This window comes from Schistocerca nitens, chromosome 2, assembly GCF_023898315.1.
Source record: "Schistocerca nitens isolate TAMUIC-IGC-003100 chromosome 2, iqSchNite1.1, whole genome shotgun sequence".
Classification (NCBI taxonomy): domain Eukaryota; kingdom Metazoa; phylum Arthropoda; class Insecta; order Orthoptera; family Acrididae; genus Schistocerca; species Schistocerca nitens.
Window position 1 is genome coordinate 584,298,680 of NC_064615.1, and position 144,179 is coordinate 584,442,858.

Sequence of the window (144,179 nt, forward strand, 5' to 3'; positions counted from 1 at the left end):
CTGTTCAAAGTGCCGTCAGTGCGAATGTCTGTGATCTAGCGTCAAGGGAACCGCAGCCATGGTCTCCGAGCTGATAGTCCATGCTGCTGCAAACGTCGTCGAACTGTTCGTGCAGATGGGTTGTTGTCTTGCAAACGGCCCCATCTGTTGACTCAGGAATCGAGACGTGGCTGCACGATCCGTTACAGCCATGCAGGTAAAATGCCTGTCACCTCGACTGCTAGTGATACGAGGCCGTTGGATCCAGCATGGTTTTCCGTATTATCCTCCTGAACCCACCGATTCCATATTCTGCTAATAGTCATTGGATCACGTCGAACGCGTGCAGCAATGTCGCGATACGATAACCGGCAATCGTTATAGGCTACAATCCGACCTTTATCAAAGTCGGAAACGTGATGGTACGTATTTCTCCTCCTTACACGAGGCATCACAACAACGTTTAACCAGGCAACGTCGGTCAACTGCTGTTTGTGTATGAGAAATCGGTTGGAAACTTTCCTCATGTCAGCACGTTGTAGGTGTCACCACCGACGCCAACCTTGTGTGAATGCTCTGAAAAGCTAATCATTTGCATATCACAGCATTTTCTTCCTCTCGGTTAAATTATGCGTCTGCACGTCATCTTCGTGGTGTAGCAATTTTAATGTCTAGTAGTGTACAAATAAAAAGGGTAAAAAAAGAACACAGTGAAGAGCCCTGCAGCATATTCCAGAATTCCATGCACAAGTGATCGAGATATATTTTACAGCTAGTATTGCTCGAGAAACCAAGAAACTGTTCTAAGACAAATGCACAAATAAGATATTTCAGTAGAAGTATGATGAAATTCGAATCGGGTCTTGATGGTGTATGTTACGAAATACGATGCACCCTTTTATAAAACAGCATCCTTAAGGCAATGGCCTGTAGACAATAGCATTTCTGAAATGTACTGTTCTGCTGGAGCCCCGACCTGAACGTATGGGAACGTAATGGATGAATCAGAACTCCGGCTTCGCTAAAAACTCCTGTTTCTAACATCACTGCATTCTCCGATTGCGGCTCTTGAGGAGGAATAAGGTGTCATTGCTACAAAGGCATTCAGACACCTCGTTCAAAGTGCGCTCAGCAGAATTCAAGTCGACACAAATGTGAACTGTGGACACTACTCACATTAATGTCTTACTAACAAATGTCCAGACGTTTTTTATCTGATAGTTTAGTCACAACAAGTCACCGACATAATTACTGATTTAGGGAGTTGCATCCCCAGTTGCGAATTAGAGAAGTCAACTGCTGTCTTCACTCCATCGGACTTACGCTATGTGATCAAAAGTATCCGGACACCCCCAAAAAGATAAGTTTTTCATATTAGGTGAATTGTGCTGCCACCTACTGCCAGGTACTCCATATCAGCGACCTCAGTAGTCATTAGACATTGTGAGAAAGCAGATTTGGGGGGGGGGGGGGGGGCTACGTGGAACTCAAGGACTTCGAACGGGGTCAGTACTCGAGATTTCCAAACTCCTAACCATCCCTAAGGAAGGTCCACTGTTTCCGATGTGATAGTGAAGTGTAAACGTGAAGGGACACGGACAGCACAAAAGCGTACAGACCGACCTCGTCTGTTGAATGACAGAGGCCGCCGACATTTGAAGAGGGTCGTAATGTGTAATAGGCAGACCGTCATCTAGACCATCACACAGGAAATCCAAACTGCATCAGGATCTACTGCAAGTACTATTACAGTTAGGCTGGAGGTGAGGAAATTTGGATTTCATTGTCGAGCGGCTGTTGATAAGCCACACATCACGAGGGTAAATGCCAAACGACGCCTCGCTTGGTGTAATCAGAGTAAACATTGGACGATTCAACAGCGGAAAAACGTAGTGGCGATCCGATGGCAGGGTGTGGGTATGGAGAATGCCCCGTGAACGTCATCTGCCAGCGTGTGAAGTGCCAACAGTAAAATTCGGAGTCGGTGGTGTTATGGTGTGGTCGTGTTTTTCATGGAGGGGGCTTGCGCCCCTTGATGTTTTGCGTGGTACTATCACTGCAAATGCCTGCGTTGATGTTTTAAGCACCTTCTTGCTTCCCACTGTTGAAGAGCAATTCGGAGATGGCGATTGCATCTTTCAACTCGATCGAGCACCTGTTCATAATGCACGACTTGTGGCGGGGTGATTACACGACAATAACAATCCAGTAATGGGCTGGCCTGCACAGAGTCCTGACCTAAATCCTATAGAACACCTTTGGGATGTTTTGGAACTCCGACTTCGTGCCAGTCCTCACCGACAGACATCGATATCTCTCCTCAGTGCAGCACTCCGCAAAGAATGGGTTGCCATTCCCCAAGAAACCTTCCAGCACCTGACTGAACGTATGCCTGCGAGAGTGGAAGCTGTCATCAAGGCTAAGGGTGGGCCAATACCATAGTGAATTCCAGCATTATAGACGGAGGGCGCCACGAACATAGATGTTATTTTCAGCCAGGTGTCCAGATACTTTTTATCACATAGTGTAGCTCGGGAATCGCTTCCATTTGTTCCCGCATTCCACTTGCTGTGTGTGCTTGTCGGACTGCTCAGCGTGGAGAGTGTAGGGTGCGGGGGGTGGGATGAGGGACAGCAGACGCTACGCCGCTGTGACTGGTTGTGTGCAGCAGCAGCGGCGGCAGCGTTATCGAGTTTCAGGCAACTCTACACCCAGCCGCGCCCCGTGCCAAAACTTGTGCTGCGGCCTTGTTCCTCGTGCCGGGCCCGGCCCCAGTTTGCCGCAGGTGATCTGGTTTGAGTCCTGGTATACCTGCCGGGCACACGGTTTCACTGCCCTGACAAAGGTATCGTGTGGCGGGCCGCTGCGAAAAAACATCGATTCGCAACCGGCTCGAGGCTATACAGGGTTTTTTGTTCCTGGACGATTTTTCCGCAGTACCTGTTGAAGTTTTCATGAACTCTTACTGTACAAATAGCGAAAGCCACAAGAAACTTTCGCCCTAGAGTAATAATTTAGTTTTTGTAGTCTTCAGTCCGAAGGCTGTAAATCTCCACGTTAGTTTGTCCTCTCCATCTTTGCCTAACCACTGAAAGAAGACATCGATATACCCCTTTCTGTAGACCATTCGTAGTAAGGTATTGCCTGTTCGAATCAGACTATGATAGATGACAGCTTTACATCTATATCATCACTGTATTCTTTTCAAAACTTTTCGAGTATCGAATTCTAAGGCTGAAAATGAAAAACTTAGGATCACGACGCAGAATTGTTTTGAAACAAACTTTAAGGCACGTCAGCACAGCATAATGAAGGGAACGTAAAAACAACAGATGCACACATTAGGTATACCTAAAGCATCAATGTAAGGGCCGTTGTTATTGTCCCTATACTGCGTGAATCATAATTAAGGAAAATAATAGGACTCCATACAGTTACGAATAAAAAGTCAAAAACCATTGTAACTTTTTCTCCGGCATTGATTTTTTTTTTAAATAGAAAAAGTTTGCTAGTGAACGAGATAATGAAGAGTTTTGACTATGACCACAATATTGTCAATAGATGCATTACATGAGCAACCAAAGTTCCGATTTGTGTCTGCTAGTGATTAGTGAAGTATCGGAAGAAACTGATAACATCATGGAGTACAAGCAACATTTTAAGAACTTGGAACCACGGGTAGCCGATCGTGACAGAATACCCAGTCTCGAATCGCCTGAAATTTGAGCTGTAAACTGAATAAGCAGTCGATGGATAAAGGAAGAAGGCTGTTTACTACAGCATACGTCAGGGGCAGGTTATAAGGTCTTGCCACTCTTTCCTCTCGGTTTATACAGGCGCACCGGAAAGTTTCCTTTACATTTCTCGGTTTTAATTAAATTCAGTGGCATTGCAGAACTATGTACGAAGTTTTTTTCTCATTTATTAATCACCTTGTACATTAACGACACATTCATAGTCTTAGCCTGAAACTCTCACTACAATTTACAGTTATCTTTGAACGCTAGATCCAATAGTGTAGCGACAGCCATTAGGTCATTACAGAAAACCGCACGTGCTGTTTGTGACTGGGTGAGAAGAAAAGGAATTAAGCTACAGCCAGAATGAGTTTTTCACTCTGCAGGAGCCTGCGTGAAGTTTTGAAACTTTCTGACTGATTAATACTGTGTGTCGGACTATAACTGGAACCCACAATTTTTCTCTTCATGGACACTAATATTACTAACTGAACATATGCAGGTACGACTACCGATGTGTCGACACGGTTTAAATTTTGAAACTAAATAAAAATGCATCGTATTAATATCAAGACGTAGTTACTACAACATCTCAAGAAGTAAATGAGCTTGAAACGTATACTATAACACGAGTCTTGTGTACTGGGATTTGTAATTTCTGAAAAATAAGAACCGTAATATTTGATTCATATCGTGTATTCTCTCTATGTACACCTTCTAGACAGACAGTACACAATTCAGACGTGCCTACATCACGAAAGGAGACCGCTTCCATACTGAGTGCTCTGTGCAGCTGACTGCTCCACGGAGGATCCGGATTCGATTACCGATCCTGACAGGCATTTTTCGTTGATAGAATGAATGAAACGGGAAGCACTCGACATTGGGAGGGAAATTATTGAGCTATTTGACCGAGCAGTAGAGGCTGCAGGTCACGGAAACTGACAACTACCGGGAGAGTTGTGTGCTGATCCAGCTCTCCTCCATATCGAAAGCAGTGACACCATTTGTAGAAGATGACAAGGCGTTGGGCCGGTACCGATAGGACTGTTGGACGGGATTTACGTTACAGCAAGAAAAAAACACAGAGGACCTTTTCTTTAATACCTCTACTATCCCTGGAACAATGATAATGTTTTCATATTCCAGTACTCAGAAAAGAAAGAATTAATTTGAGGAGCTCTACTCCCTAACCCGATACTGTGCATATTCCGCAAATTTAATAATAGAAAACTTTTATAACACACTTCCTTCCATATGTAAACCACCTCGTAGCAGAGGTCACTAACGCACGCCTGTACGGTGGCGCTCGACTTGGAGGCAAGCCGGTTCGAATACTGGTGGTGGAAGAAATGTTCACTGCCAGTACTTGTCCGGGAAAGGGATGAGAGGCGGTGGTATGTAGTTCCTGATCACCAGACTTTCCGCCAGTGCCGTGGATCAAATACCAAACGTCGCAACAGCGTCTCGCGAAGCGAGGGAATGGAACGCTGTTGAGGGGGACGTAAAGATCGGCAGCACCCCTTGGTGTTGTTCGAGAGGAGAAGGTTATGTGCCAGGACCGGGCTTAACCCTCTCCCTTCACTCATCATCACCATACAACACAAAGATAAAATGACACTACACAAGAATCTCTTACACGCAACAAATACACATACAACACATCTCCACATACCCACAACGAAAGGTTGCAGTGTGAGCGTGTGATACCGCAGGCAACAATGCCATAGACATCTACCTTTTCTTTGAACTTAAGTCCCGTCTTTGAATTAGATGATCCCAGTTTCGTTGCTGAATTATCCCACTTTCCTTCTTCACTCTGGAAGGTATACAGTTAGGTTACACGTTATGAATTATAGTTTTCGTTGTCTAGAAGACCTTAAAGTAGTGACTAGTGTATTGTTAAGAACCTCTCATTGTCATAAAAAGAGTACAGTAAAAGCATGGAAGTCCATGAATAACAACGACGTGCCAAATGATATCTTTAAACTATTTCTTACGTCGGTCAAGTACAAATAACGCAAAGGAATATTCGTACACTGAAGAGCCAAAGAAACTGGTACACCTGCTTAATATCGTATAGGGCGCAGCAAGCACGCAGAAGTGCTGCAACACGACGGGGCATGGACTCAACTAATGTCTGAAGTACTGCTGGAGGAAACTGATACCATGAAACCTTCAATGCTGTCCATAAATCCGTAAGAGTACGAGGGGGTGAAGATCTCTTCTGAACAGCACGTTGCAAGGCATCCCAGATATGCTCAATAATGTTAATACCTAGGAAGTTTGGTGGCCAGCAGAAGTGTCTAAACTCAGAAGAGGCTTCCTGGAGCCATTCTGCAGCAATTTCGGACGTGTGGGGTGTCACATAGCCTTGCTGGAATTCCCCAAGTCCGTCGGGATGAACAATGGACATGAATGGATGCAGGTGATCAGACAGGATGCTTACATACGTCTCACCAGTCAGAGTCGTATCTAGACCTATCACGGGTGTCATGTCACTCCAACTGCGTACGCCCCACACCATTACAGAGCCTCCATCAGCTTGACCAATCCCCTGCTGACGTGCAGAGTCCTTCGATTCGTGAGGTTATCACCACGTACACGTCCATCCTTTCGATACAATTCGAAACGAGACTCGTCCGACCAAGCAACAAGTTTCTACTCATCAACTATCCAGTGTCGGTGTTGACGGGCCCAGACGAGGCGTAAAGATTTGTGTCGTGCAGTCATCAAGGGAACACGAGGGGGCCTTCGGCTCCGAAAGCCCTTATCGATGATGTTTCGTTGAATAGTTCGCAAGCTAACTTTTATTTATGGCCCAGCATTAAAATCTGGAGCAATTTGCGGGAGGGTTGCACTTCCGTCACGTTGAATGATTCTCTTCAGTCGTCGTTCGTCCTGTTCATGCAAGATCTTTTTTCGGTCGCGGCGATGTCTGAGATTTTATGTTTTACCGGATTCCTAATATTGACGGTACACTCGTGAGATAGTCGTGCGGGAAAATCCCCACTTCAAAAATGGTTCAAATGGGTCTGAGCACTATGGGACTGAACTGCTGAGGTCGTAAGTCCCCTAGAACTTAGAACTACTTAAACCTAACTAACCTAAGGACAACACACACATCCATGCCCGAGGCAGGATTCGAACCTGTGACCGTAGGGGTCGCGCGGTTCCAGATTGTAGCGCCAGAACCGCTCGGCCACCAGCGGCCGGCATCCCCACTTCATTGCTACATACTATGTCCCATAGGTCGTGCGCCGACTATAAGATCACATTCAAAATCACTTAAATCTTGATAACCTGTCATTATAGCAGCAGTAACAAATGTTAAAATGTGTGTGAATTCCTAAGAGACCAAACTGCTGAGGTCATCGGTCCCTAGAATTACACATTACTTAAACCAACTTACGCTAAGAACAACACACACACACACACACATTCCCGAGAGAGGACTCGAACCTTGGGGTGCAGGAGCCGCGCAATCCGTGACATTGTGCCTCAAACCAAGCTGCGTTCCGCGGGGTTCAGCAGTAACCTATCTGACAACTGCGCCAGATATTTTTTGTCTTATTTGAACGTTACCGACCACATCGCTGTATTCTGCCTGTTTACATATCTGTGTATTTGAATACGTATGCCTATACCAGTGTCTCTGGCGCTTCAGTGTACAACGAATGAAATGTCTTGAGCAATGTTGATCATTTGTATGAGACAGTGTTGAAAACATTACCCTTAGGATTCAATGTAAAGGCACTTTTTTGTGTTATTCGACAGAATGGCCTTGCGTTTGTAAAGGAGCCAAGTACATATCGGTCGATACGACGCAGATGGCAACGATCTTGTATCATTTCATAGAGGTCCAGTCGGCCTTGGGCGAAAGGGCGTATCACATTTTTCTTTAACGGAGCCTTTTGTGATATTGCATTAGGAATCGGAAAATTGGCAATGGCACTCCTGTAACAGGGCTCCGGACCTCCGTCTGTTGCAGTGACGTACAGATTGGACGCGGCGCTGCGCGAGAGAAAGGGGGACGGATTTTTTTTAATAATATCGTCCTTTGAAAACGGGCCGTGTTCCCTTGTTCTAGAAGTATTTAATGAAACGAGAAACAAAATTCTGCCTTTGATGTCATGACGGTGTATTGAGTCAGCATTATTAGATTCTGATTAAAGCGGGCGACTCGAAAGAAGCTTCCTCGGCTGTTAGCGACTGCGACCACGCGTGCCTCGCTCCGACTAGCGCCTGCGCCGTATGCAACCCGCAGTGCGACTTGCACCTGACGATTGCATTAACGCGCTTCACGTTAGTCGCACTCGGTAGGGAATGGGACGGCGTGAAAAATTGGCAGACTTTAATTTATTGCAATCAGGGAGCGAACACTCTCTCTTCGCTCATATACGTGTATAAGTCTAACGTGTATGGTGTGATTGATGACTTTCGTTCAGTTTTATTAGTATTATTATCGTTATTATTAAGACACAAAGGAATTGCAGACATTGGCAACGACTGGAGAAAGTTGAAAATTTCTGCCTGATCAGGATCTGAGCCCGGGTCTTCTGTTTACCAGTCAGATTCTCTGACCACTAATCCAACCGGAAACATCTTCAGCGTACCTGCACGGACTGCCCTAGAACGCCTTGTAACGTAGCAAATTATTACGAGTTGTCATCCCGCTTTGAAAGCGTAGGTTGCCACGGACTTGCACAACGGTGCGTGCAATACGTTACACATACGCTCTATGAATCTGAAGACGTAATATTAAATATTAATCGATATTTTTCATATTTAGTTTACCAAATTCTATGGAAAACACAACCATAGTGTTAAAATTTCAAATCAATAACTGAAATACTTTCGGAGATATAAATTGTTACCTAAAGCACATAATAAAGCATTGTGAAACTGAGTTTGGGACTGTAATGTATTCATTTATAGCATCATTTGAAATTACAACCAAGAGGACAGGTTGATAGCATCCAATTTTCTGGAAATTTGTTTAGTTTCATTACCACAGATTTCTGACTAACTAAAAGTATTTTGGAAAATTATTATTTCATCGTGTTTCGGTTGTGTGAGCGTTTTGTACAGACTGAAAGAGTGAGTAGAGGACAAAAGTAAAGTGACAATGTGATATTTTGTTAAAATTATATAAATGTATGCGTGAGAAAGTTTTGGAATAGGGGAATTTGTGCCGTAGACTATGTGATCAAAAGTATCCTGTCACCCCCAAACACACACGTTTTTCATATTAGGTGCATTGTGTCGCCACCTATAGCAGGTACTCTGTATCAGCGACCTCAGTAGTTGGGTTGGGTTGGGTTGTTTTTGGGGAAGGAGACCAGACAGCGCGGTCATCGGTCTCATCGGATTAGGGAAGGACGGAGGAGGAAGTCAGCCGTGCCCTTTCAGAGGAACCATCCCGGCATTTGCCTGGAATGATTTAGGGAAATCAGGGAAAACCTAAATCAGGATGGCCGGACGCGGGATTGAACCGTCGTCCTCACGAACCTCAGTAGTCATTAGACATTCCAAGAGAGCAGATTGGAGCACTCCGCCTAACTCACGGACTTCGAACGTGATCAGGTGATGGGGTGTCAATTGTGTCATACACCTGTGAAGGAACGTACAGCACAAAAGCGTACAGCCCGACCTCGTCTGTTGACTGACAGAGACCGCCGACAGTTGAAGAGGGTCGTAATGTGTAACAGGCAGACATCTATCCAAACCATCACACAGGAATTCCAAACTGCATCAGGAGCCACTGCAAGTATTATGACAGTTGGGAGGGAGGTGTCAAAACTTGGATTTCATGGTCGAGCGACTGGTCATAAGCCACACATTACGCCGATAAATGCCAAACAACGCCTAGCTTGGTGTAAGGAGCAGAAAAATTGGACGATTGAACAATGGAAAAACGTTGTGTGCAATGAAGAATCACGGTACACAATGTGGCGATCGGATGGCAGGGTATGGGTATGGCGAATGCCCGGTGAACATCGTATGCCAGCGTGTGTAGTGCCAACAGTAAAATTCGGAGGCGGTGGTGTAATGGTGAGGTCGAGTTTTGTTGTTTTGCGTGACACTATGAAAGGTGGCTACACTGAGCCACAGCGCCAGAGATCGCTAGAGAGCATTGTTCCGCCGCCTCCACGGGCTGTCATTATTGAGATGTGCTAGAGGTCACTGCTTGGGGAGAGCTCGTAGTAGTCAGTTGGTGTTCAGATGTGCTAGTAGGGAGTGCTTGCTGAGATGTGATACTGAAAGGTTCTTGTTCAGATGTGGTAATAGCGAGGCGGTGTGGAGATATATTGTAATTATGAGAGTGATTTTGGTCAATATATGAAGGTAACGAAACTTGATTTATTTTTCATTATTTCCATGTTTTAAATAATGTGTCATTACAGGTTCAGTCAACAAAGCATCTGGCTTGGGTTCTTGGATTAGAGTGTAATTGTGGTTCTCTTGAGTAATTATGGTATTTGTATTTTCTTTAATTAATTCAGTATAATGTTATTTAAAAATTGTTGTGTTGTTGAAGAAGAACCGTGCCAGATGCGTACGTTGAGTCACACTCCCACACACAGAACAGTTACTCTTGTGCTTGTTGTTGCGTGGGTTTTATAGTTGCTGGGGGCTTAATTAATTAACTGTGTTAATGAAAATTTCCATTTCATTCTTTGTTATTGTTCTAAGCAGTCAGATTGCGTAACAATAACAGTCAGGGCCAACCGTTACGAGACTTCGTAATCGGACAGACAGCTACTAAAGCAAAAAAAAAAAAAAAATTAAAATTATTTGCATTAATATTTTTATTAAGCCCCCATGCACGTGGCGACCACTGCTTCGGATCGTCCCTTGGAATTCTTCTGATTGTAGAAATAGTAGACAGTAGGATTGTTGTAGTAATTTGTAGTTAGTAATTGTAGTCTATATTGCATGTGTAGATTTGGTAATTAGCATTCTTCTAATGGTATTTTTCAAAATTTAATTTTTATTGCCTTGTATACGCGTTTGACAATTTAATGCAATTATTTCAATTGTTCGTTAATCGTGTTTGAGGGAAGCATTTCGTGTGAAGGGTATTGTTGGAGATAAAGAGTCATTGTGTGTAATTTTCATATAGTGACGAGTTTTGTATATTTTGTAAATGATTACGCGATCAATGAAAAAGGCAAAAATGATGAATAGTGAGAATGACGAAATTGTTAACATGGCGAACTCGCCAACACAGGAGAACAGTATGTTGAATAATGAAGTGGAAATCAATTTAATAAGTCGGGAAAGTAGTCCGGAACCATTTCAAAATTTTTCTCAATCAGAAAATTCACAGAATACGAGATTAACGATAGAAAATTCTGGAATAGCATCAAACACAGATAGCTTTACAGCTATGACGAATGAAACTGGTTTTGCGGGAAATGTTAGGGGCGAAAGGAATTGCGAACAAGCTAATATGGAGCAGTTGATGGGTGCAATATTAAATTTGGGATCACAAATAGGAACAATTAAAACACAGATGGGAACAATGGAAACACGGTTAGACTCACTGGGATCACAGTTACGATCTGAATTAAAAACAGATAGGGGAACAATGGAAACACGGTTAGACTCACTGGGATCACAGTTGGGATCACAAATAGGCACAATTAAAACAGAGATGGAAACAATGGAAACACGGTTAGATTCACGAATAGGGACATGTTTCAAAAATATGAAAGATGAATTAAAGAAAGAAATCAGAGAAGAAGTACAACCGATTTTGAATGCTCACAATAATAGATTAATTGCAGTAGAGATTAGACAAAGGGAACAGGATAGAGAACAGGAGGAGAGAGATCGCGTGATAGTACAGAAATTTTCAGAGTTAAATTTACAACGTGCACACGATAAGGAAGAAATATTTGAGAGAATCGAGGAATCCGTACCAAATGACAGAATAAATAAACTAACACAACAATATGAACAGTTAACTACCAAATGTGTTAATACTGAAACCCGAGTCGCGACACTTACGGAAGACGTAAATAGACAGAAAGAACAAATAGGTGATTTATCGGAAAGAGTTGAGGAGATTTCAGATAAATTGACAAGTCTTAGTTTAAATGGGGATAGAGATTCAGATGATACAGCTCCATTACCATTTGCAGAAACCGAAGAGTACCAGAACATAAATAAGCATGTTGAAAATCAGGGAAAATTTAATGAACGCGTTAAAAGGGAAGTTGAGGCATTACGAAAGCAAGTCAAACAAATTGAAGGCGAAATCGTAGGAAAAGACAGCAGAAGAAATTTAGAATCACAGATAGCAGAGGGGTTTGAAGAAAGTAATTTATTTCATTTACGGGACACAACAAGAGAGCGCCAGGCGCGCGAACTTGACAATAATCGACATTCAAACTGGGACAGACGCGGTAGGTCTTTGTCGCCACGAGGCGAAAACTTTGACTATAAACACTTTTTGACTGTTCGGAAATTTAAGATCTTCCGCAATTCTAAAAATGACATACACCCATGTGCATGGTTAGATCAATTTATGTATGCACTCCCACCAAATTGGCCACTAAGTCACAAACTGGAATTTATGTGTGGATATTTAGAAAACGAACCGGCGACGCGGATGCGTGCACTCATTAGAGATTGTAATAATCTGAATGATTTTTATCATGCATTTCTATCGGCATATTGGTCCGAAAACACGCAAGACAGAGTCAAACACAGTCTTATTATGCAGCGTAATTTCAAACAGTCTGAATTCCGCACGCCAGCAGAATATTTTGAAGACATGATTCGAAAGAATCAGTTCCTTTCCAACCCTTACAGTCCGACTGAATTAATTCGCATTTGTTTAACTAAGCTGCCACAATCCATAAGACAAATTGCTTTAGCCGGAAGATGTAAAGACGACATTGAGACTTTTAAGACTTTGCTACAAGAACTTGAGTATGACAACGACGACGGGACTTCTTGTAATTTTTTCAGTAGCAGTAATTACAATACATTTTCAGAGAAAAGGGATAGTGATCGGAACGGACGTTATTTGGGTAACTTTGAGAATGACAGACGTAACAGACAGGACAATAGATACCAGCCTTATGACAATAACAGACGTTCTAACAGAAATTACACAGACAATTATAATAACGGTAATTCCTACCGGAATGATCAACCATACGGAAACAGTAATCGGTATCATCAAGATAGAAATTATTCATACAGTAACAGAAATTCTTACTACAGAAATAACCAGGGTAGTAGATACAACAATAATTTCAGAAGTGACAGTCGAAATTACACAAGAAGTAGTTATGCAGACAGACAGGAAAACAGAAATTTTAATAACAGACACAACCAAGAATTTGCATCTAACAGACAGGAAGGACCTAATTGGCATCCTCCACGTGACAGAACTTCAGAGAGACAAGTGCAATTAGTAGAAATTGATCCGCGAAATGACGCGAATAATCAAAGACGTGACGCAAACAATCGACAATGACTAGCAGCTTCGGCTTCTGGCAGCAATATAGACGGTTCAGAAAGTAATGACACTTCGACTTTACACTACGTACGACTGGGAGACATGAGAGACATTTTGTTAGACGAAAAGGAAACTAATGTAGACGCATTTTTACATCCTGTTATTGAAGTATGTGTGGGTAAGAATAAGTTCACTGCAGTTTTAGATTCTGGGAGCCCATTGAACGTCATTAGTGAATCAGTTTTTCGTATATGTGAAAGAACTATTGCCTGTCCCGTGTTACCTATTTCTAAAACTACAATTCGAGGAGCGATTTCTGGAAAAGGTGTGGAAGTTAAACAACAGACCAACGTAAATTTCATTTGTCAAGGATACGAATTTTCTGCTAATTTTATTATTGTTCCATTACTCAGTACACAGATTATTTTAGGTTTGGAGTTTCTTAACGCACATAAGGCAATTTTGAACTTTAAAGAAGGAAGTGTGAATTTGACTGTTGCCGGAATGCTGAAATGTTTGAAATTTTTCGAGTGTTTAGCAAGATCTGAATCAGATACAAAATGTTTAAGGTTTCTTACTTCTGATGCTTTTGTTGAGCATTATGACGACAGTGTGTTTATTCATGACAATGACAATAGATACAGGGACGCGATGGATGATGTAATTAATAGCGAAGAATTAATTAATGAAAAGGTTAAGAAAGATGAAGTGCCAGATGACGTTGCAAGAGAAGAGCTGCACCATATTTTGACTTCACATGCTACAGTGTTTAGTCATCACACAGGAACTATACAAGGCTTACAATATTTATTTAAAGTAAAAGAACACACACCATTTCGCGGAAAAACGTACGCTATTCCTTTGGCTTACAGAGACAAGGTTAAGAATGAACTTCAATACATGTTAGATCAGGGCATTGTTGAGCCAGCAGTCAGTCCTTATACCAGCCCATTACACGTTGTTCTTAAAAAGGATGGGTCAATTCGTTTGGTTCTGGATTCCAGACAGATAAATAATATTATTATTCCTGAAACTGACCGTCCACAAAATTTAGATGAACTTCTTCAACATTTCCATGGAATTAAAGTTTTATCCACGATTGATATGCGCGCAAGTTTTTGGCAAATAGAACTCCACCCTGATTGTAGAAAATATACTGCTTTTTTAGCCTTTGGTAACTGTTACCAGTTTCGGAAATTACCGTTTGGACTTACTGTATCTTCAGCAGCATTCATTCGTAGCTTAAATGAAATTTTACCTGTTTATCTTCGTGACAATATTACTTCTTATGTTGACGACATTCTTATTGCTAAACGTTCTTGGAGTGAGCATAACAAAATTTTGGATTCATTATTACGTATTTTTGCACGAGTTGGCATGACAGTGAACTTGGAAAAATCTGAATTTGGTCGTTCTCAGGTGAAATTTCTCGGTCACATTATTTCTACAGAAGGTATTCTCCCTGATCCAGAGAAACTAGACGCTATTCATAATTATGCTGTTCCTACCACAAAACGTGATGTTCGTAGTTTCCTTGGTGTCTGTAATTTTCTTAGACGCTTTGTTAGATTGGACAATTTGGCCACACCTCGTTTATGTGAATTATCTGGAAAAAATTCTAATTGGTGTTGGGATGAGGAAGCTCAGTCAGAATTTGAACAACTTCGTGATGCTTTAGTTGCTGCCCCACTTCTTTCACATCCGGATTTATCTAAAGATTTTTGTTTGGCGACGGACTCATCATACAAAGGCCTAGGTGCACATTTATTTCAAGAGATAGAAGAAAACGGCGTTGTAGTACAGAAAACTGTTGCCTTTGGAAGCCGTGTTCTCTCTAAATCAGAGAAGAATTATTCGATTACGGAACTTGAAGCTTTGGCTGTTGTATGGGCCTTCACAAAATTTCGCACATTTTTGTTTGGCAGACATACTAAGGTTTACACCGATCATCGAGCTCTGGAATTTCTTATGTCGACAAAATTAACTCATGGCAGATTGTCACGATGGGCGTTGTACCTACAGGAATTTGATTTTAGTATTGTTTACATACAGGGATCTTCAAATATTGTTGCTGATGCTTTATCACGTGCACCTATGGGTTTGAAACAAAGTGCCGAAGAGGACGGCAAAGAAAACCATTATTGTTTGATGTACATTCAAGGTGTTGCGTTTGAGAACTTTATTTCGTCTTCGCTCCAGGACATCGCTAAGGAGCAAAATAAGGATCCAATCTGGAAGGACATTAAGGAGAAGTGGAGGAGAAAGGAAAGCGTAGCGATCAGACAGTATTATTTAGTTCGCAATGATATTCTTTTCAAACGAAAATCGGTCGACAACTCTGTTTGGTTAGTTTGTATTCCTGATGAGTGGGTCAATAAATTGATTTGGTACACACATTTCAGTTATGCGCACTTTGGTCCCAGAAAATGCTTTCATAAATTACGAGAAAATTGCTACTTCAGTAATATGGAAAAACGTATTCGATCTGTTCTTGCCAAATGCAAATTATGTCAAAAGGCTAAGCCGCCAACAGTTTCTCACAGAGCACCGTTGTTTCCTATCATTCCAGCGAAATTAAAGGAGATGGCTGCAGTCGATTTGTTCGGTCCAGTGGTTCGTTCTACTAATGGTTTTGCGTATATTTTCGTAGCAGTGGAATTAACATCAAAATATGTGTGTTTTACACCTTTACGCAAAGCAACAGCTCGTTCAGTATCTAATGCTTTCATCAAACATTTTCTTAAGGAAGTTGGTCATGTTGATAAGGTTATATCAGATAATGGATCACAGTTTCGCTCTAAAATTTGGCTTCGTACTCTACGGCGTCGTAAAATTAAACCAATTTTCATTTCACTTTTTCACCCTCAATCTAATCCTTCAGAGAGATGGATGAAGGAAATCAATAAATTGTGTCGTCTTTATTGTCATCAGAATCACAGAACGTGGGATCAGTATCTTCATCTTTTTCAAAACATTCTGAATGAACTTCCTAATGATTCAACTTCTTTACCGCCTACACTGATATTAAAGAATAAAGCACCAACAAATCGCATTTCTGAAATCGTTCCTTTTCCGCCTTCACGGAAACTGCGGCATTCTGAAGTTGTCAACCTGGCTCTACAAAATATTGCATCGGCGGCTGCTAGAAGAGAGAAATCAGCGAAACGTCCTGGTCGTTTAAAAATCTTGTCAGTTGGCCAGAAGGTGTTAATTAAGTCCCACCGTTTGTCTCATAAAGGAAAAGGCTTGTGTCGCAAATTTTTTCTGCTTTATAACGGTCCATATAGAGTTCGCAAAATTATACATGATAACACTGTTGAAGTAGAAACTCTTAAATCTCGGCGCTCTAAGGGAATACATCACATATCTAACGTAAAAATTTTTGTGGAATGACATACTTGTGAGAAACCAACAGTTTACGTAAACATGGAGAGAGTACAAGGATACCGCGCTGTGTTTTGGCGGCGGCACATACTCAAAGCAACAGTCAGTCTGCGCGCCGCACAAGGCAGTCGTTAACCGCAAACAATCACTTTCTACGTCACGCGCCTACAGCTGATCGAGCGCTCAGTGCGAATGCACTGACAGACGTAAATAAATACACAGTTTAATTTCTCCGAATAAATTCTGTATAAAGCTATAAGGACTTCATAAATTATGTTATTAACGTTCAGTATTTTTCAGGATACGGTTGTATAAAGTATTTAAGACCTTCAGGTAAATTCTGTGCGTGTCCGACGTTAAGACGACTTGCTTTGGAGAAAATTTTCAGGAAGAAGGTCATTTCGAAGAAGAAAGTAATAAGCAAAAAAAGGTAACGGTTAATTGAGTTTATTTTTCAGGTAACATAATTCCACTTAGGTACGTACTTTAGACGTAATTTGCTGCTTGCGATTACGTGATTCATACTTTGTGCTAATTTCATGTTCTATGAATTTACTTGTGAAGCGACGTGCTTGCGCACATTAACTGATTTTGACAATGATTGACTAATGAACAGGGTTGTTATTTGTATATATTATGCATCGCTTGGCTGCTATGCTTTTTCACTGATGTCATATTTTTCTATTATGTGCCTGCTGTGCTTATTTATTTAAATTATAATTGTCACCTGATTAATTGTGCTGATGTGGTTAGATATGTAAGTTATACTTTGTGATTTATCTGCTTGCGCCTTCATGTGTACTTATTAAGATTACATATGAACATTTATTTGCTTATGTCGATGTGATGCTAATGACCTGTTTATTGTGTAAGGCATGTTTGCTGCTGTGCGTATGGATTGCATATTTACACATTTCTGTTTTGTTGTCATAACTACTCTTCAATTTAGTATATAGAAATGCTGATATACTGTGTACAAACATAGAGACTAGGTTACACTATGGTATTAATTGTAGATTGTTCGCTTGGCAGAGCCTTGTTATAGGGATTGTGCTGCATCCACTTGTTGACATTCTGTTCTCTACTGGTATATTTACTCGCTATTGCATGTTTTGCTTACGCTCAGTGCCTTATATTTTTAAGATAAGAAAATGAACTGCTATAATTCGACGAACGACATTAGTAAAAGAAAGTCATAGAAGTCACATGAGCTGAGGTTTTATGGAAGCTGTATAAATTTATGCTAATAGGAAGGAAGCTAACGACATGACAGACCAAAACTAGGTATAGACTATTGACAGTCATTACACTGCATTTTTCGTGAGCAATTGAAATAGGAAGTGACACTTGACACAAAAAATACTCCACATGTTTGCTTCTGCTATGATTCTTGAAGTGGTGTACACACTGTGAAATGTTATGATCATTCACACTCCGTAATCGTACTTAATTACTGAGAGTTATTCGAACTAGGGTCTGTTAGAGGTCATGTATGCATTTCTTTTATTTAATGATGGACAAGGAACCAAAATGTATCTTATAATTTATAATGAGTAGAAAATTTGGGTCAGATGGATTACACAGAGGTTGTGTGTTGACACTGTATCTTCGGATTGTATGGATGATGAGGTTTGCATTAGGATTTTATCTGTACTGTTCGAGAAGACTGACTAGAGGAAGGAGTTGCTGTGGAAGCGAAATGATATTGGTGCTGAGGTTTATATGTTATCGACGTATTATTGAGGTATTGAGATTGGGTGAAGTTGATGATTATTGGAGTTTTGGTGGATAAGAGGTAAAGTAAGTGAGGAAGATTAAGTGATGATGATTGGAGTTTTGGTGGATAAGAGGTAAAGTAAGTGAGGAGCATATTCTTTTTGTTGGTCCATATGGAACAAGGAGGATGAAGATGGCAGACTAGAACACCCAAGTAGAAAGAAGATTGCCTACACACACACTTTGTTAAATCAATAAGCAGTATACACTTTTTTTTGAAGAGAGGAAGTATTTGCATATCTTGGCTCACTGACAGTTGTTCAGCAACAGTACAATGTGATCTGGCTTGGCAAACATTGGTCTTGACATGATGACTATGACGTTGACTTAACTATTATTGACTGTTATACATTGCTGCCACTAGTACTTGGTACACATGATGAACATCAAATCTTGGACAGAGTTACATTTACACAGTTAACACTATTCAATTACACAGTAGTACTTAATGTGGATGAAAGATGAGTGGATGTGTTTTGTGTGTTTTCCTTTTCTAATCCTACCCACCTATCTCCTAAATATTATTTTATTTGTTGGTAGTGGCTTGCACTGACACCCATAAATGTTATAGGTTTACTGGTATTTGTGTATTGTAATAGTTAATGTGACAATTAACTGATATCATTTGTGTGTTTATTATGATTTGTATGTTTAGTGTAAGAGCATTGATTATATTTTGTTAAAGAAATTGTATGTGCATTCAAACTATTGTTCATGACTGAACTGTCTCAGTAGTTATGGTGAATAGTATGGACTGTTACTTGCACTTTTTCTACATGATTGGTGCCACAAGGACATGTTTAATTTCTGCTGATGAACTGTGTGATCAGTGATTGTAAAAAATTATGGACTGTTACTTGTACCTTTTCTACATGATTGGTGCCACTAGGACATGTTTAATTTCTGCTTATAAACTGTGATGAACAGTATGATCAGTGCTAGTGAATTTTATGGAACTGCTTCTGCTGAGAAATGTGACTTGTTGCTGTGTGCACCTGATCAACATTGCTGGTGCCACTAATGGACTGCTTCTACTGAAATGGTGTTACTTGTTGCTGTCTGCACCTGCTCAACATTGCTGGGTGCCACTGATGGATTGCTTCCACGGAAATGAAGTCACCTGTTGCTGTGTGCACCTGATCAACATTGCTGGTGCCACTAATGGACTGCTTCTACTGAAATGGTGTTACTTGTTGGTGTCTGCACCTACTCAACATTGCTGGGTGCCACTGATGGATTGCTTCTACTGAAATGAAGTCACCTGTTGCTGTGTGCACCTGATCAACATTTCTGGTGCCACTAATGGACTGCTTCTACTGAAATGGTGTTACTTGTTGGTGTCTGCACCTGCTCAACATTGCGGGTGCCACTGATGGACTGCTTCTATTGAAAAAATGTTACTTATTGGTATTTGCACCTGTTGACCATTGCTGGGTGCTACTGCTGGAACTGTCAACTGCTTATTCTTGGGCTATGGAAAGCGTTTATGTGAATATTTGTATAAACTGATTTTTTGTGTATTACTGTTTGTGGAAAGTTATGAGACTCTTACCTGCACATATTCGTCATTGCTGACGCTATTGATTGAACTGTTTAACCACATAATACTTGTGTAAACTGTTATGTAAAGTCACATGTATGAAAAAATTTGTATTGCTTACTGTATTCTATATAATAGGTTATTGAAAGGTCAGTGCAAAGCCAAAATTTTATCTAGTTATATGATATTTACGTATTAATATTATCTTTTATTTTTGTCTGTATTTTTTTGACGAATTTGGTGGTATTTTCACCACCAATGCTGGCAAAAATACCATCAAATTCTAGCCGTGGAGGAAGGGCATATGAAAGGTGGCTACACTGAGCCACAGCGCCAGAGATCGCTAGAGAGCATTGTTCCGCCGCCTCCACGGGCTGTCATTATTGAGATGTGCTAGAGGTCACTGCTTGGGGAGAGCTCGTAGTAGTCAGTTGGTGTTCAGATGTGCTAGTAGGGAGTGCTTGCTGAGATGTGATACTGAAAGGTTCTTGTTCAGATGTGGTAATAGCGAGGCGGTGTGGAGATATATTGTAATTATGAGAGTGATTTTGGTCAATATATGAAGGTAACGAAACTTGATTTATTTTTCATTATTTCCATGTTTTAAATAATGTGTCATTACAGGTTCAGTCAACAAAGCATCTGGCTTGGGTTCTTGGATTAGAGTGTAATTGTGGTTCTCTTGAGTAATTATGGTATTTGTATTTTCTTTAATTAATTCAGTATAATGTTATTTAAAAATTGTTGTGTTGTTGAAGAAGAACCGTGCCAGATGCGTACGTTGAGTCACACTCCCACACACAGAACAGTTACTCTTGTGCTTGTTGTTGCGTTGGTTTTATAGTTGCTGGGGGCTTAATTAATTAACTGTGTTAATGAAAATTTCCATTTCATTCTTTGTTATTGTTCTAAGCAGTCAGATTGCGTAACAATAACAGTCAGGGCCAACCGTTACGAGACTTCGTAATCGGACAGACAGCTACTAAAGCAAAAAAAAAAAAAATTAAAATTATTTGCATTAATATTTTTATTAAGCCCCCATGCAACTATCACAGCACAGGCCTACATTGATGTTTTAAGCATCTTCTTGCTTCCCACTGTTGAAGAGCAATTCGGGGATGACGATTGCATCTTTCAACACGATCGAGCATCTATGCATTATGCACGGCTTGTGGCGGAGTGGTTACACGACAATAACATCCCTGTAACGGACTGGCCTACACAGAGTCCTGACCTGAATCCTACAGAACACCTTTGGGATGTTTTGGAATGCCGACTTCGTGCCAGTCCTCTCTGACCGACGTCGATACCTCTCCTAAGTGCAGCATTCCGTGAAGAATGGGCTACCATTCCCCAAGAAACCTTCCAGCACCTGACTGAACGTTTGCCTGCGAGAGTGGAAGCTGTCATCAAGGCTAAGGGTGGGCCAACACCATATTGAATTCCAGCATTACCGATGGAGGGCGCCACGAACTTGTAAGTCATTTTCAGCCAGGTGTTTGGACACTCTTGATCACATAGTGAATGTCCGAGAGAGCTCGATTTTGCAAAAGTCAGCCTGAAGGGGCGTTGAGTATTAAATTTATTAGTCATTTATTTTGTGGAAAGGAGCCGTATGCTGTTTTCATTAAATTTTATTGAGTTTCGGAATTACGAGATTTCTAGTCTAAATTACTTGCGGTAATCTGATCGGCTGACGCTAGAAACACCGCGAGTAGAGAAGTCATTGTCGCTCGGGAGTCGTTTTGTGGTAAACACCTATGTTAAACGGCGCTGATTAGATTTGCGCCAAAATGAAGAAATTCGCACATATAATCTGTTGTATCTTTGACGAAAATATACAGTTATGAGTATTTCGTGCAAGTTTGTGCTTTGTGAGTGGTTTACTTTAGGAGATATTCGCGCGTGAACATTTCATGTCGTACTGAAACTCCCGGTGGCGTGTTTCGTGCAGATTATGATACATTATGGGGAGCACTTCTTTACAAGGAGCCTACTGAACGACTGAGTGTGTTAACGCGCAAGTAGTCGTGTGTCAGTGGCTGTTTAGGACATTGAAAATATCGGATATCTTCTAGCTGCTTTCAGGTGGGGGCTTGTAACAGAGAAAGTCAGTAACACTGTATAGTTGATGTCGGGATATTAAATACGGACTTGATAACCATTTTCCGTATTTTAAAGACAATAAACCAAGTTAAAGGAAATTTTAGATATTTTTTCAAGTGAGTCATGCAAGAATCCCGAAAGCTCGATAGTTTAACTAACCTTCAGCTATTACCCATGGATTGGAGTTATGTGGCCTTTGTGTAGTAGGTATTAAGTGGGATATTCGTTAATGCTGCTTTTGTCGGTTAAACCAGTATCTACCATTGCAGAGTGAAGGGTAGACAACCTGAAACCTATCCAGGTGGGGGGACTGGTTTTTTTGAAGGATAGTGAGAGGTCAACTCGCCCTGGCGCAGCCTCCCGTCAGACTCAAATTCTCAACTTATCCACACACTACTAACTTAGTGCCCCTCACCCATTATCCTCATTAATCGCGGCATTTCGCAGATTCCCGTAAGAGTTCGTGCCTAATGTGCATCCGCACTGAAGACGAAGACGGCCAGTGATGTGTTCACTGTGGATGCACATCAGGCTTGAATTGTTACAGGAATCGGCGAAATGCCTCGGGTAATGAGGATAATGAGTGAGGGGCATTACGTTAGTAGCGCGTGAATAAGTTATGAATTTGAGTCTGACGGGAGGCGTGCAAGGGTACTCCGTGCAGTTACGCCGACAACTGTCTGGATGGTTTAGTGGTGAGAGCATCAGCCTAGAAAGCAGGAAAACCAGGTTCAAATACCGGTAATTACTATTAAAAACAGTCTTGATCACGATTTATTTAACAAGGTGACCGGTTTCAACCACTACTGTGGTCATCTTCAGACCATTGAGTAGGAACCTCTTTCTGTTGATTCTTCAACATAAAGAGGTTCCTACTCAATGGTCTGAAGATGACCACAGTAGTGGTTGAAACCGGTCACCTTGTTAAATAAATCGTGATCAAGACTGTTTTTAATAGTAATTATCTATAAGACATTGATCACTGCTGTGCCCATAATGTATTCAAAAGTAATTCAAATACCGGTCTGGCACAAATTTTCGATTTTCCCCATTGGATTAAAACAAGGCTCACTCGCGTCTGATGTCTGAGATTCCTCTGAGTCTCAATTCATAGTGGCTGCTCCCGTGTTGAGCCTCTGGACCATCATAAACTAAATGGAAACAATCAGTCATCTTGCTTTCCTAGGCGCTTTTCACTGGGCTTTCAGAGCCTCAGTAACGAGTATGCCCTCCGTGAGCGTTTATCACTGCCTGACACCTGTGTGGCATGCTGCATATACGTTAGTCTACTGTGGTCATGCTGCGGTATCCTTTGCCATTTTTCAGTGAGCGCTCTTGAGAGTTCTTGGAGAATCTGTGATGGGACAGGACGATCACGAACACTTCTGTCAAGCAAGTCCCAAACATGCTCGATGAGATTTGGGTCCATATTCACTGCTGGCCGTTCCATTATTTCAACGTCCAGGCTTCGCAAGATATCCCTGGTGACGCCTTCCACATGGGCTCTGGCATTATAGTACATGAGAAGGAATTCTATTCGATGTACTGTATGGAGGTAAGACGACCATGGACAACGGTACGGTACGTATGGCTCTTGATACTAATGTCTTTCCACACCATGACACAGCCTTGGCGGAATCTGTAGATTGGGTGGAGAACACTTGGCAGGTACCACTCACCACGGCGTCTGCACACACGAACAGGGTCTGACATTATATCTCACGAAATCTGGACTCGACTGTGACTAACATGTTTCGCTAGTGACAAAGTTGCCAGTTGACTTCGAACGGCAGAACTGGAGGCCAGCTGCGAGATGTTATAGTGTCAAGCGATATACCCGAACAGTACGCCTGGGTCATACGGTCTTTCTTCGTAACCTGTCTGTTACAGTCTGAACGGACACAGTGGCTCCAATGGCCCTTCTGAGACCTTCTTGCAGTGCTGTGGCTGTAGCCGTACGAGGCCGCAATACGGAGTTTTCCAGGTATCGGTCTTCACGTAGGTTTGTAACGAGTCAACGACCTTGCCCAACTCTCGTTGTGTACTGAACTGTCTCCCTGCAACATGTTTACAAACTATGGATGACAAAGAAAGAGACATTGCCATTTGCAACAACACGATGGAGAGTTCATCCTTCGTGGATCAAACAGACCGCTCTGGAACTTGCACTGTATTAAGATGTCGCTTTGCATGTGATAGGTTGAATACAACGTTCACAATTGACAATTGGCGTCTCTGTAACTCGACAGACATTTCTGGGATACTGGTACTTACTTCTTTCTGGGAGGTCACCTGACACTATAATGCATGACACAGCCAACTGACGGTGAATAATTTTTATTGTTGCCTACATTGATATAGAAGATCTCAGGCTAAGCAATGGGACCACAGATACTGCCTCCATCACAATACACTGCCTGAAATAAAACATTATTACTCGATTTTAGAAGTTTCCAACTCACTCACAAGTTTTGCAACAATACTGATGAAGCTTATGAAATAACATTTACAGATCAACGGCACAAGCGGCTCTGAGGTACTAGATATCAATCGACGCTGAAACACCAGTATCAGTATGTCGTGTGGCCCTCGCAGGCAGTAATTCAGGCTATGACTCTGGCATCTGGTCGATCGTACAGATGGCGAATATCGTCCTGGGATAAGCTGTGCCACGCTTGCTCGAACTGTTCACGTAGTTCTGTAAGAGTTGTTGGTTGATGAATCACTCGAATCACTTCTCGTCCCATCATAACCTGCACATTGTCGACTGGAGACAAGTCCGGAAATTTTCCTCGCCAGAGAAGTTGCTCCACCTCTTGCACACCACATTGAGTTTCACGAATAGCGTGTGGACGAGCATTATCCTGTTGGAACAACACATCATCTTCCTATCGCAAGAAAGGTAAAAGAACAGAACAGGTCTAACAACATTCTGCATTTACCGAGTGCTGGTTAACGTCCGCTCCAGAAAAACAAAATATGAGTGGGAGTTGTACCTTACTGCACCACAGACCATAAGGCCTGCGGTGGGGCCAGTGGATCTTGGACAAGTGCACTCCACAAGGCAGCATTCTCCAGCTCTACATCGTAAGCGCAGAGGACCATCACTTGTATGCAGGCAGAATCTGATTTCATCCCTGAAGACCACGACGGACCATTCCATCTTCCAAATGAACATCTGACGGCACCAGTCGAGTCGTGCAGCTCGATGGTGTGGCGTGAGTGGAAGGCAGGCTAGAGGTGCGCGTGCTCACAGTCCCACTGCTAATAGCTGATTCGCAACAGTTCGTATTGATACGGCTCTTAACTGTTTTGTGGTAGCTGTACGATCTGCCACTGCTTCCCTTACAATACGACGATCCTGGCTGCCGTCTACGCTGCGTGGACTTGCAGATCCCACCACTCTGAAGGCCACAATTTAACCCGTTTCAGACTCGTTCGTTTGGCTGTAGGAAGTACGTCTCCGTGGCATGGGTGCCTACTTGCTTCACACGTTTGCAGCACCCAGAGGCCTCTGGCTGTGAGCATTCTGTATTGAAGGGTATAGACAGACGGCGCTCTGGCAACTACGCCACTACGCAGTCTGTTGGCAGCCGGCGTTTACACCATCATCAGTACATCTGCTACCTCCCAGGTATCCTTTCTATACTCTGAGAAACTCATCTGCAGAAACCAGCACGGTTTTAGGAAACAGCGATCATGCGAGGCACCGCTGGCCCTCTTTTTGGATGATATACAACAGGCTCTAGATACCGGCTCCCAGGTTGAGGCCATATTTATCGACTTTGTTCGACTCAGTTCCGCACTGTCGCTTGCTCCAAAAAGTGCGCGCTTACGGTCTATCTGATGACATATGCGGTTGGGTAGAAAGTTTTCTAACAGACAGAGAGCAGTGTGTCGCCCTGAATGGAGTGACTTCAACAGAAACAAACGCAACTTCAGGTGTGCCCCAGGGCAGCGTAATAGGTCCACTGCTTTTTGCGATCTGCTTGATAGTACTGATGGTGGCATTAGACTTTTTGCCGATGATGCTGTAGTCTACAGGAAAGTAGTATCACACGAAAGTTGTGAACGAATCAATGAGGGTTTGCAGAAAATAAATGCGTGGTGTAATGACTGGCAGTTATCTCTCAGTATTAGTAAGTGTAACCTACTGCTTATAACAAGACGAAAATCCCCATTAATGTACGAGTACAAAATAAATGCCCAGTCTTTGGAAGCGGTAACGTCCGTCAAGTATCTGGGTGTGACTATTCGAAATGGTCTCAAATTGAATGATCAGATTACACAAGTAACGGGCAAGGCGAACTCTAGATTGCGGTTTATTGCTAGAATCCTGAAGCGATGCAGTCCTTCAACAAAGGAAATTGCTTACAATACGTTAGTTGGTCCAGTATTATAGTACTGTTCGTCTGTAAGGGACCCTTACCAGTTGGGTCTGATTAAAGAGATTGAGAAGGTCCAAAGAAGGGCGGGAAGATTCGTGACTGGTACATTTAGCCAATGCGAAAGCGTTACAAATCTCATAGAAAGTTTGAAGTGGGACACACTTGCAGATAGACGACGCGCTAAACGGAAGGGGCTGCTCACTAAATTCCGAAATCCGACCTTCGCCGAGGATGTACAGCATATATTATTACCACCAACTTTCAAATCGCGCAATGATCAGCATTCAAACTTAAGGGAAATTGGAGCTCGTACTGAGGCGTTCAGACTATCGATTTTCCCTCGCGCGATCCGCAAGTGGAATAGTGGGGGGGATTATGACATGGGCGTAAATTGTGCCCTCTGCCACACACTGCTTGGTGGCTAGCGGAGTATATATGTAGCTGTAGATGTAGATGTAGCATATGCCACCATCAGATCAATATCGCCGTCGTCTTTTCTGGTGCGACAATTTTTAGGCAGTTTATATTTTTAATGCCGGACATAGATAAACGTGTTCCACTAATTGAGTAGCATATTTTAGAACAAATTTCAACATATCACAACAAGGCTTGTCTTTTTTAAAAAAAAGGTGTCATCATTTACGTGTACAAACTTGCTGATAGCTGTAACGCTGACTGCCCTAATAGAAATAAAATCCACCTAGAATCTCCCAGCCGTTCTATCCATTTTTCGTTTTAACACGCTTAACGATTTTGAGAAGCACAGAAATCCGATTTAGGATAACCAAAAATGTAGCGTCGGTTACGCGTAATTTGCAGATTATTTATGACGCTAACGAATCAGTGACCGGAGTCGGACGTTCCCTGGTCGAGACTGTAGCCACCTCGGCACGCCGGTGCATTATCCCATCTCATCGCTTCGCATCGCACACGGGCCCCGCTGCAGCAGTGGCGGGAATTGTTTGCAACATCACTCGCACCAGCTGCAAGTCAAATATTTACGCGGCGGCGCCGCGGCACGCTACACAGAGCGGCGCGTCCGCGCAGTGACGCGCGCGCCACAGCCGCCGCCGCCGCCGCCGCCGCCGCTGCCGCCAGCGCGCCTCTGTGAAGTCGTTCACCCGCCGCGTAAATATTTGATGCGGCCCTTCGATCAGCATTGATGCCTCTCTGTGAACGATAACCTGCGTGCTTCAATCGCTTTCACGCGGAATTCGTTTCTGCCGGCGCACATGTATTTACTAGGAACTCGTGGGGCGGAATTCCCTTACCACACGGCTCCGATAGACACACACAATCACCTCTGATGCTGTAAACACCGTCTGTCGTGTTCTCCCTGTAATACATGAGGCAGATCTGGAGAAACTCCGTGCCGAAATTATTGTCTTTTCCTATATATACGATATTCCAGTGCCTGTATTATGTTGATTACCATGCAAAGTTCCTATGGGAATGCATGCAGTTCAAAAGAACTTTGCATCTTAATCAGAATAACACAGGCACTGCAGTACTGATCTGCCGATATCGGTCAAGCGACTTTCAAGTACAACGGAAATATAAATAATGGATGCAAGAGTTCAGGTCGTAGACGCACATCTGACGACATGTGGAAGTTACGGTCTGGCCGTGAGTCGTGCACGGATAGCCAAATGGTTGCGGCACGATAGCTCAACGTGTTCGGTCAGAGAATTAGTTACCCCGTGTAATAAAAAAAAAAAAAAAAAAAAAAAAAAAGAAACTGAGTGAAGGATCAACTATGAACTTGAACGGATGTCATGGGACGTCCGCCGCAAACAAATGGAACGAAAGAAACGAAAAATATGAGATTCTTAAAAAAAAAAGAAAAATGGTAAGACCACTGCTCGCAATAAGCGGTAAATCCGGGACCGAGTCGCGGTCCGGCACAAATTTTCATTGTCGTCATTCCATTCTAAAGCTAATGGTAGTCGTTATTCGCAATTGCGAATTCATTTGATGCGATTGTGTTTTTCTGTCACAGCGCGACGTTTTAGTTAAAATTGCAAATGCTTTTCCTCTTAGTCCAACCGTGGAAAGTGATCGCGGTACGTGCTTACTTTTAAATGATTAAATTAATTGACCACACAAAGGAAAAATCAATACCTACTGATGGAAAAGGTGACGACATATACGAAGCTGAGTGCCGTTGATGTCAAAATTTCACCAGAAGGGTCCGCCTGCTTAGCTGGGTGGTAACGTGCTCGCTTCCCATGCCCGGGTTCGATTCAGGGCCGGGTTGTAGATTTTCTCCGCTCGTGGACTGGGTGTTGTGTTGTCCTACTCCTCATCATTTTATCCTCATCACCGGCACGGAAGTCTCCCAGTGTGGCGTCGAATGAAATAAGACTTGCACTTGGCGGCCGAACTTCCCCGAATAGGGGCCACCCGGCCCACGATGCCTTATGGTCACTTCATTTACACCAGAAGGGAAAGACGTTTAGCGTCGTGGTGTTCAAGTTTTTATGAAAGTTCACGTTATGGACGAATGCGTCAGCTTGCAGAAATTTCTACGATGTTATAAGGGGCGATCAAAAAGTTTCCGTATGAGGGCGTTGCTGCAGCTTGCATCGAATGTAGCACGACTCCGATGCGAATACATAAACACCGACATGCAGGCAAAGGATTAGTGTGGCATTCGTGTCATTCCGAAATGCTTGCGGTAAATGTGGAAACATGAACAGTGACGACGCCAAATTCGTCCAAACTGGACCAACATGCTGCTATTCTCTTCTTGACTGTTGAAGGACAAACACCATATGCAGCAGCATAGCTATCGAAAACCACCGTTGCATGAAGTTCAAGTTCTGGTCGAGATTTGAATGCCGGTGGATCTGGGAGGCCAGCCTCGCTATAGTCCTAATCTCTCCCCATGCTATTAGAACACCTTCTGGTCCATAAGAAAGGCCTTGAAGGGTCCAAGATTCCTGTCGGACGAGGATGTGCAGCGGGCAGTCACAGATTTATTCACGCACGGTGTTTCATCAAACGGATATCTTCAATCTGGTTTGACGGTGGGATGGTAGCCTCAGCATCGACGGCTTTTTGCACGAGTTGCATACCGATTCTGGACTGTACGCTCTTTGAACGGAAACTTCTTGATCGCCCTTTATATGAAATATACAAAGAATTCCAACTCTGCGTAAACTTCGTAGTTTTGCGGCACAGAAATGAATAAGACTAGGAATAAGAACCTGAGAAAAATTGTTCCGTCTGTGGTGGTTCGTTCAAATGGTTCAGATGGCTCTGAGCACTATGTTACTTAACATCTGAGGTCATCAGTCCCCTAGAACTTAGAACTACTTAAACCTAACTAACCTAAGGACATCACACACATCAATGCCCGAGGCAGGATTCGAACCTGCGACGTAGCGGTCGCGCGGTTCCAGACTGCAGCGCCTAGAGCCGCTCGGCCACACTGTCCGGCGAACTGGCCGAAAGCTCAGTCGGCTGCCTTCTATCACGGGCGCATTAGAAAGTTGGTACAAGCTACGACTTATGTTTAATTCTGAGCGGCGACTATGCAGAGAAGTAGCTGGAAGGTGTAGCTAACGGTTGCAGATAAAAAGTTTTTTATTTTCAGAGTGGTTTCCATTTTGCGACCGACCGAACCTTACTTTCCGAATAGCCCTCGTACTTGTGCTATGCTCGCCATTGCTATAGCTTGTGGCGGCGCTCCAACTGTAAGAATACTGGGGTGTACGCTGCTATTGCTCCCTCTCACGTCGTTAATCGTGTCCAAACACGACAATGACGTTGCTGCCACTCTGCCCACGTTTTGAATTAGCTTTGTCAGGCAAAGGGATTAGTTACACTATTTCCTATTTTCTTCTATCTGTATCTTCTTCTGCCTCCTGTATTCTCTTATCTGTCTTCTGTTTCTTTCAATACATATACAAGCCGGCCGAAGTGGCCGTGCGGTTAAAGGCGCTGCAGTCTGGAACCGCAAGACCGCTACGGTCGCAGGTTCGAATCCTGCCTCGGGCATGGATGTTTGTGATGTCCTTAGGTTAGTTAGGTTTAACTAGTTCTAAGTTCTAGGGGACTAATAACCTCAGCAGTTGAGTCCCATAGTGCTCAGAGCCATTTGAACCATTTTTTACATATACAAATTAAATTCTGCTACTGCACTTCTATCTATATTTTCGGGTTAATCTCAGGAATTGTTATAGGGATTCTGATACGGTTTTCACTAATACATAGACTGATTCACGTAATCTATAAATATTTCGTGCAAACTCGCAGAACTATGAGGAATTAAAGTCCCCCGCCACTGTAAAAACGATGCCATTTAGCAGTGAATCGCACAATTCCTTGGAGTCAACCGTAAATATTATAAACTACCTCGATGCGTTTGTCTGTCTGTATGTGAAGGCTCAGAAACCACTGTAGGGATTTTAATAGGGTTTTCAAGTGGAACATTTGTGAGCATAATGGATTCACAAGGCTCAGCGCAGAGCCATGCCAGCGCGAGCTAGTGCTACTCGGAGGCCGTCACGAGCTAGTGCCGACTTCCTAAACGACCTGTGATGCAAGAAAATACAGATATTAATCTGATAAGAACAGATTTTTTGCGCAGAGTTAACGTTTAGTGTTGCGAAGGGAAATGCAAGAAAAGGCCACACAGAAACAAAACCCAGGCCTCGAGTAGCAAGTGGCCATAACTTACGCCAAACTGGCGCTGCAGTCAGGCAACCCGGGCGCCGTGGTAGCTCGCAACTCCTGTCATTGCCACAAGATGTCACTCCAAACGCCAATTAAACAAGGTATAGATAACATTCGTTCCTCATCAGAACGTACCGGGCATGCACTGCTTAAATCACGTTGTTTATGTGAACACGATAATATCCATTTTCGTAGCAGTGTTCGTGGAATTTTAATCATAACTCTACGCAGTTGCCTGTGATCAAAGTTACCATTAAGCCAAGCAAATCCTCCAGCCGTAGATACTTTTTGCTATCTGTGAGAAGGATTCGAGGGTTGGATCCCCTCAGTTTCAAGTTGAAGAATTACGCTGTCTGGGCTACACTCGGGGTGTAATCGTCGCTTTGGAAGAGCCCCCTGCCGTTGATGTTGATGTCTGTCTGTCTGCCGACCGCTGCTGTCCTTTCGTCGGTCCTCTCGCCGTCGCTGCTGCCTGCCGCCCGGTACTCGCCGCCGCCACCACCACCACCGCCGCCTCCGCCACCGCCGCCACCGCCGCCGCCGCCCGGCCGTCGCCGTCGCCGCCTGGTGCCCGCTGCCTCCCGGTGGTCGCCGCCGTCGGCTCCCTTTCGAGTTCCTTACCCACTTCGGAGTTTCCTATCGCCAGTGGACACCGCCTTCAATCATGGACACCCCCACTACCACCATCATCTGCACCTCCCCTTCCCCTGCACCCACTTTAACATCGTGGAGTGCTTCCTCTGGGCTTAACCCATTTACTCCACCTCTCCTACTCACAGTCTTCTCCCTTGCTGCCTCCTCCTCATCCCTGTACCCCACCTGTATGTTGCTCCTACCTCTGCTCTTTCCCCTTATCGTGCTCCTGCTGCTGCCCCTGCTACTGCCCCCCCCCCCTCCTCTCACTGTTATCGCCCACTGAGACGCCTTTTCCCCCCTCCCCACCCAAGTCTCCACATGCCGCACCACAGTCGCCACCATAGAGTGCCCCACCTCCATTCCCAGTGCTGCCGCCTCACAAGAGGTGCCTGCCTCCCACCAGATCCTCATCAATCCAGTCCCTCACCCCTCCACCCAGCACACACACGCCAAAAAACCTCCCAAGTGCTCAAGTGGCGACCCCACCTCCACCCCCTCCTCCAAAAAACCACTGCCCACCCTGCTTCCCTCTGATCCTGCCATGGATACCACCTTTCCTCCCACTTCCCCAGCCCCCATCCTGTACACCTTTGTCCTTGTCAACTCTGATCCAAAATTCCTAGATGCCTGTGCCCTCACCCTTGAAATACAAAAATACATCCCCAGTGCCCCCATTACCCAACTTATCCCTCGCAGAGACTCTGTTCTCATCAAATCCTCCACCACCTCCATATCACCTATGCCCCCCCCCCATGTGTCCCTCACCCCTTTCCTTACATGCTCCTCTCCTTGTCAGCCCCAATCCCCTTCCACCAACCCTCACCACTGTGATCACAGAACTCAGCCCTGTGATCACAAAGGTAGAAGTGTTGGTGGAACTGAACGCCCACCCCGTCCTGGAGATACACTCAGCCAGCTGTATTTACAACTCCTCTGGCCCTAACTTCCTCATGCATATCTTTACTGAGTCCACCTCGTCCATCGATCACCTCCTGACACAGGGAGCCCGGATTTTCAACCACTGCCACGCTGTTGACCTGTCCCATTCCCCTCCTCAATCCTACTGCTGCCAGTGCTGTCTTCTGTACAATGAGCATCTCACCCAAAAGTGCAAGAACCCCCAACCTGCCCCCATTGTAATGCCTCCCACTTCCTTAAACAATGTCCTAACCTCGCCTCTTCCCTTCCTGCAACACCTGTAACGAACCCCACCCCACATACTCCTTCAAATGCAAAGCCAAACCCCCTCCCACCAACCATGAGCTCATTTCCCCCATTCACCCCATTGACCAGCCCATCCACCCCAACAATTCGCTCTGCTGTCCCTCTGTGGCTGAAGACATGATCCGATTCCTGACCATTGTCCTGCTAAACATCCATCTCTTCCAACGCCCCCACACCCTCCAGCAGATATCCCTTGCTGTCCCGTTTTCCATTTATATACCTATGTCACCTACTACCGCAACCTGGCCCACTTTACCTTCACCTGCCTGGACACACTCGTTTAAGCCTGTCTCTCCTTGCCCCACTTCCTTCCCCCTTCCAACTCCTGGTGTGTCAACAGTATCATCTCCTCTACCTCAACATTCACTCCCTCCCTGCCAACAAATACCTCTTCATGCATACCCTATGCCAGCACCAGGTCAACTCCTTCATCCTTAATGAAACATTCCTCCAACATCACCATGTTGTCCGCACCTCTCCCTACCTCCTTCATTGCACTGACAATCCCCTTCCCCTTGCCTGAGGTGGGATCACTATTGGCCACCTCAAGCATCTCCCTGTCCACTGTCCAGCCACAGCCCTTACATATGACCCAACTGAACACCTTCTCCTCAGCATCCTTTTTCGTTCCCTCACCATTACCTGTGCCACTATCTATATCTGTCCTGCAGCTCCTCTCCCCTATGACTCCATTTCCCATGTTGACCATACCTTCTCTACCTATGTGATCACTGCCAACCTCAACATCCACAGCCATGACCCTGCCACCCTTCAGTGGTGGCATCAGTTTCTTGCCACCCTCCATGGTGACCTTGTTCCCCTCCCACAATACACGTCCTGAAAGTAACTCTACCCTGGATTTTATCCTCACTTCCCCCAACCTCCTTGGTCATATCACCGTGGATGTCTTTGAACCTATTGGTAGTGACCACCTCCCCTTCCTTCTTACCATCTCCTCTGTCCATGACCCCCCTGCAGCCCCCCACCCAGCTGCCCCTCCAAAGTCTGTCCATGACTACTGCTGTGCTGATTGGGATGCCTACTGAGAATCCATTGCCTCACAGATCGGAAACAAACCCTTCACCTTTCACCATCCCTCTGACATCACCCATGCCTCTTCCTTCCTTCAGAAGACCATCACTGTGGAGGCCCATGTCCCTATCAAACTCATCCAACCTCACTGCCCTATGCTTTCTCCACAGGCTGTCCTTCTTTGTGAATATCACAGGCTGTACAGCTCCTTCCTCCACACCCATGACTGGTATACACTCGTCCGCCACTGGCAATTCCAGCAACACATCCAGAACCTCCTTACAGCAAATAGATGCTGGGACTGGTGCCAGACATGCACACAGCTCAACTCCACCCTTCCTGTCAACTCCTCCAAGTACTTGTCAGCCTTCCACCACCTTACTGGTAGCCACCCCATCTCACATTATCCTATTCTCCATGACAATCGCCCCATCCCGGAAAACCTCTGTAAGGCTAACCATTTTGCTTCCCACCTATCTGAGGTCTTCTCAATTCCTGATGATCCCCATTTTGATTACTTCCTCTTCCCGACCATCCTTGACCATACTGATACTTCTCTCCCACTGCTCGCCCCTAGTTTCCAGTACTTGGATGACTTTTTTTTTTTTCACTAGCTGCTTATATTTTATGACCCACCGTCTGATTTCTTATGGTGGGTCGTATATTGCCACTTAGCCGCTGTGACTGGGTCAGGGGTCCGCAGTGACTGAAAGTAACACCACACCGGCTCCCGTCCGCACTCACACCGTTGCCCATGTCCCGCCACGTGGAGGCGGGCTCTGTTTAGATCCATTTCGTATCTTTTTTTTGTGCAGCATTAGAAAAACTTATAACTAATACAAAATCAAGTAAGATATTAATAAACAAAACGAAATTAATATTTAGAAAGAAGGAAGGAAGAGAACTGAATAGAGAAGTTATAGGTATAATATGGCCCGTCACCTGGTTGTGGGCGGCGGCCCGGGTCTTGGAGACGCTGGCCGTTGCTCACCATGCTTTTAACATCTACCATCCTAAAAACTACCTTAACTAGAAGAGATTAGGGTACGTTAAAGCTAGAAACTAAGACTAAGACCTCCATGTCCAGCCTGCTAAACTATTTACGATATACAATAGAGAGGTAACTGATTTTGTGCTAGGCTCAAAGTTGCTAATGAAAGGGTACTCGTGGTAAAAGTAATAAGGTAATGACGCTAACGGTTTGTGTTGAGCCTGCAAGGCTCCTAGTAGAGTACATCAGGCGCAAGCACCTCCCGGCCCCGCCGACAACACGACCTGAACGGTGGTTTTCCCCGATCTACCATAGGTATCCGTCGGGTTGGGCTCAAAAGAGAGGAACCACAATTAAGATCCTTCCATCCAGGACGTGCGCCGCCTCTTACCAGGGGGGCGTAGGTCCCTTGAAGAGGTGCCCAACTTTAAGCTTCAGATGAGAGGTTCTTAGTATAGTGGAGGTTGAGGTATAGGCTATGTAGGTTGGTTGTACAAACAGTTCACACTGAGCCAATGAGACTTACAATGATACGTGGTGTGGCAGTTAGCACCTTCCGGCCCCGCCAGCAACACGGCCTGAGCGGTGGGTTTCCCCGATCTACCATAGGTATCCGTCGGGTTGGGCTCAAAAGAGAGGGACCACAATTAAGATCCTTCCATACAGACTGTGCGCTGCCTCTTAACGGAAGGTGTAGGTCCCTTGAAGAGGTACCTAGCTTTAAGCTCTTATTGGACATGGAGATGCTGTTAACTATTTATATATACGGTGCAATCTGTTTTTAGGATTGTGTGTGACTTGTGCACCTCTTGTCGGTTGTTCCACTCTGTTCTTTGAATTTGACTTGGTTGACACTATGGATCATCCGCGCTGGACGCTTCAATATCTGTGTTGGTGCCCTGGTCTGTATCTGTTTCTTCTTCATCACTCGTGGTGCTAATCATATCTGTATCCCCCTGGGCATCGTGACGTCTGTTTGGACCGACTTGCCTTCGGTAGGGTCTGTTGCGCAAGTATTCTATTTGTTGGATCTTCGAGATTTCGTCCGTTAGTTTGTTGAGTTCAGTCCACCTTTCCGGGTCGCGTATTATGGCATGTAGTTCGTTCTGTGTGTTCAGGCGATTTATGTGTACTGTGTGTCTTATGTTCGTGCGTTGTCCGCAGAAGAAGACAGTATGTTCAGGGGAACCTTCTTCCCCGCATGTGCATCTATTAGTCTGTTGCAGACTCACGCGGTACAGGTGCGTGGGATAAGGGCCATGTCCTGTGATGAAATGTACCATACCGCGGCTGGGATCAATATGTTTTAGTTTTAGTCTTTCCCGGATGTCAGGGAAGAAGTTGTAGACACGGCGGCCCTTATCGCTGTTGGCCCACTCGCTCTGCCAAGTATCCACTCGCCATGCTCTGAGTTGGCGTGTTGTCTCAATCGGCACACCAGTGATCTGCCGAACCTGGTCTATTCTCCCCACCCTAAGCCAGTACATTGCTGCGCGGTACCTGATGGTGATATCTATGGGGAAAATTCCCATGACGACACATAGTGCGTCATTTGATGTTGTGTTGAATGCCCCTGTTAGTCGAAGTAGAACACTTCTTTGGCCTCGACGTACAATGGTTCTGTTGGTTGAGAGATTTAACCTGTGGGCCCACGTACTGGCGGCAAAGCATAGTACTGACTCGAAGAGAGCGCAATGGTATGTTCGTGTCACTGACAGGGGTAGTCTGAATTGTTCCGAATTTAGCCTAGCCAGTTTGTGTAGTATCTTTTCTGCTTTGTTTGTGCATATTCGCATGTGTTCGTGGAAGTTCAATCGTTCATCGATGTATACTCCTAGATAGCGTGTGACTGCTAGTCTTTTTATGTTTGTGTCCCCGATTTTGACTATTGGGTTCCTGCGCAGGATACCCTTTAGCAATGTATAAGTTGTTTTGTTTCCTGCTATCTTTAATTTATTATCTGTGCACCATTGGGTTATTGTCCTAAGTGTTCCATTGGCTCTTTCTTCTAGCTGGGCACGGTTATTTGCTGAAACTACGACGAGTAGATCATCAGCGTAAGCGACAGCTCCATCTGTCAAGATGTGCTCCTCTAGTAACTGTAGGAGCGGTTCTATAACTATGTCCCAGAAGATGGGGCCGCAGATCGACCCTTGTGGACAGCCTTTTGTAATTCTTGGATCAGTTACCCATCTCAGACATCAACACTCCCATCACTGCACACAACATCACATTCATCCTCTTCTGCAAATGCAACACTGCCCCTGGCCACTATGATGTCACCTACTATCACCTCAAGAAATTCCCCCTGTCCTTCCTGGCTGTCCTTGCTACCCTGTATAATGTCCTCCTCTCCACTGGCTTTTACCCTGATGTGTGGAAGGTTTCTCGTGTCCTTCTGTTCCCTAAAACCAAAACATCCGTCTCTGACACCTCCTCCTATCATCCCATCTGCCTCACGTCCATGTTCAGTAAGGTCTTTGAGACCGTCCTTTCCCACCATATTCATCGCCACCTTAACCAGCACCACCTCCTTCTCCTTACCCAGCGTGGCTTCCGGCCCTCCTTTTCAGCCGACGACCAGCTCCTTAACCTTACCCATCTTCTTTCCCTCCAACTTAACTCCCGTCACTCCTCTATCTTTGTTTCCCTTGACAACTTGAATGCGTATGACCATGTCTGGCATCCCGGGGGCTACTCTTCAAACTCCAGACCTATGCTCTCCCTATCAATTTGGTCTGTCTCACTTGCTTTCTCTCCCCTCGTCCCTCCTATGACACTATTTACAATTCCAACTACTGTACTTTCTATCCCTCTGCCAGTGTGCACCAAGGCTCTCTCCTCCATCTTCTGTATACTGCTGATATGCCCAAACCTCCCGTGCCTGTTCATCTCCTCCAATTTGCTGATGACACCGCCTTCTGGTCCCTTTATTCTTGCAGGATCTTTTTCCGGCAGCAACGATGTCGGAGATTTGATTTTTACCGGTTGTTAAAACCACTGAACGGAAACCGGGAGAAGTAAGGAAGAGGGGACCGATGAGAAACAGGAAGTTTACAACCAGTGTGTATCACCAGTTCTGACTTAACGCAACCTGAGTGCTCATCAATGCGCACGCAAGTGATGCATGACGGCAATTACTTAGAGGGGCGGCAGAGCAAGTGAGACAGGGCTCACAATGGACGTAATTAAGACTGTAACAAGAATGACACGGATATGTGCGTGACGTATAGGCAAGATAATGACTGGCAGGTGAAAGAAGCATCTTCTCTGTTGGATTGTAAGGGATAAGACAATCTACTGGAAACTGAGTAGATGAGATAAGTGAAGTATAAATGGCTCTGAGCACTATGGGACTTAACTTCTAAGGTCAACATGTAACGTCGGAAATGCATATCCATCTATTTCCATCTATTGTACTATAATTTCTTTCCTTATTTTGTTACCTGAAGATATGACATTTCTGTGTCTTTATATATTGAAACTGTTTTACTATTTGTGTATATATATTTACGCATTTATGTCGATGTACAATTGGTTTGTTTTGTAAATACTATTTGTATTTTTACGCTGGGTCCTGCCTAGGGAAAACTATGCTATCGAACGAATACATAGACAGGTCGTGTGGAGAACCAAAGTGTTTAGGATCTTTGGTAGTGTGAACTCGGCCGCGTGGAGCGCGGGCAGAGGAGAGTCTGGGGGTAGGGCGGTGGAGCAGATGTTTTGTGTGACGCTCCTGCGAGTTACCGCGCTTTCGGGGTTTGGCAGCATGTAATTGCTCTCGACTTGCTATGATAGTTTCTGACATGGTATCGCGGACGGGAAGCATTAGTTGGCGCACATCAAGAGCCCGTTTCGCCTAGTGACCGTGTCGAGAAGAAGGCGCGCCAACGTCCAACTTCTGCAACAGCGACGGGCCGACAATGAGTGACTGTCGCCACCTCCTCGATCGACGACTTCAAACCTTCAATCAACCAACAAGGAAGACTGAAAGCACGTAAGGTTTTAGAACTGTATGGCAGACCTCAGCTTTTCAAACTATTCCATTAGCAAAATACATCAACTTAGCATGAACCTTTGTTGCTCATTGTCCCAATTGCATTACCAAGCAGGGTCCCTTCCTTTTCCGGAATGAACCCGAGTGTCGTTGAAATTCAAACGCCAGCATTAAAGTAACATCATTCGATTTCACTGCTTTAATTTCAAAGTTCAGTTAAGGTATTCATAACTGGCTGCAATATTTAGATTACACAAGCACAAATTAAAAGTGCGCGTTTGTTACCATATTTTTGCTTACCTGTGACTGCAGCTTAGCTTGGTACGTACTAAATTTTACTATTGTTCATTATTCAGAATCATTTAATTCAAGTTCAAAGTTAAATCTCTTATTTCTAAATTGCGTAGATTCAAGTAGCTTTTGAAATGATTGTTGAGGTAGCCCAAGACTTACCTTCTTTTATTGAATTTCGTAGTGCTTCAGTAACAAAGTTCACTATTAATTTCAGTCAGTAAATTAACTTTCATTTTTTCGGTTTTATTAATTCTTTTGCTAAATTAAGTCAGAGTGTAGCGAAATTTATTACTTCTGACAAACATCCAGTTTTCACACAACACGTGTCAACCTTCAGTTGCCACACTTTTAGTGCTAAATATATGTGCATTAACCTTTCATTTTCAGTTATTATAGTAGTTGTCCATGGGACTGGCGACCGTAATTTTCCCCAAATCTCAAGTAATTAACACCAATTAATTGTTAACGTAACGACCGCACATTTACTTTCTTTATTAACTTTACCCCTTTTCAAAATTAATTTCCACCAATTTCATTTGCATTTTTCCTTTTATTTAGATGTAACCCTTTCCTCCCTCTTTACCGACAAATTAAATTCGGTGACGATTGCTTTTTCCAAATTTCCATTAAGTGCACGCGGTTTAATTTTTCACTGTCATTAAGGTCGATAAGTGAGGGGGAAGTTACAAACAGTCCCCTAGAACTTATAATTACTAAAACCTAACTAACCTAAGGACATCACAAACATCCATGCCCGAGGCAGGATTCGAACCTGCGACCGTAGCGGTCGCGCGGTTGCAGACTGTAGCGCCTAGAACCGCTCGGCCACCTCGTCCGGCTAAGTGAAGTATAGAAACAGCTTGGATCCGATTTTCTGAAGACCGTGATACATGTAGAAGTTTTTATCCGGGAGTATGTGTTGAATAGCTGATGATAATGGTGATGATGATGATGATGATGAGGGAGTAGCTGTTTTAAACATACTTCAGTGAGTTCCGTGCCCATCATTTTCACCTGAGGATGGAGGGTACGAAACTCATACTAACGTTGCGGCAAGGCGACACCACCACTTCACTGATTACCCGAGAAGATTTTGTCATTGGAATACGGCGGGAAAACCTGCAGTCACTGTTATCCATGATCGATAATGCAAATTAAACTCTGAGCTCCAGTTACACACAGTTGCAGGAGAATTCCGCCAAATTTACCACAAATGTGACGCCGCAAAAAATGTTTCTAGCATGTCACTGTGAAATGTGTCTGGGGCGAGGGGGGAGGGGGGCAGGCAAAATTCTTTTACTGAAGTATTTGATCCAAATGTTTGATATATCTCACGATACGAATCATACAGGTGATCAGACAGAAGTAATTGAGTCATAGAGAATGTCTTGTAACTAATAGAAGGATTTCTTTTGGGTTGTTGTCGAAAGCAATACATGTGTGTAGCACACACCAATAAACGTTTGTCATCTAACGGTTCATTTTGGAACAGAGGACGAAAAACAAAGCGAAGTATCTGTTAACTGGTTTAATACTGTAGCTTTGTCTTATACAGTTTATTAAATTGTCGCGAATGTAAGAAATATTCGACTAGTTTATTAATTCAGTTTAGGAAGAAGTTCTTGGGCAAGAGGCAGCATAGAGCCTGTTCTAATAAGGGAAGCGGCAAACCAAAATTTGATATCGATAGAACTCATGTGACACGCAGCAGCAACTTACGTAACTAGCCCCTCGTGCAGTATCATACGGCGGTCTTAAGGAAGGAAAATTCCTAAACGGCCAAATATGGATGGCATCACCCATTAAAAGTGGGACCAACCAGACCCAGGGAAGCTTCATCGAATGTTCAAGAAGCGCGATGTGCAAACGGACCCGTAGAAATAGGACCCGCCTGCACTATTGGAGAGAGAGCGGTACGAGCAAAGCGCAGATGATGCTGTCTCCATGACGCTCGACAGTCTGAGCTGGACTCAGTTTATTTCACTAACCTCGGCCAAAGTAGGACATGTGTCGGACTCAGAGAATTCGAGTTAGTTCATCACAGATGGGAACTTGTAGTTAAGGAAGTGGGTCAGGGGTACTTCCAAGCAGTGAACTCATATCGGTAGTTATACACTTCTACCATGTTTCCTGAGTAACCCTACCGAGTTCTGAACTATGCGCCACTCAAAGTTTGCTTTTTAGCCAAGATCGGGGAATCAGCAGGTGGTCCACCATCAGTTAACGTCATCGAACTTTATAGTTCTAGGTAAGGTCTTCTGTCCCTCATCCAAATTATGTAATGATAAAAAAAATATTTAAAAGGTTTAGTTGAAATTTAACAATTCAGTATTTTGGTATCTGTTACCGGATCGAAAGAAGGCAGTTGGTATAATTAAAAACACATTATTGAAAGAGAAATAAAAAATATTATGTAAATCAAACTAGGCATTTTACCAACATAATTAATTTAGCGTAATTGTCCCATAGCCCAGTTGTATTACTTTGCTATCCATTGATGAGAGATCAACTTGTTTCGTTCATAAACTATTTATTTCAAAAATGTTATTTGCAAAAGGAAGTTTATATTTCTAGAAAATTGCACTATAGATTTGAATATAATTTAAGTGACAAATATTAATTTCTACAATATTAAAATCGTAGTTTCCGAAAAATATACTTTTTAAAATTCATTCTCTAATTAGAAAACCGTAGTAATTAAAAATACTTTATCCTTCGGGGAAGTTCACACACAAACAGTTAAGTTATAAATAGGATCAAAGGGTGCCAACTGCATTCTTGTCTTCAGAGATTCTTTTCTTCAAGTCTTATATTTTGTTAAATCTATCTATGATTTTCACTATGTCAGGGCCTCACGCTCATTCAGTCTAATGTTTGCTGACGTGTAATCACACTATACAGTGCAAGGAACGTGGTTTGAACAAAAATAAATTTCAAGAAATAAATGGCAAACAAGTGTTTCAGTCGTTATCATATCGAACTTGCCCTCCGGACGAAGAGCTGCAGACGAGCTGGAAGCAGACGGAAAAGATAAATAAGGCTTCTGTTCCCAGAATGAAATTTTCACTCTGCATCCGACTGTGCGCTAATGTGAAACTTCCTGGAAAATTAAAACTGTGTGCCGGATCGAACTTTTTAAAGCTTCTGTTATTTGTAATTATTTCTTCCTCGTTATAATTACGAGTATACGGCGCAAAATTGGTATTACAGTTAATCGAAAATGCGCTTACATTGACAAATGTTCCACTTTATGGTTACCGCTATTTGGAAAGAAATATATTAAAAATGTGGTTCTCGTCTAGGATGAAATATTACGATGCGTGTATCTAGTCTAGAAAGGGATATTACAACTCTCAGTGGGGAGAAATAATACCACCCATGGACATGGATAGTAATATGCGAACCTGTATATGTACAGGGAGTAACATACACAATTGCACCGTAATTTCCATTGGTAGAGCATACATTCCATGAAGCCAGTTGAATTTCCGCTATTTTCGCTTTTGTGCTTTAAGCCCCGCAGGACTCAAAACATACAGTTTCTTGAAGTACAGGACCTAATAAATAAGATCAATACATTCAAGCAAATGTAGACTTACTAGTGCAAACGCATGGGCTGTTAATATGTAACTATTAGGAGACGTTATCAGGAAAGTTTCCTTGTACAAAGTACAGTGACTACTAGAAATAGTCACTCATGTCGTTTCCCAGATTCTTGAACAGAATGTTGGTTCAAAATGGTTCAAATGGCTCTGAGCACTATGGGACTCAACTGCTGTGGTCATAAGTCCCCTAGAACTTAGAACTACGTAAACCTAACTAACCTAAGGACATCACACACATCCATGCCCGAGGCAGGATTCGAACCTGCGACCGTAACAGAATGTAGGAACTGGAGGATATGCGTCTCATGCAGAAGATGAGCTGTAACGTGAGAGACCGTCAGTTCGTCTCACACACTAAGCCACAGCACACGGAAAAGGTAGGATGCACATCACATACGTCGCGAACTCCTTCTGAAGTGAAATGATGTTTGGTCTTTTGATCTCTCTTGTCAGAGCAATCTACTTATCAGTGTAAGGTCATATAACTTACCTTAACTGAAGACATAATCACTGAGTAAGAGTCTACGATCAAATGTTCAAAAAAATGTTTAAATGTGTGTGAATTCCTAAGGGACCAAAGTGCATTGGTCATCGTTCCCTAGACTTAAACAATACTTAAACTAAGTTAAACTAACGTATGCTAAGAACAACACACCCACCCATGCCCGAGGGAAGACTCGAACCTCCACGATCATTTCTTGTACTTTTTGCTGCAACCTTCCATTAAGCCCGTAATTGTAATTACAGAACTAGTTATTAATGCAATTGAAATTGCGATCTTAACGTAATACTGAAACAAAACATTTTAAAATATTCTTGTTTTCATCAGTATCTAATCTCGTATATACAGAGTAACAGTTATTGAACTAAATTACAGCAAAATCCAGACCATTAGCTGCTTACAGGAGTTGATAAATATCAACGGGGACAATTGAAAATGCGTGCCCCGACCGGGACTCGAACCTGGGATCTTCTGCTTACATGGCAGGCGCTCTATCCGACCTTCTTTTGCACTGATCTCATTTTGTTCGTTATTGTGCGTTGCATTTCTTGGGGGCGGACGTCCCATGACACCTATTCAAGTTTATCATTGATCCGTTCACTCAGTTTTTTATTACAGAGGGCAGCTAACCCTCTGACCGAACACGCTGAGGTACCGTGCCGGCGTCCGACTGACCCAACGAGGACAGAGAATATAGTGCGACTGCAGAGACTTATCTCTGGCACGCTCCCAGTGAGACCCACACGTAAAACTTACTGTTCACACGCTACATTTGTAGTGCCCCTCCCCTAAACAGTCGTAACTTCTGAAGGGTTTGGTTAGGACGTTGAAACTGCACGGGTGGCCGCAGGGCATGATGGGAATTAGTGTGCGCATTGCTGTTTGGTTTAGCCAGGAAGACCACTTTATTTGGATGGATCCGTCTATAAAAAAAGTTGAGAATTTCTCACCCTCAACGGGTCACTGTGTGGTGTACAATGTCCAGTCACGCAATAATCGGCGCGATATTCCTTGATGGCACGATAACTACCGAACGGTACGTGAAGGTTTTGGAACATGATTTCATTCCCATTATCCAAAGTGGCCCTGATTTAGAAAAGATGTGGTTCATGCGAGACAGAGCTCGACCTCATAGAAGCAACTTGGAACTCCTTAGGCTCATCAGCTACATCATTAATAGCACCAGAACCCTGGGCCGCTTGGAGTGGCCGCGCGGTTAGAGGCGCCATGTCACTGATTGCGCGGCCGCTCCTGCCGGAGGTTCGAGTCCTCCCTCGGGCATGGGTGTGTGTGTTGTTCTTAGCATAGTTTAGTTTAGGTTACTTTAAGTAGTGTGTAAGTCTAGGGACCGATGACCTCTGCAGTTTGGTCCCTTAAGAAAGCACACACACACACACCAGAACCCTGATTAAGCTCACTAGCTAAACCATTTATAGTACTGGACTGCTGATCAATTTTGCTATTAATATTTTGCTTAAGATCCCTAGCTAAATTTTTGTTTCTTTCATTGATGCTAAACATTAACATCTCCCTTACACTTTCCTGCTCAGTTATCTTTACTTGTAACATATCAAGTTTGGCATCTGCCTCTCTTGTCTTCTGTTTATTTAGGTCACCTTGGCTAATATCAAATAAATCAGAATCACTAAAATCACTCAATTATTAGAAGACTCATACCTTTTCCCCTAATTGCATCTGTTAAAATATTTTGTCCCTGTTTCCCTCCAACTATTGTAGATAACTGTTGTAAATTTGGAACTGAAACATCTTTAATCTCTAATTCACCCACATTTCTCTGAGCTGTAGAGTTTGTCTGAGAATCACATCCTCTTCCTTCACAATTACAGAATTATCATTCCTTTCCATTTTATAAAGTCTTTAGATACAAGCAAACAACAGATGAACTAAATTTAACTTATCTCTATTTGTCGACTTTAGTCTTGGCTCGTTGAAACTGCTAGTCTGTCCTCCGGCTCCAGCTATACCGGTTCGTGGGCTCCCATCTACTGTCAACACCGTCCATGCAGTTGTCGAGATGGCGTCCGCCTCTGCATCCGTCGTTCCGTCTGCTAACTCCACGCCGCTTCTTCTGTCGTATCTACGATGTCCTTCTTCTTCTTCCCAAGACAGCATCACATTTCTAGTTGCAGTCTTTGCTTTTCCACTTTGACACACACTGTTCTACTCCTTCTTTTGATCACTTTTTCATAGTGCTTATTTTCACATTTATTCTCGACAGCAGATCTCTACTCTACAGCTTTTCATATTTCCCGAGCCGTGATGCACCATTTGCCGCGGCGCGGTGCTATTCTGCTGCCTATAAAGTTCCACTCGCCTTGTGGTGAATCTCTTCTCAGACGTACGTCTCCTTGAAGTTACCGAAATGCAGTTCCCAGACGGAAAAATCTATAGAAAAATAGCTGTACATCTAGCAACCGCAAGTCATACTAAAAACTGTTTTGCCATTGGAAGGTTAATAATAGTTGAATGAAAGTATTTATGTTCGGCAAATTTCACTCTATTACGGTAAGCTTGCATACACCATTTACTACCAAGCCTTTCTCTAAGCTGTACAAAGTCTGAAAAGTCCACAGGCACACATCATTCACAACCATAGCCAGTAATTAGTTACACTTCACAGAAATTGCTTCTTTCAGAATACTGATATAATCAGTCTCATCCAACAAAAAGCTCATGTTCACGAGTAAGCAACACATCACACGGAATTTAGTTACTGGAAATGTCACCAAAAGTTCAGAATTTCACATCGTGCGTTAAATTAAACTCTCTTCCACTCTTTACGGCACTTTTTGGTAGTGAAATATCACAATAGTAATAATTTTCGTCAGAATATCTAGCAGTAGGTCTTATCACTATGAGATCCAAGCGCCAACTCATGTCTGTACACAACAGAAGTTTCTAGTTCCCAAAATACGTGCGAATGTACTAATTTCTGATTAGCAGAGAAACATCGCAGCCAATCGGAAAGCAGAATCAAACCCGCTTAGTCCCGCGCATGTGTACGGAATCAATCAAAATGTGTCATTGAATCAGAACGGTAAATTAACAGGAACAAATTTTGAAAACCAACAAATATAAAATTAGCTCCCTCTTAACAAAACTGTTCCACCGAAAAGATAATCTCAATTCCCCCGTACCACAAACTGACGTAATAGTTTGTAACCAATTCCCTGGTACAAAGGATTAACACACACGACATTCTCGGACTTTCCCCACGAGACTAGTTACTTCAATGTGTAGTGTAAAAACTTTGCATTAAACATTATTTCACATTCACACCTTCATTCACTCTCATAACTAAGCGTAATTATAATAGTAATTAATTAGCAATTAGAAAAAGGAACAAAACTGTTAATAGAAATTACAGTATTTTGACTGCAGCTCAGATTGTCCGATAGGTAGTGACCTCTACCAGATCGCATAGTAACTACATACACTCCGGCATCTGATGCCAACTGCTCTGCGTGTGACTCATACTTCACGCCAGTTCACGAGTCTAACGTCCAACCTCAATAGGCACGATGCAAGGCGCTGCGCCTGAGTATGTCTCGATGCAGCACAAATTTTCAAATTCGTCATCCTATTCTACAGCTGAAGGTAGTCCACATTGACGATTGCTAATATACACTCCTGGAAATGGAAAAAAGAACACATTGACACCGGTGTGTCAGACCCACCATACTTGCTCCGGACACTGCGAGAGGGCTGTACAAGCAATGATCACACGCACGGCACAGCGGACACACCAGGAACCGCGGTGTTGGCCGTCGAATGGCGCTAGCTGCGCAGCATTTGTGCACCGCCGCCGTCAGTGTCAGCCAGTTTGCCGTGGCATACGGAGCTCCATCGCAGTCTTTAACAATGGTAGCATGCCGCGACAGCGTGGACGTGAACCGTATGTGCAGTTGACGGACTTTGAGCGAGGACGTATAGTGGGCATGCGGGAGGCCGGGTGGACGTACCGCCGAATTGCTCAACACGTGGGGCGTGAGGTCTCCACAGTACATCGATGTTGTCGCCAGTGGTCGGCGGAAGGTGCACGTGCCCGTCGACCTGGGACCGGACCGCAGCGACGCACGGATGCACGCCAAGACCGTAGGATCCTACGCAGTGCCGTAGGGGACCGCACCGCCACTTCCCAGCAAATTAGGGACACTGTTGCTCCTGGGGTATCGGCGAGGACCATTCGCAACCGTCTCCATGAAGCTGGGCTACGGTCCCGCACACCGTTAGGCCGTCTTCCGCTCACGCCCCAACATCGTGCAGCCCGCCTCCAGTGGTGTCGCGACAGGCGTGAATGGAGGGACGAATGGAGACGTGTCGTCTTCAGCGATGAGAGTCGCTTCTGCCTTGGTGCCAATGATGGTCGTATGCGTGTTTGGCGCCGTGCAGGTGAGCGCCACAATCAGGACTGCATACGACCGAGGCACACAGGGCCAACACCCGGCATCATGGTGTGGGGAGCGATCTCCTACACTGACCGTACACCACTGGTGATCGTCGAGGGGACACTGAATAGTGCACGGTACATCCAAACCGTCATCGAACCCATCGTTCTACCATTCCTAGACCGGCAAGGGAATGTGCTGTTCCAACAGGACAATGCACGTCCGCATGTATCCCGTGCCACCCAACGTGCTCTAGAAGGTGTAAGTCAACTACCCTGGCCAGCAAGATCTCCGGATCTGTCCCCCATTGAGCATGTTTGGGACTGGATGAAGCGTCGTCTCACGCGGTCTGCACGTCCAGCACGAACGCTGGTCCAACTGAGGCGCCAGGTGGAAATGGCATGGCAAGCCGTTCCACAGGACTACATCCAGCATCTCTACGATCGTCTCCATGGGAGAATAGCAGCCTGCATTGCTGCGAAAGGTGGATATACACTGTACTAGTGCCGACATTGTGCATGCTCTGTTGCCTGTGTCTATGTGCCTGTGGTTCTGTCAGTGTGATCATGTGATGTATCTGACCCCAGGAATGTGTCAATAAAGTTTCCCCTTCCTGGGACAATGAATTCACGGTGTTCTTATTTCAATTTCCAGGAGTGTATTTGACTTGTTTCATAGCAGCTGTAGCCGCCGCAGTGCCTGTTCTTTCGGCGATGCGTGCACCCCAGTACCGTATCCCTCACATTTCCACGACAAAGAAAGGCTTTACTCATCAGCAGTCAGGCCAATAGTCGGTCAAGTACTTTTACCTTTTATTTATTTTATATTCATCTATAGTTCTGGAGCAGAAATCAACCCCCACGTCACATTACCGTGGCACGCCGCTTGAGCAGCCAAACTAAAATCACAGCCCATTTATACAGCGGAGTATCATGTGGTAATTCGTTTTCTTCATTTTTTAGGGGAACTACGCTGCAACAGTCCTCGCTCAACAGGTGCAAGTGTCCAGCGCTCCCATATGTCACAGGGGTTACGTGACGCAGATTTTTTCAGAGTGGTCAAACAAGTCTACGCGCTGAAGAACGATGTGGCAAACCAACTCTTTGTGAATAGCCGGGAATCGCAGGGGAAGTGCAGGCCGTGATGGACTCCATAGCATTTTGAACATGGCAAAGGTCGCCGCCCATTTGGTCCACCTGTGGCACACATCCAGTAAGAAATCCTGCCGAGCAGAGGCCACAGGGGAAATGTTTCAGCTGTGACATGCCACCCCTGATGACCTCCCTCGCCTGAGCACCATGGACGAGTGATGAGGCAATCACTGTGGCCATTAGGCGAAGCTGAAAACAGTCCAGACGTGATTCAGCACCACCGTAACAGGCGGAGACTCAAATCACATCGAGCCATGCACTGATGAGTGCTTTTGGGACAGCCATGGTGAAATCTGATAGGTTATGTTCGTCGGGGACAAACCGTCAGAGCAACATGGTGCCGACATCTCCTGAAAAAGATTACGGGAGGACTTCAAGGCTAAGCATCGCGGGAAGCTGTCCGAGCGGCAGTTTCTACTGTACGATAACACCCCACACTTTCTCCACCGGACGCAGAGAGACACGCTGCTTTTTTGGGCTCATAGTGGTCCGCAGAAATTTTTCCAAGAGTAGACAGGTCTCAAAACTTGGCTTTTGATATAACTGATTCGGCGAGTTTGAAAATACGTTATAGCATCTCAAAAGATTGATAGTTACCTGCTTAGTATTTTAAGCTAGTTTACGTTGGTTCCTAAACTGTAAAGGAAGGGAACAAACAGCGAGGTCTTCGGTCCCATTGGATTAGGGAAGAATGGGAAAGGAAATCGGCCGTGCACTTTCAAAGTAACCATCCCGGCATTTGCCTGCAGGGATTTAGAGAAATCACGGAAAACCTAAATTAGGATCGCTGGACGCAAGCTTGAGCCGTCGTCCTCCCGAATGGGAGGCCAGTGTGCTAACCACCACGCCACTTATATGCCTCACATATGCCTCGTATTAACTCAGTATAAGCTTTTAAACACACAGTTGTTCAACGAAATGTTTCTTCGAAATTCCGGTATCGAAAATTTAGCACATCCGGCGAATTCAAGGTAAACGACGTACCATAAGACGGAAAAACGCCGGCAACTTTTGCTATTCCCTAGAAATGATCAAATAAATATTATTCACATGACTGTCTTCTACGTCTTATAAGTAGTAATATCGAAAACGACAACAGTAATCAACAGACGCAGCTGATATGCTCTCTCAATGCATTGTTTTATATTGAATTAATGGACACTGCCAAGTGACAATGTTTATTTGACCCAGTGCGTAGCCGGCTGTTCACAGAATCAGTTTTCAGATTAAGAGAGAACAGGAAGCGATGGACGGGTCAGTGAACACGCTCCAACAAGAAGAGTTGGGAGCGTATATCGGGATGATTCAGCGCAGCCGCGCAGGAAATATGTGGGTCCCTGAGTCACCGACGCACCGAGCGTAACCCATCATGCGAGTTGAGCATTTATCCACTCAACTCTCGACATATAACGCGTATTCCTTCTTTCGTAATTCTATGTTGCTTACGTACGTATTAGCTACGTAACGAAACCTGAAAGTTTAGCGAGTTTCAGTCAGAAATGAACGTACGTTCGAAGTTCAGGGAAGATAAAACATCTGATGAGTTTATTCTGTATCTTCAATGATTTATGATAACAGAAAGTTGAAATCCTCTGGAAGGTAAACCATTTTTCTCCTTTTTTCTTCTGACTGGTTTGATGCGTCCCTCCATGACATTTCCTGCGTGTACATTTTCATCTCAAAGCAGCACACCTGACATTCTAGTTTACTTGTTCGACATGTTCCATTCTCTACCTTTCCCTCTCTTAGCACTTTCTAGGCAGTTTTTTCTTCATCAGTCTTTGCCCACCGCTTCTGTGGAGAACCTCCTTATTTCTCCATTTGTCAGCCCACTTTTCTTCAGAACGCTTCAATACCTCATTTCAGACGCTTCTGTTCTCTTCTTTTCCGATCTTCCCACAGTCCCTGATTTCCATACCACTATGCACTCCAGATGTACATTGTCACGAAAATATTTCTCAAATTAATACATATAATTGACAATAATTACCGAGGAATCTTCTCTCTGAGTTACATCGCCCTTGCTTAGTCCGTCATGCGTTATTTTGCTTCCAAGGTAGCAGAATTCTTTCAGTTTGTTCACTACTTGGTTTTTAGTTTTGATGTTTATCTCTAAAATTATCACTGATACCTTTCATTGCCTTCGTTGTTGTTTGGTGCATTTTCGGTCCATTTTCTGTGCTCCTTAGAACTTTACGTTTAACAGGTCTTATAATTCTTCCTCAGTTTCTCTGACAAGGGAACCTCCCCATCGCACCCCCCTCAGATTTGGTTATAAATTGACACAGTGGATAGGTCTTGAAAAACTGAACACAGATCAATCGAGAAAACAGGAAGAAGTTGTGTGGAACTATGAAAAAATAAGCAAAATATACAAACCGAGTAGTCCATGTTGAAGATATGCAACATAAAGGACATAATAGCTGATGAGCACCGTGGTCTCGTGGTTAGAGTCAGCCACTGCGGAGCGGAAGGTCGTTGGTTCGAATCCTCCCTCGAGTGAAAATTTTACTTTCTTTATTTTCGCAAAGCTACGATCTGTCCGTTCATTCATTGACGTCTCTGTTCACTGTAATAAGTTTAGTGTCTGTGTTTTGCGACCGCACCGCAAAACCGTGCGATTAGTAGACCAAAGGAAGTACCTCTCCAATAGGAACCGAGAACATTTGATCGCAAGGTCATAGGTCAACCGATTCCTCCATAGGAAAACACGTCTGATATATTCTTTACGACACTGGTGACGGCATGTGCGTCACATGACAGGAATATGTTGTCGACCCACCTAACGTGCACACTTGGCGAATGGGTAAAAAGATTCTTCTACCTTGCCCGATTTAGGTTTTCTTGTGGATGTGATAATCACTCCAAAAAAAGTGATGAAAACATAAGAGTTTGTCACATAAACTGCATCAAATGACTGCAACAGTTTCAGAGTCGCACAGTTTTCCCTGTGCTCTGTCAAAACATATGTTTTTTACGTTTTCAAATGTTTCCGTGCGTAGACCGTCAAATTATGTATATGTCCAAGCAAATCTGAACATGTCCTGGAATTTTGGAGAGCGAAGTTGATTATGTGTGAGTGCCTGAACTTTGATAATTATCTGAAAATAAAAAATTAAAACTTTCACCCGAGAGAAGATTTGAACCAAGGACCTCTCGTTCTGCAGCTGCTCACGCTAATCACGGGACCACGGCGCTCGTCAGCTCAGACTCTCCTTTATGTTGCCTATCTTGCGCATGGACTACTCAGTTTGTATATGTTGCTTATTTTTTTCATAGTTCCACACAACTTCTTCCTGTTTTCTCGATTGATCTGTGTTCAGTTTTTCAAGGCCTATCCCTGTGCCAACTTATAACTAAATCTGAGGGGGGTGCGATGGGGAGGTTCCCTTGTGAGCAGTACCATCCGCGAATCTTGTCATTGGTATTCATTCATTCTGGACTTTAATCTCCTTACTGAACATTTTACTGATCTAGCGACACTGCTTCTTCGATGTACAGGATGATCAGTAGTGGTGAGATATTGCTTCCTTGTCATTTTCCCTTTCTAATCTGGCCATTTATCTCTTAGTTCTTGTCGACGTTATACAGGTTGTGTGACTATTGTAGGGAGTATAGAGGACAGTGAGACAAGAAAGTATGAAACGTCACCTTAGAAAAATTATGAATGACTGTGCTGGTAAACTTCTACGCAATTTGATTCAAAGACATCAGAGTAAAACTGAACGTAATAAGACAGTTCTCTCTTTACTTATACTGATCATCACTAAACTGACACACAATATATATATATATATATATATATATATATATATATATATATATTTGCGCAACACAACCTGACTTTAAATAATCCCTACAAAAGAATGGCCCTGACTAACAATAACCTATACCTTTCATGAATCACTTACCTCACAAAAATCTTCGTTACTCGAACTACTGCAATACAGCGAGCGCCTATACTGCCAGCTAAATAAAAGATTCAAACTACTGAAAGCACTAACTACTGATAGGCATAGTTTGCAAATGAAAGATTTTGCTATTGAACAAACAATGTATTTACCTTAATAGCGTTCAAAAGTCATTATATATATATATATATATATATATCCGCTCAAAACTCTGGCATCTCTCTCCACATCCACCACTGCTGGCGGCTCACCCTCCAACTGCACAACGCTACGCGCTGTTAACAGCCAACGCCCAACACTACACAAGCGAATATTCCAACAATGAGTCCAACCAGCCACAGACTGCACACAGCGCAGTCAGTGATTTTCATACAGAGCGCTATGTGGCGTTACCAAAATAAAAACCTAAACAGCTCACTTACAACTAATCCTAATAAAGGTCAGCTAACCTGTGATTTGCCGATACGATGTATGCGCAGGTGCAATCGTGCCAATATTACGCCCCTGTTAACGTCTAACACTACGTTTATGCTGCAGCTTCGTTGCTGATAGATCGCTGTTGGTCAGTTTAGTGTGTTTCTTTCATTAGTGTGCAGCGAAGGTTGACCTTGAAGCAGCCAACCACAGCTCAAGTTTCGTGTTATGTCTGCAGCACATTCGCGATCTTATGTTCCAGGTACCATTTCCCACATTGATCAGTAAAGGCATTGTGCTCATGTAACAATCGAAGTCATTCCCGTGGCTCCACACACATTTTGAAATGAAGGAATGGCTGCCATCCACTTCATGCAAGGGCGTCCTCATGGAAATGGGCAGGAGGCAGCACGATTGTATCACGAAGCGTATCCACGGAGAAGACAGCCAGACACAAAGAGGAGAGGTCGCTAGGCCTCATCAACGCCTGCAAGAGACCGGTACATTTAAACTCAACATGCAACATACAAGTCGACCAGGAACAGTGTCGACACCATGAAAGGGGAAGTGAGTATTACAAGTGGATGCAGTGCTGAGCACAAGTACAGTAAGGATTGCTGCAGCAGCAAGCGTTTTGTCCTCTACCATTTGGTAGGTATTTCATGAGGAACAGTTGTACTCAAAATGGTTCAAATGGCTCTGAGCACTATGCAACTTAACTATCGAGGTCATCAGTCGCGTAGAACTTAGAACTAATTAAACCTAACTAACCTAAGGACATCACACACATCCATGCCCGAGGCAGGATTCGAACCTGCACCGTAGCGGTCTCGCGGTTCCAGACTGTAGCGCCTAGAACCGCACGGCCACTCCGGCCGGTAGTTGTACGCTATCTCGAACAAAGTGTGCAAGGCCTGGCCACACTTGGCTATCGAGCCCTGGTAGTTTTCTCCCAATGGATCCTCACTCCAAGTGGAAATGTTCCACCGTTCTTCTGGAGGTGTTATTTACGGACGAAGCATGCTTTATCTGCGTCGTTGTTACGAACATACATAACACACACATTTGGACTAACAAGAACCCACATTGTACAATTCACACGGTACATCAGCGGAATTTTCCGATAACGTTTGGGCAGATACGTTAGTGATCGGTTAACAGGGCCACATTTGCTGCCTGGCCGACTTGCAGATCGAGCTGAGTGGCGCAATGGTTGGCACACTCGCCTCGCATTTGGGAGGACGACGGCTCAAGCTTGCGTCCAGCCATCCTGATTTAGGTTTACCGTGATTTCTCTAAATCCCTTCAGGCAAATGCCGGGATGGTTACTTTGAAAGTGCACGGCCGATTTTCTTTCCCATTCTTCCCTAATCCGATGGGACCGACCTCGCTGTTTGTTCCCCTCCTTTACAGTTTAGGTACCAACGTAAACTAGCTTAAAATACTAAGCAGGTAACTATCAATCTTTTGACATGCTGTAACATATTTTCTCAAACTCGCCGAATCAGTTATATCAAAAGCCAAGTTTTGACACTTGCCTCCTCTTGGAAAAATTTCTGCGGACCACTATGAGCCCAAAAATGCAGTATGTCTCTCTGTGTCCTGTGCAGAAAGTGTGAGGTGTTGTCGTACAGTAGAAACTACCTCTCGGACAGCTTTCCGCGACGCTTAGCCTTGGCGTCCTCCAGTAATAATTCTCAGGAGATGTCGGCAGTATGTTGTTCTGACGGTTTGCCCCCGACGAGCATAACCTATCAGCATTTCACCATGGCCGTCCCAAAAACACTCAGCTGGGCATGGCTCGATGTGACTTGGGTGTCCACCTGTTACGGTGGTGCTGAATGACGTTTGGACTATCTCCAGCTTGGCCTTATGGCCACAGTGATAGCCCCATGACTCGTCCATGGTGCTCACGCACAGGAGGTCATCTGGACTGGCATCATCTGTGACCTCTGCTCGCCGGGATCTCTTACTAGATGTGTGCCGCAGGGGAACAAAATGGGCGCCGACCTTTGCGATGTCCAGAATGCTGTGGAGTGTGTTGTAAACTGAACCACAACCGATTTTCGAGTTTCAGACTGTCGCCTCGATTTTGGTACACCGATCTTCACCACCACGGCCTGCAGTTCCCCAGCGATTCCCGGCTGTTCACGAAGAGTTGGTCAGCCACTTCGTTCTTCAGCACGTATACTTGTTTGACCACACTGGAAGAATCCGCGTCACGTAACGCCTGTGTCACATGGCAGTGCTGGACACTTGCACCTGTTGAGAGTGGACTGTTGCAGCCTAGTTCCCATAAAAAATGAAGAAAACGAATTACCACATGATACTCCGCTGTATAAATGGGTTGTGATTTTATTTTGGCTACTCAAGCGGCGTGCCACGGTAATGTGACGTGGGGGTTGATTTCTGCTCCAGAACTATAGATGAATATAAAATAAATAAAAGGTAAAAGTACTTGACCGACTATTGGCCTGACTGCAGATGAGTAAAGCCTTTCTTTGTCGTGGAAATGTGAGGGATACAGTATCGGGGTGCACGCATTGGCGAAAGAACAGGCACTGCAGCGGCTACAGCTGTTATGAAACAAGTCAAATATATTAGCAATCGTCAATGTGGACTTCCTTCAGCTGTAGAATAGGATGACGAATTTGAAAATTTGTGCTCGATCGAGACACACTCAGGCGCAGCGCCTTGCATCGTGCCTATTGAGATTGGACGTTAGACTCGTGAACTGGCGTGAAGTATGAGTCACACGCAGAGCAGTTGGCATCAGATGCCGGAGTGTATGTAGTTACTATGCGATCTGGTAAAGGTCACTAGCTGGCGGACAGTCTTTGAACTGTAGTCAAAATACTGTCATTTCTATTAACAGTTCTGTTTCTTTTTCTAATTGCTAATTAATTTCTATTATAATTGCGTTTAGTTATGAGAGTGAATGAAGACGTGAATGTGAAGTAATGTTTAATGCAAAGTTTTACACTACACTTTGAAGTAACTGGTCTCGTGGGGAATACCTGAGAATGACGTGTGTTTAATCACTGACTATTTCGTCAGTCTGTGGTAATGGGGAAGTGAGATTATCATTTCGGTGAAGTAAATTTGTTAAGAGGGAGCTAATTTTATATTTGCTATTTTTCAAAATTTATTCCTGTTAATTTGCTGTTCTGAGTCAGTGACAAATTTTGGTTGGTTCCGTACACATGCGCGAGACTAAGCGTTTCAAAATTTATTCCTGTTAATTTACTGTTCTGATTCAGTGACAAATTTTGGTTGGTTCCGTACACATACGCGGGACTGAGCGAGTTTGATGCTGCTTTCCGATGTGTGATGGCTGTGATGTTTCTCTGCTAATCAGAAACTAGCACATTCGCGCGTATTTTGGGAACTAGAAACTTCTGTTGTGTACAGACATGAGTAAAATTGGAGCTTGGATCTCATAGTGATAAGACCTATTGATAGATCCTCTGACGAAAATTATTACTATTGTGATATAACACTACGAAAATGTTTGTCCAGTGCCGTAAAGTGTGGAAGACAGTTAAATTTAATGCACGTTGTGAAATTCGGAACTTTTGGTGACATTTTAAATAACTAAATTCCGTGTGACGTGTTGCTTACTCGCGAACATGAACATTTTGTTAGGTGAGACTGATTATATCAGCATTCTGAACGAAGCAATTTCTGTGAAGAATAACTAATTACCATAAACTGGCTATGGTTGTGAATGATGTGTAAGTGTGGACTTTGTACAGCTTAGAGTAATGGTGTATGCAAGCTTACCGTAATAGAGTGAAATTTTAGGCACATAAATACTTTCATTTAACTATTACTAACCTTCCAATGGCAAAACAGTTTTTAATGTGACTTGCTGTTACTAGGTGTACAGCTGTTTTTTTATAAAGATTTTTCAGTCTGGGAATTGCATTTCGGTAACTTCAAGGAGACGTACGTCTGAGAAGAACTTCGCCACGAGGCGAGTGAAACTTTATACGCAGCTTAATATCACGGCGCCGTGGCAAATGGTGCAGCAGGGCTCGGGTAGTATAAAAGCTGTAGAGAAGCGATCTGCTGTCGGGAATGAATGTGAAAATGAGCACTATGAAACAGTGATCAAAAGACGGGGTAGAACAGTGTGTGTCAAAGTGGAAAAGCAAAGACTGCAACTAGAAATGTGATGCTGTCTTGGGAAGAAGGAGAAGGACATCGTAGATATGACAGAAGAAGCGGCGTGGAGTTAGCAGACGGAACGACGGATGCAGCGGCGGACGCCATTTCGACAACTGCATGGACGGTGTTGACAGTAGATGGGAGCCCACGAACCGGTATAGCTGGAGGCGGAGGACAGACTAGCAGTTTCAACGAGCCAAGACTACGGTCGACAAATAGAGATAAGTTAAATTTAGTTCATCTGTTGTTAGCTTGTATCAAAAGACTTTTTAAAATGGAAAGGAATGATAATTCTGTAATTGTGAAGGAAGAGGATGTGATTCTCAGACAAACACTACAGCTCAGAGAAATGTGGGTGAATTAGAGATTAATGATGTTTCAGTTCCATATTTACAACAGTTATCTACAATAGAGAGAGAGAAACAGGGACAAAATGTTTTACATACGTAATTAGGGGAGAAGGTATTATCTCTTTTAATAATTGAGTGATTTTAGTGTTTCTGATTTATTTGATGTGAGCCAGGGTGACGTAAATGAACAGAAGACCAGAGAGGGAGATGCCAAGCTTGATATATTGCAAGTAAAGCAAACTGCAGGAAAGTGTAAGGGAGATGTTAATGCTTAGTATCAATGAAGCAAATAAAAATTTAGCTAGGGATCTTAAGCAAAATATCAGTAGGAAAATTGATCGGCAGTCCAATACTATAAATGGTTTACCTAGTGAGCTTAATCAGCAGTCTGGTACTGTTAATGATGTTACTGATGAGCCTAACAGTTCCAAGTTGAAACTGATACTAACTTAAAATCCAGGCTTCTGATATAAAGTAAATGTGGCAAAAAGAAATGAAGGCATATGATGAAAAGATAAAGTTTCTCAAGTTGAGGAAAGTTGTAACAGATCCTCAGACAGTGTCAGAAAGGAGTTACAGAGACTACACAAAGCGTAGCTAGCGAAAGCAAGCAAAAAATGGATCAGACCCAAGAAAATGTTCAGAAAGCAGAGTATGAATTAGCTACAGTTCTATGTGTATGTGAAAGTGTGCATACAATTTTGAATAGTAAAATCAGTTAGCAAAGTGAAACCTATTTAAAATTGTAAATGTTGTATCTGACCATGAGGAAGAAGCAGAAAGTAACGTGGATCATTTGACTAATAAGGTGACGGTAATAGCAAATGAATTGCACAATCACAACAGCAGACTAACTAAAACAGAACATAATATAAAAGTTGCTACTAACAGTGTGAGTAGTAGTCTGATAACAGAGTCGGCTAAAGTAGCTTACATTACTAAAAGACAATTCTTACGTTTCATTTTCGCTAGACATGTACATCCAAAGGAATTTTGGAATGATTTTGAAAGTGTGTTGCCATGATCAGTTTTATTTGGTCAAAATGTTTGGGGGAAGCCAGGATCTGGAGCGTGAATGCTACTGAATGACACGGCACTTTGGAAAAATTTAAAGACGCTTTTTTCAGTGTGTTGGGGTAACAAAAACAGATGGAACTGCAAAACAATTTCTGGGCTGGGTAAAAGGTTAATCTGAGATAATGAAAAGATTTGCTTCAAAGTGGGTTGCTAATTTATCGCACCTTACTAACAAATTTGAGCGAGAGCAAATTGTAATGGATTTAGATGGGAAGCTGCCTATGAACTGGCGTAACAAAATAATTGCTGCTCCCAAGGCCGATATTTATAAATTTATTAATTATCTGGAAAGAGTAGAGAGACTAATGCAGGAGGAGGAGCAGGCTAATAGAAACTTTAGGCCTCCGAATAATGCAGAACCCCGACAGAATAGAAATGTAAACAGAATAGGTGTGTCACCAGGTAATGCACGGCAAGTAGCGAAGGAGGGTGCTGCCGTGCTACTACAGATAGGCAAACTAACCCCGATCAAAGAAGTGCTAACAGATCGCGATGTATAGTATATGACGATAGTGATGTCCAAAACAGACGACAAAGAGCGCAGAATGAAGGAGTTCGGGAAACTAGATGCCGTTCGTGAAGATGCTGGCGTTTGCAGAACAGGAAATGGTGGTTTAAAGTCGCTAGCAACTCCTTTTGTGATGTATGACGAAGAAGCGACTGAATTAGAAATGAGGTAAATGAATCAAGTAACATCAAGATATGTGTGTTTAATGTTGGTTAGGTGACTTTTTGATTAGGAACAGGCGAAGGGATTTACTATATGTGTGTACAGATGATGAGGGGTTGATATCAACAGGGGAATGTGTGCAATGTAACAGACGAGGAATCTTTTCACGAAGAAGGGGAGAGCAAATATTGGAAAGAACTGCAGGATTTAGACGAAAGAAATATTGTGGAGGTGATTAATGATAACTTGTTTGTAGTAAGGTCAGAGTTGCATGCTGAGGATGGTCACAGTGAGGGTCATTTAAGTAATGGATTAGAAGAAGTTCAGGAAGAAAAAGGTGACGTGTCAAGGAGTCTTGATTTGTCATTAATGGACAAACTGACTGCTACTAAGAGGATAAATATTGAAAATAATCCTACAAATATCTGTGTAATCTCTAGTAATGGGGAAGGTTTTGAGAGACGGGAAGCTGTACTCGATTTGCTTGATGAGTCTGGAGTCAGTAATTGTAAGGAGAAGACAGGACAATGTGTAGTTAAATTAATGGTACAAGGAGAAGAAGTGCAGTGTTTAGCTGACAGCGGCAGTGATCTTTCTGCTGTTAGTCAAAAGCTGTTAGGTGCTTTGCCAAACAAGGAAGAATTAATAATATAGCCTGTTATGGGGATTCAAATAATTGTAGCGACAGGAAAGGTAAAGAATCTGTTAAATGTCAACTTCTGCTGCCTCTTAAAAGAAATGCTATACAGTTGTATCATAACTTTCTGGTAATTCAAGGATTAAGTGTGAACATGTTGACAGAGGTGGACTTCTTCAATAAATACAAAGGGAACCTAGATTTAAATAAGGATTCTATGAGGTTGGAAATAGAGAGAAGAAACGTAATTATACTATTTTCTACGAAAAAGGAGAGTGACGGTTTTCCCATTAGGTACTGCAGAAAAATGGAATATATGGAAAGATATAATTAATATGGCACTGAGAAAATAGGGTTTGATCCAGAAGAGTTGCTGGTTGCACAGAACGAGACAGAATGGAAAACAGAAGAAATACGTGAATTAAATTAAAGTCAGAAAGAAGAATTAAAAAAGGTCTTGTTTACGCATAAAAATGTTTTGTCAGATCTACCGGGATTAGTAAAGGACTATGAATGTTATTTTGATTGTGAAAGAAGATGCACAGTTTTTCAAAAAAACCTGTACCAATTGCGGAAAAGCGTAGGGAAGCATTAAGGTACTTAATCCAAAAAATGCTTAAGTGGAAGATTACTGAGAAAGCTATAACTGTACAACAATCCATTAATAGTGGTTATTAAGCGAGATGGATCTGGACGGTAGGGCTATGGATCAAATATTTATACCAGAAAGTGACAGGGCTGAAACCATCGATGAACTGTTACAGAAATTTAAAGCGACTAAATTCTCGACTTCAATAGGCATGACGTGTGACTATTGGAATTTGCCACTGCCAAAGAAATCTAGTAAGCATACATTATTCTTATTTGAAGGTTAGTGTTATCAATATAAGGTTGTACTATTTCGACAAAATATAAGTGTTTGTGCTTTTGTAAGAGCTATGTCAAAAGGTTTAGGGGACGAACGACTGAGAAAAATGACGGTTTATGTTGACGATGTTTTGATTTCGACTGTAACCTGGGAGGAACATTGCGTGTTATTAGACGAAGCTTTGGATGCCATTGAGAAAGAGGGTATGAAATTAAAGTTCGATAAGAGGCAATTTGTAAGAAGAGAATTGAAATTTTTGGGACATATCGTTAGTGGGAAAGACATTCTTCCAGATCAGGAGAAATTGAGGCTATAAGAAAATTCGCAGCGCCCACCAACAGAAAAGAATTGAGGGGTACGTATGGTATTTTTGGATTTTATCCTCATTTAGTACCAAAATAGTTGTTTAATGCTCCAGGTTTGAGAAATCTGTTAAGGAAAGATGTACCTTACAAGTAGACAGTGGAGTGTTAAACAGTATTCTAGGACTGAGAGAAGATTTATGTAACAGTGAAATACTTTGGATCAAATGGTTCAAATGGCTCTGAGCACTATGCGACTTAACTTCTGAGGTCATCAGTTGCCTAGAACTTAGAACTAATTAAACCTAACTAAGCTAAGGACATCACACACATCCATGCCCGAGGCAGGATTCGAACCTGCGATCGTAGCGGTCGCTCGGTTGCAGACTGTAGCGCCTAGAACCGCACGGCCACTCCGGCCGGCTGAAATACTTTACCATCCATACTTCAAAAAGCCTTTTTGTTTGATGACAGACGCATGTGGGTATGGAACAGCTGTAGAATTGTTTCAAATTGGTAAGGAACGAGAGGAAGAGGATCACAAAAGCATAGCTTTCGCTAGCAGATCTTTACAGCAATCAGAAAGGAATTATGGTATTCCAGAACAGGAGGGTATGGTTGTTAAATTTGATTTGCAAAAGTTTCATCAGTGTTTGCTGGGTCACAAAATCACTGTGTATAATGGTTGACATTTTTACGAATGTAATCTTAAGCATCCACGATTAACTAGGTGGGCTTAATACACTCCTGGAAATTGAAATAAGAACACCGTGAATTCATTGTCCCAGGAAGGGGAAACTTTATTGACACATTCCTGGGGTCAGATACATCACATGATCACACTGACAGAACCACAGGCACATAGACACAGGCAACAGAGCATGCACAATGTCGGCACTAGTAAGTGTATATCCACCTTTCGCAGCAATGCAGGCTGCTATTCTCCCATGGAGACGATCGTAGAGATGCTGGATGTAGTCCTGTGGAACGGCTTGCCATGCCATTTCCACCTGGCGCCTCAGTTGGACCAGCGTTCGTGCTGGACGTGCAGACCGCGTGAGACGACGCTTCATCCAGTCCCAAACATGCTCAATGGGGGACAGATCCGGAGATCTTGCTGGCCAGGGTAGTTGACTTACACCTTCTAGAGCACGTTGGGTGGCACGGGATACATGCGGACGTGCATTGTCCTGTTGGAACAGCAAGTTCCCTTTCCGGTCTAGGAATGGTAGAACGATGGGTTCGATGACGGTTTGGATGTACCGTGCACTATTCAGTGTCCCCTCGACGATCACCAGGGGTGTACGGCCAGTGTAGGAGATCGCTCCCCACACCATGATGCCGGGTGTTGGCCCTGTGTGCCTCGGTCGTATGCAGTCCTGATTGTGGCGCTCACCTGCACGGCGCCAAACACGCATACGACCATCATTGGCACCAAGGCAGAAGCGACTCTCATCGCTGAAGACGACACGTCTCCATTCGTCCCTCCATTCACGCCTGTCGCGACACCACTGGAGGCGGGCTGCACGATGTTGGGGCGTGAGCGGAAGACGGCCTAACGGTGTGCGGGACCGTAGCCCAGCTTCATGGAGACGGTTGCGAATGGTCCTCGCCGATACCCCAGGAGCAACAGTGTCCCTAATTTGCTGGGAAGTGGCGGTGCGGTCCCCTACGGCACTGCGTAGGATCCTACGGTCTTGGCGTGCATCCGTGCGTCGCTGCGGTCCGGTCCCAGGTCGACGGGCACGTGCACCTTCCGCCGACCACTGGCGACAACATCGATGTACTGTGGAGACCTCACGCCCCACGTGTTGAGCAATTCGGCGGTACGTCCACCCGGCCTCCCGCATGCCCACTATACGCCCTCGCTCAAAGTCCGTCAACTGCACATACGGTTCACGTCCACGCTGTCGCGGCATGCTACCAGTGTTAAAGACTGCGATGGAGCTCCGTATGCCACGGCAAACTGGCTGAAACTGACGGCGGCGGTGCACAAATGCTGCGCAGCTAGCGCCATTCGACGGCCAACACCGCTGTTCCTGGTGTGTCCGCTGTGCCGTGCGTGTGATCATTGCTTGTACAGCCCTCTCGCAGTGTCCGGAGCAAGTATGGTGGGTCTGACACACCGGTGTCAATGTGTTCTTTTTTCCATTTCCAGGAGTGTATATTCAGCGGTACGGTACTGAAATTAAGTACATTACAGGATATGAAAATGCAGTTGCTGATACATTACCTAGAAGTGTAGAAGAGAGGCGTGAGAATGAGAAGCCATTGTTGTACCAAGAAGGTGTGTACAGTTTTGCTTCAATGATTAAAGTAGATGAGGAAGGTCAACTGAAGAGGGTTTGTAAATAACTAAGGCGAAAACAGAATATGGATAATAACCTGAAGTTCATTAAAAGTTATTTGGGAAACCTGGAATATCCCAATGTAGCAGAATATCATAAATTGCATAAAGGCATCTTGTTTGTGAGGAGAGAAACCACTGAAACCTAATGGAAAATTTGTTTTCCCGAGCAACATGTGAATTTGTTAACTGACTATATACACAAAACGTTTCGTTACTATGGCGCAAAGAAATGTTCCGCCAAGTTAAGTGAGACTGTTTTAACAATATGTGGAGATGTGTCCAGAAAAGAGTAGAGATGTGTAACAGATGTCAGAAAGTAATAGGATAATACAAGGTCAAATGTATGGTGTGGAACTACAAAACAAACTTGATTTTGTGGCTGGGCTTGTTCGATCTTTTGCCTGTATCAAGAGGAGGATGTGAGTACGTTCTTGTGCTAGTTAATGACTTTACCAAATTTATAAAATTATGCCCTATTAGGAAAGCAAATACAGAGTACTAGTAAGTAAACTGCAAAAGGATTATTTCATTACAGTGGGAGTACGTAAAGCAATATTATCAGGTAATGGTCCACAGTTATTTTCAGAAAGGTCCAAGAAGTGTCTAGAAAGTAAAAATATTGAACTTATTAAAATTTCAATATATTTTCCACGAGGTAATACGTGTGAGAGTATAACAGGTTTTGTAGAACATGTCGCTGCAGAAAGCACACTGCATCACCGCAATATTTAGAGTCTTCTGAGGAGGTAATCAATCATTTTAAGCATGAAGCAATTGGTTTTGCCCCAAGTGAGTTGATGTGTGGGATAAGACCCGAAAATTTACAGTTTGAAATGGTGAAATTACGAAGATCGCTGATGTGGCATTGAGGGAAAAAGAAAGATGTTCAAATGTGTGTGAATTCCTAAGGGAACAAACTGCTGAGGTCATCGGTCCCTAGACTTACACACTACTTAAACTAACTTATGCTAAGAACAACACACACACACACATGCCCGAGGGAGGACTCGAACCTCCGGTGGGAAAGGCCGCGCAGTCCGTGACGAAAAAGAAAAAATGGATAGCGAAAATGTTAGGGAAAATGCGCTTGAGAGAAAGAAGTGACATGATGCTACAGAGCCTCCCACTAGTCTTCGCGTAGGCGATTTGGTGTTAGTTGAAACTAGGGAAAAGGTGAACAAGATCACATCAGAAACAAAGAAGTTTACAGATGAGTACATGGGTCCTTTCAGAGCAGTAGAAAAGCCGCATGTAAATGCTTACAGACTGGTGTACTAGATGTTTGGGAAACCTTTGGGATTAAGAAACATTGTTGACCGGAAGAGATATTTACAGTAACAGTGGAAGTAAAATGAGGTTGGTGGTCTGCTGCCTGTAGGCACATCACTTGGCGACTAGTGCCTTCCTTATCTTGGTGTGTCCATTATTATTTTCTGGTCCACTATATCCTGACCCTTTCCTGTTTGGTTTCTATTCCCACAGTGCTCTTCAATTTTTTTTGCTCTTTTTTATCTGGGATATCTTATTTTATACAACCACAACTTCTATGTACCAGGAAAGGAATCTTTGGTACAGTTATATGCTTGTAAGAACCAGAAATAATTTTGTTGTAGCATAATTTTATAAGCTTAAGCTTTAGTGTGCTGTATGGAAGTTACATTTGGAAATAGTAAGGTTCTGGTATCTATTCCGAATGATAAATTAGATTCACCTGTGGAGTTTGGTAAAATGAATGTGTACTGTGGTTATATGAGATTAATGATGGGCAACAGTAACAATACTGAGGAAAGTAATGTGGAGTCTGCTTCAGTGAAAGTCAGTAGTTATTGAGTACAAACATTAGGGCCTGAAGCTGGTGGTTTTTGTAGGTAGCAATGCAGAAAAAGGATGCTTACTCCAATGAAGAGGTGGAACTTAAGAATGAACAGGCAACGGTTCCTGTGTCATATGTCGTGGTTGATATGGTAATGCACAAAAAGGTGCTTACGTAAAGGTTGTAAGAGATTTTTATTTGCAGGGAAAAGGTGTTGATGTTGTTGTGATAGCTGAAGCTGTAAGTGACGAAACGTAGCTTAATAAGGGGTTCCGTGTCATATGTTGTAGTTCATATCGTAGTGCACAAAAGAGTGGTTATTTGAATGTAGTCACAGATTTTTATGTGGAGGAAAAAGGTGTTGATGTTGTTGTGATAGCTGAAACTGTAAGTAATGAAATGTAGCTTAATGAGGTTAATTCTGTTGCTTGTGGTATGAATGTAAGTGTTGAATAGGCACATTTATTTCGGAAATTATGTGAAAGTAAGATGCATAAAGAATTGCATTCTAGTAATTGGATATCCAGGGAAAAATAGATTTAGAAATCGGCCCTTGAAAGTTTTGAATTTAGGGATGCTGAAGGTCTCACACACAGAAAGGGAGCAGGGGCAAATACTTCAAAGTACATTGAACACTTTGCAATGTTAGGTAATTGACGATTATCAGGTACTCGAGTTTTTGACAGTGTTATTTTAATTTCTTTTCTGTTGTCAGTTTTTCTTTTCTGTCATTCTGAACTTTGGTCTATCATCTTTAACGTTTTTCACTTCTGGTATAGAGAACAAGCAGCGGGGGATATTGTCATGCTCAAAATTATAAATAGAGAGAAATGTTTCATTGTGTAAGGGAGGGGTAATGTAACTTGAAGTGATTAGAGACTGTGGTTGTGAAAATAATGACTGATGATGGTTTGAGGTAACTTGGGGTACTGACAGGTGTTGTGCTAATGAAAAATGTGTAGTGGATTTTGAATTGATTATGTTGACTGAAGGTGACCTGTCAAGGAACATATTAGTAAATGGAGACTAATGAGGAATAAGATGTGTAGTTGCAGCCAGAGGTGCGTTGGCATGATGAAAAACGGGTAATGATAGAATAAGATGACTTATTGAAAGGAGATGGCGTGTTGGTTTGATGGAAAATGGTTAACTCAGTTTTCTAGCATGGAAAAATACCGGGTGTGACTATTGAGATTAAATTATTTGTATGGTGAAGTAAAGAATCTAACGAAGTTTGGAAGGGAGAATGCTAATAAAAATATTAGCTAACCTCATGTGTGAGATAGCTGGAAAGAAAGAAGGTGAAACGAAAAAGTCGTATATACAGTTTTTGAATTTGTGTATAATTTATGGCTATATTAAGCAAAACATTGTGGTGAAGACAGAGAAAGGCATTGTGGACTCACTATACTGTTTGTACCAGATGAGTGACTGTACATGAGTTAACTTAAATATTTCAATTAGCTAAGTAAATAAAGAAAGTGCTTGCATTAGCTACCACAGTTCGCTGCAGTTTTGAAATTACACTTCTGGAAATTGAAATAAGAACACCGTGAATTCATTGTCCCAGGAAGGGGAAACTTTATTGACACATTCCTGGGGTCAGATACATCACATGATCACACTGACAGAACCACAGGCACATAGACACAGGCAACAGAGCATGCACAATGTCGGTACTAGTACAGTGTATATCCACCTTTCGCAGCAATGCAGGCTGCTATTCTCCCATGGAGACGATCGTAGAGATGCTGGATGTAGTCCTGTGGAACGGCTTGCCATGCCATTTCCACCTGGCGCCTCAGTTGGACCAGCGTTCGTGCTGGACCTGCAGACCGCGTGAGACGACGCTTCATCCAGCCCCAAACATGCTCAATGGGGGACAGATCCGGAGATCTTGCTGGCCAGGGTAGTTGACTTACACCTTCTAGAGCACGTTGGGTGGCACGGGATACATGCGGACGTGCATTGTCCTGTTGGAACAGCAAGTTCCCTTGCCGGTCTAGGAATGGTAGAACGATGGGTTCGATGACGGTTTGGATGTACCGTGCACTATTCAGTGTCCCCTCGACGATCACCAGTGGTGTACGGACAGTGTAGGAGATCGCTCCCCACACCATGATGCCGGGTGTTGGCCCTGTGTGCCTCGGTCGTATGCAGTCCTGATTGTGGCGCTCACCTGCACGGCGCCAAACATGCATACGACCATCATTGGCACCAAGGCAGAAGCGACTCTCATCGCTGAAGACGACACGTCTCCATTCGTCCCTCCATTCACGCCTGTCGCGACACCACTGGAGGCGGGCTGCACGATGTTGGGGCGTGAGCGGAAGACGGCCTAACGGTGTGCGGGACCGTAGCCCACCTTCATGGAGACGGTTGCGAATGGTCCTCGCCGATACCCCAGGAGCAACAGTGTCCCTAATTTGCTGGGAAGTGGCGGTGCGGTCCCCTACGGCACTCCGTAGGATCCTACGGTCTTGGCGTGCATCCGTGCGTCGCTGCGGTCCGGTCCCAGGTCGACGGGCACGTGCACCTTCCGCCGACCACTGGCGACAACATCGATGTACTGTGGAGACCTCACGCCCCACGTGTTGAGCAATTCGGCGGTACGTCCACCCGGCCTCCCGCATGCCCACTATACGCCCTCGCTCAAAGTCCGTCAACTGCACCTACGGTTCACGTCCACGCTGTCGCGGCATGCTACCAGTGTTAAAGACTGCGATGGAGCTCCGTATGCCACGGCAAACTGGCTGACACTGACGGCGGCGGTGCACAAATGCTGCGCAGCTAGCGCCATTCGACGGCCAACACCGCGGTTCCTGGTGTGTCCGCTGTGCCGTGCGTTTGATCATTGCTTGTACAGCCCTCTCGCGGTGTCCGGAGCAAGTATGGTGGGTCTGACACACCGGTGTCAATGTGTTCTTTTTTCCATTTCCAGGAGTGTATTTCGATTTAATTACTTAAGTTTCCAACGAATTTAATTGGGTGCCATTTTAATGCACTAGTTACAGTAAAGTCTCTGTTACTTTAATTAATTGGAAAATAGAATTTAAGAAACGTATATAATAACGAGTAATTTCAGGAAGGTGTAACCATTACTTTTAGGCTTAGACCAAACTCCATTTCCAGGCGCTATGGACTTCTAACTGAAGCCTATACTGTAGTTGAAAGTCAGTCGTTATGGAGACACATATTTGGGTGCTCTACATGTGTGAGAAACGAGTGGAAAAAAAGCCGTTCATAGCGAAAAAGGAAAATATTGTAAAATTTACAGGAAATAAGAAGATCCATTGTTGTATGAAAAACCTAATGTTGTATGAGAAACTAATTTGATGTATTTGGAAGCAACGTAATGTTGTCAGATCAAAGGCTATGTTTGTTTTACAACTGCAAGGCCTGAAGTATGGGAAATGTAATTTAGTATATTATGGTTTTGGAACTGGCCCGATGTTCGAGTTAAAATATTCAAAATTTTAATTTGCAAAAAATTTTTTTTGGCAACTACAGGAGGCGTGAAGCGTAGCGCCTTACAACGTGCCTATTGAGACTGGACATGAGAGCGGTGAACTGAGGTGCAGCATAAGTCACACGCAGTACAGATGGCATCAGGTGCCCGAGCGTATGTACGTAGTTACTATCTGATCTGGTACAGGTCACTAGCTGGCGGTCACTGTGTGAACTGCAGTCAAATTCCTGTCATTTTTATTTGCAGTTCTGTTTGATTCGCGCGTATTTTGGGAACTAGAAACTGCTGTTGTGTAGAGAGATTAGTAGAATTGGGACTTGGATGTCATAGTGATAAGACATACTGATAGGCCCTCCAATAAAAATTATTACTATTTTGATGTTTCACTACCAAAGTGTTTGAGAAGTGGCTTAAAAGTGGAAGAGAATTAGATCTGACGCACGGTGTAAAATTTAGAACTTTTGGTGACATTTTAAATAGCTAAATTCCGCGTGACATGTTGCTTACTCGCGAACATGAACATTTTGTTACCAGAGACTGATTATAGCAGCATTTGAGCGAGGTATTCTGAAAGAAGCAATTTCTGTGAAGGATAACTTATTAGCATAAACTGGCTGCGGCTGTGAATAACATGTGCGTGTGAACGTTTCAGATTTTGTACAGCTTAGAGTAAAGCTTGGCAGTAACTGGCGTATGCTAGCTTGCAAAAAGCGGGAGCCTGGTTTCGAGTGCAAGTCCAGCACAAATTTTCAGTGTCATCATTCCATTATATAGCTGAAGGTCGTCCATATTCGTAACGGTGAATACATTTCATGCAATAGGAGTAGATTGGGTGGCGGGCACATCGCCCCTCCCGCCTTTTACGCTCAGGAAAGGTCCCCGGTACTCATTTAATATCACACTGAATGGACCTGAGGCCGTGTCCTATCTGGGATTGAAACCGGGACCTCCGTGACCGGAGTCGCGAAGTGTATCCACTAGACCACCATGACCACTGAGTTAAAATGTACCTTTTTTTCGATGTTGTAGTTAAAACTTAATATGATGGAATTTCTACGAGGGAAATTCAATAAGTAATGTAACAGAATTATTTTCCTCGGTCAATTTCGGTTGAAAATATGCGGAATTTGTTGCGAGACATCGTGGAATATTCCCGTTTCAGCACTTATAGTTTCATGAAGTTGCGTTTGGCGGCGGTGCTTCACATAGCCTTCAAAACGGAGACTGTAACGGAGGGGGTCTAGGGCGCTGCAGTCATGGACTCTGCCGCTGGTCCCGGCGGAGGTTCGAGTCCTCCCTCGGGTATGGGTGTGTATGTTTGTCCTCACGATAATTTAGGTTAAGTAGTGTGTAAGCTTTGGGATTGATGACCTTAACAGTTAAGTCCCATAAGATTTCACACACAACCAACTGCAACGGAGGTGCATTCCAAGCTGAGAGCTATCATTGAGTTTCTTTTGTTGAAGAAAAAGAGTATCGCAGATATTCGTACGCACATGCAGAATGTCGACAGAGACCTGGCTATTAGCGAAATAAAGGTGCGTCGTTGTGCGAGACGTATGCCTTGGTCGCAACAAGGTCGCGCGAACCTGTCCGATCTCCCGTGTGCCGGCTGGTCGCACACAGCTGTGACTCCTACAATGTTACAAGGTGCAGACACTCTCATTCGAGGTGATCAGATGATTAAAATCAGACACCTTGCTGCACAACTGGAAGTCTCTGTTGGTAGTGGTGGCCCACTCGTCCACCAGATATGCCACTCAAAGGTGTGGGCCCGCTGGGTTACTCGCCGCTAAACGGAAGACCGTAACGAGCAACGAAGGGCCCTCTGTGCGGAATGGCTTGCGCGATACGAGACTGATCGTAGAGGCAAGACGTTGGTTCCGATATCGACCAATAGAGTGGTGACATGCGGACAAAGAAGCTCTCCCAGTTAAGGTAGTGTAAGGGCGTCGCAATGAACAGAGATTATGTTAAAAACAGGGTTTTGTAGCGTAAGAAGTGGGGATAATATGGTGTACTGGTTGTTGTTGTGGTCTTCAGTCATGAGACTGGTTTGATGCAGCTCTCCATGCTACTCTATCCTGCGCAAGTTTCTTCATCTCCCAGTACTTACTGCAACCTACATCCTTCTGAATCTGCTTAGTGTATTCATCTCTTGGTCTCCCTCTAGGATTTCTACCTCCACGCTGCCCTCCAATGCTAAATTTGTGATCCCTTGATGCCTCAGAACATGTCCTACCAACCGATCCCTTCTTCTAGTCAAGTTCTGCCACAAACTTCTCTTCTCCCCAATTCTATTCAATACCCCATCATTAGTTATGTGATCTACCTATCTAATCTTCAGCATTCTTCTGTAGCACCACATTTCGAAAGCTTCTATTCTCTTCTTGTCTAAACTATTTATCGTCCACGTTTCACTTCCATATATGGCTACACTCCATACAAATACTTTCAGAAACGACTTCCTGACACTTAAATCTATACTCGATGTTAACAAATTTTTCTTCTTCAGATACGCTTTCCTTGCGATTGCCATTCTACATTTTATATCCTCTCTACTTCGACCTTCATTAGTTATTTTGCTCCCCAAATAGAAAAACTCCTTTACTACTTTAAGTGTCTCATTCCCTAACCTAATTCCCTCAGCATCACCCGATTTAATTAGACTACATTCAATTATCCTCGTTTTCTTTTGTTGATGTTCATCTTATAGCCTCCTTTCAAGACGCTGTCCATTCCGTTCAACTGCTCTTCCAAGTCCTTTGCTGTCTCTGACAGAATGACAATGTCATCGGCGAACCTGAAAGTTTTTATTTCTTCTCCATGGATTTTAATTCCTGCTCCGAATTTTTCTTTTGTTTCCTTTACTGCTTGCTCAATATACAGATTGAATAACATCGGGGAGAGGCTACAACCCTGCATCACTCCTTTCCCAACCACTGCTTCCCTTTCGTGCCCCTCGACTCGTATAACTACCATCTGGCTTCTGTACAAATTGTAAATAGCCTTTCGCGCCCTGCGTTTTACCCCTGCCACCTTTAGAATTTGAAAGAGATATTCCAGTCAGCACTGTCACAAGCTTTCTCTAAGACTGCAAATGATAGGAACGTAGGTTTGCCTATCCTTAATCTTTCTTCTAAAGTGAGTCGTAGGGTCAGTATTGCCTCACGTGTTCCAACATTTCTGCGGAATCCAAAGTGATCTTCCCCGAGGTCGGCTTCTATCAGTTTCTCCATTCGTCTGTAAAGAATTCGTGTTAGTATTTTGCAGCTGCGACTTATTAAACTGATAGTTCGGTAATTTTCACATCTGCCAACACCTGCTTTCTTTGGGATTGGAATTATTATATTCTTCTTGAAGTCTTAGGGTATTTCGCCTGTCTCATACATCTTGCTCACCAGATGGAAGAATTTTGTCAGGGCTGGCTCTCCCAAGGCTATCAGTAGTTCTGATGGAATGTTGTCTACTCGCGGGGCCTTGTTTCGACTCAGGTCTTTCAGTGCTCTGTCAGACTCTTCACAAACCTGCTTTTAAAGACGCGTGTTGGATTAGTTGTTGACTGTTCCTCGTACAAGACTTAGTAACTGCAGCAGTGATGAATCTCAAGAAGAAAACGGTGGCTAGCTATAGCGTCATCGGGAAATGCTGCTGCCTTTGGCTGCGGCGCTGAGTGTGTCACCAGCGGACTGCAGGGTCTTCCCGGCGCAGCGCGTCGCCGCGGGCTCCTTGGGATGCGGGCAGCAGGCGCCGCCATGAAAAATTACATCCGGCACGCGACGGCCACTTAATCCCAGCCGCAGCCAGGGCCGGAGGCAGAGCCAGAGCGCGCCTCGGGCAAGCGACGTGACGGCCCACGTGGTGGGACACCGCGGTGGAATACGCAGTGCGAACTCGGGGCGCGGTCAGCACTTCGCAGCTGCCCTGGGAAAAGTTCAGAAGGAAAAGATTCTCAAAATTAACAACCATTAAGCCTTACGTCGTATATTCTACAGTTCTAGTACGAAAAGTAATGATAAAGCTACAATCCACCAACGTATTTTTCCTCCACGTAGCAACCTACAGCGTTAATAATGACGTCACGATTACAGATTCAAAGTGATGTAATCGATCTGCTGAAAGCAATATTCTTATAGGTCTTCCGAAATATTTTAATAAAATATTCAAAGCACTGTTATGCTCTACATACTACCTCTCTAACTTGTAATTATTTTGAGCAAAGTCTGTGATTATATGCTAAGACAACATACTAAATAATTAATTGTTGACATTCACAGTAGTTTTAAAACTAGGAAGATTGTTACTCAGATAGCGGGATCCACGTAGTGCTATGCGGGCCAGGTATCTAAGGTTTTGCTCGTCGCAGGGGCTACAGTCGTGCATAGACCATCTACAACAAGCTTGACAGTGGCTTTCAAGCTCCTTACCACTCCGCCCCGATGTACATTGGGTCATATTCCCGCCACAGTTGTGTTAATTAAAAAGGAATGTCCGGAGTTAAAATGTTTCGTTTAAAGGGGTGGCTACAATAACCTTGGGACTGCTGGGTCTCGGTCTTTGGAAATGACCAGCTGTTTCTTCCAAAGGTTTAATTTCGCTACAATAAAATATTTTTGTTCAGCGAAATTGGACCGAAATTTGTTTAAATGGAGGCTAATTGAGAAGGAATGTACTTCAATTCGAATACTTATTTCATTAATTAACAACTGGCTTTTGTAAAATTAACTTTTTACATTTCCGCAAGCAAAAAATTGTAAAACGGAGCGTAAGTTTCAGATTCCACGTCATTTCGCAATCTTTTGCATCCTGTCTTTAGTCAGCGCTATTATCTTTCAAAATCAGCCTTAAAATCCCGCTAGTAACTGCAACTCTGACTTTGAGCTATTTTTTCAGGCGGCAGATGCAGAATTCCGTTATTTATATGGAGAAAATAGAATTAAATATTTTACTAAAATACGAACAAAACATATATACGCACATATAATCATACAATTATGAAAAACCAGATCACTACTCACCAAACAGAGGAGTAGGAGACAGGCCCAACAAAAAGCAGTCTGCGACTCATTATTTCCTTTATATGGCGAGTAGTAATCTATACTTTTTCTTAATATCGTCATTATTCCATTCCTGATTTTCCGAAGTTTCATAATCATATAATTGTTATTTATATAACATTGCTAATAAGCTGTTACAAAACAAAAATGTAATTACTAAATATAAAAATGTATTCCAAACATTTTAAAAATATGAATACTACTATTTATAAAATAATTATATTATTTCTTATCGATAAGCTTTTCCTTTGTGGGGACCATCTTCAAGGAAGGTGAAGACTTCGTCGTCGAAAACTATTGGCCTCTGGGCAAATGCTGTAGAGGATTACAAGAAATCCAATCCTAAGGATGAGGAAGAGGATACGAATGTCGGTGAGGAAGAAGATGGAGAATGAAATGAAGAACAAAAAGGACAAGAGGAAGAAAATTAAAGCACTTACAGAACTTTCAATTTTTGTTACATTTTCTCTAACAAAGACAATTATAGAGGCAGTTTTCTAGTAAAGTTTGCCATTAACATTATAAAAGTTCACAGAAATCATTTTCTTACCCTTGAATAGTTTTTTTTCAGTTTTGATGTAAAAATAGTTATCAGAAGGGTCAGAAACTCCATTATACCCATTTTTGCCATACTGCAGCAGATTTTGCAATTGTGACCATCTCTTCAGGATTCTGGCCCACTGCCCAATGTACTGCCATCTATTACAGAAAATTAGTAGAATATAAAGTCAGATAAATCAAGTTGCTTCACCATAAGTGTCGTGGCTACGGTTTCTTACTAGTCTTCTCAATATTCCAAGTATTGCTTGTTATAGCGGGCAATAAGGACAGATAATGATTCTTATCGATAATAAACAGTTCATTAATTATCTGTCGTTACTAGAGACGCGACTAGATCGCGTCTTTACTCTATACAAAACAAAACTGGTGCAATAAAATAAACAAGGAATAAGCGTTTAGCGCATGGAGCACATATCCAGCTACATCGTAGTCACATACTATAGTCTTTGATCCACACAGTAGGGTGATTAAAATACATTTGATTCTCGTTGTACTCGCTTTTCACTCTCAGTGCCAATATATAAGAGTTCACAAATGTTAAACTAAAACTCAGAAAAATGATCACAACTAATAGTAATAAAAAAGATAATGTCTATGGAGCACAGCCCTGACTCGGCTTCTGGCGTACCTGTGGCGAGAGTACATCCTTTTTCGCCGCGGCCCTAGGAGGGGGAGAGTGGCAGATCCAGGACCCATGCCGATTTCTATACCCGGGAGGGCCGTCCTGGAGGGAATGGAACGAGGACAAGTCCCTTCACATATGCGAGACTGAACCCGAGATCTCCAGGGCCGGCGTATAGTCCTCTACCTGCTAGATCATCACGGCCATAGTTAATAATAATATATTACTGGCCGGCCGGAGTGGCCGAGCGGTTCTAGGCGCTACAGTCTCGAACCGCGCGACCACTACCGTCGCAGGTTTGAATCCTGCCTCGGGCATGGATGTGTGTGATGTCCTTAGGTTAGTTAGTTTTAAGTAGTTCTAAGTTCTAGGGGACTGATGACATCAGATGTTAAGTCCCATAGTGCTCAGAGCCATTTGAACCAATATATTACTATATTAAACACAATACAATCAGTAAAACATATAGTGTAAAATTGTGTTACCTGTTGACGCCTCTAACACAAAGAAAACGTTACTTTGTTTCCAATAAACACTTTCTATTTTGATAAGGACTATAATTTCTGCATGGACTAAGAATGAGCCTAACCAAAGATAGCTTTGTAGCATGCTTGTTGAAACGTAAATTATCTGATAATAATAAGTCACTAGAAAACTATATGCGTGTTAACTGTACGAAATCTAATTCATATCGGATTTAATGTCCCATTTAGGTTTTTTGTCTCATGTTTGATTATAATGTTTCCACTCCCAAATACTGTGACACCCTGAATCTAAGAAGAAGAAAGAAAGTCCCATCAAGAAAGAACTCTTCAAATGCGACGGTAGCCGGTAGATGCGATGTAAATGTACAAACAAACAAATGATTACAATTTCAGAAAAACTGGATGATTTATTCAAGAGAAATAAGTTCATAAACTGAGCAAGACAATAAGGCGCCGGTCTACCTCAGACCTTTATACAAGCAGTTATTCGGATGAGCATAGATTGAGAGAGTTGTTGGACGTACTCCTGACGAACACCGTGCAAAATGCTGTCCAACTGACGCCTTAGATCGTTAAATTCCGAGCTGGTTGGAGGGCCTCGCTTATAATGCTCCAAACGTCCTCAACTGGGGAGAGATTCGGCAACCTTGCTGGCAAGGTAGGGTTCTGCAAGCGCCAAGGCAAGCAGTAGAGACTCTCGCCGTGTTCAGGCGGGCATTATCTTGCCGAACTGTAATCCCAGTATGGCTTGCCATGAAGGGCAACAAAACGGAGCGTAGAATATCGTCGACGTATCGCAGTGCTTTAAAGTGCCACGGATGTCAACCAATGGGCACCCTAAACCATTACTCCTGGTTGTCGGGCCGTATGGCGGGCGACACCCAGGTTGATATCTCGCCATCGTCCGGGGCGTCTGCAGATACTTCTTCGCTAGTCACCTGGGCTTAGTTCGAAGCGGCACTCATCACTGAAGACAATTCTACTGCAGTCAGTGAGATTCCTAGCTGAATGTACCCGATACCACTGCAAACGGGCTTGCCGGTGTACAGAGGTCAACGGTAGTCGGCGCAAGGAGTGCCGTGAACTCAGCCCCCTTTCTGTTAGCCGCCTGTTAATCGTCCTTCTGGTCACCGCAACACCACTTACTCGTCGGATCGATGATAATTTTAACTCCGGGGCTTTGAGTGTCTCTCTGACGATTGCTCGGTCCCCACGTTCTGTCGTCTCTTTAAGTTGACCGCTTCCAGCTTGACCCTGTGATCGAACGTCATTCACGCATTCCTGCCGTTTCGTCGAATAGTGGCGTTGCTCCTGTTCAAATGTCGAGAGACTCGCCGATTACTCTAACCGGTTTTTTTGAGCCCAACTACACGCCCTCCCTCAAATGCTGATATATGCGTATATTGTTCACGCGCCTCTCTGCAAGGCATAATTATTCCAACTGAGTACACAGGGACTAAATTTGGAAAGACTTAAAGCCTAGTGTCGACATGTCCCCTGATTACTATCCTTCCCAGCTGAGCAGCGTCACACTTTGACACATCGGCCACAAATGTTTACAATTTAGCATATGCGTCGATATCGGTGGGAGTATCAACTTCGTGACGTGTCGTTTTTTTGGGAGGGGGTGGGGGGAGGGCTTACAGTGTATATCGTCCGGAGACACGTAATTGCCATCATTCAAGGTATTAACCTAAATGTTGTAGTGAGTCATTCGGGACATTAACCCAAATCTTGTAGCGAAGGCACGGCGACAGACTGAAACTCGCTTAAACGTTTGTTGAAGAAATTGTCTAGTCGCATGTATATTTTCGGAAGTACTGAGTATCTCTGATGGGCTTATCAGTAACGGCTGGTAATATTACGCGCAGCAGCATTGATAGTATGTAGCTGAATCTGTGTTGTTAAAAACTGAACATATCCGTCATCGAAATTTCAGTAGCAGTAGTTTACCGTAGCAACCGAGGAGACGTTACATATTCAAGGCTGATTTTGTTTACAGTTGTAGACCCGTGCTTTGGTTCCAATTGGGGATCCCTTCACTGTTTGTCTAGCCACTACAGCTCTTAAAACAGACGGTTTTTCGTATTTATTGTATCAATAGTGCATATCAGTATTCAGTATAAGTGGGCAAGTGATAATACCGGTTGCTTACGACTTTTAATTTGCCATTCACATACACAGCAGTTACAGATTTCTGTCATAGCAGAAATACCCTATGTTTACCATTTACATATCCGGACAGGCACATAAGTTAAAATACGCATTACCAAAATAAAACAATGTTTGTAGCTACACGTAATTCCCAGCGACACAGTAGAAAGCAGTGTTCTAATGTCATTATATTTATGCAGAGTGGACACTAAGCTGAATGAGTCTTCCAGTCTGCGCTATTTTGAAACGTCCAATGAAACAAAAACTGTGTGCTGGACCGGGACTTGAACACAGAACCTTGCCTTCTGTTACCAATTGTTAGTAATCTTAAAATGTTTGCTCTCCAAAGAGAAACTAAGTGGTCACATGTATTATATGGGTATGCCATTATCTCCACTAAAAATGTGGAGACTGAAGTCTGAAAATTTTTTATTAAGTGTTTTATTTGTTGCCCATAGCAATGTTTATTAAAAATGATCAACAAAAAGCAACCCATATTTGACAGAAAAATTGATAGTACATCACAGTTTTAACTAAAATGGCATTATTTGCTTTGACTGAGTTTAAGAAGTTACTTATTCTGAAAAACACTAATCTAATCATGGTTTCAAAACAAGACATACAGAGTATATTGAAATGTTCAGGAAAGAAGTGTTTACTACAAGCATTATACACTTTTACGCAGAATATTTACATTTTGTATTCTTCTGCTTTCATAACAGCTTCCGACAGAACTCTTCTGTGCCATTCCCGACGTTGATGGCTGACTTTCCACCAGAGGAATGTCAGGAAAGTCTTTTATTTTGAAAGACAAACTCTTGGCAACATTTTTTAAATCTTCTGTGAGTCAGAGATTTCATCCACGTCAGAGACAGGTCAATAAGGAAATCTCGACAGCAGCAATGTACTTCTGGTTCGCTTTATCAGTAGATCGTAAAATACAGAAAGAGGCCATCTTGTTGAATTTCAGGACAGTACATATATTTAGGCGTCGTCAAGGGGGAGGGGGGGGGGGGGTGAGACAAGAGAGAATACGTCCCACCATCCGTTGTAATCTGGAATACAGGATCTTTATTCATACGTTGAGTGGGTAACCGCCAATTCTCTGGGATATAATAACTTTTTTTGTGCCATCTATAAGACTTAACGAGTTATGACACGTCTCGAAACTAACCAACTCTTTAATATAAATATGATAATTTTAGTGTCTTGACCCCCTGGATAAATTTTAGCGGACGCTCATTGTCATACAGCGAACGCGTATTATCAACTGGATCCACTGCATTCTTCGTCAGGTAGTCGAATGTTTCCGGTTTTTGTTGAGCTTCTGCATCGGTATCAATTTTTGTATCGTTGTTGACATCAAAATAACCACTTTATTAGGCTATATGTTTAGCATCTCTGTCTGTATAGGCGCCTTTCCACGGTTCGCACGGCTCTCCCCGTCGGAGGTTTGAGTCTCCTCTCGGGCATGGTGTGTGTGTGTGTGTGTGTGTTGCGCTTAGCGTAAGTTAGTTTAAGTTAGATTACGTTGTGTGTAAGTCTAGGCCCCATAGCAACTTACCACAAATTTCCAAATTTTCTGTCTCTAGAATATGTGTTCTTGATATGGTCTCATTTAATTTTAGTTTATTTAATTACGAGACGAAAGCAATTTTCAGTAGTAGTTTTCTGTAGTTTACTTGTTTCAGCACCAAGAGGTACATATGCAGTATTATGGCTTCAAGTCATTCTTATTTTCAGAACATAAGTCTTTGACCAGATAGTACGTACGCCATTATAAAAATCAACCTCACTTCCTCTTTTACATGGTTCATCACATGCATATTCAGAACAGTTTTAATCAGCCAGGAAGTTTCGTATCAGCGTGCACCCCATTGGAAAATGAAAATTTCAGTCTGGATATTCTGGACTGTTTTCAGTTGTTTCACTTGGAACTTCTCTCTCTTACTCAGACTCAGACTAGTAGTCGTGTTCTTCCAGAACATCATCTTCATAGTTAGAATTCGAATCAAGAATATCTTCCTCATTCTCACTCTATTTCAGCCACGCCAGAATTCAAGCTTCTTGCCCCCAATCGAAGCGGTTTCAAAAATTTAATGAAAGTGCACGATTGTTTCACATGTTTATACATGCTAAAACAATAATTAGTCAATATAGTAAACGTATTCCAACAATAGAAGAAAGTTGTGGTTAAGAAATATGTGCGTAATTGGTCGCGCGAATTAGGATGGTAGATCACCGACTTTGCAAAGTTCTTGTGACAAAACGATATGAAACAGGTGCTAGCACAAAACCGAGAGCGTACTTCATCAATCCATCTTAAAGTTCACAGAGACTCGAAACATGGTTGTTATTGAGTTTCAGCTTTTTTCTTAGTTTACACAAATTTATTACATGATCCATGGAACCACTGCGGGGTTAATCTTGTGGTTTAAGCCACCTAGCCTGTTCCTTTTTAACTTTTCAACTCTTCTCTATAAGTTCCACCCTACATCGTCCTGAAGCTGCATAATGCATAACCAGTTCTGACCAAGTTATTTAACTTATGTCATTAGATGTTTGGTCCATTTATTCCACGAATCATCCGTTTTCTGCAATATGGAATGGAATTTCTCTGAAATCATAATTTGATAAATGGCCACTTCTGGAGCAACCCTTCACTATACATATGAGCCTAATTTATGCTGCTTGTAAGTTGGCTTCTTCTCTGTGTTCAGTTATTTCATGTCTGACTCCCATCGAATAGCGCCGGAATAGCCATCATTGTGGAAATATCTGCGTTTCGTTTATACAGTTCCTTCCCACTACCCTAGGTATCTCGGGCGCTGGACAACTGGTTGCAGACACCTCGCCACGTAATTGCCAAGCTGCAGCAGCCTACACTACCTTTAAGAGCAGAAATTCAGAATCTGCAGGGAATTCAGATATAACTCAATCTTAGCCATGCAAGACAACCATCTTCGTTCCTAAATACAGGGGATCCCAATTAATTGGGAAGGTGGATAGAGGATTCAAAACTAAAAATTCAGATTAAAATTTAACACTGAGGTATATCTTACCATAACTGATAAACATTTGGCCGAGAGAAGCGTTGACGGACATGTTAATACTAGTTACATACAGGGATAGCAGTCAATGAATGAAGGAACATTACTGTCTTGTGTTCAGGGTAATGAACAAACAAACTGTCATCTGAATGAAGGTGGCAAGCGCCAAAAGCATCGCTGATTCACATCGATGTCGTCTTGCTACTACCGTTTGTCTGAAGAAAAGCTGGCAAAAAGCCAAGATGGGACGTCTGCGCTCATAGGTTTTATGATCTTGGAATGTCCACACTCCTGTCACCTTCTGACCCTACAAATCTTGTGCCAGTTATTAAATCCTCTCAAACCGATCGTATCAGAAATACTGTTCCTCAGTACGTCAGGGATTTGTCTAGTGCAGTTTCTTTTCTCTCAGAATTTTCAATAATTAGTCAGTTTCCCTTTAAAGTTTAGTGAACCTCAAAGTAAAATTAATAATCCGATAGTAAGTTCACGTGCAAGTCGGTCATTAAGAACTGCTCCAGAATGTGCAATGATGTGTATTGATTATTAATTATTTGGCGTTTCTCTCTTTGTTAGTGGCCTCTTGCGAATGCACATCTAAGCGTCCCAAAACGTGGTGGGCCTAGCTAGGGTTGCTATGTTACAAAAGTGTTTAGTTACGTTGGTGTGGAAGATCATAGACAAAACATTTTAGATATATAACGTATTCCAGTATCTCACTGTCACTTAAGTTTCCATCGTAGCAAGAAAACTTATTCTGCATATTTATTTTCTTATTTTAGTTTCGTTTTCCTGAGGGACACAACGTCTGTCATCTTTTAATCTTTGCCCAAACATTTTTCGAGACGCATGTTAGATCTTTAGTGGTTCTCATTTTATTTCTGTAAAATATTGATAAAAATGTTGGTTTCCAGTTTTTGACCTAAGACTTGCAACAGAAACTTCCAGCGTTAGAAACACGATTGTCTGTGATGTCGTGTTGTGTGGTCGTCAATAAATAGAAAAAAATATTTTCTGTCATCCAGTGTCACGTACAGGGTGATTATAATTAAAGTTAAACTTTCAAAACGCTGTAGAAATAACGCCTTTGGTCAGAATGAGGTCAAATTGCAACGGAATATTATCGGACAGGTGGGTAACGTATGGAAGAAGAAAAAAATTGTCTGAGAATTGATCAATAGATGGCGCTGTATGTGTCGGAATACGTAAATGAAAACATCTGTAATATGCACGACTCATTGAAGTTGGTACAAACACGCCGGGTACACGGCTTTTCTTCCTCTGGCGTCTGCGACGTTAACTATGACTGTCTCAAGGCAGGATCGCGCTCTGCTTGTAAAGCTGTATTGCAAGGATGGTGACTGCACACATCGCTCTGCAGAAGTTCCGGACACTGAAGAGTTTGAAAAAAGGCGTTGGTCCAATGACTGCCGTGGGTGCGGAGAAAATGGTTCGAAAATTCGAAATGACGGGTTCTTTTGGTGTGCAACCTGGTAGAGGGAGGAAACGAATTGATTGGCCGTCAGTGGAAGCAGTGCCAACAGCAATGCAGGCGGAGACGAGTGGTGGTGTGCAGACGGTTTCTGTACGGAGAACTGTCCGTGAGCACGGTGTTTAAAATCCTACGAAACAGCCTTCTTTGCTATCCATTCAAAGTTGCCCATGTGCACGAGTTGCTTCCTGTTGACCTACCAGTAAGAGAGACCTTTGTTTTAGAATTTCTTGCTCGCATGGAAGTGGACAATGGGTGTAGAAGATTTTGTGAACAGACGAAGTCCACTTCCATCTGACAAGGTATGTCAATACACAGAATTGTCGAATATGGGCAAAGGAAAAACCACACGCAAATCAACCAGTACCACTTCATCCTGAAAATATCACTGTGTGGTACGGGTTTACGTCATCACTTATCATAGGGCCATATTTTTTCGAAGAGACAGGTACTTCCGGTCCTGTTACCTGTACCGTCACTGGTAAATGCTATGAGTGTCTTCTGTGCAACCACGTCATTTCCAGTCCGCAACAGCGTGGATGTGTGGATGGGATCATTTTTATGCAAAATGGCGCACCTCCGCACATTGCAGATCCAGTTAAGCAACTGCTGAAGCGCCATGTCCTAAATGCTAGAATTATCAGCCGCCATTTCTCTACAGCCTGGCCGTCCCGATCACCTGATCTCAATCCGTGTGACCTCTGTCTGTGGGGCTATGTGAAAGATGTTGTGTTCAGTGTTCGGATTGCAAACTTAGCTGCAATGAAGGCACGCACTGCGCAACACATTCTGAACGTGACCCCGGAAACACTTTGATGAGTTGTGGAACATACTGTTTCTCGATTTCAACTTGTAGCAGAAAACGCTGGACAGCATATTGAACATGTTTTGCGTCAGTCACACGGAAATTAATAGTCCGATTTGATTTTGATTGATGCTTTTTGTGCGGTTTTTGGCCTCACGACAATTAAAAACCGGTGTGTGGGATGCTTTTTAAGCGGTTTTTGGGCTCATGACAATTAAAAACCGATTTTCCCATCCCATGTGATGTGACATTGCCGTGGTGGACGGGCTTACGTAACTAACAGTATCACACCTATACACCCATGCACATTGAGTAGTACAGTTTGTTTAGAGTCAGACGTACACCTGAACCATTGTTGTATGATGCATTTGTCATTTGTAGTCGATCACTATAAAATTATGATGCTTACAGCGCCATCTATTGCTACATTTTGTTACTAATTATTTTTCTTCAGCCATACGTTTTCCCCCTTCTCCGACAATATTCCGTTGCAATTTGACGTCATTCTGACCAATGGTATTATTTCTAAAGCGGTTTGAAAGTTTAACTTTAAATATAATCATCCTGTAGTTAAGATATATAGTAAATAAGGTTGGTAAAAGCCTTAAATCTTTTTCCCCCATTCGTTTACACCTTCAGATTTTTAACCTCATTAAGACGTATCCTGTTAATACTGTAATTTGGAACGAAAAATATTTAGGGGAAGCGGTGCGCAGGGGCGTGTTCAACCTATCGTTTGCACTGCCATTCTTACAGGATTTCTTGCTCTGCGAGGGCAGCTCTGAAGACGCGCAGATGGCAGTGCCGCAGAGTCGGTGGCACCTGCCACGTGTGGGGCACACGTGCTGGGATGGGGATGCGTGTAGGCGCGCAGCGGCCAGGCCACACTGCCGTCTTTGTGGCCAGCTGTGACGTCACTTCCAGCAGGTGGCCCCTTCAGCAAGCCTGGCGCGTGGCTGGAGCACGCGGCTCTCCAGCTGAGACCACAGGTGACACAGACCGCGCATGACGTCATTGTGTAGGAACCAATATCTCGATCAGCGATTGGAGATGACATCCAACTGCAGACGAGTTCTGGAGTAGTGTTCAATTCATCGTAATTGTGCTGGTAGTGTTTCCAGTAAGGGTTTCTTCCTTAAAGCTGCGATTCTTGTGCAGCGTTTGGTTTGGACCGAAAGATATGTGAACGGAAGTAATATTTCGTTCCAGCGCTATTTTTTTTTAATTGCGAAAAGATTCATTGACACGTTCTTTGACATGAGTCTGTGAATTTACATACTGAAGCAAAGGATTGATAAAATGTAAAATTCTATGATTGACAAAGTTTTTGCGAGACATAATGATAATATCTAAATCACAACCAGAATTTTTTTTTAAAAAAAATCTACGTTTCCTAATACATTATACTTCCTGTCTCGACATGGTTTCGGTATCTGTTCTTGACTAAGCAAAAGTCATAAAATAGAAACGCTTATTTTGTGTAAAAGTCGGCCATTATGGAAAGAAACGTACGTAATTTCTTACAAAAGCATAACGAAAATATGGTTGTAGCGTACCAATAATTCGATAACACACTGACATTTCTGTCAGGAAAGGTACTTGTATGGCAACGTAGTTTGTTGCCTACGGGGTTGATTGTGGTTAGTCCCCAGACCATCAGAAAGCTTGATTTCTGTGGCCGCCCTTCTCTGCCTCGTGATGACTGGGTGTTGTGTGCTGTCCTTAGGTTAGTTAGGTTTAAGTAGTTCTAAGTTCTAGGGGACTGATGACCATAGATGTTAAGTCCCATAGTGCTCAGAGCCTTTTTTTTTTTTTTTTTTTTTTTTTTTTGTGGCCGTCCTCGACATCAGGGTGGCTGACATTCTTTGTGTTTCCATCAAGCCGCCGTAACTCTTGGTTTGGTCGCTATGCTGCTACCCGCGAAATACGGGCTACAGCCATTGTAATAGGGTATAATGTTCGTGAAGTGATAGTGACAGGGGCACCTGCCATGGACACTCACCGAAATTTTTGGCTTAGAATTTGAATATGCAATAAAAAATGGGGGGAATTTCCCACTTGAAAATACAAAAGTTGATCCCCCCACACAGGAGAGTTAGGTAGGACACTGCCAGTTGTAGCACAGAGAGATGTTCCTTTTACTAATATTAACTCTATTAACTCTTCACCTATAAGACAATTGTCGTACGATACATCATTTTCGAGATATTTAGATGTCTCAAGTTGAAAGAAAGAACCTGAACTTGTATGGTCTGAATTCTACAGCTACAGGCGCTAACTACAGATTGTAGAAGCCTCACATTTTTACTTACATACTTGCCGTTGCTCGACGAACGTTTCTGATCTATTCTATTCCTCATTTTTTTCTTGTATTCATTTATTTTATTGTTATTCCCTATTTACTCCCCGTGTTCTTTTACTGTCTAATATTTAGGTGTTTCTTACAGTAAAAGAAACTCTTCACACCACTGAAACAAAATTTAACGTGTGTTTTTCCTGTTACAATTGTCAGTTCTATCTTTTACTCTGTTTCTTCATAACTTTCCCCATGTAATACCTCTTCAAGCTATTTTTCAGTTCTCTTCTTTTCTATTACTTTTATCTGATTGTGATTGTTAAATTGTTTTAATTGTTATACAGGCCACAAGATCAGTTATCCGTAGCCACAGATAATGAAGTCCAGCATCCAGTGATGAAGTCCGTACAGCAGCGAACACCGACGGCTATTCCGTGGGTCTACCAACACGGCATACGTCCAGTGGAGAAGTACTAGTCTGACGGCCTACGGCACGGCTGCCCCAGGTTCAGCGTTCCGCGTGACATCACGGCGACCTGATGGTACGGAGGGAGAGGTAGTCAATCGCAATCCCATTAGTTCTTATCATGCTTGCAAATCTAGATTCGGCTACAGATAGCCATCTTCAGTGCGTTTTCGTTACAGTTTAACAGACTCCCGGCAGTTCACGTCACCACATAAATGCTCTCAAGATGTCTATATATAGCCGAAATACAGATTTGCAAGCATAATAAAAACTAATGGGATTGTGAATGACTGCTGTGTGCCTCTCCTTTCTTAAAATATACGGTCGCTGTTCACAACGGTTCCTGATGGAATCAAAACGGGACCTGATGGTACAACACGGGCAGTGATTTGGGACGGATTGAGTACTCCCAGAAACAGTGTGAATGAAACACACACGACGCAGTTACCGTCATATCCCTGCAGGGCTATCGACGGGGTGTGCCAACCTGGCCAACGGAAGGCGAACCGCTGCACCATCAACTCAGACTCCGAGCTGATACGGTGTCCTCGAGAGCCTTAAGTCCAATGGTGGATTGAGCGGATTCCTCTTCGGATTATACAGCCACTGGCCGTCGTAATAAATGGAATAATCTTGAGTACTATTTTATTGTGCCCAAAGACGCTACTCAGGTCCTCGGTTTGCATCCTGACAACACAGCAGGGATCTCCAGCTTTGTAATGGGCAACCCTACAGCGCTCACTGAACGAGCCCGTGGTAAAAAAACTCTGCTGCTCTTTGGATATTCTCGATTTCCCCTATCAGTCCTACATATTAAGGATCCCAGACTGACGGGAAGCACTCGAATATCGTCCGCACGAGGGTTTCACAAGCTACCTCCTTTGTATGTGCACTACAATTCTTCAGAATTCTTCCAGTTAATCTCATTCCGGTATCTGCCTTTCCTAAGAATAATTTCATGTGCTAGACTCACTTTAAACCGTCTCCTAAGCATTTTTTTGGTCATCAGTCTACTGACTGGTTTGATGCGGCCCGCCACGAATTCCTTTCCTGTGCTAACCTCTTCATCTCAGAGTAGAACTTGCAACCTACGTCCTCAACTACTTGCTTGACGTATTCCAATCTCTGTCTTCCTCTACAGTTTTTGCCCTCTACAGCTCCCTCAAGTACCATGGAAGTCATTCCCTCATGTCTTAGCAGATGTCCTATCATCCTGTCCCTTCTCCTGATCAGTGTTTTCCACATATTCCTTTCCTCTCCGATTCTGCGTAGAACCTCCTCATTCCTTAACTTATCAGTGCACCAAATTTTCAACATTCGTCTATAGCACCACATCTCAAATGCTTCGATTTTCTTCTGTTCCGGGTTTCCCACAGCCCATGTTTCACTGCCATACAATGCTGTACTCCAGACGTACATCCTCAGAAATTTCTTCCTCAAATTAAGGCCGGTATTTGATATTAGTAGAGTTCTCTTGGCCAGAAATGCCTTTTTTGCCATAGCGAGTCTGCTTTTGATGTCCTCCTTGCTCCGTCCGTCATTGGTTATTTTACTGCCTAGGTAGCAGAATTCCTTAACTTCATTGACTTCGTGACCATCAATCCTGAAGTTAAGTTTCTCGCTGTTCTCATTTCTACTACTTCTCATTACCTCCGTCTGTCTCCGATTTACTCTCAAACCATACTGTGTACTCATTAGACTGTTCATTCCGTTCAGCAGATCATTTAATTCTTCTGCACTTTCACTCAGGATAGCTATGTCATCAGCGAATCGTATCATTGATATCCTTTCACCTCGTATTTTAATTCCACTCCTGAACCTTTCTTTTATTTCCATCATTGCTTCCTCGATGTACAGATTGAAGAGTAGGGGCGAAAGGCTACAGCCTTGCCTTTCACCCTTCTTAATACGAGCACTTCGTTCCTGATCGTCCACTCTTATTATTCCCTCTTGGTTGTTGTACATATTGTGTATGACCCGTCTCTCCCTATAGCTTACCCCTAATTTTTTCAGAATCTCGAACAGCTTGCACCATTTTATATTGCCGAACGCTTTTTCCAGGTCGACAGATCCTATGAAAGTGTCTTGATTTTTCTTTAGCCTTGCTTCCACTATTAGCCGTAACGTCAGAATTGCCTCTCTCGTCCCTTTACTTTTCCTAAAGCCAAACTGATCGTCACCTAGCGCATTCTCAATTTTCTTTTCCATTCTTCTGTATATTATTCTTGTAAGCAGCTTCGATGCATGAGCTGTTAAGCTGATTGTGCGATAATTCTCGCACTTGTCAGCTCTTGCCGTCTTCGGAATTGTGTGGATGATGCTTTTCCGAAAGTCAGATGGTATGTCGCCAGATCATATAGTCTACAGACCAACGTGAATAGTCGTTTTGTTGCCACTTCCCCCAATGATTTTAGAAATTCTGATGGAATGTTATCTATCCCTTCTGCCTTATTTGACCGTAAGTCCTCCAAAGCTCTTTTAAATTCCGATTCTAATACTGGATCCCTCTCTCTTCTAAATCGACTCCTGTTTCTTCTTCTATCACATCAGACAAATCTTCACCCTCATAGCGGCTTTCAATGTATTCTTTCCACCTATCTGCTGTCTCCTCTGCATTTAACAGCGGGATTCCCGTTGCACTCTTAATGTTACCACCGTTGCTTTTAATGTCACCAAAGGTTGTTTTGACTTTCCTGTATGCTGAGTCTGTCCTTCCGACAATCATATCTTTTTCGACGTCTTCACATTTTTCCTGCAGTCATTTCGTCTTAGCTTCCCTGCGCTTCCTATTTATGTCGTTCCTCAGCGACTTGTATTTCTGTATTCCTGATTTTCCCGGAACATGTTTGTACTTCCTCCTTTCATCAATCAACTGAAGTATTTCTTCTGTTACCCATGGTTTCTTCGCAGCTACCTTCTTTCTACCTATGTTTTCCATCCCAACTTCTGTGATGGTCCTTTTTAGAGATGTCCATTCCTCTTCAACTGTACTGCCTTCTGCGCTATTCCTTATTGCTGAATCTATAGCGTTAGAGAACTTCAAACGTATCTCGTCATTCCTTAGTACTTCCGTATCCCACTTCTTTGCGTATTGATTCTTCCTGACTTATGTCTTGAACTTCAGCCTACTCTTCATCACTAATATACTGTGATCTGAGTCTATATCTGCTCCTGGGTACGTCTTACAATCCAGTATCTGATTTCGGAATCTCTGTCTGACCATGATGTAATCTAATTGAAATCTTCCCGTATCTCCCGGCCTTTTCCAAGTATATCTCCTCCTCTTGTGATTCTTGAACAGGGTATTCGCTATTACTAGCTGAAACTTGTTACATTGGTTCGTTGGTTTTGGGGAAGGAGACCAGACAGCGTGGTCATCGGTCTCATCGGATTAGGGAAGGATGGGGAAGGAAGTCGGCCGTGCCCTTTCAGAGGAACCATCCCGGCATTTGCCTGGAGTGATTTAGGGAAATCACGGAAAACCTAAATCAGGATGGCCGGACGCGTGATTGAACCGTCGTCCTCCCGAATGCGAGTCCAGTGTGTAACCACTGCGCCACCTCGCTCGGTAAACTTGTTAGAGAACTCAATTAGTCTCCTAAGCATACTCACAGGTATTTAATGGATGTGACTTCTTCCATGACACTTCTACAATCGTTTAATCGTACAGTAACGGGTCTTCCTTCCTATTTATGGGCACTGCGTTACATTTGTTTATGTTGAGAGGCAACAGCCAGTCCCTGCACCAAGCGTCGATCCTCAGCAAGTCTTCCTTTATTCCGCTACAATTCTGTAGCGTTGCGACGTCTCCGTACTACTGCGTTAACGGCGGACATCGTCACGAAGTTTAGGTCGTTATTGTCATTGCATACTCTGCTGCTTACAAGTGTACCGTGCTGGCAAAGACGCGACTCAATGGTCGACTCCTGATCGGGCACACTGTTTTAATCTTTTGAAAACTCCCTTGTTTCATTAATTCAAGTATTTTAATGTTAAATGACTATTAATATCGAAACTTCGCCTCACGCGAGGAACAAATAATTTATTTTTAACTTCGCGCATAGGTGTTTCAGTGCAACATGTACCATCGTCAGCATGTGACGCCACGCGGCCTTTGTATCATTTCTGTGCTTACCTATGGTTCTGATAAAACGAGAAGCTGAGAATAGATACTAGCTTCAGACAGGTGAAAAGATGTCAGCATTCGTTAATACCAATATGATTAATACAGTAGCTCTCTCATCTTCTTCTCTACATACGCTGAAGAGCCAAAGAAACTGGTATACCTGCCTAATATCGTGTAGGGTCCACGCGAGCACGCAGAAGTGACGCAACGCGACGTGGCATGGACTCGACTAATGTCTGAAGTAGTGCTAGAGGAAGTTGACACCATGAACCCTGCAGATCCGTCCCTAAATCCGTAATAGTACGATGGGCAAGAGATCTCTTCTGAACAGCACGTTGCAAGGCGTTCCAGATATGCTCAGTAATGTTCATATCTTGGGAGTTTAGTGGCCAGTGCAAGTGTTTCAACTCAGAAGAGTGTTCCTGGAGTCGCTCTGTAGCAATCCTGGGCGTGTGGTGTGTCGCATTGTCCTGCTGGAATTTCCCACGTCCGTCGGAATGCACAATGGACATGAATGGATGCAGGTGATCACACAAGATTCTTACGCACGTGTCATCCGTCTTATCTAGACGTGTCAGGGGTCCCATATCACCCCACTTGCATACGCTCCACACCGTTATAGAGTCTGTACCGAGTTGAACAATCCCCTGCTGACATGCAGGGTCCACAGATTCATGAGGTTGTCACCATACCCGTACACGTCCAGTACGTTCGTCCGACCATGCAACATGTTTCCAGTCATCAGCAGTCCAATGTCGGTGTTGACGGGCCCAGGCGAGGCGTAAAGCTTTGTGTTGTGTAGTCATCAAGGGTACACGAGTGGGCCTTCGGGTCCGAAAGCCCATATCGATGAAGTTTCGTTGAACGCTTCGCACGCTGACACTTGTTGGTGGCCCAGCATTGAAATGCGTAGCAATTTGCGGTAGGCTTGCACTTCTGTCATGTTTTACGATTCTCTTCAGTCGCCGTTGGTCCCGTTCTTGCAGACCTTTTTCCGGCCACAGCGATGTCGGAGATCTCATGTTTTACAGGATTCCTGACATTCACAGTACACTCGTGAAACGGTCGCACGGGAAGATCCCCATTTCATCGCTATCTCCGAGATGCTGTGTCGCATCGATCGTGCTCCGATTACAACACCACATCCAAACCCCCTTAGATCTTGATAATCGGTCGTTGTAGAAGCAGTAACCGATCTAACAGCCCTCGCGGTTAACGCACTGCTCTGCGGGCGGGAAGGCGTGCCGGTACCCGGCACGAATCCGCCCGGCGTATTAGTGTCGAGGTCCGGTATGCCGGCTAGTCTGTGAATGGTTTTTAAGGCGGTTTTCCATCTGCCTCGGCGAATGCGGGCTGGTTCCCCTTATTCCGCCTCAGTTACACTATGCCCACACCCACCACACAAGTACTAGTTTATATGCCATTGCTCCGCAGATGATGAAGAGACTGATGAAATGTGTGACTGAAAAAAATAAATTATTCAGATAGTTAAGGCAGATGAAATTTTAATAATGATGTCGACTGGAATTCGATAGTGGAGAAGGAAGAGAAGGAAAAGTAATAAGTCAGTATGGCGTGGGGAAAAGGAATGAAAGAGCAAGCCGCCAGGTAAAATTTTGCACGGAGCGTCATTTAATCATAGCTAACACTTGGTTCAAGTATCATGAAAGAAGGTTGTATACGCGGAAGAGACATGGAGGCACTGAAAGGTTTCAGATCGATTGCATAATGGTAAGACAGAGATTTCGGAAACAGATTTTAATTGTAACACATTTCCAGGAGCAGATGTGGATTCTGACTGCAATCTATTGGTTATGAACTGTTGATTAAAACTGAAGAAACTGCAAAATGGTATGAATTTAAGGAGATGGGATTTGGATAAACTGGAAGAACCAGAGGTTGTAGACAGTTTCAGAGGGAGCGTTAGGGAACGATCGACAAGAATAGGGGAAAGAAGAAGAAAGAAGCTAGTGGAAGAAGAAAGGGTAGCTTTACGAGATGAACTAGTGAAGGCGCAGAGGATTGAGCAGGTAAAAAGACAAGGGCTAGTGGAAATCCTTGGGTAACACAAGATATATTGAATTTAAATGATGAAAGGAGAAAATATAAAAATGCAGCAAATGAAGCAGGCGAAAGCAAATACAACGGTCTAAAAAATGAGATCGACGGAAAGTGCAAAATGACTAAGCAGGAATGACTAGAGGACAAATGTTAGGATGTATAAGCATATATCACTATGGGTTAGATAGATGCAGCCTACAAGAAAATTAAAAAGACCTTTGGAGAAAAGAGAGCCACCCGTATGAATATCAAGAGCTCAGATGAAAAACCACTCCTAAACAAAGAACGGAAAACAGAGATGAAAGAAGTATGCAGATGATCCATAGAAGGGAGATGCACTTGAGGGTAATATTATGGAAATAGAAGAGAACGTAGATGAAGATGGGTGGAAGGTATGACACTGCGTGAAGAATTTGACAGAGCAGTGAAAGACCTAAATCAAAACAAGGCCCCAGAAGTAAACAACAAACTCCTCCATCTGGTGAGTAAGATATATGAGACAGACGAAAAACCCTCAAGAAGAATGTAATAATTCCAATTCCAAGGAAAACAGGTGCTGACAGCTGTGAAAATTACCGAACTATCAGTTCAATAAGTCACAGTTGCAAAATACTAACTCGAATCCTTTACAGAAGAACGGAAAAACTGGCAGAAGATCGGGGAAGATCAGTTTGGATTCTGGAGAAATATAGGAACACGCAAGGCAATACTGACCCTACGACTTCTCGTAGAAGATAGGTTAAGGAAAGACAGATCTACGATTGTAGCATTTGTAGACTTAGAGAAAGTTTTTGACAACGTTGACTCGAATACTCTCTTTCAAATTCTGAAGGTGGCTGATATAAAATACCGGGAACGAAAGGCTATTTACAATTTGTGTACAGAAACAGATGGCAGCTGTAAGAGTCGAGGGGTATGAAAGGGAAGTAGTGGTTAAGAAGGGAGTGAGACAGGGTTGTAGCCTATCCCCGATGTTATTCAATTTGTATTTTGAGCAAACCAGGGACAAGTCCAGGGAGAAGAAATAAGAACTTTGAAGTTTGCAGATGATATTGTGGTTCTGTCAGAGACCGCAAAGCACAGCAGTTGAACCGAATGGACAGAGTTTTGAAAGGAGAATACAAAATAAACATCAACGAAAGCGAAATGAGGATAGTGGAATGTAGTCGAATTAAATCAGGTGATGCTGAGTCAATTAGTTTAGGAAATGAGACACTTAAAGTAGTAGATGAGTTTTGCTACTAGGCCAGTAAAATAACTGATGGTAGCTAAAATAGAGAGGATACATAATGTAGACTGGCAATGACAAGAAAAGCGTTTCTGAAGAAGAGAAATTTGTTAACCTCGAATATATATTTATGTGTAACGAAGTCTTTTCTGAAAGTATTTGTATGGAGTGTAGCCATGTATAGAAGTGAAACGGTTCAAATGGCTCTGAGCGCTATGGGACTTAACATCTGAGGTCATCAGTCCCCTAGAACGTAGAACTAATTAAACCTAACTAACCTATCACACACATCCATGCACGAGGCAGGATTCGAACCTGCGGCCGTGGCGGTCGCGCGGTTCCACACTGAAGCGTCTAGAACCGCTCGGCCACACTGGGCGACTGGAAGTGAAATACGGACGATAAACAGTTTAGACAAGAAGAGAATAGAAGCTTTTGAAATGTGGTGCTACAGAAGACTGCTGAAGCATAGATGGGTAGATCACGTAACTAATGAGAAGATACTGAATAGAATTGGGGGGACGAGGAATTTGTGGCACAACCTGGCTAAGAGAAGGGATACATTCTGAGGCATTAAGGGATCACCAGTTTAATACTGGAGGGAAGCGTGGAAGGGGGTGGGATGGGGGATGGGGGGTAAAAATCGTAGAGGGCGTCCTCGAGGCGAATACAGTAAGCATTAAGTAAATGGCATGTTGTTGTATGCAGGTACCCTGTATTACGAGGTGTGGGAGAAAAAAATTACGCTGACAACACTGAGACAGCTCTGACAATGTTGTGTTGTTCTGCTTGTGTAGAACAATGTATTCATCCCTTCCAGGTGCTCAATCGGAGTTTCAGAATGGAACATCTAAATTCAAAGCAACCTTATGCCATGAGGTTTTGTGTTAAACTTCGGGAAGTCGGGACTTCTGCAAGGTGGAACCGGCCTATGGGAAACATTTTTTCCCAAGAGCACAAGTTTTTCCCGCACGCAAGTCATTTTTGGAAGACAGAGAACACGCTGAAGATGAACCTCGCTCAGGGACAGCTTCAGTTTCAAAAACCGACGAAAACGTCGAATGTGCGCGTGCTCTTGTGAGATTGTCCCTCCAGGACAAACTGTCAACCAGGTGTTTTAGAAAGATGTCCTTGAAAGACAAGAAAAGGATGAATCGACTGAGACCGGACTTTGCAGACGAGTGGATGCATCATCATGACAACGCCCCATATCAGACAGCCACTTCCATCACGCTATTTTTGACCTCAAAAGACATTGTTGTTGTTCTCTAACCCCCTATTCACCTGACCTTCCCCCCCCCCCCCCCCCCAAATTTAAAAATCTCGTAAAAAGACGTGATTTTAGGACACTGGAAAACATTCAAAATAATGTGACTGGGATGGTAAGGTCTCTATCAGTTGGAACCTTTCAGTGCTGCTGTCAAGACTGAAAGCGTGGGATCAACGACTCTGCCGGTGTGTAACTGCCGAAGGGAACTGCTCTTATTAAGAAAATATTGTTGTTTGAAAATAATAAAAAATTTGTTAAAAAAAACTCAGTCTCATTACTTTTCTCACACACCTCGTACAGATGACAAAACATAATACCTCTAGGAGTCAACAACTGAAACAGTATATAATACTGATGTCTGAACATCTACATGAAGTTACTAGAGCCACTGAGAAGAACTCTGGCCCAGTGATAAAATTATCGCAACTCACTTGTCGGAGCCATTCTGTTACAGTCGAATTGACCCATAGCTCTATAGCACAAGAGGCTGTTGAATAGCGAAAGAATTGGCTTCAGCAGGGTATTTTTGTCTACATCCAGTAATTTAGTTTCGTGGTGGTTACATATGGTAATCTGGGCGCATGTAATTGTGGAAAAGCAGTTGGTTAGCCTAATTTCCTAATTCGAAGCTTAACCATGACTGGGGTGTCAAAAGGAGTGACGTCACGGCGGAAGCAGTTGCTACTACCAAAGTACTTACATCAGTGTATGTTTATCAAGGAGGTGGTGGAAATTTTACAAGGAAGGAGAGTGACGTAACATGAAGCAGTACGCTACTGGCAACAACAGATAGGTGCTGTAGTCCTGATCAAGTTGCTTCAGAGATAGCAACTGCTTTGGGCACTCACATTTCACCCTGATCCGTTTCACGACGACTGCAAAATGTCAGACTGCGTGTTGAGCAGTTCGTCTCCGTGGTCTACAGACTCTCATCTGCTACGCTCCACACTTTTCGTATGGCGACCATCGTCACTGGGATCAACGGCAGAGGGCCGGAGTGACTTTTCTAGTTCACACTCGGCTCAGCTCGTTTTGTACACCATCTGGTACGGAGAGGACAGCAAACACCTTACCAGGCCAAAAACATGGTGGAACTTGTTAAAAACGTTTTAGGTGAAGTTAAAACTGAGCGAGCATCATGATCAGTGGGAAAATATGAGTGTATGATCTCGTAGCAGGGTCGAATACTGGAAAAGATATTACACCTAGACCGTGTTGGGTGTATGTTTCACTTTTTAGTAGTTTGTGATTCGGTCTCCCTGGCCGAAACTGTGCGTCACAGCTGAGCAGACAGCGTTTTTGAGACAGTGAAACATTAGAACATGATGCGAACAGGGTGACACGCAAGTTGCCATCCATGAACTCCATAGAACATGCGTGGGACCCACTCTTGGGAAACAGTACGGGTTACCTATGACTCCTCGAGGCCTTCAAACACAAACCCCCCCCACCCCACTCCCACCCCCCGAGGGAACATAGGTATAACATGTGCACATATGGAAACAGTATCATGGAGAATGCCCAGCAGCAGTGAAGGTCGAGCAATGTTATGTGCGTTATGCCTATTCATGTATCGATCTATACACAGTGTAATAAAACGGTTATGGTGAGATAAAACGCACTAACCGATCTTGAATAGTATGAAATGACTTATTTCCTAGATGAAGACTCAAAACCCAGAAATCCACTATCAAATAGCTATACGAAAATATATAAACTTCAATCTATATTGACGATTTATCTAATTCCTTTGATTATTATGGACTTCTTAAAAACATAGGCAAAGATAAATAATTATTTCTACTTTTTTTCGTAAAGTAAGTTTCAAAGATGATTTGGCATGAATAGATCGATGTATGATAATATTTTCTTTTCTACGTGTTGTTATTGGTAAATCTTTGTTCTTGTTCAGTAAGAGTATGGAGTACGAGTTAGCGTGGAAGTTGAACTTAACTGTATTGTGAAGTGAAATAACGAAAAAATATAACCATTGGACAACAGAAACTCAACTTCATGTAATTTAAGAAAATGAAGCCAAGCATCTCCTAGACCAGAATCTAGCACGAACATGGATTACGGACAACAATGAAGAACAATAACAGATGAGTACTATGAAAAGTGTTTATTTGAATTCTACCGTTGATACTTCTTCCCGCAGTCTGTCACTATCGCAGCTTGCAAGTGCTGTGAAATTGTCATCAGCCGCCCAAATTTAAACTCACTCCAAAAGTAATGAATCGACTTTGGGTTATATGAAGGTGGTGACAGTTAGAACAGGTACACTGCAGTCATAATTTCAGTCAAATAGTTCATTTCAGTCACTGAGGCCAGTTGCAATAAATGACCATTAGTAACGGTCAGTAATGATCACATCCGAAATCATCACTGCACAGGTTAATGACCAACCAACTTTGAGAAGGTTCTTTATTCTGGCAATGGAGCGCCCTTCACAGTTACGACGCCGCTTTAAATAATAAAGGGGGTCATGTCTGGCATACAGTGAGATCTGAAGGTGGTTACCTTGCGAGGTGCCGGGGCTAGTAGTGTATTTATCACTAAATTCTACTAGAATCCACATGTGTAAATCATGCTCTAAGCCCCCCCCTATTCTAACTCCGACTTTTGCTGTTGCACAAGGATAAAAAAAATACGCGAACTGACTCTAATCAACCCTGCTAGTGGAGTAGAAGAGAGTTTGGCACCTGCAGTAATTTAATTTGATACATAAGTTAAATAAACAAAGGTTTCATTAGCATAGTGAGGAATGATAGGGTTGCTCTATTGATTAACAGAATGAAAGTTCTGTTCAAAATAACAATATGATTTATTAAGATTAAACACAGAATAGTAAAAGAAACACAGCAAATTTATAAAACATCAAATTGGCTAAAATTGGAGATTCATACAAACACTATAAAGGTGAAGTTGTCCCTAACTTAGATCGTGAGGTTTAAGACGAAGTGGTATGTGGAGCCAATTCCTTTCCACTCAAATCTCAAGAGAGACACACAGCTAACCCAATGGTAATTGCTGTTACTCGAAACTGAACAAAGTTAGAAAAGGATGAACAGGCGCGCTCTGCTGAGCTCTGATTATCACCTAGGAAAATCCCTATCTGCCGGTGCTGCGGACGTACATTACCAACAGTCTTCTTTTCTCCCAGAACACGATCTGGCGTACCGCAGGCGAGGGCTGGCTGCTTTGACGTCCTCGACCGAAAGGCGACTGCTGACTCCTCAGAGCACCCGTACAGGCCGAACACACAACATTCCCACCCCCACGACAGTGGCCGTGGTTACGTTCCAATCAGCAACACGAAAACCGGCGGAAATTCCACTCCATTGCCGGAGCACTACCATTCCACCAATGGAGATTCTTGGCGCCAATTTCTGTGCTGATTTTGCCCCGTCACGGAGCTATGCCCTGAGCAAGCCAATCACAGTTACTATATGCAGAAAGCGCGGTAATTTTCCCGCCAGAGCTGCCTGGGTACATAAGTCATTCCCACGCCTCGCTGGTAGCCCGCCAGAAAGTGTTTTCGCTAAGCTTCTGCGAAGCAACGGAATCTCCAGCCCAGCCGCCACTTCCGGCTTTCGCGGCCGCGTCTCCTGACAATGTCGGCGTCCGGAAAGTATTCACTCGACCCCCACACCTGTCAGCCTACCCTTTCAAAGTGAGAAGAGCCCGCCTGTCACTGGACCACCCGGGTGGCGAGAGACGCTACATGGGAAGTCCGCGTGTGAAGGAACAACGGAACCTCCACCGCATGCAACTAGAGAGGAGAATCGTAAGATAGAAATATGAGAGGGGGCTCATGCCACCTCTCATTGCCCCTACGCCATTTTAGATTGTAATTGGTGAGCGGTTGGCTCACTTAGGAGCAAGGTAGTGAGTCAATCGCCCAAGAACAATCTTACAAAGTGACTCCACATGCTGCACTCTATAAAGAAAATCACTGCAACTGAAAAATGCAGCTCATAGAGGGAGGATTATTTATGATGTAGCCAACTTCACCTTCTTAATATGGAACACTAACACTCACATCACACATCCATACCCAGGGAGCCCCTTCCAAACACCGATTCACGCAGACATTCACGCTCTAAACATGGCCCGGGCATCTGAGCCAAATATGGAGCAGTTTATTCTTTACAATCAGAGTTGGAGTGCTCCGCAATTAAATGCCCAAGATGTTACAACAATTTTAATCATTAAACTAACCTGACCTCACTCACACATGATAATATTTAAGTTAACAATCTCTTTGTGAGTTTTCAGAATCTAGTTACAACCTCCGATTCATTCTGTCTCCCTGCAGCAAGAATAACCTTTACAAAATGTTCCCTGAACTGATGGTCCATTCACAATGACAGTGGTGGTATCTGCTTCAGTTTATGGGGACTTCAGGCACACTGTTAGCATACACACAACAATAAACACAAAATACAAAAAAAACATGATGTGGAGAACAATACAGTAATCTGTAATAAGAATTACAGTGTAAAACACAAACGCATACAAGGTATAACATACATTACAGAAACAACATAAGAGAAAGAAATTTAAGAAAAACAAAAAAAACAAGGTTCATGGGGCATCAAATTGTGCGTGCACATTGCACAAAGTTCACGACTGTGCTGAGAATGAGGCACTAAATCACATTGTTAGAAATATCCGTGGCACTTCACAAATTCCACCGTACTGACATCACATAAGGCTAAACGTCGGGTGTAGTTGCTACGTTGTGGCAACAGCAATAGGGAGTTCTGGAGTGTCTGCAGTACGCTGTTGAGATTGTAGTCAGACCCACGCATATGATCACGGCAGTACGGTAGGAAGACACAGTGATAGGTTCTCCTCACGTCGATTAATTGTCTCTGAGATCTCCTTGTTGGGATACATCACTAGTCTAGGTCTCTTCTCTCGCTGGACAGAACTTTACGTTTCCCAATATTGCAGTTCGACGAGGGATGATGGCACGTGGAGTGACTCCACAAGTGTGTGAGGTCATCCATACAGGATCGAACTAGGAGCGACTATTGTTAAAAACTGCTCTCTAATAGAGAGGAGAAGTAAGACATGAGACCATACATTTGTTAGTGTGGCACGATGCTGCTTTGTGTATGCAGATCGGCCAATGCTAGTGAGTTGTAAAAACCCAAACAGGTGAGTATAGAGCGTCCCTTTCTGTTCTGAGGCACATGAGGCGCAGGTTCTGACACGATATGTGATCTTCTTCGTGTACTCACGACAACGTGGTCTGCCGCAGGGAATCCCTCCAAGCGGCTGCCGCGTCCGGAGAGCTAGCAGGCTGTCGCGAGTCAGGGTCAACGGCCAGCCCCACTTTCGCTTGTGGCGGGGCGAGGGTCCCGTGTAATCCCTCAGGTAGGCAGCCGGGTGACTGTCAGCGTGTAGGACGGGACGCTCGCCCTCTAGCAGGTAGCCGACGACCTCTTGTTTTTGCGCTGGCTGGCCTCTGCATTGCCACGTTCCTCGTCATCTGTACAATTCTTACAAAAGTCTTATGCCTAACTTTTTCCCATGACCTTCTATGTTATAATAAATTTACATAATGAAACATTGATGGTCTGTCATTTCAGACACTCTTATTTTACTTTTATAGTTATTAATCTATGGCAATCATTATAACATCTAATCTAGACATGGAAATAATTTATTTTGATATATGTGTAGAGACCGATCTCAGTATGTACATGGTGTGTGATAACTGATGCTTTGTAATGGATGAACAACTAAATGTGCGGGCCCGCACTAATATTACTATTAATTATATAGGTCGACAGTAGACATGCTTCAAGAATTAACTACCATATCCCAACGATCTACATTCTACGTCTTTTAATTAAATTATGTTGTTATGCAGGTCTAAGTTTTACTGTGCTATAAATAACATGCAACTACGCTACTTTCGCTCGCCCGTCGTCCCTCCATCTCGGGTCTGTGGTTTGGTGACCTGAAAAATAGCAACTCAACAGGCGCGCGCCACACTTGTGGTAGAAAACCCCCACAATATTAATCTAGTTATTGCTAAATCCTACAGTTAACTTATCCTAGTATCGTACTTTCCCTTTTATTTATTTATTTATTTATTTTATTTTATTTATTTATTTATTTATTTATTTATTTATTTTTTTTTATTTACCTTATACAATACCCTTACATAGTTCCTGTTACGCTGAGATGTCTTGCTGCTCGCCGCTATTGACGACAGTGATGTGCGCGCCGTACGACATGACCTCCGAGTTTTCATTACGCCTCACTGAAACTCCAGAGACTGGGTTAGCCATGGCTATACACGACAATAAATTTATAGTTGCAACTTCCTTCTCTATGTGAAGCGGTTTTCGTGATCAAAGTACACCTTTCCAGAAGCAATGTAATATGACCAAGCCAGGACTGGTTCCTGTTGAGGATTCAGACACCCAACACACGCCAGCTACACAGTATGTCACGAATATCCAAGTACAATTCCTTGGTGATTCATCTGTGACAAAAACGAGCAGCACGCTAAATCCCCAACCAGCACATTAGCATGGTAGGCTTTTATGCCCTCATTTCTCTCGTCTAGGGCACCATTAGAGTCAAATGCTCACAGGTTCACCCCGACTTGCAAGACAACGATACCGGCGCAGCTCTGCAAAAACTATACTGCCCATATTCACCCTCGAAATCGCGCAATATACCACAATCGTGCAGTGCACTGACGCGTGCCTGCAAGCATTGGTATGAACGTCTCACGAACTGGTTGTGGCCGCTATGGAGCGTATCACGACCTCTCTGAACGCTTCTAAGAGCACGTTCTTGTATGCGCCCGTTTGTGCGACGTCTCGTCACTCATCCTTATCCCTTAACATGGACACCAGATAGGAAAGGACTAAAACATTGCTCATGGAAAGGTAGTGTCTCCTACTCCATCGACATTGGAGATCGCAAACATAAACAAAAAGAGGATAGCAGCAGTAAATTCTTATGCAAGACAACGCAGCGTGTTAACACTTTAGCAATCTTAATCTATTAATGCAACGGTTATTGTTCCCCGAAAAAAGGTTCATATCTTTGCCTATTCTACTATGTACATTTCTTACACTACTACTATTCTACGAACTCCTTTATGTGAGAGATGTGGTGGAGTCCTATGGACTTCTTTCCTTTCAGCGTCTCCAATTCATAAGCATTGTGGTGAGCTGCTCTCCTTATACGGTACGGGCCGTTGTAAACAGAATAGAATTTTTGGCATTTCATTTTTTGTTTGTTCGAAAGTCGGAAAGACTTAACGAGCACCTTTTGTCCAACTTGGAAGTGTCGTAGACGAGCTCCCCTGTCGGCACGTCTCTTCCTGACCTCTGCTGCAGCCCGTATCCTCTTGAGAGCCAAATCCACTATGGCTTGGTGCTGCGTTCGCGCCCTTGGTGGGAAGTTTACGACCTTGGTTATCAAGTCCTTAGGAATCCGGTTTTTCAGTACTGTAATGGGTGCCAATTTTGTTATCCCATGGGGTGCCTCATTGATCACCTCCTGGAAGTCTTTAAGGAAAACGTCCCATGTCGTGTGCTGTTTGTTACAGTACAACCGGCACAAGTTTCCGAGTTCTTTAATAACCCGTTCTGCAGCATTCGAGCTCGGATGGTGTGAAGATATAAAAATGGGATCAATTTTACATCGACGCAACGTCTCCTTCCATGTTTTTGACTTAAACTGTGGCCCGTTATCAGAAATGATTCTACTCACATGACCAACCTGTGGTAGGAAATCCCGGATTAGGGCTCGTGATACAGTTCGTCCTGTTGCCCTCTTCAGTGGCGTAAAGGTAACGTATTTGGACGTTAGTTCAACAAACACTAATACGTAAGTATATCCTCTTCTTGTTCTTGGCAAAGGTCCCATCAAATCTGTTGCTGCTAATTGTCTTAATTTGGTCGGTACGATTGGGTATAATGGTGCCTGCATGCTCACAGTGGTGTGCTTAGCCTTTTGGCAGTCTTTACACACCGACAGTACCCTCCGAATTCGACGCTCCATGTTTCGAAAGTAACACATGGTCCTTAGCTTGAGATTGCACTTGCGTGGTCCGAAGTGTCCATAGCTGAGGTGAGTATGCCATATAACCTTGTTTATTAGGTGTTCAGGGATGCATACCCCCCATTCAGTGTCATTGGTATAATTTCGGTGGAAAATTATGCCTTTCCGCAAGAGGTAGAACTGCCTGATGGTGGCGTGTCTTCTGTCTATCCATTTCTGTTTCAATAACACTAGGGCAGGGTCCTTGTCTTGCTCCTTCTTGATGTCCTGCATACTACAGGTAATAAAATTTTCAAAGGCTACTTTCTGCATATAGTAAAGGCAGTAGAGATTTTCCTCCAGATCTTCTTCCATGTTGTGCTCAAATCCGATCGGTGACCGTGATAAGGCGTCTGCAATGATGTTCTGACTGCCGGGGATATATTCTATCGAAAAATTGTACTGCTGTAGATACGATGCCCACCTAATGAGCCGCCTGTGATTAAGCTTTGCAGTCATCAAGAACTCGAGCGCCTTGTGGTCTGTGTAGACCCTCGTCTTGCGACCAAACAGAAGGTATCTGAATTTTTCAAACGCCCATACAATAGCCAGCGCCTCTAACTCGGTTACTGAGTAATTCCTCTCACTCTTGGCTAGTACTCTGCTAGCAAACGCAATTGTCTTCCACACCCTGTTTCCTTCATGTACATAGTCTTGGAACACCATGACACCCAGACCGGAGTATGAACTGTCCGTTACTATGCAAAGCTCTTCTGCTAAATTAGGGTGTGATAGGATGGGTGCTTGTAATAATGCGAATTTTAATGCTTTCCATTCGGATTCGGCCGCCTCATCCCATTCCCAAGGAATCTTCTTTCCTGTAAGTTGATGCAACCGAGGACTGCTCTGAGTTTTGACATGTATAAAGCGGTTGTAAAAATTTATGATCCCCAAGAACCCCCTTAACTGCTTCTTTGTCGTAGGAATGGGAAACTTTTCAATCGCTTCGATCTTTTCGGGATTTGGCGCAATGCCCTCACCCGTGATGATATGTCCTAGAAATTTCACAGAGGACGTCCCAAAATTCGATTTTTCGATATTGATAGTCACTCCGTATTCCTTGAATGTCGCTAGGAGTTCACGGAGGACCGCATTGTGCTCTCGCCAAGATTTCTCCGCGATCAGCAAATCGTCCACATAGCTGGTGACATGACGTTTCAAATTATCGCTTAGTATGCCGTCCAGCCCCCGAATGAATGCGGCAGATGAAACGTTCAAACCAAATGGTAGACGACGAAACCGGTAACATCTTCCAAATGCTAAAAAGGCTGTGTACTGTCTGCAATTTGGATGGAGCTCGATCTGCCAGAAACTCGATTTTAGATCAACTGATGAGAAGATTGATATTCCATGGAAGTTTTGTAAGAGTTCCTCTAATCGTTCCGGTCTGTCTGTTTCGGGTTCTATTATGGTATTAATTTGTCGCGAGTCCAAGACTAAACGAATACTACCATCTGCCTTCTCGACTACTCTTAACGGGTTATTATAGGCTGAAGCCGTAGGTTCTATTATTCCTTCACTCAGCATTCGCGTAATTTCAGCTGCTACTTTCTGTCGATATGCCAAGGGGATTGGATAGGGTGGCACACGAAACTGGTTGTGCGGACGAACACGAAATTCATATTGGAAGTTCTTTATTGATCCTGTCTTGGGAAGGAAGACCTCCGCATGTTCTACTAGTAATTTATGAAGTTCTTTGCGGTGGTCGCTCCTTATATTATTTATTGCTTCCACTTTTTCTCCTATTTTCTCCTTTATTTCTCCCATTATTCCGACTTCATTCTGATCCGTGTCCTCTCCCTTACCCGCAACGTCGACCTGTTCTTCCTTTCTGTCTTTCAGACACGCATAGTTTATCCGTACACAGTTAGACGGTAGTTGAGCTGGGATCAGCTGGTCGTCGAACTTAACGTGGACGGGATTCCCTTTCCTCAAAACCACTTCACCTCGTCCTAGATCAACTATCGCGTCATGTTCATTTAGGAAGTCCGTTCCTATTATCATGTCGATCGCCAGATTTGGCACGATCCAGAAGTTAGACTCTATTTTGTGTCCTTGGCAGGAGAATTCCAGTCTTGTTTGTTGGGTGACCTCCGTACATTTACCCGCTAATGCCCCTTTTATTTTGGTTTTCTTAACCGATAGGACAGGCCAGTCCATCTCCTGAGAGCACCTTTTGTATGCTGCCTCGGATATTGCTGTTATGTAGCTTCCACTATCTATTATCGCATTCATACTCTTTTCAGCTATTGCTACTGTGATAAGAGGCTGCCGATCTTGTCGAGGAGTTGCTTTATGTTCCTCGAGCAGGATTTCTGATAAATCTTCGTAATGTATCATCCGTAGTTGGCCAGGTCCGAGATTACGTGCGAAATTCCGGCGGCCTGTGTTCGCACTAGTCTGGCGTCAATCCCTTGTTAAGCTCCCCCTCCTCTGACGTGCATTAGGATTTGCGGGTCTAGTTTCAATCTCCTGGTTCCGCTGTTGTCCTTGGTTTCGCTCTCTCCAATTACGGTCGCTTTGCCGTTCGTTATTCCTCCAATCCCAGATTCCTTGTCTAGATTGACCCTGCTCCCTGACGTTCTGGTTTCCGTGTCTTTGGTTTCCATAACCTTGAATAGCGTAACCTTGACTTCCGTAACCCTGGTTTCCTAACTGACCAGTGCGATTATGCGATCTGTTGTCGTCTTCTGTTCCTGGCCGGTGGTATTTGTTACTTTGCCCCTTCTTCCTGTCCCTTGCGTCTTGTTTATCAAAGACTACTTCGAGTTCGCGCAATAGACTCTTGAATGCTTCTATGTCAGATCCACACTTGCCGACAAGTGTCTGTTGGTACCTAACTGGCAATTTGGAAAAGCAAAATTTAATGATTTCTCCGTTACTATATGGACTGTCTAAAAATTGATTCTTCTTGAGTAAATCATCAAGAAATTTGGTTGCGCTCCTATGTCCGGACACTTCCAGTTCAGGACAAAATATTATTTCCTCTTTAATCCTGTCTTGCGTTTCCTTTGACCAGTAGGTCCGCAGGAATGCACCAACAAATTCCTGATAAGTCCGACACGTCACTGCCACACCCCGCATCTTTTCCGCGGCTTGGCCTTCGATGTGTCCACACATGAATTCTAATTTTGCCTGGGTTGGCCATGATGCCGGTAATGAATTTGTGAACTGCATCACCCAGCTCTTCGGATGCATCGACCCTCCATTTTCTTTGAACTTCTGGAATTTTAGTATCGACAGGAAGTGATTGTGATCAAAATCCGTTCTGATCCTCGCACTGGTGTTGTCACTCGTTTCCGATACTTGCACGTCTGCTGAGTGTCCTGCTCTATCTTGCTGATAACTGTGATGTGCTACCTCTGTATCACAGTGGAAGTGGCACTCAGAATTCACTCTACTAAGTGGGCTATAATTATTGGAGCTATTACTCGCTGTTTCTGCGTGTGCAGTGTTAGTTCCGCACTCGGTCAATGGGCTAGAGCACGGCGGGCTTTTCCTCGGAGACACAATTCTTTGTACTCCATCATTGGTACCCGAACACGCAGTGCTCGTGTGCCCGTTTTGCTCTAGTTTTGCTATCCGACTCTCTACTTCTTCCATTCGTTTCGTGGTGTTCCCAACCGCGATATTACCTTGAGTTCTTAAGAATGCTAGGGATTTTGAGTGGGATTGTGTTGTACGTCGCAAGCGCCCTGCGAGTTTAGAAGTTGATTCCGCGACTTTCATTGCCCCTATTGCTGCCGTTTTGGCTAGGCCTGCTACTTTTTGTGATACCATTGACATTTGTTTTGCTTCTCCACATTCTTTCTTTATTGTTAGTAATTCCCCAAGAATTTTCCCTATATGCGAAATTATTGCCTGAGTGTCCTTCTTACGCTGTTCGTCAGCTTCTTCCTTCTCCTTCTTACGTTGTTCGTCAGCTTCTTCTTTCATTGATCGTAGGAAGCTTAGTATTGGGTTAATGTCATCATTTTGATCCTCGTCACACATGGGTGATGTAACTCTGGACACCTGGGCGCTAGAGCTCTGACGTGACCGAGCTGGCCCCTGTCTGCTCTCGCTCGTTTGATTATGAACTTCTGCTGCCGTCTCGATCTGTGTGCCTGTCTCTGTTTCATCCTCTACCTCACTATCATAATCACGGTCGCGACGTTGCTCTAAGATCGCGTCAAAATCACCTTCCTCATCAATGACCCTGGCGTCCTGTCCTGCTAAAAATGTGCCCATCTCATCTCCGGACCTATTCCCGTCAGTAAACTGCCCCTTATCCATTATGCTATCCTCTTTTGTTTTAGCTTCGCTCGATAATAGTCGTGCCTTACTTCTCGTGATCATTCATGAGAAACAAAATTTATCTAAAATACACAGTAAAAATAATCTACTCCCTGTATTTTTTTTTTTTTTTACACATAGACATAAAATTTTAACAACGCTGTTCCAACGCTGTAATCACAAACACAATTTGATGTGGTACAGAAACCGTACACAAATCCGACAAAGTGCAATGTGGTACGGACACCACATCAACGAAACACAAAAAACAATGAACAAAAAAAATATACACTGAAAACAAAAACTGTAATCATGCGCCGCTACTTAAAACTAAACGCGGAACTACCAGAAAAACTTGGGTATTAATCAATAAAAAAATTAGAGAAAAAAAATTTGAATGTTCGTACTAAGAATACTGTTTGTTAATCAGTGATTCTCAGGAAAGATCCGAGGCTAAGGGTCGCCATATTATGCGAGGTGCCGGGGCTAGTAGTGTATTTATCACTAAATTCTACTAGAATCCACATGTGTAAATCATGCTCTAAGCCCCCCCCTATTCTAACTCCGACTTTTGCTGTTGCACAAGGATAAAAAAAATACGCGAACTGACTCTAATCAACCCTGCTAGTGGAGTAGAAGAGAGTTTGGCACCTGCAGTAATTTAATTTGATACATAAGTTAAATAAACAAAGGTTTCATTAGCATAGTGAGGAATGATAGGGTTGCTCTATTGATTAACAGAATGAAAGTTCTGTTCAAAATAACAATATGATTTATTAAGATTAAACACAGAATAGTAAAAGAAACACAGCAAATTTATAAAACATCAAATTGGCTAAAATTGGAGATTCATACAAACACTATAAAGGTGAAGTTGTCCCTAACTTAGATCGTGAGGTTTAAGACGAAGTGGTATGTGGAGCCAATTCCTTTCCACTCAAATCTCAAGAGAGACACACAGCTAACCCAATGGTAATTGCTGTTACTCGAAACTGAACAAAGTTAGAAAAGGATGAACAGGCGCGCTCTGCTGAGCTCTGATTATCACCTAGGAAAATCCCTATCTGCCGGTGCTGCGGACGTACATTACCAACAGTCTTCTTTTCTCCCAGAACACGATCTGGCGTACCGCAGGCGAGGGCTGGCTGCTTTGACGTCCTCGACCGAAAGGCGACTGCTGACTCCTCAGAGCACCCGTACAGGCCGAACACACAACATTCCCACCCCCACGACAGTGGCCGTGGTTACGTTCCAATCAGCAACACGAAAACCGGCGGAAATTCCACTCCATTGCCGGAGCACTACCATTCCACCAATGGAGATTCTTGGCGCCAATTTCTGTGCTGATTTTGCCCCGTCACGGAGCTATGCCCTGAGCAAGCCAATCACAGTTACTATATGCAGAAAGCGCGGTAATTTTCCCGCCAGAGCTGCCTGGGTACATATGTCATTCCCACGCCTCGCTGGTAGCCCGCCAGAAAGTGTTTTCGCTAAGCTTCTGCGAAGCAACGGAATCTCCAGCCCAGCCGCCACTTCCGGCTTTCGCGGCCGCGTCTCCTGACAATGTCGGCGTCCGGAAAGTATTCACTCGACCCCCACACCTGTCAGCCTACCCTTTCAAAGTGAGAAGAGCCCGCCTGTCACTGGACCACCCAGGTGGCGAGAGACGCTACATGGGAAGTCCGCGTGTGAAGGAACAACGGAACCTCCACCGCATGCAACTAGAGAGGAGAATCGTAAGATAGAAATATGAGAGGGGGCTCATGCCACCTCTCAACCTTACATATTAATAATTTAAAGTTCCATTTTCCAGTCAGTATGTGTTGTTGCAGCAACAACCACGGTCCAGACTTCACAACCCTTGGAGAGGCGGGCAAGCGAACTGGCTACAAAATCCAGGTGCGGAGTGCTAGTGTCTCACTGGCGCAGCACTGTGCAGGATCCCAGTCCTCCCCAGTAGTAGGCTGAATATCCACATCGCATGGCACAGCACCGCGCTGTTGTGATCACTTATGTGACCGGAGGTGGGGCCCCTCATAACATATCTGGGCAGAGCGATTATTAATGCTCCCTGCCAGTCCCTAGCAGCACCTTATTCTCGACTACAGCCGAGGCAGTGCCATTTTCCATGCCGGCCATTGGTCCCGTGTGGTCAAGCACCTTTAAATTCGCGTTCTCGCTTCACACGCCCGGGTTCCCGGCTTCGATTCCCGGCGGGGTCAGGGATTTTCTCTGCCTCGTGATGACTGGGTGTTGTATGACGTCCATAGGTTAGTTAGGTTTAAGTACTTCTAAGTTCTAGGGGACTGATGACCATAGATGTTGAGTCCCATAGTGCTCAGAGCCATTTTTGAACCTTTAAATTCGTCTAGCAGCGTCAAAAGTTAGCCGCTGCGAGACCTGGTAGTTCCTTGTCTGGAGCCACTGCCACCAAAAGAAGACCTCCGATAGGGGTCTTCATCCGGCACTGTGGGTGCCTCCAAGGGGACCTGGGTTCGACGCCTGGACATCAATGCGCCTGGGTGCTGGACACGGCAGATGCCTGCTTCGAAGTTCTAGGTAGGCAAAACTTGTAATGCATTTTTGTATCCTTTTATACTGGGGTGCTAGCCCAGCCTTCCTTCAACAATTACCAGCTCAGTCCTGTTGTCATATACATACTACAGCTTCCCACATCATGATTCCAGGAGCTGGACAGTTATAGATCTCGATAACTCCTGGTTGTTGTGACCTTTAACTAGGTTACTTGGTGAGTGGAGCCGCCAAAGCTGAAGAAATCCGTTTGAATAAGTAAATAACACAACAGTTGCTATGAGAAGATTCATCGATCTCCTACTGGTTCACAAATAGTTTCGTGAGTACGAAGTCATATCATCAGATGCCAAGCAACTAACCTAAAGAAGATGCAAAAAAAAAAAATTCTTTTGTTAACACAGGTAATATAACTATTTGATAAAATTGTAAATAGATGACCCCTATTCTCTTGTGATCATAGAACAGAAACGCAACCATTAGAAAATTTGATAGTGAACTACGTTCTCAATGTAACCCAGAACAAACAGGAATACTAAGAACCCAATCAAATGGTTAAGGAGTCCCTGTGATAAATAATGAGACCACCGGAAAATTTAAAACCCATTCGAAAAACACCCAACAATAAATAGTGCTGCACAAGCAGAGGTTAGAGAACGTGCGGGGAGCGTCCCGGCTGTGTACAGACAACTCAGGAGTAATGCACGGACATACCACCCTGTCACGCATGCGATAGTCACAAGACGCGGTATAGTACCAATTTAATCCAAATTAAAATACCTCCCTGCAAAGATGATACGGGGACATCCTGTTACACATCTCTAGAAGGAAAGATAAATACCAGGGGAAAAGACAAAATTCCAATCGAATTAGTCATCGAGTATCATAGAAAGGTATATCGGTACCAAACATATACTGTTTTAAACATATCTCTCACATATAAAAGACCAGTGAGAATAAAAGTTACGAGACTTACAAAAATCCTTCATTAACAACAGCCAGGCAAATACAACAGCAGTGAATATTGTAAATTCCATTATTTTTGTGTAACCTGTGAGCTACCAACAACATCGGGGGAAGCCATGGCCAAGATGCGATACCAAGGTGCAAATACCTGACCAGACATATCAACTGTATTTAGAACAAAACAAAATCAAGTGAAACGAATATATCAAATGTCTATTCTAAGAATTATCAGACGAGACGTAACTGTCTGACAGTGGTACTAGAAAGAACAGACGACCTTCTCCATGTAATGATAACGTCTCATTCTCGTATCTCCTTTGTAGATAATCAAAATTAGCCAACAGAGCATGGTGGCATAAGCCTAATTGCCCATGAGGGTGAATTTAGGATTTGTTTCTAATGATTTTATTATTTATACATCTTACAAAATATTAAATTCAAAATGGATCAAATGACTCTGAGCGCTATGGGACTTAACATCTCAGGTCATCAGTCCCCTAGAACTTAGAACTACTTAAACCTAACTAACCTAAGGACATCACACACATCCATGCCCGAGGCAGGATTCGAACCTGCGACCGTAGCGGTCGCGCGGTTCCGGACTGAAGCGCCTAGAACCGCTAGACCACCGCGGCCGGCCCGACGGAATCCTCAACCCTTCAAGGCCATTTACACGGTACCGAAGGCGTGATTATCGCATGGAGAGAGATCAGGACTATAGGGCGGGAGCTCGAGCGTCTGTCACTTGAGTGGACGCAACTTCTGCGTTACAACATTTGCAATGTGGGGACGTGCGCTATCATGAAACAGCGGCACCCCTCGGGAACTTGATACACAACTCTACAGCATTGGTTTTCGCAAGACACGCTGTCCCATACGCATTCTTCATTCGCTGATGGATGTCTATCGGTGTCTGTCCTTCGACAGTGAAGAAAAGAGTAGCAAAACGTTGGTCCTGTTTGGACGCATTTGGAAGTAACGTCCCCGTAGGTCACGTTTCCGCATTTACTGCAAGCACGTCGAAAAGACGCGAATGGTACTCTAATCCCATGCCTAAATGTCGTTGTTTGTATACCTGAATCGTTTTGTGCTACGCTGCACCAACGCATACGAACGGAAACTTGGGGTAGCCACTTATAGCATACGTTACAATTTATGCCCAGTAACATTCATCAGCCAGACTAGGAGAAGCTTTAAGGTCGTCTTTACAGAGTATACCGAAAAGACAAACACTAGAATAGCATTGGGTACACATCTCCATACTGAAGTACATTCCATCACCAACATTTCTGAAAATTTGAGAATCTTGCATTGGGAAACTAAGGGCCATTTATTCAATATCCTGGAAGTTGTGGAAATAATAAAATCGTTAAAAACAATTGAATCCACCCTCAATGAGCAATTGTAATTTCGTCAACATGCTCTGTTGGATAATTTTGATCATCTACAAGGAAGACGTGTGGATGAAACATAGCCATTACATGGAGGTCACCTATTCGCTTTAGCACACCTGTCAATCACTTGGGTCCCGTTTCATGATTCTTAGGCTAGGAACTAAATTTATTCGTTCCACCTGCTTCTTTTTGTCTCTAAAGGCTATTGGCGTGTGTGGCCTGTTACGTTTACCTTGATTTCCCATCTTGGCCATGGCTTCCCACGATGTTGTTGGTAACTCATGTTACATAAAATTTCTTCTTTGAATTTATAATCTTTACTGCTTTTGTATTTGCCTACCTGCTGTTAACTATGGATTTTTGTTAACTTTGTTATTTCTATTCTTTTTATTTCAACTGCTCTTTCATAAATGATAGCCCCATTTAAAATAGTATATGATTGGTTCCCATATATGATACTGTAATACCTGACTGGAATTTTGTCTTTTATAGATATTCAGGTGTAGAGGGACAATGGCGGTGTCACTCCAGTTTGCATTGTTACCAAATTTATTCAAGATGGCGGCCATAGATGTGACAATGCCACAGTGTTGTCATGGCGGGAAGTCCAAATACTGTTGGGAAAATAGGTAAACTGGACAACCTCCACTAACCTAACACCACCCTCACTCCCTTCTCCCTTCTATCCCTCCCAAACCCTCACCTGCTCCAAATGGAAATTGTCAGGAAAAGGATTCAATCTGCACTGGGCTGCTGGATAGGATGGATGTATTTTATGCATAGTGGTGTATTGTTAAAACAATTTGAGTTCTTATAGACAGTAGCTCCATCCAGTGTGTTCACCTTGAGGTCTGAAGTCCAACTGAACTGATTCACAACACCATCACCAGAGGGTGCTGTTGGTCCTCCCACGCCCCTCCCCCTCCCAACCTTTGACATAATCCAAGATGGCGCCATTGGAAAAAATACTGGGAAGTTGTCATGTCTTGGCCTGTTTGGAACACTTCTTCCTCTAGCTTTTGACATATCTAGGCATGCAGGGGCTAGCACCAACATGTCCACCTCTACCGCATCTGGACTCGCAGAACCATCAGCTGCCATCTTGCCGAGACCTGCAATCACCTGTGCACCTGCAGCAGCAACAAGCTTCAGCATATCTGAACCTGTAGCGACCACGTGGACCCTGTAGCACATAGCTCAGGACAAGATGCTGTTATTGTCTGTCCCATTCACCGATTTCTGTGATGAGGATGAGTAGTCTGCTCCCAACGCCTCGAATGCTTCTGGTTCTCAGCAGCTGTGCTGGTCACCGACATATGACCCATCCCAGCAGAACATTACTGTGCTAGCTCAGGAACAGACTGCAGATGCTGTGGATAAGAATGTATGAAGTGTGCCCATGCTTCTCAAGTCTACATACAATTTAACTCCTAGTGGCAGGAAATTGTGTGTGTAAAAGCACATCATTACTGGGGCTTGCATGTGAGAACAGGAACTGAAAATGCATCAAAGGGTATTAACGAGCCTGAGTTCAACTGGGTCAGAATATCTTGTGCAGAAAGATACATCAATCAGCAGATAACCATAGAGTGCTATCCAACTACTTGCGTCCCTCTCCCCGCCCTGGACATTTGCCTTATTGGTGTGAGTCTACCTGTTACAACAGTGTATGATGACTCTGCACCATGTGTGAAATTGTGTGACAAATGTATGATCTACGGCACACCTCAGTTATACAATGTGGATACTACACGATGCCTTGCATTGGAGAGACTGAGTCATTGGTTGCCAACAACAGACTCAATATACATGATGCTGTAAACTTTCTATGTTTGTATATCCTACATTTTGATGATTTGGAGCCGTAACTTTGTTTGCATATCAATGCAGAGCCGAAAGAGAAACAGGATAAATTTGTGTGTGAAAAACCAGAGTATTGTGAGGTACCCATTGGTTTGAAGGAGGTATGTGTGGAATTCAATGTGGAAAATACTGTACAGTTGCAAAGAAGGTAAAGAAAGAGACTGATAATTTTTTTAAATACTGCATGCGATTTACAATATTTAAATAAATAATGTGTATATGTAATCTCAAACTGCGTTTGTGTTGTATTTCATGCCTCTCTCAATTATAGTCCAAGTATTACACTTATTAATACCATTATTTTCAGTGCTGCTCCTATAATAATGCAGCAGCAGATAATGGTCTCAAACATCTCCTTGCTGATCATTGCCAAAATGAATGATGAAGAGAGACAGAGAGAGCTGAATTCTCTGTGTAGCCAATACGGCTCATTTGGTTAAGTGAAGGAGCTATAGCGGCTACATATGCAGTTATTATCATTCTTACAAGTGTGTCTTTCTACATATGTCCACTGTTTATCTATACCTGACGTAGTGAGTATCATGGCAGTGTGCGTGAAACATCCTCGTCACAAGGACTTTGTTGCTGGTGACTGGTCTTGTGAAGATGCAAAAGAAGATGCGAAGAAGAAGAAGAAAGAACACTCCTTCCTGATAATATAAGAGCAATTATTGTAGGTCAATCCAGCTGTGGCAAGACTAATGTTCTAATGACGTTGCTAACTCAAGTAGATGGAGTTCGATTTGAACATGTCTGTGTATTTAAAAAAAACACTGTTTTAGCCCAAATACCGGTTATTACAGGAGATATGGCGCGATGTAAAAGGTGTTACACGCACGAAATTCAGTGAAAATGGCGGTATCTGCCCACCTGAAAAAGTAAAGATAAACACTGTGCTCATATATGATGATGTTGCTGCGGAAAACCAAGGTAGATTCGAAAATATTTCTGTTTCGGTCGTCATATGGGTGCTGATGTATTTTGTCCAAGCCAGAAATTTTCTAGGATCCCTAAACAGTTGTTTAGGGATAATGCAAACCTCTTTATAGCCTTCAAAGAGGCAATCTGAATTTAAAACACATTTACGAGGCACATATAGGAACTGACTTGTGGCTCAAGGATTTTGTAAGAATACGCGCCGATTGCTGGAATCTTTCGCAGTATGCGTTTCTCGCTATTTATAAAACAATAAAACTGAATTATGGCAGGTACAGGCGAAACTTCCAAGAGTCTCTGTATATAGTCCGGTAGGAGACGTGAGTACCTCAGTATAGGCTGCACCATGGACAAATTTGCGCGCATGTCTTGCTTTCAAATCGACAGAGTGGTTGTAGATAGAACATTCGCTTGTACATGGATGCGAAAATTCAGACTATCGTGCTTTAGTTCGAGGTACGCGCAGGGAGCTAGAGACGTATTACCGAACTGTTCTCAGAATTATCAACGCATTTAATGAGTTAGTTGAAGAAGTCATAAGAAAGTTATAGTCTTAACTGAAAAGGTTGAGGTTCTTGAGGGGGAAGTAGTTGCAGAGGCCCTTGTTACTGAGAAGGAGGAGGAGGCGCATAAGAAGAGGAAGAAGAGCGGGTGTATGAAGCCTCACACTGTGTGACTAGTATACATCGAGGTGTCAACGAAGCAGGCAGTCATTCTGGCGCGGAAAGTCGTTCGATAGAAACAACGGTTGCATATGGATCGACAGAAAATATTAAGAGACACCTTTAAGTCTGTTACAGAATCTCTCAAGCAGCTCCCAGAAAAAACAAAATCACATGATAACAATGGTGTTGCATTTACGAATTCATTATCCGTCACGCTCCTGGCGGGACAGATCGAAGATTCGGCGTCAGCAGGGGACCATACGCAGCCTATAAACGTAACTGATGGCAAAGATTAGTGATAGGCAGTTTGAGAGAACGCTTGGTTTAATGAATCTTATTTTCCTAAGACCCACGAAAAAAACCATAAATTATTCAATTAATGATAAGGAAATGTACAGCGAAATACTGCATTTGACTGATGTACGTAAGGTCGCAAAAAGCCTGAGTAACAAGAAATATAAAACCATAATAAAATCAATACTTGATGGTGAAAACAACAACAGCAGCAGCTGTGATGGTGTTGACATTGAGCATAATGCAGCGAACAATAGAATCCCGCAGTATACGAGGGTGAGTCAAATGAAAACCTTAAATATTTTTTTAAATGTTATTTATTGTGCAGAAGTGGTACAAAGCTGTATCAATTTTCAACATAATATCCCCCACGCTCAATGCAAGTCCTCCAGAGCCTACAAAGTGCATATATTCCTTTAGAAAAAAATTCTTTTGGTAGTCTGCGAAACTACTCATGCACCACGTGGCGTACCTCTTCATCAGAACTGAACTTCTTTCCTTCATTTCGTCTTTGAGTGGTTCAAACATATGGAAATCACTTGGGGCAAGGTCTGGAGAGTATGGTGGATGAGGAAGACACTCAAAATGCAGGTCTGTGATTGTTGCAACTGTTGTACGGGCGGTGTGAGGCCTTGCATTGTCGTGCTACAAAAGGACACCTGCTGACAGCAATCCACGTCGCTTTGATTTGATTGCAGGCCGCAGATGATTTTTAGGAGATCTGTGTATGATACACTGGTGACAGTGGTCCCCCTAGGCATGTAACGCTCCAAAATTATGCCTTTTTCGTCCCAAAAGAGTGTCAGCATAACCATTCCTGCTGATGGTTCTGTTCGAAACTTCTTTGGTTTTGGTGATGAGGAATGGCGCCATTCCTTGCTCGCTCTCTTCGTTTCCGGTTTGTGGAAGTGAACCCAGGTTTCGTCCCCGGTAACGATTCTTGCAAGGAAGCCATCACCTTCTAGTTCAAAGCGCCGAAGAAGTTCTTCACGGGCATCAACACATCGTTCTCTCATTTCAGGAGTCAGCTGCCGTGGCACCAACTTCGTGAAACTGGAGCACATCTTGCACAATGACTAAACTGTAAACATGCTGTAATCTCATCCAGTGTCACTTGGCGGTTTTCCTTCAGCTGCAATGTTCTGTTGAGTCACAACTCGTTGTGCCTGACCTGGACGAGGAGCATCTTCCACTGAAGTAAATTTGCGAACTTCCTACTCCATTCATAGACTTGCTGCTGTGGCAAACGTGCATCACCGTACTGAACCTTCATTTGTCGATGAATTTCAATAAGTTTCACACCTTCACTACGGAAAAGCCGAATAACAGTAATCTCTGAACTTAGAGTTATAATCGAGTAAATATGGAGACAGTAGTTCGAGAACTGCAAAAACCAGCACACAAAACATACTCTCGTTAGCACGTTATGATTAAAAGTTTGGATGACTTATGGCAAGCTGATCTTGTAGATATGAGAGAGTATTCACATGAGAATAATGGATTCAAATATATTTTAATGGTTATTGATACATACTCCAAATTTGCATGGGAATTACCTGTTAAAAACGGGGAGAAATGTTGCAGATGTGTTTGAGCGTTTGCTGCTGAAAGGGACGAATCGATGCCCAGACAATATCAGAACCGATCACGGTCGAGAGTTTTACAATAGGCATTTCAAGACCGTGATGCAGCGATATGGAATACATCTCTATTCACCATTCACCAACCTGAAGGTGAGTATCGTGAAACTTCTGAACAAAACAATAAAAGGTCTAATATGAATACATATTAATCTTCGCGGCTCATACAAATGGGCAGATATTCTCCCAGAAATAATTGCTCAGTATAACAGTGCCAAGCAAAGCACAATAAAAATGAGACCAATCGATGTTCATGATAATGGACTCGTGGATACAGTGTACTGTCGTATTAAAATGCTGGAGCCACGGAAAAAGAAATTTAATGTAAGTGATTTGGTAAGACACAAGACAGCATTTGAGAAATCGTACCTACCAAAGTAGTCAACATAGGTATTTACAGTTTCAAAGGCGGAAGGGACGAATCATAGAACTTCTATCTTGAGGGATAGTAGAGGTGAAGAAACTGCAGGTTGCTTCTGCACTGGGGGCCTACAGAAAAGCTCAGAACCGGACGTGTTTCTCGTGAAGAGAGTCATAAGACGAAATAGAGCACTACTTTCTCCTGCAGCACGGAACAGTTGGATTGATGTTAACGATTTGCTCTATAGTGGGGTGTGCAGTCCACAACCACTGCAGTGGCATAACATGCATGCTAGGAGACGCATTAGAGGAGGTGGTGATATTCTGGACAAACTTCCAGTGAAATAACATATTCCGAGCTATAACTATTGTGGACCTGGAACAAAGCTTCAAACACGCTTAGCACGAGTTGATAAGGGGATTAATCTGCTAGACGAAGCGTGTATGGAATACGACATTGCATACGCTGCAAATAAAGATTTCCCAAGTCGCCACACTGCAGGCAAGATTTTAGCTGGTAAGGCTAAAGCAATATGCAGAAGAAAGGGTATTGTTACAGGTCAATGCACTGCAACATTTCCAAATGGTAGAACTATGCGTGGAAAAATGAAGTTGGGTTTAGGAGTGATAAATGCTGCACGTTGTGCACTAAAGAAGAACAACAACAATGGTAGGAAGCTACGGTGTTTGAAGAACTGTATCGAGACAGCGATGTATGCATCTAAAAACGCTCTGAAGCAGAAGGGTGCGAGATGATGAAGAGGATCGGTTTAAGCACCTCGAGTTCTGCCTACACCAAGACGTCTGGTGATTTTCTCCCAATTCTCATCCCAGCCCTCTCCGGTCTGTTGCCGGTAGGGTCTGTCGCTGGTGGTGCTGTTGCTCGAATATTCAAGAACGCACAGAGCTGCAAATCGCAGTTAGAAGAATCAAGAAGACATAACCGTGTGATGGAAGCTGACTACACTTAATACAGGAAAGGGCTTGCTCTATTCATAAACAGAAGAAGCACATTGGCAGTCCTACCAGTTCGGCCACTCACAAATACTGATCCTTCCAAGTTTGTTAGCAAAAATTTCAACATTCCAAGATTCTGATTCTGTGGTGTGTTTATGTGGAATACGTTACCGAAGACCATGTGAAAACTGGTGAATGCGGTATTGTGCATTTAGATGTTGCTAGAGGTCCCGGCATGGCGACATGTTATCAAAAATGCAAATATCGTCCACTACTTTATGACGTGAGAGGGAACTGCCACTAGCCACAGGATCATCTCTAATAGCGCTACTACTACAGGGTGATGAGATGCATCCTGAAACTTCCTGGCACATTAAAACTGTGTGCCGGACCGAGACTCGAAATCGGGACCTTTGCCTTTCGCGGGCAAGTGCTCTACCAACTGAGCTATCCAAGCACGACTCACGACCCGACCTCACAGCTTCGGTTCTGCCAGTACCTCGTCTCCTACCTTCCAAACTCCACAGAAACTCTTCTGCGAACCTTGCAGAACTAGCACTCCTGGAAGAAAGAATATTGCGGAAACATGGCTTAGACACAGCTTGGGAGATGTTTCCAGAATGAGATTTTCACTCTGAAGCGGAGTGTGCACTGATATGAAGCTTCCCGGCAGATTAAAACTGTGTGCCGGACCGAGACTCTAACCCGGGACCTTTGCCTTTCGCGGGCAAGTGCTCTACGGAGTGTCTCAGGGATAGTTTCACAAGTGTGTTGCAATCCTTTCTTTTAGAGTCAGTGTTAAGGTGTGGTGGTGGTATTTCTCAGAACAAAAACATTTATTTATACCGCAAACTGTTTAAATGTTTTTGCATCATCTACTCGTACAAAGTTCTTCCTCTTCTTACTCTCTTTGTGCAGTGGTACGGTTAGTTCCTGTAACATCTTCAAGACATGTATGTGACAATATTCCTCACATTAAACATCAGATGTAATAACTCCTGAAGCAGTTCATATTCAATGACAAGGGTCATTCGTGCGCCAGGGGTGAGGTGCGGGGCTATATTTCCAACGCGACAAGAAGTACTTCGCACGCGGCCACCCCTCCGGCTACCGCGTAGTGTTACCGTGAGCCCGGCGCATGGCCTTTGGGGCAGGGAGTGCGTGCATGGGAGTGGGTGAACATCTTGCCTCTTGTGCTTCGGAAGGCTGAATGGACTTTTATCGAATGATCTCCAGTTCCAGCACATGTATTTATCAGTATGGGTCACGACATATAAGTTAGCCTCATCCTGCTTTATCTTCACCATTCGATAAAGCACATTCTTCTTTTTCATACATTCATCAAATACCATCGGTTTTCAAACATCATGTAGATGACTACGGACACAGTAATCAGCTGTCTGATTAAGGTGATATACCCATTAAACTCCTCTTTCTTCACCACAGACATATCATCCACAGAACGCACAGTACACACAGTAAACATTTACGTCTGCCCTCCCAGTCCAGCAACTACATACAAACAGAGCGAATTTCCCGCTATTTTTCCCGGCCGTTATCTTGGATTATACCACAGGAGGGGAGGGGGAGGAGAGGACTAACAGCATCCTCTGGTCGAGGTGTTGTGAACTAGATCAGTCGGACTCTGGACATGAAGGTGAACGTGCTGGATGAAGCTACTGTCTATCACAACTCAAATTGTTTAAATAAACAATCTACCGCACTGCGTGTAAAATAAAGACTTTCGTCTCTCATATTCAGCAGCTCAGCATAGACTGAGTCCTTTTCCCGCATGTATCTGGAGGGGAGGGGAAAGTGGTGGATTTAGGTTAGTGGAGGTAGCCCATTTGACCTTTTTCCCGCCAAAATTTGAACTTCCCGCCATGACGCCACTGTGATATTGCCACATCTGCGGTTGCCATCTTAGATCTGTCATGTTGAATAAATTTGGCAACAATGTAAATTAGGGTGACGTCGCTGTTGTCCCACTACTTTCAGGATGAATACAGTCCTGTTATTTTATTTTACTTTTTTTAAATTCTATTAGAAGACTACTTGCAGCAGTAATACGTGTGCATCTTCAATGATAATATGTATATGTTCCCCTGCAATCTACCCCTTCGCCTACTGGTTCACCACTGTACATATTCGTTTGACCACTCAGTATACCGTTAGTGTTAGGGGAATTTACATTTTTTATTAATATCTTCTCTGTATCAATGTTTCGTGTACATGTGTCCATCTACATTCCTTACCGGCAGGTATTTTAATTTTAATTCTGGTTAATTGGTACTGTATCGTGACTATCGAAGCTACGACTTGACTTAGCCGGGCCTATCTTTTCGCGCATGCGTGACAAGGCGGTATCCTCGTGAATTGTTCCCGAGTTATCAGTACATGCTTTGCTGTGGACCAGGCCGCTCCACGCACGTTCTCTCACCGCTGCTTGTGTGAGAGCTGTTTATTTCGGAGGGTTCTTCGTATGAATTTTCAGTTTTTCGTGGGTATGACCATTTATCATCCTAATTTTTTAGCAATTTTATCGGTAGCTTAGGATCGCTGTTTGTTCTGGGTTACATCTCTCATGTAGCCCACTGTCAAATATTTTGATGGTTGTATTTTTACGTTCTAACAAGAATAATTATAGGGAATTTCTGTGTTTTGTTGTGGCACAACTTCCTGTCTAAAAAAGGCCGTGGTCTTTCTTTTGTTCTTCATAACGTAATAAATTGTTCTGTGGCGTTGTTTACCTTATGTAGGTTAATACAAGACTCATTTCACCTCTTTAGGTCAATAGTTTGGTACCTGAGGATGTGACTTTATACTCACGAAACTAGTTGTGAACCAATAGGAGATTTACTACGTATAAATCTTCTCGCAGCATCTGTTCCGGCTGTTTATTTATTCATATTCTACCATATCGTTTCTGGATACGTGGGCGCCGGTATGACCATCAGAAGCAGAAGCGGGACTCATCGCTGGACTCTACAGAATGCCACTAAATGGGCTTCTTGAATGTGGTTCTACACCGTGCAAGTCTCCGCTGTGTTGGTTCGAGGCATTCGTTGTGTAACTCTTCCCAGTTCCGCCAGCACAGGTGAATCAGTGTGATTGTGCAAGCACACATTCGTGGTAGAGACACATATTTCTAGGATAATCTTAGTAGTTTCCCATGTTCTCCAGAGTAGAAATTCAGTAACTACATAATTAGCAACAGCGATGCACTCCTTGAAGCAGTGCTCATGTGTTAAAATACGGCACTGTCGTCTTAATGTGGAACTAAGACCCTGGAACTGTTTATCGAACATTTTGGTTACTTTAAAGGTTTAATACAGGATCTTGCCTACAGTACTTACAAACGTTATTGCACAATACATTAAATGCGGTTAACGTTAACTGTCATTGTTGTTGTTGTTGTGGTCTTCAGTCCTGAGACTGGTTTGATGCAGCTCTCCATGCTAATCTGTCCTGAGCAATCTTCTTCATCTCCCAGTACTTACTGCAACCTACATCCTTCTGAATCTGCTTTGTGTATTCATCTCTTGGTCTCCCTCTACCATTTTTAACCTCCACGCTGCCCTCCAATACTAAATTGGTGATCCCTTGATGCCTCAGAACATGTCCTACCAACCGATCCCTTCTTCTAGTCAAGTTGTGCCACAAACTCCTCTTCTCCCCAATCCTATTCAATACCTCCTCATTAGTTATGTGATCTACCCATCTAATCTTCAGCATTCTTCTGTAGCACCACATTTCGAAAGCTTCTATTCTCATCTTGTCCAAACTATTTATCGTCCATGTTTCACTCCCATACATGGCTACACTCCATACAAATACTTTCAGAAACGACTTCCTGACACTTAAATCTATACTCGATGTTAACAAATTGCTCTTCTTCAGAAACGCTTTCCTTGCCATTGCCAGTCTACATTTTATATCTTCTCTACTTCAACCATCATCAGTTATTTTGATCCCCAAATAGCAAAACTCCTTTACTACTTTAAGTGTCTCATTTCCTAATCTAATTCCCTCAGCATCACCCAACTTAATTCGAATACATTCCATTATTCTCGTTTTGCTTTTGTTGATCTTCATCTTATATCCTCCCTTCAAGACACTGTCATTATTGTGGCTAAAACATAAAAATTTGGAAAAGAAACATTTTCTTTTCAAAGTGAAGGAGACTAATCATTTTCATTCGTATCTAGTAAGGCTACACTTATAGCTTTTTCGTCTCCCTTATCCCTTATCCCACATGGGAACAGCTACTGGAAAGGCTGTCAATGTCAGTGGTAAGTTACGCAAGGTGCCCGGAGTCAAATCGCCGCTCTGGGTAATTAGGAGGCTATTTATTGGTGGTGGCCGTGACATGTGGTACGCCTTATCGCATGCGAGACGGACGCCGCCACGAACCACGAGCGGCGGCGGCGTGGTATCACGTGCCGTGCTAACAACAGCCATTGTCTAGGCAAGGCCACAACATATTCTGCTTCCACCGCATCACACACCCTCACTACCGGCGCTCGATGAACACTACAAATTACAGGCGGGATCGCAACCCCTGCTGAAAATCCCGTCTCTACAATGGCAGGACATTAGGTTGCTTTGCTACCGTCTCGCTAACAAACAGGTAGCTAGAAATACTACGCAGGCACCCCTGTTTCTCAATACAGCGTCATTTATCCGTGGTCACCCGTCTCTGGGACTATTGTGATTTAATCGTTCCGTTGTTTAACACATTATCGTTTTATTCATCTCAACTGCCTCCAGCATTTTGTGTAACACAATGGCCAATGATTGAGAGATTTTAATCATCATACCATTTAATAATACACTACTGGCCATTAAAATTGCTACACCACGAAGATGACGTGCTACAGACGCGAAATTTAACGGACAGGAAGAAGCTGCTGTGATATGCAAATAATTAGATTTTCAGAGCATTCACACAAGGTTGGCGCCTGTGGCGACATCTACAAAGTGCTGACATGAGGAAAGTCTCCAACCGATTTCTCGTACACAAACAGCAGCTGACAGGCGTTGCCTGGTGAAACGCTGTTGTGATGCCTCGTGTAAGGAGGAGAAATGCGTACCATCACGTTTCCGACTTTGATAAAGGTCGGATTGTAGCCTATCGCGATTGCAGTTTATCGTATCGCGACATTGCTGCTCGCGTTGGTCGAGGTCCAATGACTATTAGCCGAATATTGAATCGGTGGGTTCAGGAGGGTAATACGGAACGCCGTGCTGAATCCCAACGACCTCGTATCACTAGCAGTCGAGATGACAGGCATCTTATCCCCATGCCTGTAACGGATCGTGCAGCCACGTCTCGACCCCTGAGTCAACAGATGGGGACGTTGGCAAGTCAACAACCATCTGCACGAACAGTTCGACGATGTTTGCAACAGCATGGACTATCAGCTCGGAGACCATGGCTGCGGTCACCCTTGACGCTGCATCACAGACAGGAGCGCCTGCGATGGTGTACTCAACGACGAACCTGGGTGCACGAATGGCAAAACGTCATTTTTTCGGTTTAATCCAGTTTCTGTTTACAACATCATAATTGTCACATCCGTGTTTGGTGACATAGCGGTGAACGCACATTGGAAGCGTGTATTCGTCATCGCCGTACTGGCGTATCACCCGGCGTGATAGCATGGGGTGCCATTGGTTACAGGTCTCGGTCACCTCTTGTTCGCATTGACGGCACTTTGAACAGTGGACGTTACGTTACATTTCAGATGTGTTACGACTCGTGGTTCTACCCTTCATTCGATCGCTGCGAAACTCTACATTTGAGGAGGATAATGCACGACTGCATGTTGCAGGTCCTGTACGGGCCTTTCTGGATACAGAAAATGTTTGACTGCTGCCCTGATCAGCACATTCTCCAGATCTCTCATCAATTGAAAACGTCTGGTCAATGGTGGCCGAGCAAATGGGTCATCACAATACGCCAGTCACTACTCTTGATGAACTGTGGTATCGTGTTGAAGCTGCGTTGGCAGCTGTACCTGTACACGCCATCCAAGCTCTGTTTGACTCAATGCCCAGGTGTATCAAGGCCGTTATTACGGCCAGAGGTGGTTGTTCTGGGTACTGATTTATCAGGATCTATGCAGCCAAATTGCGTGAAAATGTAATCACATGTCAGTTCTAGTATAATATATTTGTCCAATGAATACCCTTTTATCATCTGCATTTCTTCTTGGTGTAGCAATTTTAATGGCCAGTACTGTACATTCTGTAACACTCGCAGCCCTACGTTCCCTCTCCACGTTTATTCTTTTAAATTCATTACTACTAAGCACATCATGATCAGCAGCCGCAGTTGCTGATAGGTATGCACTGGTGTTCAGTTACGTTCACTGAATAGTTTTCTCCCTGTCTTTTGCAGGTATATTTCTACATCTTTGATTTTTCAACTGAGAGTCCGCGAAAGCCTAATGAAATTTATCATGCGTTTTTCCGATTTACATTCTCCTATAAAATTCATCCCCATTCTGATATATTCTTTCTAGTGTGTGTCGTAGTAAATCACCATCACTTGCCTCTCTAATCAATACGATAGCAACACCTGATACACGCCTAGATGAGGGTACTATCGTTATGCCATAATATCCTGGCTAAAAGACTTCCCCTTCGTTTCAGTTCACTTAGCCAAGCACTTCAGATCAGTGCTACTGAGCGAGGGTGTGTTACGATTAAGGCAAAAAATCACGTCCGAGAAGACAGGAGATCGAATTCCTGTCAAGTAGTCCAGATTTAGGATTTCCATCATTCCGCAAATTTCCTTGAGGTGAATGCCACGGTCACCACAGAATCACAATTCTGTGTTACGCTCGTAGATGCAGCATTTGCGGAACAACAGCTCTGTAGTTCGTACAGTAAGCATTTGGATTGAACCGCTTATGGTTGAGGCTAAGGAAATCTGCACAACCTCGGGAGCATATTCAGACTGAAGTAATTTTTTGTCCCTAACTCGCTTTAGTGGCAAGAAGAGGGAACAGATTTGCAAACGGCTCTAGCGGGCAAATACAGTCACGCGCAGAATACCTGTGGTGAAACCATAGCATAGCTCGATCACGATATCAGTGCGAAGATACGGAATTTATTTAATTGAAAAACAAACCATTTTTCGGAAGGCATCATGTCCTTACGAGTTCATAATAGTATTATGCCACTGGCATATTCAGAAATAAGGCAGCAGCAAACAAGGATTGTCACACATATTAGACTCACCGCTATACGTGATCAGAGCGTGATAATGTCACAGACTTTCAGGTATGGTTGAGAACAAGGAAATTCTAATAAACATGGGTTCTAAAATACATACCGTAAGACCTATAAGCACCTGTTTATCGTCGACCCTGCTAAACACATCTCTTCTGCTTCAAACTCTTTGGTTTCCTTATTTTTGAAACAGGTATTATCGACCAAAAGCCGACAGCCAGTTTGCGTTAGATCACCGAAGTTAAGTGCTGTCGGACATGGCTAGAATTGGAATGGGTGACCGTCTGGGTCTGCTGAGTGCTGTTGGCAAGCGGGGTTCACTTAGCCCTCGTACGGCCAATCGAGGATCTACCTGACTGAGAAGTAGTGGCTCCGGTTACGAAAACTGACAACGGCCGGCAGAGCTGTTGCTGACCACATGTCCTTCCATATCCACATCCAGTGACGCCTGTCGGCTGAGGATCAAGCGGCTGTTCGTCGTTACCGTTGGACCTTCCGAGAACCGTTTTGACGGACAAAAAAGAATGTTCCAAAACAAGAATAAATATACCGTAAAAATAGGTTCAAAAATGCATAGCTTAAGAAGTATGGCTGCTTGTCCAGTACATGAGCTGTGCTTCACAGTATCGCAGATGAATAAGTGCTCACAGATCTTGATGTATGCGTTTTAGGGCCTATGGTTACAGCACTTTTTTCCTTGTTTCCGTCCGTGCTATCACCTCCGAAAGTTGCCTACACTACAACCTAAGCAACTACCGAGGTATCACAACAATTTTCGCTTATAACTTTCGATTCGTTCATTTACGGACCAACGTCCCTTACCTCTAATTGATACATTTATCCTTCTCTAACGTCCACGAAAGTTCAAAACATCATCGTGGAATCACCCTGCAAATACACCATGTATCGTTATATATGTAAATGTGAGGAAACTGCCCCTAAAATATTTTAATAACACGGTCATTTCTTTAAAACATTAAGTCACTTAAAACGCGATTTCAGTGTTCATAAGATGTTATTAAATTAAATTTATTGTCGGATCTTTTGATTTCGTCTATTGCAGAAACATAAGTAAAAATGCAATGTTTATTTATTCATATCTCAAACGGATATAACACGTGTCCGCAGCCGTCCGGGGTGGCTGAGCGGTTCTAGACGCTACAGTCTGGATCCGCGCGACCGCTACGGTTGCAGGTTCGAATCCTGCCTCGGACATGGATGTGTGTGATGTCCTTAGGTTAGTTAGGTTCTAAGTTTTAGGGGACTGATGACCTCAGAAGTTAGTCCCATAGTGCTCAGAGCCATTTGAACCATTTATGAGCGTGTTCGCATGCGTGCACTTATGTTCTGTGCTGTTGATACTAAAGGACAGTATCTTAATTGTTGATACGTCACTGGAGTGCAAATTTCGAAGAAGCGTCTTCATTGTTGTCAATCATCATCGTTATCGTCATCACTATCGTCAACGTCATCATCATCATCATCATCATCATCATCATTGACAACGTCATCATCATCGTCGTCCTCAACGTAATCGTCATCGTCGTCCTTATCATCATCATCGCTATTGTCATCATAATTATCATTAGTAGCCATATGATGTCCACTTCTTAGTAAATATTTCTCTAGGCATTATGCTCTTTAACAGTAGACGTCCAAGTTGATCATGCAAGTTTTAAAATGTAAAATATGAACCTTCACTTAATCATCTTGATCTTTTCTTCTTTCTTGGACTGCAGCAGAAAACTTCTTCCGTTGATCTTGTATAAATTCGAGTCGCTTCATATCCCACCAACCTTCACTTCACATTCATTGCTATCATCACATTTCTACTCGCGTTTGTTGCCAGTTAGAGTTGTGTGCCTTAAACTTTCAGTTTCAGACAGATAAGAAGTTTCGTTTTAAAAATTCTACTTAATGAACGGGAAATACTCCAGGCCGTCTTTACCCTTCTGTTTACTGAATTGCTGTCTGCCCAGTCTTCAGCTGTTAAACTATACGCTAGAAGCAAGAATCTGTGTTTGGGAACCACCCAGCCACGAGGAATATTTTACACAGGATGGTCAAAAACGGCTGAGAGGCTTGTAAAGGTGTTGCAGTGTAGTTTGTGCTGAGAAATAACTACTGAGCAAAATTTCGATACGGTGTACGGTTGTTATTAATTAGCGTTGAAGTTAGCCAATCGGGCCAGTGGACACGGAACTTCAAGCTGCCCGCCACATACAATGAGTGTCGGTTGTTTTCACTGCGTAGGTGATAGTGCAAGACACAGCTCAGCCTTTGGCAACGGTTCGATCCTTAGCACCGTCTCATGTCCAATTTTTGGATCGCTCTCTTGTTCAGTTTTAGGAAATAAAAACGAAGAACACATAAGACGACTCAGTCGTTGGCGAGTCACTTAAATTGGAACACGCAACGGCCTGATTGTCCAACTCAACTGCTAATGACTCGTTAACGCTGCAAAGTATCGAATTACTTTCTTAACGATTATTTCTCAGCACAGCCTACCCTTAAAAGCTTTTAAGACTGTTCCTGAATATCCTGCATATAGGTGAAGCGTTTCTTAAAAAACATGTCATTTATGATTAATATGAAACAAATGGACCATCGTGTATTCCAAACGCTCAGTTTATAGATTAATTCAGTTTTTTCGTAACTGATTACCGGGTCTCCTTTCTAATTTTCTCTGTTAAAATCATCGAGAAGTCGTTGAAGTTTTTCTGAACTCTACGGGAAGAGAACAACGTCATCAGTATAACGTATTTATAGGTGGTTCCAGTACGTTCCATTAACGTGTTCCTTCCTGTCTCCCCTAGATCCTCTAGGGCAGTTGTTTCCAATCTTTTTTGAACCATTACGCCCCCGGTGCAATCGGACATTAGTTAATGAGCCCCTCCCCCTCCCGCCATTTGCCTCACCCCCCACTGCAGCTACCCCAGTTACGCCTGCATCACCAACTTTAGCGCCAAACTAAACTTTAGAATCAAAAAGAATTTTCTTTGGACACTAGTTTTTAAAATGATGGAAAATAAATAATATTTAGTTTTTATAGGTGTTGCATTAAGCCATGAACTAAGGAGACAGTTGTAATGCTTATGTATAACGATCTTTTTTATATTTGGTTCATTTGCTGCCAGTGCTCTACATTCATTGAATTCCTTGTCTTTATTTTCGTTGTACCATAGTTAAAAATCCCCTTTCACATCTATAACTATTGAATGGCACATTTTATTTCCATGTGTTGTGTTCGGATAATGTGCGTCCGCCCTTCTCTCTCTCTCTCTCTCTCTCTCTCTCTCTCTCTCTGTGTGTGTGTGTGTGTGTGTGCGTGCGTGGGTGCGTGTGGAATGAATGATGAAGCGATTACTGATTATCGCGATTGCTGCTTACAACTCCTTCTCAATAAGGAAGCTAATTATCCACTGTGAGGGTAGACACTTGTCACAAAGCGTGGTCCCCCCCGCACTACTTCTCACCCTAGCAGCACGTGATTCATCCGCAACCCGCACCATCATTTAACATCAAACAAGTTAAAATTTGATGACAAAACGTACTGTCTGTAAATCACTTTACTGCTGGGCTCCTTACTTCTGAACTGAAAAAATTGCAAGACTTCAGGCTGTTAATGCTATGTGCCTGATCACTCTAATAACAGTAATAATAATAATAGTAATAATACTATGTACAGCACTACAGTATCGTGCTTACAACTAGTTCATTCATCTGTTTCGAAATACGTAATGAAGCGATTCTGGTCTATTGCAAGAACGATCCACAACTTGGAGAAGACGTGTTCATGAATATTTAGCGTTTGTTTCCAATATGTTTCACTTTTACCGTCAGAGATGTGTGATACAAGCACGAAGAATGTGTGTTAATGCGTGTACTGAGCGAGGATTCTGTAGCCTCCACTGCATAGCGTCTTTCATTAATAGTAGTAATTGGGGGAAAAGTTAGCATTGATAATTTGTACTGCATAAGCAACACCACAATCTTACAAAATTGTGATAATATTAATGATATTTTGAAAAGAATATAGTTCCTTGACTGTAACACAATTAGACCATTCTGGTGTTTCACCCTTCAAAACATTTCATTTCTCTCCTCAGGGGGTCACTGCCACTGTGTGTGAAAACCGTTGCTCTAGGGCCACTGAATATTACTAGAAACTGTGTATAATCTGTTGTTTTAGTTACAGTGGTATTTAAATGTGTTAACGTTTTTAAGATAAATATCGGGGAATGCTCTGGCCTAGTTCAGGTCGCTGAAGCACGGCGGTGTACTCAGAAAGCATCTTATATGCACGGTGAGCTTCCTTAGCCGCTCGTTTGCCGCCGTCTGTGCAGTAACGCCGGCTGACGGCATGATGGAGGGTCCTTAGGCCAGCATCAGTCTCTCCATTTAAGATCGCGTCAGCAGGGCAGCGCCGACAGAAGAGAGCGACGGCAGGGAGCACAATTAGGTACCTGCGCTGGCCTGTCGCCTCCCATAGCCGACCCCATCGCATCCGCCGGAAATCCAGTAATCCGATTAGCAGACACTCGCCGCCGCCACGCCCGTCCTCCCCTGGGGAAATGAATATTCCCTGGCGCTCTGCTGTCCCCGATACTACCACTCCGCTTATCGGAAACACCGCTGGCCAGGCCGAGTTTAATACCGTGTCCTCCCGCCCTCGCACTCACAGAGTGAGCGGGGAAGAACTAGATTTTCCACTGTGTCGTTTTTCTTTTTCCTCTCAAACTCTGTTTTCTCCCTTTCCCCCTCGCTCTGTGTCTTTCAGTCTGTCTCTTTCTCTCTTCCTCCGTATGCCTATTTGCCCGAGGAAAATATTACGTTATTGGAAGGGATGGCCAATAACGGCTTGTGACACCTGACACAAATCTGTGAATCTGCAAAAAAAATTTTAGGTATTGTTGTAATTGTCGAAATCAGTCACTTTTGATTTTCATTGATTGTCGTTTAAAATTCCTATCTTGTTTCCAGTGTGAAATCAGTCGTATTGAAATGGAGGGAACATGTATTTTTACACTCCCTGACAAAAGAAAATCCGGCCGCGGTGGCCGAGCGGTTCTAGCCGCTTCATTCCGGAATCGCGCGACTGCTACGGTCGCAGGTTCGAATCCTACCTCGGGCGTGGATGTGTGTGATCTCCTTAGGTTAGTTAGGTTTAAGTAGTTCTAAGTTCTAGGGGACTGATGACCTCACATGTTAAGTCCCGTAGTGCTCAGGGCCATTTCAACCATTTGAACAAAAGAAAATCAAGCACCCAGGAGAAGAGGAGCAAATGAAATAGAACTTCACGGTTTGAGAGGGTAGCCTACGTAGTGTTAATGCAATGATTACAAAATCAATTCAAATTTGCAAAGCATTGCCGGTTTCAGCCCACTTATCAGTACAACGACGCACTCCCTCTGGCCCGCATGGATGAAGTGATTTTGTGATAAGGGGTATTGTATCCTCTCCTAAGGCAAGCTGCCGCAGAACTGAATAATGACACTGAGACGAACTTAATATTCAAGCTAGTCTCACTCAGGTTCTACAGGGTACAGATCTGGTGATCCTGCTGGTCAGTGAAGTACCTGAACATAACACAGACAGGTCAAAGATATAAAGGGCCATATGTGGACCAACACTGACCTGTTTAAAACTGGCTGCTGTCACATTAAAGGTAATTCGTGAGGATGCAGGATGTTGTGATGCACTGTTTTGACGTCAGAGTTCCAGAAATCACTACCAACGATGTCGTGAAATCATATTCAATGGTTCCCCACACCATGACACCTGGAGTAACGTCGCTGTGCCTCTCCAAAAACCATTGGAAGAATGAGACCTCTTCGCCGCCATATTTGACGACGTTGGTCTATCGGGGTATTGGAGAACTGTGATTCGTCGCTGAATACAGTGCGACGCCATTTGCACTGCATGTTTCCCAGTCACGGCACCATTCCGTACGCAGCCATTCGTGTTGTGATGTTAATGGCAGCTAATGCATCGGACTGTAATTCAGTAGCTTAGGTCCGACTACTCACCGACCAAAGGTATGGGATAATACAGAATGCTGCAGAGAGTCCATTACTCCTTTTGGATAGCAGTAGCAGATGCGAAGGAGTTACGATGGGCTTGGTGCATAACACGGTGATCTGACGGTCAGACGGGGTCGACCGGAACCTTGAGGACGAGTAAGCCTACCCTCGTGTCCAGCTGCAGCCCAACATCAGGCCACTGTCACATCCAAATGCCGCGATATTGCACATCTAGATCAACCGTCCCAGTGGAGAGCCACAATGAGGCCCATTTCAATATCTGTGAGCACATGACATCTTTGTGTCTTTGATAGTAATCACTCAACGTCTGGCACTGTTCACATCCGCAATCGTATCAGACCTTGTAACGACACTAAACACGAACTACCCGAAAATGAAAGCTAATGGCCGTTCTACCTTACACAGATAATTGCAACTCTGATCATTTACATACCGACCAGTGATGTGTACGTACACAAAGTCGCTCTGTGATCAAATATGTCTTCTTAGTGGCTCACTTTTTTGTCAGGTGCTGTATATACGCAGCCTAGTACGTTCATAGTTCATTATTAGTCGTAATTTGGTGTGTTTCGTCTAGTCGCCTTTTATGATATTGAACAGTGTCTTAAGTAGGTATGTTTGCGAAACTTCCTGATAGACTGAATGTGTGTGCCGGACAGGGATGTGAGTTCGGAACTTTACGACGAAGAGTAGAGTTTCATCCTGCAAACAATGCCCTAGACTGCGGCTAAGCCATTCCTCCACAATGCCATACAGGAGTACTTCTGTGAGGATTGGAAGGTTCGAGGGAGGTGCTGCTGGAATTACAGCCATCGGGACGGATCGTCAGTCATGCGTGGATAGCCTGGATAGCTCAAATGGTACGACCATTATCAACAACAGGTGAGGTTCCCGGTTCGAGTCTCGGTCTGGCACACAGTTTAAATGGACTCTGAAGTTTCAAAGTAGCGCACACTTTGGTGCTGAAGCAAAGATTCATTCTGGAAGTATGTTTCCGTAATTGTTGATGATGTCAAGCGATGTAAATCTTGCTGTTCAGTGTATGTGAAACTATTAATTAAATTGGATTTTTTATCAACAGAAAAGTTGCTCTTGTAGATGTATTTGGTAGTCGGTCTGTTATTGAGCTTCTTGGTAATCTTGTATCGTGGCCCATCTGTAGAGTTTACAATGGAACACAAGAATATCACACGTAAATATCGTTTTACCCCTACCAATGGACCTGATGATTTCAGCAAGTGGGACAGACGATGTTTCCATTTAGATGAAGACACAGGCCACGCACTGAAACAGTTTTCCGTAACTGTCTCGGAATTAAGCATTAACGAATGAGGACTCATCTCAGCGCAATGTGGTTCATTAGCTGGAGCACTTTCCCAAAGAAAACTTAAGTTTTTAATTCTCTTTGGTCCACAGATCCAATGCTTGCCTAGGGTAATTTTGGTGTCCCCTGCCTTCCGCCACCTCCATGTTCTCGCCCCAGTCTTTTATCACCCACAAGACACATGTCTTGGTCTCTAACTTCGGGTACATTCTTAATGAAGGGGGCAATTTGGGTACTAGCCGCGTTTCGCGATATTTCAGGTTTTTGATAGTGTTGTATGTATCATACTGAGCTCGCTTGATTGTCAATTTTTTTTAATTCTGTTAGCGATTGCATACGATTCCAGAGGCTCTATGCGGGCCAAAATTTAAACCCTCTGTCGTCTTTCTCTTCTGCTCTCCGACTGCTAGAATCTATAAAATAACATTACGGTCATTCATTTTTGTCTCTGTTCTTCTCATTGTCGGTTCATCACCAGAAGATAATTGTATTGTATTGAAAGAAAGAAATTATATACTTAACTGAAATTCATATATCATTGTTCGTCATTCAGAATATTGATGTTCGTATTGACTATTCAAAATACTTTTCCACTTTATGAAGATGAGTATTACAGTGTGTAAAGCGTTTAAATTTCTATCTGAAAGGTCTGGTAAATAAGACATTATACGCCCACTTCTTTTACGGCGAAAATTCGAATCTGCAGTTTATGTGACATTTCAAAGATTAAATTCATTTTTGGCTTACAGTCAACTAATTTCCTTCACACATTGAGCCTCTAGATACGTAGAATGAACAAATATAATACTGTTTCCTCCACGTGCAAATGCAGTACACATTATAAATGTTGTTCACTGACACAACATTTTCTAAGCCATTAGTTAACTATGTAGGTAAAAAATATGTAATTTTTCTGTTCCATGACATTAATGACACCCAAAAATGAACGGAGAACAAAAATGAGAGAAAGTAAAAAGATTGATACAATGAGAGTATAAGAATTTTGGTCAGTGGAGTGCATTCGCAAGTTTGAAATTCACATATTCTCATAGCGGCTTGCTAGCTATCAATTACTCGCTTATAATGGCTCTAAGTCTAGCCTAGTTGTTTCAAGCAATCCTTAATGTAGGTATAGGCTGTAGTTAGAAATTTTACGTAGTTCGACAGTTAAAACTGTATTTAGACGCAGCCATCAATTTTGCAAATCATTGAACGAAGTAATAAATACTGTTATTAATTATTCTAATGGTGAAGAAAGTTGCATTTCTGAGATCCGGATTAAATTCAGGTTATGGTAAAACAGGTAAACAGATAAACATGTATCATAATGAGAAGAGCATAACTGAACTGGGCCCTGCATTGTAAGAAACTATGTTGTTGTTGTTGTCGTTGTTGTTGTGGTCTTCACTCCTGAGACTGGTTTGATGCAGCTCTCCATGCTACTCTACCCTGTGCAAGCTTCTTCATCTCACAGTAACTACTGCAGCCTACATCCTTCTGAATCTGCTTAGCGTATTCATCTCTTGGTCTCCCTCTACGTTTTTACCCTCCACGCTGCCCTCCAATACTAAATTGGTGATCCCTCGATGTCTCAGAACATGTCCTAGCAACCGATCCCTTCTTCTAGTCAAGTTGTGCCACAAGCTCCTCTTCTCCCCAATTCTATTCAATACCTCCTCATTAGTTATGTGATCTACCCATCTAATCTTCATCATTCTTCAGTAACTCCACATTTCGAAAGCTTCTATTCTCTTCTTGTCTAAACTATTTATCGTCCACGTTTCACTTCCATTCATGGCTACACTCCATACAAATACTTTCAGAAACGACTTCCTGACACTTAACTCTACACTCGATGTTAACAAATTTTTATTCTTCAGAAACGCTTTCCTTGCCATTGCCAGTCTACATTTTATATCCTCTCTACTTCGACCATCATCAGTTATTTTGCTCCCCAAATAGGAAAACTCCTTTACTACTTTAAGTGTCTCATTCCCTAATCTAATTCCCTCAGTATCACACGACTTAATTAGACTACATTCCATTATCCTCGTTTTGCTTTTGTTGATGTTCATCTTATACCCTCCTTTCAAGACACTGTCCATTCCGTTCAACTGCTCTTCCAAGTCCTTTGCTGTCTCTGACAGAAACACAATGTCATCGGTGAACCTCAAAGTTTATATTTCTTCTCCATGGATTTTAATACCTACTCCGAATTTTTCTTTTGTTTCCTTTACTGCTTGCTCAATATACAGATTGAATAACATCAGGGATGGACTACAACCCTGTCTCACTCCCTTCCCAACCACTGCTTCCCTTTCATACCCCTCGACTGTTGTAACTGCCATCTGGTTTCTGTACAATTGTAAATAGCCTTTCGCTCCCTGTATTTTACCCCTGCCACCTTCAGAATTTGAAAGAGAGTATTCCAATCAACATTGTCAAAAGCTTTCTCTAAGTCTACAAATGCTAGAAACGTAGGTTTGCCCTTCCTTAATCTAGCTTCTAAGATAAGTCGTAGGGTCAGTATTGCCTCACGTGTTCCAACATTTCTACGGAATCCAAACCGATCTTTCCCGAGGTCGGCTTCTACTGCTTTCTTTGGGAATGGAATTATTATATTCTTCTTGAAGTCTGAGGGTATTTCGCCTGTCTTATACATCTTGCTCATCAGTTGGTAGAGTTTTGTCAGGACTGGCTCTCCCAAGGCTGTCAGTAGTTCTAATGGAATGTTGTCTACTCCGGGGGCCTTGTTTCGACTCAGGTCTTTCAGTGCTCTGTCAAACTCTTCACGCAGTAACTTATCTCCCATTTCGTCTTCATCTACATCCTCTTCCATTTCCATAATATTGTCCTCAAGGACCTCGCCCTTGTATAGACCCTCTATATACTCCTTCCACCTTTCTGCTTTCCCTTCTTTGCTTAGAACTGGGTTTCCATCTGAGCTCTTGATATTCATACAAGTCGTTCTCTTTTCTCCAAAGGTCTCTTTAATTTTCCTATACCCAGTATCTATCTTACCCCTAGTGAGATAAGCCTCCACATCCTTACATTTGTCCTCTAGCCATCCCTGCTTAGCCAATTTGCACTTCCTGTCAATCTCATTTTTGAGACTTTTGTATTCCTTTTTGCCTGCTTAATTTACTACATTTTTATATTTACTCCTTTCATCAATTAAATTCAATATTTCTTCTGTTACCCAGGGATTTCTATTAGCCCTCGTCTTTTTACCTACTTGTTCCTCTGCTGCCTTCACTACTACATCCCTCAAAGCTACCCATTCTTCTTCTACTGTATTTATTTCCCCCATTCCTGTCAACTGTTCCCTTATGCTGTCCCTGAAACTCTGTACAACCTCTGGTTTAGTCAATTTATCCAGGCACCATCTCCTTAAATTCCCACCTTTTTGCAGTTTCTTCAGTTTCAATCTGCAGTTCATAACCAATAGATTGTGGTCAGAGTCCACATCTGCCCCTGGAAATGTCTTACAATTTAAAACCTGGTTCCTAAATCTCTGTCTTACCATTATATAATCTATCTGATACCTTTTAGTATCTCCAGGATTCTTCCAGGTATACAACCTTCTTTCATGATTCTTAAACCAAGTGTTAGCTATGATTAAGTCATGCTCTGTGCAAAATTCTACAAGGCGGCTTCCTCTTTCATTTCTTCCCCCCAATCCATATTCACCTACTATGTTTCCTTCTCTCCCTTTTCCTACTGATGAATTCCAGTCACACATGACTATTAAATTTTCGTCTCCCTTCACTATCTGAATAATTTCTTTTATCTCGTCATACATTTCATCTATTTCTTCATCATCTGCAGAGCTAGTTGGCATATAAACTTGTACTACTGTAGTATGCATGGGCTTTGTGTCTATCTTGGCCACAATAATGCGTTCACTATGCTGTTTGTAGTAGCTAACCCGCACTCCTATTTTTTTATTCATTATGAAACCTACTCCTGCATTACCCCTATTTGATTTGGTATTTATAACCCTGTATTCACCTGACCAAAAGTCTTGTTCTTCCTGCCAACGAACTTCACTAATTCCCACTATATCTAACTTTAACCTATCCATTTCCCTTTTTAAATTTTCTAACCTACCTGCCCGATTAAGGGATCTGACATTCCACGCTCCGATCCGTAGAACGCCAGTTTTCTTTCTCCTGATAACGACGTCCTCCTGAGTAGTCCCCGCCCGGAGATCCGAATGGGGGACTATTTTACCTCCGGAATATTTTACCCAAGAAGACGCCATCATAATTTAATCCTACAGTAACGCTGCATGTCCTCGGGAAAAATTACGGCTGTAGTTTCCCCTTGCTTTCAGCCGTTCGTAGTACCAGCACAGCAAGGCCGTTTTGGTTAATGTTACAAGGCCAGATCAGTCAGTCATCCAGACTGTTGCCCCTGCAACTACTGAAAAGGCTGCTGCCCCTCTTCAGGAACCACATGTTTGTCTGGCCTCTCAACAGATACCCCTCCGTCGTGGTTGCACCTACGGTACGGCCATCTGTATCGCTGAGGCACGCAAGCCTCCCCACCAACGGCAAGGCCCATGGTTCATGGAGGGCAGACGTAGGGGGGTATAGACGTGGCAATACTGAGCAGCCAGCGCCGTGGCGAGAATTAGACTTATCTAGTGGTATTGTTAGTGAATTATTGAGTGCACCAGACGCCTTAAAATAACATGATATATCTTATCAGACTGTAAGCAAATAGCTAGAAAGACGCTATATAAATGCGCTTTTAGCGGTTATGAACAGTACTCGTAGACTGTGGTATGAGCCACAAGCTGAAAAAACAGTGAACTTGTTTACCCAGAAAGCAGATTCTGTGTATTACATTCAAATAATCCTGCCGTTGGCTGTTTGTCCGTAATCCACACGATTATAGTTATTAGGGCAGCATATTTTGACGAGAAAGCACATATCTGCCTCCCGTTTGACAGTTCTTATCTTTTTTCCGCCCCAGGAAGCTATGTCACGTGAGGCTGAGGGCCCGTTTCGTGGACTTCCCTCGTTTCTCACAGAAGTATACTGAATAGTGGGTCAAATTAAGAACTTAATCCCGGGTGCAACAGAAAATATAGCTTCATGAGTAAAGACACAACAGCGAAGACGCTGATGTATATTGTTCAAAAATTCAAACAAACTGTAATTTAATGATGCACTCATACTTTGAACATTATTCAGCAGACCAGCTTTATTCATTGTCAAGATGTCACAATCACACATAAATACACAATGTAAGATTTTATGTACATAACGAAAAATGACTACTGCCTCTATAACTAAGGAGAATCGTGTCTACATTCCTGCGTCAGCCAAAGACAGAACCCGAACCTAACCTTAAACAAAATACGAAATATAATTTGGTAAATGAAAGTTATAAAGGATGAAAGTGACAAATAAAATCCCAGTCAGCACGAAAGTGAGTAGAATCAGAATGGCGACAGTCTTGCTTTCCTATAAAATAAAGTCTGCACTATTAGGGGCGTTGTAATACGGCGTGTTGAGTTCACGTGAATCTGGATGTTTTTTAGCTCCGTTAACGATCCCGTAAGATTACAAAGGCACTATGTGCGCGAATGTTTAAACCATGGAAGTAAGAAAAGGAAGGAGGTGTCATTACATCACAAACCTAAAGCCGATGTCCACCATCTTAACTAGCCCAAAATATTAGGATCACCGCATTTATATACCCATAGTTCACCGTCACTCTGACGTTCATGTGTCCAGTTTCGACCGTGTTGGGTGCTTTGATTGTGTGGAGATGTAGTTGTTCCATCAAAAATTCCAGGTAGCGTTGTTTACGGGTGTTCTAATAAGCAATATTTTCTTTTGTACACATGAATGATTGTTGAACTACTTACTTTTATTGTTGTGGTTTTATTCCTATCATTTAACTGTATACTTGCGTTACTTTACTCAGTATCCGTTCTTTCTCTTCTATATTTTTTCTTTGCCTTCCAAATCGCAAACGTTCCGACATCCGAGCCACACTGTGTCAACGGTTTCGTCGCTGCACAACACATGATTACGTAACAAGGCTGATTGTTGGGGCAGCATCTGATGTCCTAAATTTTCTCTCGCCGATAATTATTATTCATTGTTCACATTCCCTCCCTCTTTAAAAAAGGTTCTGGCTAGAACAGCCGGAGACGGCGGTCATGTGTGCATGAATTTTGTGTGTATAGTTGTAGGAATGTGTGTGTGCTGAGCTTCCTTTCCTAAGGAGGCTTTGGCTGAAAACTGATGTGAACACTCTTTTCGTCGTGCCTGCTTTGTGCACAGCGTGTGAGTAGCAATCTATAAGTAGTATAGCTATTCTCTCGTGAAGCTTGTTGTAAATAATCCACTGCACCTCAACGGGAACAATGATGTACATAATTACAATACCAGAAGAAACAAATGACATTCATTACCCCACATTAAGGTTGTCTGCAGCACAAATAGTGGTTCACAATGCTGCAACCAAAAGTTTTGGTTACTTAGTGGCACAACTTGACTAGAGAAAGGTATCGGTTGGTAGGGCGTATTCCGAGGCATCAAGGGATCACCAATTTAGTATTGGAGAGCAGCGCGGAGGGTAAAAATCACAGAGGGAGACCAAGAGATGAATACACTAAACAGATTCAGAAGGATGTAGGTTGCAGTAGGTACTGGGAGATGAAGAACCTTGCACAGGATAGAGTAGCATGGAGAGCTGCATCAAACCAGTCCCTGGACTGAAGACCACAAGAACAACAACAACAACAACAACCCATTGATATAAAATGTCTGACACACAGCAAGGTAAAATTTAAAACTAAATTGAAATCGTTTCTCTTTCATAACTCCTCCTATTCTGCAGAAGATTATCTGTTACTGTAAAGTATAAATGGTTATGGGTTGGCAAAAAATGTAAAAACTAATAAATGATCAACATGGAGACATATTTATAAAAAAAAATCTTGACGTCGATATGTGATGACTCGTTCCATATCACTATGATTTGTCGTGCAGATCATACATGGAGCATGAAACTAAATAACAGACTATTGATATGTCACAAAGCACGGAATAGAGTTATATACTCTGAAAATCTCAAAATGAAATTCAAAAGTAAAATCAATCAGATGATCAAACTAGACGCACATTTCAATTGTCCTTTGTTTGGTTATTCCTGAAACACTGACAGCGATACTGGCGAAAAACAATGGGGGAAAAGAAGCAAACGCGCCTACATCTTACACAGATTAGGCTATCATTACTGAAAAGTTACTCACATGCATGTTATAGCAAAATATCAATTTATGGGGTCTTAAGCGTTTGAGACCATTTTCTTAATCACATTTATAGCTTTCTACAATGCTGAAAGATTTTTAAAAAATCATATTTTTTTTATCCTGTAAGTTGCTATTATTGGCCACACACTGGATGACGCACCATAGGAAGATTTCAAAGTGAGAAGATGGGTAAACTACAGTGAGACTAACACACTGACAATTTAATAAAACAAGACTTATATTCTGCATGGAGTATACCTGTTTGCAGTTCTATTTTTTTCACATTTCAGTAATCGTTCACCTTGTTGACATGCACAAGATACGATAGCATGCCTTGGCTCTTTCCTCAAAGCACACGTTTATGGGCTAACAAAGAAAACGTAGGTAAGTTTTTTGCTAACGTCAACACTAAAAATGTTGTGAATGTGAGTTGAAAGCTGAAAATGTAACGAACAAGAAGCAGTAGTGATACCAGTAAGCAAACAAGCACTGGTTTCGGAGTTATAATTTCATTCGATGTAGATACAAATATATTAAAAGTGGAATTACACTGATTACGAAAGTATGCTATTAAACATCACTTCCTTCTGTTTATGGTTATCCGAAATATAGCAGCAATAAACAAGCTACTTAACGAGGCCAAATGATTCATATTACTAGAGCAAATACGCATTCAAGAACAGAGAAAAGTTTGAAATTGCCTTCCTGGCACTATGTCATTCACATAAGCTCTGTAATTTTTAGTACGGTATGTAAAACATTTGTTGCCCGCACACAACATAAATAACGAACAAGAAGCATTCGTAAACAGTAGTCTGCTAATGTTTTGGGCTAGTTAAAATGGCGCCAGGCCCCGCCCACTCTGGCTTCAAAATAATGTACAGCATAAGTCTGTAATGCCAGCTCCCTTTTTTTTTATACCTCAGTGGTTTAAACTCTCTATCGTCTTTGTGTTATGCTTGCTGACTATTAGATTTTATAAAAGACCATCACGGAAATTTTTAAATTAAATTTTCGTCTGTGTTATTCCATCTGGCTGATGATCATCACAATGTAATACTGTATTTAGAGAAGTAAATGAGATACGTAACTAAAACTGACAAATCGTGGTTCATCATTCAGAATATTGCCTTAATCACTGATATTCATACTGACTATTCAAAAAAATTTTACCTTATGAGGAAGAATGTATAACGTATTACAGTGCATGATGCATTTAAGTTTTTGTCTTTCGGGTCTGATAACTGAGACGGTATACGATAACCTCTTTACGGTGAAAATTCGGTCCTCCGACTTCGTGTGATACTTCAATGATTAAACGTATTTTTGGTTTACTATTAATCTGGTTTTTGATCGGAACCTTTAGAGAGAACGAGGAAATACGAAGACACTTATTTCGCTTTCAAATGAACTATGCGTTATACGTGCTCTTAAGCACTCTGAAACCCACCATACTTCCTGCTCAGTACCTGCTGGGTATTAGTGAGTACAGGAATTTTTTTCTGCCATTTACGTTTGACCTACCACCTAGTGGCTAAGACGCTTCTCGATTCCACACCACTAATTTGTACATGTACTTGAAATTAATTTGATTTCTTAGTCTTAAAACACTTAGCTAAAACTAAGTTGCGGCTTAGAAACTTGAAACTAATTAGGAAATGGAAATAATTAAAATTTAAAATTTGTGTATTACATGGAGAGGAAAGTAGGAAAGACTTTGATTTGTAGACTGCCACTATCCATGATGTCCAGGAGGGGAGTACCTGAGGAAGATAATGAGTCTCTTGTTGTTAGGCAGCCATCGCCGGTCTAGTACTACTCGCCATTCGAGGGTGAACAAGTGAATAATAAAATAGTGTAAATTTAGGCTTTAGAATTAACGAGTTGAAATAAAACTCTCCCACTTTGTCAAATATCTTAATTGCTTGAAAATCTGATATCTTTATGAAACTGAGTCATCAGATTTCATCAGATACGTAAGTCGCTGTTAAAGAGCAAAAAAAGTTTGGTGATACAAAATCGCGTCTTATGTAAGACAAAGAATGATTTGTGTGATAACATTAATAATGATCGGGTTTCGTTAACATTATAGACTGCAGCCATGAATGAGGTACGTTGAAATTAGGAAATGATGGCAAGTTTATGGTGGTTGAAAGTTCGTCACCAAACCGATCACTTCCAGCTAATTAAGAGACTGAAACTATGTAAAAATGTATGAATTAGTGGAACATGGTGATGATTATACTACTATGAAATAAAGTAAAATGCATGTTAAGCATTTATTAATTACTGTAACAAATAATACAGTATTTTTTCCTCTGAAAGCAGTAGTAGGAGGCAGAACGAGGGTGTGTTGTAGATCGCTTTTGCATTTTAAAACAAGTGAAGAGCGAAAATTCCAGTGATGGCTGATTATGGACGAGAGATAAGTTTTCCATAGTACAATTAAGTCTTCGACGTTGAGTCACAATGATTTCTTATACTACATCTAGGTTAGGTTCTATTTGTCGTCCACTCTAGATGGCAGCATGTACTGTCTTCCATTTCTTCATGCGTCTTACAATATCATATTACTGTCTATGAGCTGTTATTTTTGTGACATCCAAAGACAATTAGAAGTCACGTTTAGTTATGATCATATTTAAAATTGTTGCTGTTCTGGGGTCCTTAGATTTGGAACATGTTTAACATCCTTCCTCATGTAAAACATGTATTTAATTGTTATTTTATTTAATCTCTTGTCATGAGTCCCGTATGAAGTTTTTATTAATCGCCAATTTCATTGGTGAGGGAATGTTGCTAAATATTTACCTCCCTTTGGTTCTCTGTGAACATGGTTCTGGAACACGGATATCTCTTTCGATTATCAAAACAAAGAAAACAGAGCAAAATTAGAGTTCCACTCGTCTTTTAACTATTTATTTTCATTCGAGCACTGCAGTCTTATAATGCACTTTTGATACACTTCCTCATAACATTACTTCAAGTAATTACGCCACATCAAATGACAGTTATTACGCCACATGAATTTTGCATATTTCTTATCGGCAGTACTCGTTAGACAAGCGTCTGTTTGTTTCTGCTGATGAACGCGAACTAAATTCTCCGTCTGTTCATTAAGTAGTCCGTGTTGCTCCATGTCTAGGATATTGGATTCACTGGCGTTGGTAGACAACGGTTGTAGTGAAACACACAGCTTATGTTACTGCTTTACATTTAATCTTTGCTCTACGTCTGCTTCTCTAGTAATGTCTGTGGCGTTACTAGTCGTCTGTGCTCGTTGCCACCGGTTCTTTCGTAGCTGGAAAAAGCCTCTGCGATCGCTCTACAGCGTCTGGATCTAAATGATTTTGCTATACCATCTGGTGTGTGTGTGCTACTCGACATTCGTGAGACTAACCGAGCAGAAGTATGTGTTATGGGGGTCCTCAGGAACAACAAGCATCCTGACCGAGGATTACATTCAAGAACTGTATGGAGCACTGCGCTTGACTGGTCAACAAATGAATCTGCTCTGACTGAGATTGATATATTCCATCCTCAACCGCATACTGACGTTAAGGAAGAATGTATACACACTACTTGATCGAAAGTATCCGGACTTTAATAAGGCATGTGTCCAACCTTCGGCTTTACGACGGCTTGAGCTCTGCTGGGGACACTTTCATGAAGTGTCTGAATGTCTGTGGAGGAACGGCAGCCTATTACTGCTCAACAGCCGA